Source organism: Sprattus sprattus, assembly GCF_963457725.1.
Source record: "Sprattus sprattus genome assembly, chromosome: 4".
NCBI classification, from domain to species: Eukaryota; Metazoa; Chordata; class Actinopteri; order Clupeiformes; family Clupeidae; genus Sprattus; species Sprattus sprattus.
The window spans coordinates 16,064,574-16,208,752 of record NC_137923.1 but is presented as its reverse complement, the minus strand read 5'-3'; the positions used below and the strand labels follow the sequence as shown (position 1 = coordinate 16,208,752).

The following is a 144,179-nucleotide window of genomic DNA, read 5'->3' as shown; positions in this document are numbered from 1 at the left end:
TGGCAGAAATATGTAAAGTTGTTGACGATGGCTATGCCGTCGTTCAATTGGAGATGTCCCAGAACCACAAAGAGAACGAATTTCTGAAGAGAAAGCTAAAACTGATGGAGCTTCAGATTGCCAAACTTCGTGCAGAACGAAGATGTCAAGACGGTGCCCTCCTGAATCGATTCCATGGTGTGCAATTACTGGGCAGACAAAACAGAGAGAGGGCTACTTCAGGTAGGCTACCGCGAGTGATCTTGCATAATACATTGTAGTAGCCTACAATGTGTAGGCCTATTTAATCTTAGGTGAAGCGCTGGATCATGAGTTTTAATGCAGTTATCAGTGCCTGCCGAATACAAAATGTGTGGGTATTTATGTAATCACTTTCGTTTTGGTCATTTTGATGTACCGCAACGAGTCAACGATTGAAAGGTTGCGTTGTGAGTACATGGGTAATAGGCATACTATATTATGTGTAATCAAAGCAATAGCCTTAATTCATAATCCATTATTTGTCCTGTCAAAGTGGGAGCTTCATATAATGAAGACCTTTTGTGTGTAACACATCTCAATTCCTGAGCATTGAGGTTGCCACATAAACAGTTAAAGATTTACGGCTAATACCAACTGTGAATGAAGTAAGGTTTAGGCCCTCAATCTTAGAAAATGTGGCACTGAATTATCGAGATTCGGACGTGCATGTATAATACAAAAACAGGTAGCGGTTCATGAAGATTGTGGGGTACACAGATTGCTCTTCTTTTAACTATACCCAGACTACACTGTATTGACTTCCTTGATCATATGTTTGTATGTATGCATCAGTTATTATAAAATATGAAGTTCTAGCTGTGGTTGCTGCTTCCTTTGGGATCTGACTCTGACAGGAACAAATCTAACAGTTATGGCATTGGTTTTTCCTAATTATCTTGATCATCGGCAGGTTTGTCTGTGAAGGGTCGCATCAGGAGTTTGGATGTTCGTGCTCATAGGCCACATACAGAAGCGCCGATAGAAAAGTCTTCACGTGTAGTTGACAGCAATAAAGTCGGGGTAAGTGAGAGGTCCATACTATGAGTTTCTTCTGACACGGTTTTTATCTCTGAATTTGATTGTGCGTTACAAGACAGTGCACTCATTTAACAGAGGTGCAGAAAAATACAAGTTTGATCATTTTACTCCTAGCCAGATGATATGGAGGAGGGAGAGCCAGATCTGCTGATCATTAAAGAGGAAAAGCAAGAGGAACCAAAGAGCCTTGATCAAGAGAATGGCAATGAAGGTAAGGAGTTTAATGCAGAACATTTAAAAACTTGAACAAACATCTAAAGCCAATATGATGCCTTTGGTCTACTTTAATTCTACTTGTTTATACAGACCAGAGTGGCATGAGACAATGTGCATGATTTTCCAAAGCCCTCATTGGGAACACGTTTTTTGTCTTTGCAGAAACTGGTCCATGTCTCCAAAGTGCCTATGATGTTGATGCACACTTCCTGCCTTCTGCAGTCCCTGTAGAGCCCAGGACCAGACATTCAGATGTGGAGGTCAGTGGATCAGACTCCCTCCACAAGTCAGAGGCTGAGTCTGAAGGGCTAAAGCACAGTCTGCAGCACACTGGATCTGAGCACAGTACTAAAAGACTGAATCATTCAAACACTGCTCAACTAGTCCATAACTGTCCAAGTCCTTTGGCATTCCCTTTAAATAAAGAGTGGACAGATTTGGGAGTCATTGCTTCATCTCTTTGTCAAGCCACTGAAACAGGCACCTTGTGTCCCACGGAAAGACCAGCCGGAGTCGGCGATGGTTATAGCATAAGTAGCCTTTGTTCTTCAGCTTCTGAAATGCAGCCTGATGTAATTGTGGTTGAGCCTGAAACATCAGGGCACTCTGTGCAGAGCAGTGTCAGTTGGAGGCAGAATGTGTTGTCCGGTCATGAGAAAAGAACAGAAATCAGGCCGGGAATTAACAGTAAAGCTCAAGATTTTGTAAATGCTAGCGTACAGCAGTGTCATGATGACACACATAGAGAGAACATGATGCAGCCACATTATGTTTCTACTAGCTCATCCTTGGATCAAAGCCATCCTCAGGGTTCTGGGCTTTGTCCTGTAATGACCACAACAGTAGGTGAGCGTGTGGAGGGGAATTTGAAACATTTCATCCAGTCAAAAGAAAGGTATCACACTCTAGTTGTTGAAGCTCAGGCCAGAGACGTGCCTCTCAGTGATGTTAGAAGCACCTTTACTCTGCCACGTCCATTTGGGTGCTCGGTATGCCAGAAGAAGTTTGTAACAGAAAAGGACTTGAAGAAACACCTGGCCATCCACAGGAGGGCAAAGGCCTTCCCTTGCTCGCTGTGTGGGAAGAGTTTTGTGAGCGCAAGTCAGCTACATATGCACAAGAATGTCCATACAGGGGATAAGCCATACAGTTGTCAACTGTGCTGGCGAAGGTTCTCTCATCCCAGCAACCTTAAGAGACACCAGAAGCAAGTGCATTAGTACTGTATCAGTAGAGCATTTATAACACTGTTTTTTATTTCTTTTATTACATTATTTATGCATTGTTTTCTGTGGGATATACTAATTAAAGACACATTTAAGTGATTGCTGTAAATATGTTTTTAGATTTTATATAAATAAAGCATAACATTTGCTTCTGATTAAGTTTTATCTGTTGCATTTCTATGTTACAAATCACACAAGCACTGATTTAGGTTGTGTCTGAATATGTATACTGGGCCTTTAAATCTCCAATGAATACATCCTTAACCATGCACAGGCTGATCACACTGGTGTGCCATGTTTGGGGATTTGGAGGGGAAGTCACTGATGACTTTAAATTAATTCTTGAGAGTATCTGGACAATTTGCAATATTAACTTAATCATATTAACCTTAACGAACATGTTTGGAATAGGGCACCGCAACAAATAAGCATTCCATACAATACTGTATAAATAACATGGGTCTTTTTGATAAATATTCAAGGTGTACTGCATGTTATCATCTTGGGTTGGATGTAGCATAATGATACTTCATTTTTTTTTTCAGTGCTTCACAATATAATTTTTCTTTTTCCAGGATAAAGTCCTGGATGATAGGAAGACCATAACCAAACCAATTAAACAAGAGAATACAGAAGAGACAGTAGGCATCAGTGAAGGTTCTAATAAACCAGGAGTCCGTTCAGAAGGTGAGTGTGGGGGAAAATGACTACCTGGGACATTAAACGGTATTTTTGACAGTTGGCAGTGAAATAATATATTTATATATACAGTGTATATGTTTTGGAACACACCAGTAATTACATGCAATCTATTTCAGCAGAAGTCTGCCACGTTGTTGAGGTCAACTTACCAGACAAAGCCATCCAGCCAGAAAGTAACAAAAATGGCATGAGGCAAAGACCGCAACTTGCAGGCTCTAGGGCTCTCTCCATGTCACAGCACAGTCACTCTGACTGGCCTTCTTGTTCCGCGGGGCCTAGTCTAGACTGCTCGTCATTCCATCACGGCAGCAGCCATGGGCACGTCCATGGAACCATGGGTGAGCTAAGTCCAGGACATTCCGATGAAAAGCCAGATGTCATAATAATTGACCCATCTCCGGTTAATGAGGAGCGGAACACGCAGCCCCAGTGGCTCAGTGATGCACGGATGCAAAGAGCAAACAAACAACCTCAGTTCTCTAGACAGGAGTACACTGATGTAGCTATACAAGGGCTGAGAGATGAAAGAAAGGGCTGTAACCAACCTGCTCAAAGGGAGGGGGTAAATGTCTTTGATTCAGAGTCCTATGCAATGGATATAAACACGCTTGGGACTTACAGTGATCTGTGCGCTGGCCTTGATAATTCATCTGGTGGGTCACAGGGGCAGCATCTTCCCTGGGTGCTATCAAACTCAGAAGACAATGCCACCTCTTCTACCATGCACTCACAAAGGAGGGGCAGGTCTTTCAGCTGCACTCTGTGTGGCAAACGCTACATGACAGTCAAACAACTCAAAGTGCACCAGAAGGTCCATGCAGGGGAGAAGCCCTACAGTTGCATACAGTGTGGCAAGCGATTCATCCAGCTGTACAGCCTTAAACGGCACCATAGAGTGCACACAGGGGAGAGGCCTTTCCGCTGTGTGCAGTGTGGAAAGCAATTTGCTCACTCCAGCAACCTCAAAGTTCATCAGACTGTCCACACAGGCGAAAAGAACTTCCATTGTGCTCAGTGTGGGAAAAACTTCTCTTTCTTGAGTAATCTTATCCGACATCAGGCCATTCATGAAGCAAAATAACTAGTATTTCCCCTCACTTGCATTTATGTTAGTTTATTCAGCTTATTAAAATCATGGAAATGGCAATGTTGTAAGGAATAATAACACTTAAAAAATTGTATTTATGTGTGAAAGCAAAGAATAAAGCTTGTCGAAAGTTGTAGTCTACTTTCCTTTTCTTTTAATCTCAAAAACTCAATCATCCCATGTGTTAAGGAGCAACTTTCAGGAGAGTTACGGTATTCGTCACGATAACTATCCGGAAGAGAAAGGGATAGCCTGAACGGGGGATTTGATCTGTAGCCTTTCAGCCTTCATTAAATAAAAGGGCTTTGTTATTCTTCAAACATGTCTAATTGTACAGATTTCAACTCGCAGATATCCGCAGTAATGGAGGTTTTAGCAAATGCCGCAGTAGTGGAAATATGTAAAGTTGTTAATAAAGGCTATGCTGTTTTACGATTGGAAGTGACCAGAACCAAGAGAGAAAACGAATCACTGAAAAGCAAATTAAAATCAATAGAGCTTCTTCTTTCTCAAGACATAGACAACGGGACAGGAGCGTCTGCAAAAAATAATCGAGAGCATCCCAAAGAACAAACGTGTGACTTTGCAGGTAAATAATAGTTCTGTTTTTCTCACCAACGACGTTTTCTCGAAACAGATTCAATTTGACCCAAGCAGCGGTGTGGCCTAATCAGCGGTTGTATTTTCTAGATTTGATAAGACCATGTTCCGTTAGACAATATTAATGTGTGGATGACGATCTTTACAGTTGGAACTAGACAGACGCCTCCTGGAGAGAAAGAAGGCTGTTCGTTCCATGATAACCTGAGCTCCGGACAGTCTTGCATTATGGTTGGTGGAAAACTTCTGAAACTTATTTGTTTCACCCATGTCTGAACATGTATACACTACCGTTCAAAAGTTTGGAATCATTCTCAAATGTGTCTGATTCCACACTTTTTTTTTTATCATAATGTATGTCCCACATCTAATTAGAGATTGAGACTAATTCCTGACTAGTAATTACCTGTTTTTTTGTCTTCTTTTTAAAGCCTGCAATAAGTTCACCAACACGCTCTCAGGTTCCAGTTATAAAAGAAGAGATGATTGAACAAAATATAAGAAGTCACAAGCAAGAAGATGAACATTACAGAAATGACAGTAAGTGGGATGTATACTGCGCTTACAAATGACTGTTAATGACAAAAAGAACTAAAATAACATTTCCCTACACTGTATGGACCAGGTGTCTCACCACATCTTCAAATGCTCCTGATGTATCTTGTTATAAAATATGTCTTATATTATTTTTTAATCATATGTGACAGTTGATCAAGCTCAACCAGATGTTTCCTACATCTTTGCCCAGAATTTACAGTCCTATTTCTAAGAGTCCTAAGGTAGATTTTGCTGTGTGTTTGACTCTCTTCACACAGATACATCTAAAGCCAGAAAAGGGGAAGGCTCATCTTTGCGCATAACATGTGTTGACCTTCAGGATCTCCTGAGCACAGATAGTAGACATCAAAGCTCTGATCTGGAGACCCCTCTTCCGCCTGCTGACGAAAGAACCCTGTGTCAAAATGAAAGACAGTACAGTCCAGAGATTGAAATAGCTCCTACCTCCAGCCAAAGTAGAGTCACGTCATCTCAAGAGAATAGTTCCCTGTCTCCTCACACAGACCTTGAGCTGATATCCAATGCAGGCCACTCAAGTTCTTTTAACAGCACATCGTCTCTGAATTTCATTGGATGGAGGCCTGAAATACACATTGACTCAAGTTCATTAAAAACAGAGGCAGGTGACTGTGCATGGAGGGAGACAAGCTCTTTTGATTCACAAACTAAAAGGTGTAAAGTGGGCATGATTGGAATAGGAGAGCCCAGTGACCTGAATTCGCTCAGTTTCAAGACTGGTGAAGACACACAAATGAGGCCTGAATATGTAGGCCTAGATTTCAGTGCATTACCTGATGTCAGTGAAATATTCAATGCAAGGGTCAGCAAGAGCCACCCAACAATGAGAAGGGAATTTCAATCGTTGCCAGGCTATGAGGACAGTTTTGTTGACTTCGGAACCATGTCTCACCACAGACTGGGAGATGCTTCCAGCTCTCCTGATGATACTGGGCCCCCACAACCTGGTCTGGATGAGAGATTGTTTGGCTGCAGTCAGTGTGGTAAACAGTTTTCTAATCTCCATCAGTTGAAGTCACACCATAGAGTTCACACCGGAGAAAAGCCTTACAGCTGCCCTCAGTGTGGAAAACGCTTCTCCCAGTCTAGCCACATCAAAAGACACATGACGGTTCATACTGGGGAGAGACCATTTGGCTGTGGGCTATGTGGCAAGAGGTTCTCCCAGTCCTGCAGCCTGAAGGTTCATCAGAGGGTGCACACCAACATCAGACCATTTAGTTGCACTCAGTGTGGTAAAAGTTTCTCAGTTCTAAGCAATCTTGTAAGACACCAGACTATACACATAAGGAAAAGAACTGATCCTGGAACTCTAAATATTTGATCGCTTTTAGTAGTTATGGATGAGCTTGAGAATAATATTCATTATGTTGGAATGATGGTTGATGCTGTTTTAAATGCATATTCTTAATGTTCCAGTATGATATCAAGTGAAATTGTTGTTGTGTTCTGCTATTTGAGGAAATATACATCATCACATGGTGAAAGATGAAGGTGAGCATGTTTAAGTAAATAAGTAACAGTGCTATTGCTTTATATTTGCTCTCTAATAACATAGTTTGACCGCAGACATTCCAGGTGATTATGATGATACAAAAAGATAAAAAAAAATGTAACTGTATTTATATAACTGTAATTATATTTCATGTTAATGTGATAAAAAAGTGATAAAATCCTTAGCCTAATTTACAGTGCATTATATTCTACATACCTTTACATTTGGACTATTTGTTATAAAAGTCCATTAAGGCTACGCTCAGGGTTATGATTCATCCTCAACATTTACTGTAGAGGAACATTCAATCACAGAGCATAAAGCACCTTATTAGCTATGGGAGAAAATGGGTTGGATTCTGTGATAAATGCACCAGATTTTGTGTGTTAAATCCAACCTGAATACATCAAATGTATTATTTATTACAAAGTTGTGTTTTCAGTATACACAAGTCAGACACTGTTAAATTATTAGACTACTTAAATGACCTTCTTCCATTTTTGAAACATTTAGAACAGGTTTTAGATTGAAACTATTGACACCACCATACAGACATCTCATCGTTGTGGTTGGGAATGGTCTGCGAAGTTTTTTGTTAAATGCTTTGAAATGTTTTGCGACATGAAACTGTTTTCCCACAGACTTCCTTGGTCATAAATACAGGAACACAAAAAATGGACATGATCTTACCGACGATGTGGATTAGGGTTAGGATGCTATAAAATATCTTGGAGAACTGCAAGCAAGAAAACAATTTAGCAATATATCATGTGTTGTTTTATGTTCTTGAATTATAAGTCAATAGTTTAAAACACTTGCTATACATTTTTTATTTAAATTGTTATTTACGGAATAACTTGACACTTGGTGTGTGTGTGTGTGTTTGAGTGTGTGTGTGTGTGTGTGTTAGAGTGTGTGTGTGTGTGAGAGCGAGAGAGATAGATAGATAGTATTACTTACCATGTCACAAAACATATCACTTTATTGAACCAAATAGAACAATAACACCATTACATTGGAAACTAATACACGTGGCTAAGCTAATGCTTTGTTTATTACAGAAAATGACAGACAACCTTTGTATATAATACTGTGGCTGTGAATGAATCAATTACAAACTGTGCTGGCCTAATACAGATCACATAGCCTACTAAACAGTTCTCTTCCCAACCAGTGTTTGGCAATATACAGGAAAGTGCCATGTAACTAACAGACAGTGGGACGACCAGGAAGATAAAGAACATAAGCAACCAGTTTCGTGGAGCTAGCCATGGAGCTAGCGACAATAAGCAACAGTCCGCGACATTAGGCGGCAATATGGCGTCGAAAAGCGTCAAAATAAAAGTCAACTTTAAGCGCTTGCTTGAAAATCGTTTGACACGTTTAAAAGTTTTGCACGGGATGCCTTTTCTGCCGCCAACTAGTCTAGATAAATATGTGCATATTGCATCTGCGAATTTGTTCATTTTAGCAGTCATCTGGCAAATTACCATGGAATGAGCCTTTTACGGAATGAGCCTTTTACGTAGGCTACACAACATTTAGTTTTTTGTTGTTTGTTATCATTAATTTCACCAATTAATACGTCGTTCGTCACCACATCCAGAAAGTTGCATTTCACACTAAGGGCCACATAGCTGATGAAAAAAAATAAACGTTTTATTTATGCTGTTTCCGGATACACCTACACAAGTGCTATTAAAGAGAAGCAAAGAAATGACAATTACTCTTTCACTTTGTAACCTTTGACTTTACATTAGGAAGACATAGGGGAAGGCACTGTGTATTTGTACATATGTAGGCTGCTAGCTGTTAGCTGTTATACTGTTTCTGACTCAGTTGAGGCTTAACATGTCCTAGTACCCAGTGGTGTAGTCCAGGGTATACGAAGGAGTATACCCACTTATTTTTCAGTCAGCATTGAGTATAGACACTTCTCAAAACAGGGTGTTTATCCTGTGCTGTATGGGCTGCTTAAAAATAAATAAGAGTATACCCACTTCTCCAAGGACCACTACACCACTGCCACATACACACACACGCAAACACACGCACACACACGCGCCCGCGCGGCGCGCGCATCGGCAGAGAGCGAGAGGGCCCATGTTTGACGGTAGTACCCACAAAGGGGATTCAGAATCATACAAATATTACACAGTGCGGATGAACAAATGTTCTTGTCTTTGGCAGTGAAGGCAGTGCAACAGAAGGTGGTGGAACAGGTAAGGATAGACTCAACGATAGCAAAAGTGCAGAATCATGGAGGAACAACTTCAGCAAACTCAAGAAGTTCATCCTCTGCTGAGCCTTTTATTTTATTCTAAATTCAGGCATTAATGACTATATATGTTCTATATGTTTTCTACAGAAAAAATACCAGATTTCTGTAGACCAAGTGTATGTATGTGAAGTTACTGTTTTTTTTATACCCAGGTACCTACAAAAGCATTTCAGATCTCAATATCTGTAAAAAAAAAAAAAATCCTTAAAGGACAGACAAAGAGTTCAAATGTTCCCTATTTAAAATATACATGTATACTCAATACATACACAAACATACACATAAAGTATTTATATACACTCATGACAGCTGGTGGCAGTAGCCTATCTGTAGATCGGTCTACATTACATGAAATGTTATTCACATGTAAAAAGACAAAAATTGTTGAGGAATTAAGGCCTATTTAGTTGAAAGCCCTCTCACTATGTAACGGTACAGGCCACAAGTGGGATGTTAGGAGCACCGGACAAAACCGACGACAAGATTAATAATAAAAATGCATGTTCTACAAGTGGACACAGATTCACATGGCTTTTCACAAGCTACTATTCAATAACATTAAGGAAAAACAACTGAGGTGGAACATGTTAATGAACTATTTAATACTGCATTAACATTAAGGAACACTCTTATTAAATAAGGAAATACAATTTGTGGAATAGCATGGCACGAACTGTTGAAAAAAAATTGTAAACACAAATGGTAGCAATTTCTTAGACCAATTGCAATTATAACAATGGCATACAAAAGTTGTTAGGCTGTAATGAACATGTTTCACATCTGATACTAAATTGAAATTGAGCATAATCTAATAAACTGTATATAATTATTATTAGGATTAATATCGAGTTTACTGGACAGCAAAACTAGGGACCCAAAAGAAAAAGGAAGACAGTGTTGCTATTTTTTTGCTGTGTAATTCCTACCACCAACAGTGGTACCTAGAAAGGCCACACGATATGATGTTAATCAGTAAGCGATTAGGCCTATGTGATTTGGCTGGGGCTTATCAAGCCCTGGTACCCCCAAAGGCAGTTTAGGCCTAAATATTACTATATTTCCATGAAGTACTTGTAATGATTTAATTTCACCCCATATCAAGGATGCACAATTTGTTGTTTTCTCAGTCAAGCAATTTGAAGTTAATCAGCAGGTGGAATGACTCATGTGTTCAAACTACTTTTATCTTGTGGTGAAATTTTGGATTTGTCATTTCCCAGATATTTTGGGAGGAATCAAGCTACTTTTTCCCATCTGAACAACACTTCTAAGTAGGTTCTTTGCATTTTAAAAAGGCATTTCAAGCCTTTTTTCTTGTTTGGTTTGTATTTTACCACTTCTACGTTTACTGTTTTGTAGCACATACAGTTTGTTTGTCAGTTAAATGTGAATTTTCTTCTTATTTTTTGTCACTGTATTTCAAAACGAATTAATACATTTCGACTCTTATTTTGAAATACATTTTTTGTGTGTGTGTGTGTGTGTGTGTGTGTGCGTGTGTGTGTGTGTGTGCTTTTTTTTGTTATTGTCGCTGGCTACACTCTCACAACCGTAGCTCCTGACTCAGTTAACTGTCAAATTCTGTTTCAAGTCGTGCGTAAGCGTTAGTCAGGAAAAGGCCGTTTTAATGCTAGGGTAGCCTATATCAAGCTGATTCCACTGGTATCGTGTGTTACCCTGAAACGTTACAATGACAAACAACATCGCTTTTAAAACACAGATCGCTTCCATCATGGAGGTCTTGGCCAACGCGGCGGTAGCAGAAATTTGCAAGCTTCTCGACGACGATTATGCGGTGCTTCGTGTAGAAATTTCGCAAAGTCATAACGAAAATAGGACACTAAAGCGAAAACTGCAAATGTTGGAGCTTAAAATGGCCAGAGAACGCGCAGAAAGAACAATACGAGAACGTGTACCGAACGCTCGCAGTGGGGGAAGAACTTCCGTCATGGAACGAAACAGAGGATGGAGAGGTAGGGCGTGAAAGAAAACCTTTAAACTCTTCCTTCGACACACACAGTGGAGATTATTACATTGTATTATGCATTGTATCGGGAGTTGGTTGCTCCAAACTATTGGTTATTGGTCTCTGAATAATCATTATAATTATAGTAATAATAAGAATGAATGATCCCACACATTTAATTTACCCCCGTTGCAGGTGGTGGTCATTTAGTAATCAGAGACAGATTTCCTGCCAGTCAAGGAGAAAGTTCGTGGAGAGGCAGAAGATGTTTCACAGAGGATCCACCCACAAAGCGGACCAGTGAAATGGAAGAGGTAAACAAAACCCCATGCATTGGGAAGTAGGCCATTTTATGTTCTAGGTCTGTTATTGTAAGTGCTCAAGCAAGATAAAAATCCCAATATCCCATATAGATGCTGGTCCACCGGTGGATTTTGGTGGGCACCCCACTGGTGGTTTGATACTTCTGGTCTGCTCTCTGACCACCATCGAGTTTTGTGCAACTGGGAGTGGACATAACAGTGAAAATAACAGTGTTAAAGTTAAATTATCAGATTTTTGCTATTCCTTGAATTTCTAAGTCATATCCTTGTAATTGTCTATTTAAAAATAGCAGATGCGAAACTGAACTAGAAGGAACTGAACTTTCAAGGTGAAAAAGCTTGTGGTCAATTAAAGACTTGTTACGCACAGGTAAGATCTGTAAAAAAGATTAAGGGTGGGTGAAAATGACTGAAGAAGTATTCATTTGTAAGAAAAAAAGCGAGCGGGCTGCCAGCTCTGCTCTCACTGGGCTGGCCTTTTGCCTTCAGGGATGTTTGAGGAATAGGACATTACAGAATGAAATCCATCCATAATTTAACAGATTGCTACTGAGACTATAAATACTGTTTGCAAGTATGACCAACTTCACACTAATTTATTATTGTTCAGAAAGCAGGAAAAAGTCTTCTCCATTCTGTGCTTTCTAAGCAGTCTAGAGGTCCTGTGATAGCTAAGGTGTTTCAAGGCCAGGTTTCAGAGTCAACATGCTGCATCAGTTACCAGACTTAATGTCCTACAGGAAACTCAGTTGACTGACCCTCATGTAGATGCGGAACTAGAAACTATGCGTCTAAAATTACTGTAATACTCTCTTGACACACACAGGTTGGTGATATGGTGAAAGTTCTTCATCCAAATTCTCAAAATGATACTGTTGCTTAAGGATGTCATAAATCCAGGCTTTGGGTGAAAAGCATGCAGTGAAGTAAAATTTCCTTTTCATTAGCCCACAGTTATTGAGCTGGAAGACCCAATTGTGCAAATTAAGCAGGAGATCCCAGAGGCTGTCCTGCATGAACCTGAGGAAACATCGTGGAAAAGTAAGAACTGAGAGTACCATCATCTCCATTGTCGTTCTTCTATGCTATGTCATAATCGATATAGATATTTGATTGATTGATATTTATTTTATCTTTATTTATGTGTTATTACCTTTAGGAATACTGGGCCCTGTCTGTGATGGAATGGTCTCGCACACCGTAAATGCTGAACCTCTGGCGTCACCAGCTGAGCAGACCGGGAGCAGGGAGAATGTTGTGGAGGTCAGTGGATCAGATGCTGTCCTGAAGGCTGAGATTAAGACTGAGGCAAAGACTCAAAGCATTAACCAGAGACCTGAACATACAAGAACTAAAAACACTGGCAACACACACAGCCCTGAGTGTTTAGTAATTCAGAACCCACAGACATCGGTGACTACAAAGGAGAGTGACCCAGGAAGCTCTGTTACTGAAACACAGTCGTCCGTGCTGATCAAACAGTCTGTCCCTTGTACAGATGGGTTTCCTGACTTTTTTGGGAGGCCCCTAGATGGTCGAGAGGAAAGACTTGAGGTTGCGATTCTAGATTCTTCTGTTAAGATTGAGGAGTATGAGCGTCTGCAGAATGTAGATAATCAATTAAACAGTATGATGGCCGAGTATGAGAGTTATGATACCAGTTCCTCATCGTTTGGCCTTGGAAGTAATGTGCCAGTTGCTAATATGGGTTTGTCTGACGCTCACTCACAAGCACGGTATAATCAAATATATACTGGTTCTGAAATTGAAAATCTAGCGATGATGGCATCCAAAGACAAAAGGTTCTTCTGCAGCTTTTGCAATAAAAGGTTCAGCTGTCCCAAAAAAGTGGAGATCCACATGAGAGTCCACACAGGTGAGAAACCCTTCAGCTGTACCCAGTGCCGAATGCGGTTTGCCCAGGCTGGCAACCTGAAGAGACACCAGAGGGTCCACACAGGGGAAAAGCCATTTGGCTGTAGTCTGTGTGAGAAGCGCTTCTCCCATCTGCACCAGCTCAAGATGCACCTGAAGGTCCACTCTGGGGAGAGGCCCTTTGGATGTCCTCACTGCACTCGGAGGTTTTCAGAGAAAAGTTACCTGAGAATACACCTGCATAAAAGTCATTCAACAGTGGAGCCTGAATGAAGAACTGGGGTTAATGTTGATTTTAAATGTGGTTGTCCCAGTTTTTAAATGTGGCCCCCCCCCCCCCCCCCGGATAGTTTAAGGTGCAGTCCTTGGTTCTGGCAAAGGATTGTTGATATATTTGATCAAAAATCGAAAAACACAACCCCCTTCCGTGCTCATAAGGCAACATGTTGATTGGCTGGTTGAGTGTATGGCGTGGTCCGAGCCACTTTGTTTCCCATTTCCAGAGCCTGGATTGTGCAAATGTTTTGGGAATGGAATAGACAGCTCAACGAAAAGTACAGTGGATTATAATAAAGGACTGCACCGACATATGTAAACATGTTATATGTGGGACCTCCTGTAGTTGTTAATTATCAAATGGCATCTTGAAGCAAATTACCATTATTTATTACACAGAACAGAAATTTAGAACAGTTTCATGTATGTTTACTCACATGAAAGCACTTGTTCATTGTGTTACTATATACTGCCAAACACTTGTGTATTGCACGCAACAGTTTTAAATAAAGATTGTGTTTTATCTGTATTTCCTTGTTTTTGTCTTCACCTTAATGACCACTATTCATTTAATTATAGGCTGAACTATTTTAACTAATTATTTACACCATTCAGTTTCTTGACTTTATTTAGATTCTACTGCAGTGATGCCTGGACACTTCCTAGCTTACGTTTGGGTTGTGCTCTGTTCGATCTATGGCAATAACTAACCAAATGGCGTATGGTTTTATCATACAATTTCTTCTCTGGATGAGTGGTCTTTGTTGCATGGTATTAACACAACTTATGATCTATTTCAGGCAGTGAAAGCAGATCTTGACCTACCATTGTCTAAGATGGAGGGACGTGACGAGAGACAAGTAGATGCAGCATCATCTTATAGCCTCACTGGTTTCAAAGAGTCCGAACTCACAATTAACAACACAATGTTTACTTCAAGCTCCAGAGAGGAGCTCAGCGTGCCTCCACCGATGGATCACCGGGCTTTCAGTGTGAGTGGATAAAAGACTGCTGGATAATTATCCAGTGGAAGGTTACTGTATTTCATACAAATTTGGCTTGTATTAAAAATATGTTGGTCACACTTCGTTGGTCAAAAGAAGTTGGTCGCTTAGTTATGTCTTATTGTAACATATATATATAGTGCTGTTTTTATATCTTTGTGTTAAAACAATATATCTTGTATTCTATTTTAGTCTGTGGTTAAAATGGAATTTGAAGACGCCAACTTATGCGCTGAACTAAACGGACCAAGTACCTCTGGTGAGATGCAGCTTTTGCCCTTGGAGATGCTACATTACTGCTCAATTTATGACAACCCTAACCCTAACCTTTAATTCTTAAATATGATCATTCTTTTTTTACTATTTTTTATTTTGCTTGGTGTATTCAAATATTCTGCCTCTTTCATTGAGACAACATTATTATATTATGCACAATATATTGTATTCATAAATATTGGAACCTTTTCATTTAAACCCTTCCCCGAACTAACATGTCATTTTTGTTGTCAAAATTGAAAATGTTTACAGACCTACTATAACATAGCTTGCCACGAGACCTGATAGTATTAAATAGTTTTATTGCGCATGCTTTTTAGATTTCAGCTATTTGTATAGGGCTCAAGCAGGCAGAGATGAAATAGAATATACAGGAACTTTGGCTAATCTTGTGTACATCATGCCTGCTGTTTACTTCTTGTCCTGGTGCCTCTCCTCATATTATTGCTCCCTTATCTCTTGTAGAGGGCCATTGGTCAGGGGCAGTTGGTGTGGAATGGAATTCTGGTTTGGCATCTGGGCAGACTGAGGATCATGGAAGCACAAGTAACACTTTGGAGGTCAGTGGATCAGACCACACTCACAGATTGCAGACTGAAAGCCTTTCATGTGCAACTAGTGAACTTAGAGCAGACAAAATGACTTGGGAGATGAGGACTTCCAGTATACAGTGGGAGATAGACACTGAAGGTCAGCCAGAGGGTGTTGCACCACAGTCGGTTTCCATTTCAAGACCATCTTTGGGAAGTGAGAGGTGTCAGACTGATGCACTGGTGAAACACACTCGTGACCATGGGCAAGTTGCACCTATATTGCCTCAGGTTACCAAAAATGACTTTTTAGCTGAAATGTTAAGTTTCAGAAGCTTTGAAGCCCCTAGGAAAGACACACACAAGGCCGAAAGGAAGATTGCTACAGAGAAACTTTTCCCGTGTTTGCTTTGTGGTCGAGCATTCAAGTGTCCTAAGCAGGTGGAGATCCACCATCGAGTGCACACAGGCGAGAAGCCCTTTCGCTGCACACTCTGCCCTGCCAGTTTCTCGGTCGCTGGCAACTTGAAACGGCACCAAAGGGTTCACACAGGGGAGAAGCCATTCAGTTGTCCTCAGTGTGACAGGCACTTCTCCCTACGACACCAGCTCAAGAAACATCTGAGGTGTCATTCAGGAGAGAAGCCATTCAGTTGTTTGCGCTGTGGCAAGAGATTTGCGGAGAAGAGTTATGTGCGACTTCACCTTCAGAGATCACATTCTGTTTGTATCTGATTAGACACCTGATCAATAATTGGTCTGGGTAGAAATGGTTTGACACCTGTGTCTGCACTAAGGAACCTTTTTTATATTTAAGAAACAAGGGGCAGTTTTGTGTAACTTAATTCCATGAACCATGCCAGCTATTCCAGATTGTAACTTTTGTTTGGCCTAGAGTCACTTTGGGTGGAGTTTGCGCTTCCTGTCTATTCAGAGAGTTAGCAGCATTTGAAACTAAAAGCTGTCTTTTTCTCTGTATTATAGGTTACTGTAAAGCAGTGCTGGCTATGAATTAAGCAGTTAAATCGTAATGACAATAACAAACTAAATATTCAACTCCTTGAGCATATCAATGATGTATTATATATACTTATATCCATGGCTTTTGTGCTGTACTGTGCTGTGACTGCAATTCTATTTGTCTGCATAATCTGTCTGGTTTTCTGGAAGAATAACTGTTAGACAACTCTGAATAAATAAAAACAAATGATTGGAACGTACAAAAACTAGTGAAAAAAAAATGCCAGCCTTCTGAATAGGGATAAGATAGAGAGTGGAATTCAATATTGTTAAGTTAAAATGTTGAGTTGGCCATTAATAATAATTGGATAAGAATTGGTATAAAATAATATTAATTATAGCTAATAAGAAATGGTGGTGGTGACCGTGTCATTTGGTCAATTTGGTTGTCTTTCACTGACATTCTGAAACAAACAATAAATGTCCTCATTCGTGAGCCTCGTCTCATGTCTAAAGTGGATTAAAATGTCTGTATATGATTCTTGAAATTGCATTGAGATGGAAAACTGTAATGCTACGTTATTCATTCATTCATTCATCACTGCTGACCAATAGCCTGTCTTCACCTTTGGAAGGACTCTATTCACGTAGCTGTTCTGCTGCTTTCTGGCCAATTAACCGTTTATATGGAATTATCTTGTATGGCCATCTTTCGTCTTGTAATATCCCATTGAGGATTAAAATACTTTAGTCTCTCCGGTAGAACTGTTTTTATGCCCTAGTATGCTCCCCACATACAGGCTGCCTGGTGAGGAGGTGAGCGGCCTGATAAATTGCCAGTTGTTGAATGGATAGTTGCAGACCAAATTGAACACAGTGAATATTAAATTGCCAGAGCAAATCTAGGATTGCATTCTCCAGTTTCTTAACCACTGAGTTAAAGGGTGATCCAATTACACAACCTAGAGCACCATAACAGCGTCTGCAGAAGGCTGGAAAACTACTCTACTCTCAGATCATGGGTAACCATAGAAACAGTCAAACGTATATTTGGACCGTACATGTATAAATGCTGCTTACCAAAACATGAATTAATATATTTGAAAACATAAGAAAACATAGAGTGAACTAGCAGATAAATTGAGCAAAGTGCTGTTAGATAAAAAGAACGTCTCTTGGGGCTGATGCAGCAATCAGTCTTCCGTCCAGTACAAAGCAGTAATGACACATACTCTGTATACCGTGGTGATGCTCGGAATAATATTTCCAACTTTAGCCATAATTAAGTTTAAGTTATCGCCTAGGCTTTTAATGTTAATGAGCCAGGATTTTAATCCAAAGTTAAGTGACCTTTTGTGGTATGATAATTAGGTTTCTTTATAATTAGGGTTGCCTTAGGGAGTTCTTAATGGTCTATGCCCATGCCCATTCTACACTACTGTTTGCCTCCTGGCCCTAGGTGTCAGGGTGATTCCTTTGCCACCATGATACGATGATCATGTAGAAGATTCTGTTGACCATATGTATGGTGGTCACTGCAGATATTTTGTACATTTCTCACGTCTTGGACAGTGCAATTAGAGGGCACATAAAAAGCTAAATAATGGTAAGTCCATACTGAGAGTTGTGCAACAATGATTTTGAAAATGTTTCCTGTGGCAAGAGATGAAGGCATATATGTTTATTAGACCATTAATTGGACCTGTGCAATGTGTGTCAGCAAATGGCTTTTTGGAGTTCATACTGTAAGTGACTTACCCGATATATCCCTATATTAAACCCTCAAAAGTGAAATATAAAATTATGATTTCTTTGGTGATTTCATGGTTATTTAAGAGTGTTGGCAATAGTTCACAGATCCATTTCCGACTTGTCCTGACCATGTGGGTTGTCCATTTCTCCCAGGTTAAGTGATGTGGATAATGCCACCAGGTTAGCTGATGTCACCACTTGTCCTGTCACCTGTCATGCTGTATGTGACTGTATAACACGTGTCCTATCCTGATAGGGTTTACAGAGGTACTCGGCCACATAAGTAATACTTTACTTGACTGCTGCAATTGTCTTTGGATTGCTGCCTCACTTTTGCTCATGCTCACCAGCAACAAATGCTTAAAGAGTTTTGGTGTAAAACTAGCGGTCTAACCACCTAAAACACATGCAGAAACCTTGAAAACACCATCAACAGTCCAGTTGCCATGATTAGAGCTTGCTAACTGGCAATTTTTGGTGATATAGTTGGAGATGTGCTGTGAAGGCTTTTTCTACATTCTTGCGGGGTGTTCTGTCCCTGACCATATGACTACATAGCCTGGACAGGTAGAGGGAATGACTGTCCTTCATACAACTATATAACATCAAAATGAAATCGGAGATCATACCAAAAGCAGTTGCCTATAAAATCACACCTCAAAAGGGGCAAATGTTGCATAGTGAGGCTTTTACTTTCAACCAGTTATAAGGCAAGTTGCAAGCCAGGCTGGAGGAAAGCCGCCAGGGCAGGGATTTTCAGGAAGCAGACAGGGCCAGTAGTTTCTTGGCTTTAACACGTTTACACTTTCATTCAGATTAACCCACACATTTGTGTGCCACTTCCACATAAGGCAGGGTAGGTCATGGTATTTCCTATCAACTGGTTTGTATCAGTTTTTACAGTTTGTTTTGCTTTTAAACCAAACAAGATTCATCCTGTGTGATGCAGAATATCTGTTCTTTAACGGGCAATTTTCAGACACGACTTGGAATATTTCCATCTGACCAAAACCTGGAAGTTCAGGAGATGCTGGAAAGACAATGGAGCTGGCAGAAGGTGGGTTTTAGGGCAGTTACAGAAATGTTCAGTATTTCCAATGATGTTTTTTAACACACTTTAATGTACACAGTACACATATAGAAGAAGCTTTTCTGTAAAACCAGAAGTCAAAGTGGTTAACTGTTGGCAAAGCCAGTTTTGCTTTTGTCACATTTATGGCCTTAGTTAAAAGCATTCTTCCCCCTGGGATGCATTGATATTGAGGTAATTTGTGATATTTAAATAAATCTCATAAATATACATTTAAATCTCCAGGAGTCTTAGCAGACATATCAAGACTGAGCATTTACTGTGGACTATCTTACTTTGAGCAGAAATATGTGAAGTGTTGCATGAGTTTTCAGTCATTACGTAGACACACTGTTAATTGTTGAAAACAATATATAATGTGATTTTTTTTCCCCCCTTATAAGCCATATCCAGCAACAACTGGTAAAGAGCGGACAAGAAGGTACAGAGAGAGGATCAAAGCAGACCAACACAGGAGGGAGGAATTACAAAGAGAAAGGCGAAGAAAGTAATTTTAGAGTGTTGAATGTTTACTCTCAAGGACTCACTTTGTATTTGCTTTTATTTGTGATGAATACAGTGTATTGACTGTTTCTTGTTCTTTTATGGGTTTTCTTAAAAGATATCTTGAAAAGAAGGCAAATGGAGATATAAAACCACGAAGCATACAACATTTACCTGAAGAAAGGCGGCAACAACTGCGTGAACAGTGGAGGGCATCAAAAGCTAGATGTCGGAGAAGAAAACAGCATCATGGAGTGCCTCTTTTTATAAATACTATGTCCCTGCCTTATGGAGCTCCAGAATGACAAGTGGACAGCATCCCCAGTCTTAAATCAAACCAATCAGACCTCAACAGGATGTAAACATGTTGCTGAGTATGGTTAGGGAATTTAAAAACAGTAAATAAAAAAAAGCTTAAGATCTACCAGACATATTGGAAAATGAGACTGATAAAACATGAGTTGGGATGAGGAAGAGAGAGAAAATGGGTGATTTGGTTCCTATTACCATGTATGATATTAATGTCTTTTGTTATTCAGTGTTGATGTGTCTGCTATTTAAAAATTAATAAAACATTTTCTTTACAATTCAAATGATACATTCTTTCATACGGTTTAATAAATATCGTACTACAAATGCAATTACAATTGCATCAACAACTGTTCCCTGAGTGATATATTTCTATAAATTGTATTTTGTGCTATCTTATTACTATTAAATTGCCTTGGCCCTTGGTACAATTCAGCAGTTAATGTGCCTACTTCCACTGTCATATTATGGGAAGCATTCTGGATCAGTTTGATGGGAAGGAGATGCAGTTGTGGAAAAATAGTAAACTTCATGCAACTTCAAGTAAACAACAAACAACAATATTCTGCTCTAGTCCTCAGATATGTTCAGCACAGTTACACACATCAAGATGGAGAATCAAGAAGAGACAGATGTTAATGGCCTGGGAGTGAACAGGGCAACACATTTCCCAGCTGATGTCTTCTCTGCACCAGACCTGCACCAGCATAGGAGGCAGTGGCATTCTCGAAATGTGAGTAGAGCACTTATGGTTTTCCTCTGAAGAATAAATGGTATGGACCCTTTTGTGGGAATGTTGTAAACCCACAGATCCTCTAACATTCTCAAATAGGCAAGAAAGCGTTCCGTTTTACTCTTAGCCAAGCTAGCTTTGCTCAGATAGGGAGTTTGAAAGTCCAACTGAGGTTATACAGACTACATGGCCAAAGGTATGTTGACACCTCACCATCACACCTATATGACCTTATTGGACATCCATTACAAAACCATGGGCATTAAAAAAAGAAAATGTTACAAACTGACTGGCAGTGGCAAAGATAGCATCCTATGACTGTGCCATGTTTAAAGTAACTAAGCTCTCCAGTATGAAACATGTACTTCCAAATGTTTGTCTATGGATATTGCATGGCTATATGCTTTATTGTACCCGATGTTCCTACTGCACCAAATTAAATGTGTTGAAATTGTTGGTGGGCCCTAATATAATTTACGGATGACTGGCAACGAATAAGGCACGAAGCGAAGTACGTCACCCTAAGCTCATTTTATAAATTGGCAAAATGATTTTGCTAATGTTACACCATGCGAAAGATCCTAAGCGTAAACAAGGGTGGGTCAGCGTAATGTTCCCCCACACCACAATAGCTTTAGTCCATGTGTGACTTTGCTTGTTGCTTATTGCTTTGCTCGTTGCCCATCAATGAAACTAAAGCCCCATGTCTCCAAAAATAGGCTGACATTTCCAGTTTTGGTTTTGATAATAACTGATACACCATCACACCTCCACACATATTGAGCATTGATACTGTTTTAGCCACTAAATGAGTTGATCTTTTATTTCCCAAGACTGAAAATAGGGAAAAAAAATGACTAATCTTGTGAGCATTCGCTCTGAATGATCTGTAGAGTTTCCATTCAAATATGCATATCCTCAGTGTTGGGAAAGTTCACTTTCTATATGAACTAGTTCAGTTCATAGTTCACAAATTTGGAAATGAACTTGTTCAGTTCATAGTTGATAATTAAACATTTTGAACTAAGTTCACAGCTCCAAAAAATGAACTAGTTCAGTAGTTTTTTTCAATATGTTGCTATAATTTTAAAAAGCTCTATATGTCTGCAATACCGCTCTCGGCCTCTACGCAACTTTGGCGCTCTCACACTTGCCAGGCATAGACAGTAGAAGAAAGCCCACGCAGCGATTGGATACAGGACTGTTAACGGTGTATTTTCCGCCTGAAAGTCTCTAGAAATCGTGCACCTTATTGAACGAAATTAAAAAGAGTGAACTTGCCGTTTACAGACATCAGAATGAACGCGTTCACAGTATCGTTCATCAGGCAGTAATACAGTACGTTCAGTTCACGTTCACCAAAATTATGAACGAGTTCATGAACTTTCGTTCAATGAACGCATTCAGGTAGCTACAACACTGCATATCCTTACCATAATACACCATCAGTAAAACTAACCTATATCATGACTATGAAAGCCTTGCTCACATTGTCTATTAGTAGGTGAAACATTTTGGATTTGGTAAATTCTACTTTGCAATTCTTATCATAGAGAATTTTATAGCAATGTGAAACAAACATGCTGTTCAGTGTCTATTAATGTTTTCCTTACATTTAACTTGGTATACCACTCGGTAACTGGAACCATCATTTCCAGCCCTTATATCATTTTAAATTCCCTGAGAATCGGGGGGAAAGCCTTTAACCAAATCCGTCAGTTCTCTGTCAGTTAAATTACGTAGACTGTAATAAACATTACGTAGACTGTATTAAATAAAGGAAGTTTAAAAGCTATCTGTAAGTTAGTAAGGTGCACAATAACTATGTCAGGTAGAATGGGTATCTCTCTCTCTTTTACATACGAATCCCATTAATGTATCAGGTAAAAACAACATAAGATGGAACAAATTTGTATGTGTATGTGTGGGAGAGTGTATTCCCCCTGACTGTAGCCTATTTAACGGGATGCTTTGGAGCTCGACCTCCTTGAGAGAGGTTAGCTAGTTAACCTAGCGATGAACTATACTTGCTATCTCTAGCTTAGGGAACCATATGAGGAGACTGTAACATCAGCTAGATAACTAGCTATCATGACATGCAAATGGCACTCTACTCTTTAAACTATTGAACGTTTAATTAGCTATCATCTAGCTATCATAGCAACAAGGCAACCAAGTAGCACAGTTTGCTGCGTAACTTTGAAGCAAAGTTTGATTTCTCAAAGTCTGCTGACCAATAAAAGGCAGTCTCGGGTTCAGAGTGATCTCAACCACTTGATTATGTTATCTATTAAGAATTAGTCTTAAACATAAACGCCTAATAAATGCGTGGTTTTCACAGTGAGTGGGAATTAGGTAGTGTGTGTGTGTGTGTGGTAGTGTGTGTGTGTGTGTGTGTGTGTGCGTTAGTGATGTGTCGTTCGTGAACGATTTGTTCATTTTGAAGGAATCCTTACAAGGACTCGGGAGTAACGAGTCCTCTCAAAAAAAGATTTGTTCTTTTTCTCATGACTGCGCATCGGGACTGTTGCATAGGCTAAGCCAAGGAAACATAAATGATTTGTTGAATGCAGGTCACGTCAAAAGACCCGTATCCAAAGACCCAGTCGGAAAAAGAACGAATCATTTCTGTTTCTTCTACCAGTGTCGCTGCCAAATGTGAGTCCGCTGCCTGATGTGAGTCCGCATGCGCATACACAAACGGTTTACGGCAGAAGGCTCAGGAGCAAACTATCCAAGACGTGCATGCTCATACATGGTTTAATATCAACGTATCTGGCTTCTCTTAACGCATAATGTAGGTTTATTTAACGTAGTGTTTTATAATTTTGTCAACGGTTTACAGCATAAGGCTCAGTGTCAACATATGGGGCTATGTTGTATTACTGTTACTAGTAGGCTAATGAATGCACTGCTTAACTAATAATTCAATAAACATGAAGCTTAACATCATAAACCTTGGTGGATTTCAAACGTAAACAAATGCGCTTGTCATTCCACTTCATGCTGTAGCCTACACCACCAGCATTACCTGGCTCGTTGTACTACAATAGTGTCGCAAAGTTTGCGCATGCGGACTCACATCAGGCGGGTCCTCACATTTGGCAGCGACAACCAGTACTGAGCATATGCAGGGCACGTGGAAAATGATCCAAAGACCCGTATCCGGCAGATGAACAAATCATAGATCCAAAGATATGGTTGGCAGAAGAACGAAACTATAGATCCGAAGACCCGTATCCGGCAGATGAACGAATCATAGATCCAAAGATTTGGTTGGCAGAAGAACGAAACTATAGATCCGAAGACCCGTATCTGGCAGATGAACGAAACGTTGATCCAAAGACACAGTCGGGAGGTGAACGATTCGTTCATCTGCCGGCTACAAGTCTTTGGATCATTTTTCACGTGACCTGCATAGGCTCAGTAATGGTAGAGGAAACAGAAATGATTCGTTCTTTTTGACTGGTTCTTTGGATACGGGTCTTTGGATCTTTTTTCACGTAACCTGCATATATGCTCAGAAGAGAAAACAGAAAGGACTTATTAACCTTGTTCACTTTCGCGTGACTAGGTTTAGTAAGACGTGAATGATATTCGTTCACAAGTAATAATTACAGGTCTCGTTATTTGAACTTTTTTGTACTTTACTTACAGTTCAGTTCAGTGCAGCGTAATTGTTTGCCGTGATAATTAAATGCTAATGTGACAATACATTACCATTTCATCCAAACTTTCATGATACATTATTTGAATGCAGGAATTTCTTTTAAATTAGTAAATTAAAAATTCAGACTTACACATTTTTATTTGTTTTTGGCTTTCTTGTTTTGTTTTTTCTTCAACGTATGAGCAGAAAATAATCTGCAGTATAAGTGTATTCCTTTTGTTCAACTATCTGTGATTCACAATCACAATGTATTCAAAATGTAAATACACATGTTGTTTTTTGTTAGTGCAACATGGCATTGTAAGATCCCAAATTTGCATTTGTAGTTTTAGGAGAGTTGTATGGGCAAAACTTCTTCACCATTATGTTATTAATATGATACTTTCAAATGTCTTTCACCAATTAGTCCAGGGATGAGCTCAGTATTGGGCATGTGTATCGTCAACTTACACTGAGAGCATGCCTCACTAAATCTGACTTTACCCAAATCATCTGCGAAATGTTCATTCATAGGGTTCGCTTTTCAGTGTTAACAAAAGAGGAATAATAACTGGAAATGGGCTCTGTAGAGGCAAATCTTTGCAACTATAGTGCATGATTTATCTGCTCATTTAGGCAATATGGCTACACCTTAACGCCCGATGTTTTGGGCTTGACACCATGTGTCTCTTTTCTGTCATGGTACCATGCCATTTGTAAGAAGACTGTTTTTGTTTGAGTTATTCATTGTTTTCAACGGTCATTTCTGGAAACTTTGGGCAAATGAAAGCATTAAACCTGAATGAACCAGCTTAAAGGCTGGTCACTACTACTGACAAGATAACCAGTTGGGATATGGAAAGCAAAGTTTTTACTCAGGTAAGGACATCTTTCTCGATGAGGCTTTGCTTAAGATATAGCTACATGTTTCCTAAGTTATGTTGTTCACATTGGAACCATGAAGGGTTGCAAGTGAGGCGCCTTGGCTGATAAGTAATGTTTTAATTTCTCTAGCTTTTGTAGGCGTAAGCGCAGAGAAAATTTCAACTGGCAGCTGAAGACCAGATCATCAAAGTAAACATTAACGTAAATAAAATACATAATTTGTGACAAAATAGTATACATATCGCCAATATAATAAACATATTAGTGGGATGTGCAGTATAGTGTAAGTCATATCTGTGCCCTCTATGATGCAATATGTAGCTTTTAAGTACCCCACAATTTATGCTGAGAATATAGTTTGTAGATTAGCAGACCAAATTCCAGATTTGTCCTTGTACTTATTTGTCAGTGCCATCTACTATTGTCATCTACTCAATGCCAAACATTTGGACATCCGTGCTAAGGTGCTTTCATTTGACTGCCTGTACTGTACTGTCTGTTGAAGTTTTAAGGAACGTTTATCAAATGGGGAATGCCAACATAGAGAGGATGTTATTTATTAAACAGCCCAAAACATTTACAGAACTTAGGTATACTGTTAGTAAGGTATACTTTTTTATTATTTATTTTTTTTTAACCAAAATTATACCTACAAAAATCCATAGCAAAATGTGCCACAAACTTCCTGTTAGAAACTCTTTCTGTTGATCGGCTATGTTTAATATTTTTAATATTTAAAAAGTGCAGCAAACTACAATTTTTAATCAAGTCTTACTTTATTAAACTCAGCAAAGCTTTACAGAGACCAAAAGCGGTTTGGTAGACAATGGCAGCTTACCAGTAACATAATTACGTTAAGTTGAATGAAGTCACCTTTGTGATTGCTCTTCTTGTAATGACATGAAACATAAACTGGAATTTGCTTTGTGGACGCAATTATTTCTGTGTACTTTCGTGGCACAAACTGCATTTTGTTTCCAGTAATTGGACAGCGCAATTTCATAATGCATAACATGGCTTCTGGTATTAAGTTAACACAATATAACTAAATTTGCATTCTGTGACTCAAAAGAGTGAACAATAATTTATTACAGCTAGTTATTATTACTTTTGTCCACAACATTTTGTATCTTTTAATTTCCAGACTGAAAAGTGTATTCAGCATTTTGTCTGCAAAATGATGCAAAATCATACAGACCATAAATATTCAGTTTTGTTATATAAAGAGTTTTTTAATGGATAAAATGCATTAGGTTCTGTTAGAATGCATTCTGGAAGGAATGCGACACCCCATATGCTTGGCAGGACACATACTGATATTGTGTGTGTATTCTTAGACAGAATAATATCTGAAAATACTTGTTCCATGTTCAATGTCCATGTTCTACTAAGAGTTATAACAAACAGCCGGTTATGGGTTGGATTTGTTGCAGTCAAACCTGTTACAACTTACAACTTGTTTTGTTTTTTTGGATGCATTCCCCTACAGCAGTAAAATGATCCATACATTTTCCTTGGGTTTTACACAAACCCTATGGGTGACTAGACTAATATGGTGGTTGTGTCAGTCTCATATAGTTAAATGTGACATACAAATCACTCTTTTTTATTGAGTGAATGTTCTGAGATTTTTACTAATAATCAGCAAAGATATTAGAGAACTATACGAGTACAGTTACCATATACTGCTAATAGATTGACCTATAGGCTTATTAAATGTGGTCAGGTGAAGTAACTCCAGGAAGACAGTCAAGGCACTAAATCATATTCATCCTCTATTACAGTTTAAGAAGAGGATTTCCAAGGACTTTCAGTCTTCAGACACTTCAGAAATGCCTGAATTTATGCAAATATGCACACGACAGAGGCCTGGAAAAAGGAGAGAAAGAAAGAAGAATTTGACTTGCCCAATTTGTGGTATAGGAATTCGTTATCCAGTAGAGATGAAAATCCACCAACGGGTCCATACGGGCGAGAAGCCATACCGCTGCACCATGTGTCCAGCTCGCTTTGCACAATCAGGATGTCTCAAGGTCCATATGAGGTGTCACACAGGAGAGAAGCCATATGCCTGCCCTCAATGTGGGAAATGCTTCTCCCTATCCAGCACCCTAAAGTCTCACATGAGGCTTCACACAGGAGAAAAGCCATTCAGTTGCTTGTACTGTGACAAGAGCTTTGCGTCAAAGAGGTATCTCCAAAAGCATCAAAAGAGAGTTCATTCAGGGACCATGTCTACTAAAGCTAGCCACTGAATGGTAACATATGTCGTACTCTGCTGACATTGGGATACAATACGCACTCCTGTATCTGGCCAGTTGGCAGTGAGAAAAACATTGTGTGTGCACTGGTGTAATTCACCTATGGTTAAGCACTCTCCCCTTAGTTACTGTTGTTAACTCCCCTTAGTTACTGTTGTAAGCATGCCCCCAGCTTTCTCTGATTCACAATTGTATGCTTCATACTGTGTTTCATCCACCAATGCCACTGGTTTGCATCCACCAAACGTCTTTTCTTTGAGTGAGCCTTTGGCTTTTCGCTTTATTTTGTGAATCCTTTCATGCCACATCGAGTTATTTTTATTACTTTCCTCATTTTACCAGAACAAATGACAGGCAGCAAGCTGTGTATCAAAATACCAGTTGCTTCAGGATTTTGTGATCTTGGGTTTTCACAAATTTACAAAAAAAATGAATGGAAGTTCTTTTGACCACTACAATCACAAAAAACTCTTGCAAGATCTTGGTAGGATCACAATTTTCAGGACTCCCTGTGGTAAATAAACCTAAATGTTACCTCTTAATAAAGGCACTGATGACATTTTCGCCTTATTTCAGAAGCTCTTTATTCATTCATTCATTCATAAGATCATTCATAATAATAGTTGCATAGGGCTTATACTACAGCATCATAACGGTGTATGAGTGCAGTCATGTCTGTTTATAAAAAGTTATATAGACTTTTGTCTGAAAAAACTTGCATTATGAATACTTTATAAACATTTATACATGTGTTTATGATGCTTTATGAAGGCTGAGTTGAAGTAAAGTGTTTATAACAGGAAATGCAATTAGCTGATTCAATTATGTATTGTCTGTATCATAACTTTAGTGTTCTAATGATTAACTCTCTTACTGATCACGTTTTAAAGGTAATTGTTTAGCAAGGGCACACTTGTAATTATGTCAGCATGATTAAAACTCATAGTTTTGTTCAAAATGCACTTAGTTTGTTGTGTTGCAAGGTACAGTTCTTAAAATACTTTGTTCAAAAATGGCCAAACCAAATTGGCTTTTCTAAGAAACGTGTCTGTCTATTGTTGTTTTGTGCAAATGAGGATTCATTAATTCATTAGTTTACTATAAAAGACCCATATTTGCAAATGGTGAAGATGATAAGGGCATCAGACTTTGTAGTTTGACAAACAATTTTTTTGCAGGTTGGTCAGTTGGCTGATGAGATGAGCGCTGGTGATAAAGACTACATTACAACAAAGAAGAGGAGGCCTGTTGAACCAGAGCCTAATGACGATATCAAAAAATATGGGGCGCTCCATTTGCCTAAGATGGTGGAGGCAGTAAATGCATCACGGTGCAGGAGAGAGGGATGCAGAGGGAAAACATTTGTCAAATGTATTCAATGTAACATGTTTTTGTGTGTTTCAAAGACCAAAAACTGTTTCCTGTCGTATCATGCATGACCTGTTGTTATTGCTTTGCGTGTCCTGAACTAACAACTCATCTTTAAGTGACTATCAAGTGTACAGAATGCGGTTTTATCAAAATACTTCATTATGAGATTAAAATTATTAGTTATTTCTTAAAATTATGTTTTAGGGTTGGGATGTTTCATGTTCATGAAATCAAAAGAACATTTGACAGAATCCACATGAAAATGCAAATACAAAATAATTACATTACAATCTGTGATCAAACAAGACCCAATGTCCACTACAGGTAATAGAAAATAAATAAGTAACAGTTTTGAAAGAATATATTGCTGTAACATGTTTATTTCAACCATACTACTTCAATTATTTAAAAACATTCTAAATATCAAATTCATTTTTCATCCCCAAGGATCTCAGGAAGATAAGTATTATAGTTTAAGTAATATAGTTTGGCGTCGTGGCGCAGTGGTTGGGGTCCCTGCTTTGCAAGTGGTTGACCTGTGTTCGATTCCAACTGTACGTGAAAAGCCAAATCCAGGATAAATGTCGAATTTGAGGTGATCAGACTGAAGAGGAGAGCTTGAATTTTTATGTATTATGTCAAGCATGGCAGAAGAAATGTAATGATATGGGGTGTTTCAGTGCTGGCAAGATGAGCCATTTATACAATGCATGTTATGTAGGATTGCAAGGACTGAACCGGAAAGGTTATCACTCTGATTTACAATGCCATGGCATCCCCTGTGGCTACAGGGGACAACAGGACAATGATCTGAAGCAGGATTCTAAGCTATGCCCAAACATATTTATTGAAGAAATAGGCAGCCAGAGTACTGTCTTTCATGGGCTTCTTTACACAGTCAACAGATTTTGGATGTTGTTTAGCTCTTCACCACAAGGTCACAAAAATGCCTTATAGTTTCGTCACACCTCTGGGACTGGCTACAGAGGTGTGGTCTGAAGATCTCCCCGTGTATCATCCAAAACTGATAGCTAGAGTACCAAAAGTCTGCAAAGCCGTAATTGCAGAAAAAAAGAACTTTCATTGATGAATGTTAGGTTTGTGAAGTGAATAAACCAGTTCTGTGAAATACAAATAATGTTCAATGGAGTGACTATGATGAAAAGTACGGTTATACATTATACATTATACATTTATTCATGGCAAAAGTATTTATCTGTCAAAACCATAAAAGGTATTGGTGATTATAATTTTTCTTTGGAATCACCATACCTTTAAGCATATAACCTGATGGTTCATGCTCTAAGCCCTGGATGAAATGTACTGTACAACTGTATTGAGAACACTTTCTATTCCTCTGTTTTCTTGCAGTCCAATACGGCTAATGCTGAGGATCTTAATGCCACGTATCCTGCATGGACACCCATCACAACTCCCATCAAAAGACACGGACAAAAGAGGTCTGAGATGAAGTGTGAAAGAAAAAAACTTCTAACCTGCTCAGTTTGTGGTCTTTTAACTCGTTGTCCTGCGGACTTGGTGATCCACCAGCGTGTCCACACTGGAGAAAGGCCATACTGCTGCTCTATATGCCCAGCTCGTTTCACACAGAAAGGATACCTAAATGTCCATCTTAGGGGTCACACAGGAGAGAAGCCACACAGCTGCCCTTTTTGTGGGAAATGCTTTTCTATGCCCTTCTCCCTAAAGACTCACATAAGGCTTCACACAGGAGAAAGGCCATTCAACTGCTCATATTGTGACAAGAGCTTTGCATCTTCAAAATACCTCAAAAAACATCAGACGAGAATTCATACAGGGATCATGTCTAGTGGAGAAACTAGCCACTGAATTGTATCAAACATCAGACAGTAGGCTACAGTGTCTAATCATTTTTGCCATTTTATGATTACGTAGGCTATTGGTTGTATTTACTTCAGTGATATATATTATTTTCGCACTCATTGAGTTATGATCTTAATCATGCAATTCATCTTTATTATTCATTATTTTGCTGGGTAATGTATTTTCTTGAAATCTGCAGGTAGGATATGTGACTGTTGTTAGCTATGTTATAGCCATGTATGTTTGTATGTGGGGGGGGGGGGGAAATCAACATGTATGTTTGTATAACAAGCTAATTTGACAAAGAAGACATGAAGTTTGAATCATTAAGTTGGGCAAAAGGTGAAGCAAATAGGCCAGATAACAGTGTAGTAGGGGAAACATTTCAATTCTATCTAATACATACAGGGGTAAAACATAAAAGTAGGTCCTATGTTTATGTTATTATTTTTTGGTTTAAATTCTAGGCTATAGATGGCAAATTAATGACCAAGAAAAAAAGTGGGTCCCAAGGCCAGACATTAAGAACCACTGTTATAAGGATTAGCCTGATAACATACGTTTAATTGGCTAGGTTTCAATGTAGTGGCGACATCAAACATAAGCACAGCCAGCAGAGAGGGAGAGAGAGAGCTGCAATAGCCTTTTATCAGGCAGGGTAGGCCTTATTCTCGCAAAAGTCTCATGTTTAACTATTAATGATGTGGTATCGATGGGATCATCCTCTGGAAGCATCGCTCAAGACAGTCGACATTCTGATTCGTCAAATAGGAGTATGTTTACGTCGTCATCGCTACGAGACAAGCGGAAGTAGACCGGAATTCAACAGCTGCTGTTAGACTGTTACTACTGCAAATGGTGTATTTCCGAGCGTGTATTTGGTATAGTTCATGTGTAATCTGTATACTACGTGCACACTTTGTATAAACTGCTTGGTACATTTTTTAATGCTAAGAGTGAACACCCAATTCAGAGAAACAGCACAATGTCGAACCGTCTAGCGTTCCAGACGCAGCTAGCCTCCATCATGGAGGTTTTAGCTAATGCAGCCGTGGCAGAAATTTGTAAGCTTGTAGACGACGATTACGCCGTTATACATTTGCAAATGTCTCAGTGCCAACGAGAAAACAAAGTACTCAAAAGGAAGTTGAATTTATTTGAACTGAGAATGGCTCGAGGTAATGCCGAAAGAAGAATACGTGAAAGCGCTATGAACAATCGTTCGAACAGAGTCCATGTAAATGCAAACAGCGGTGACAAGTACAGAGCGCCTATGTCTGGTGAGTCTTTCTTTGCTTTTAAACGGACATTAGCGTCACCCATGCTAGGATACGTTAATGTATCGTAGGAGATCAAACTAATGAAATGTAATTTATATGCTTTCTTCTTTATTTTCAGCACACTTCACATCGGATGGCGGTGTTCTTGGTAGGCAGATGAATATCGGTTTGTGGGGAGAAGGGCTGTCTTCCGGTGGAACTGAACCCGGTCATCGCTTATCAACAACTGAAGTATGTCTTAACGTAGGGGTGGGTGGGTGGCGGGCGATTATTTACTTCATAGTCTATATAGGCTAATAGCCTGAACATGGATATCTACTTTCCATTAAACTTACTGCGGATTATAGTAAAATTTAATTAATGTTATACTTTCCAATGATATCCAGATGCAAGCGACAACCATTTGGTTTTATTTTTTAAAAAGTGTCAGGATGTACATTTTTAGTTTAGGAGTTGTAAGGAGCCTAATACCTTCTTCTTCTAGTCTAGAGGTGCAGAGTTGGCAGGACCTAACCTGGCGCATGTCAAACAAGAGAGAGTGGAGAATGACTCGGGAGAAAGAGATACGCATGAGGGCCTACAAATCAGGGAAGATGGTAAGTGGGATTTGGCTGCTTTATAAACAGTGGCTTATTTAAAATGAATGGGGTTGCCTAAGTTAGAATGCCATATAATTTGTGTTTAAAGTAAGTTTTAAATGGTCACCCTACTGCAAACATGAACTGGCAGCACATGCACCCTGAATTAGTTGTGATTTCGTGACCTGGAGGACCAGGGTTTGGGGCAACCTAGAAGGACAAGGCCACTATGTGATCGTGGACATGCAATACTTTTTTTTCTTTTAAGTCGGTCTTGAATTGTTAACTGGCCCCCTGTTTGGTCTGTCGATGTCTAAGACTGCCATGTAAATACTACTTATTTTTTCTTCCAAATGGGTAATTTCACTTTGAACTCATTTGCAGGAACTGTAGAGGCCGGCTCTAGAGCGGAGAGGTCGGACTTTGAGGACAGCCGGGTTTCACCAACTAGGAGTTCTGAGGAGCAACCACAGCGCAGCATCAGGACCGGGCGAGGCACCGTGGAGGTCAGTGGAACCACTGCTACCCTTAAGTCTGAGCCAAAGTTTGAGGTCATGGGGGGTGTGTCCCTGGACCCCCCTAAAGGAAAAGATGAGCCAGAGTTTGGCACGGATACCAGTGCTGGTTCGCTGGAGGCGTTCTTTCTCCCCGATGGGAAGGATGTGGTAGAAGCACAGCAGCCCTCTTGCTCCTATGTGCTGGCGGGCCAAGAAGCAGACAGTTTCCAGTCGAGTGAGGCGCAGAGCCAGTCGGAGGTTATTGATGTTGACTCGGATGAGGAGGGGGGTGAGCTTAGCACATGGAACAGTGATGATCCATTGTCAGAACAGTGTCAAACACAGAGGCAGTATAGAGGTGATGCCATGGAGCAACAGGGCCCAATGTGTCAAGACAACTTCACCATGCCCCCTCATGCAATGATGGCAGGCAGTGACATATCTGCGACATCCAGTTTTAGGGACATGAATGGATGGGAGAGGATTGGCAACACAAGTTTTCTTCCGCCACCAAAACCGGCCAGAGCAGCTAAAGGACCTGGGGGCGTTAGGGAAAAACTCTTTATCTGCACATACTGTGGTAAGGCATTTAATCGGCCCAAGAAAGTAGAGATCCATCAGCGCATACACACTGGGGAGAAGCCTTTCAGCTGTGCTACGTGCGGAAAACTGTTCTCTGAGGCTGGCAACCTAAAGAAGCACCAGCGTGTCCATACAGGAGAGCAACCCTACAGCTGCACGCTGTGCGGGAAACGCTTTGCCTGGATCCGTAATCTGAAGACACACCAACAGAGGAACCACCCTGACGTGTACACAGGAGATGATTTTCTGTTGCCAGAGTCTGGGCCTTCTTAAAAAAAATATGAAAAAATAAAATGACAGCTCTGTTTGGGTGCCTGTCTTCTGATGGACATACATTTCCTTTGTGTCTGTTTTTTGTCTTCCTCTTTTAAAAGATTTTTGATTATGTGTGAGTCAATGATGACAAACGTTTTGGGGTGAATAGTTTTGTATCAAGTTGTAAAAAAATATTAGCATCAAATAATTTTAAATTGGATAAATTCAGACATTGTAAGTTTTGTTTTTTTCTGTTTTGTTTTGTATGTGTATTATATGAAAGACTAGCCATAGCTTTTCAGGAATGAATATGTCACTTGTTATAATCATCTGACTGCTTGCATTTATGAAACTCATCATGACTAACAAATCATGAATAAAGGATATTTTTTCTAATTCTGTCTCAACCTTGTGATACATTCTGGCTAAGGAATCTTACACTCACTAATAATCATAGTACACCAAATCTCATATTCAATAAGACTGCACTAAACATAAAACTAAGCACTTTGATACAGACTTGAGTTATTATCTTTTAAGAATGGTGTATAATTCCATATATAATTCAGTTATTGCAACCAAACTAAAAAGATCAGTTATCTTGTTTGGTTGACGATATTATTTCTCACAAATCTATCAGTTGGAGCATCAATGCAATACATTGTCTGCACTTTCATCTTGTTTGACTTCAGTAAATTTGCTTACATATGGTCATGAACATGTTGCCTTTATATTCCCTTAGATTTAAAAGTGTAGATTTATGTTAAAACAAACACAACATGCTGTATCTTCACTTGTTTTACATTATTAAGCTCTCAGCAGAGGCCTACTTGAGGTGCAGACTTAATTTATACAACCAGGGGACAACAATTAACTGATGAGAATAGGAGTAGCATAAATAAAATACAGAATTGTCTGATTTCACCCCATTTTGTGACGGGATTATGTAGAAATCCAATGTCCTACCATTCAGTAAGAGGGTAGAGGGCACTGCTAGACACCTCTGACAAAGCTGTAATTATTACAGTGCTGCTAACAGTAAAATCCTACCGTGTTCGGTTCATAACGGGGCCATGTATCCTTTCTTTTCTCCAGCCAGAAGACATGGAGGAAGGAGAACCTGATGTGCTGTTCATTAAGGAGGAGAGCCCAGAGGAAGAGGAGGAGGGCAAGCGAAGAGGTTTGAGTGTACAAGAGGGTGAGTGGGGACGAAACCCAATCACATCTCCACTTAATCTTACTTTAGATTCAGTCGAATGCACAGAATGGTATTTTTTCATATGCAGTCAAATCCGAAATGACAAGGGCAGCCATGGCCTACTGGTAAAGGGTTTCGGGCTAGAAACCGTAGGGTGGCTGGTTCGATCCCTGACCGACCAGTAGGAAAAATGTGGGCGGAGGAAGTGGTAGACCACTGCTCTCCCATGCCCACATCCATGGCTGAAGTGCCCTTGAGCAAGGCACCTAACCCCGATCACTGCTCCTCGGGCGCCGCCAAAGGCAGCTCACTGCTCCGGTGTAGTGTGTATCACTACCCTGGATGGGTAAAATGCAGAGATAGAATTCAGAGTGTGTGTGTGTCACTATCTCTGCCATAAACATAGTCACTAGTCACTAGGGCTAATTTCTATTCCATTCCAAATAATCTTCATAATGCACAAGGTCAGGCCTAAATAACTGAATGTAAGTCCTCACAGCCACCCTGTGTAGTAGCCCTATACCATTATCATATTAAATCACTTCGTGACGGTCGTGGTGCGACCGCACATGAACCACACACTCCTGCCCCAACTTTTCAACCACTATTGCACCCAAACAGACATGGTTTGCACACCCACGCACACACAAACACTCAGACCACTGATTACAATTGGATCCACCTCTGATAATTGCCTAGACTGGCAGAGGGGACACTACAAATGGTCTAGGTCATATCATTTGACTAAGATGATTTTACAAACCTGTGAGACATTATGTATTTATTTATTAGATGGTTGTTTCTTTGTTTGATAGTGCGGAAGTGCTATGTTTATGTGTCAGGGGCTGTTTTGTCATTGTTGTATGGTTTGGTTTTTGTGTCTACCCCTGGGTTTGGAAATGTTGCTGGCTGCCATATGTCCATTGTTCTGTTTGGTTCAGTTAGTCAAGTCTTGTCAGGTATGTGCCGGTATGCTGACCTTTTGTTTGACTGCTGATTTTTGTCCTCTACATCATTTATAGGCTAAGCAGGTATTGTTAATAGAGCTGTTCTACTGCTGCATATTGTCCTCTACCCCATTTATAGGCTGAGCAGGTGATCTTCATGGAGACTGTTGCTTTTTGTCCTCTGTTCATTTGAGAGGCTTATCAGTTCTCCAGGGTATTTTGAACCCTATTAAAACTTTACATTTGAACCCTCACTCTGTCTCTGAGCTTTCCAGGCCAAACCCACACATTTCAACGGCAACCAAGGCTTGGTCCGTCACACACTTCTGTGCTTCATCTCTCAACCTTTATTTCTCAATAGGAGTGGTAGAGTCCAGCACTGGTGACTCTGGAGCGGACAATCCACCCACAGAGTCAGAAGTGTCACCAGCTGATGCCACTGTAGAGTTCAATACCCTGGAGGTGAGTGCATCACAAACAACATTAGGTCTTTTTAATATTCACTTTATGTGACTCTTGCATTAGATGGGGTGGTGGGAATATGGAACATAAATCATAAAGAACTCAGATGAACTGGAAGGGTACTCGGAGAGTGCAGACCTCCACCAAGGCCAAATGCCCAATCTCACAATATTAACAAAAGTGGAAAATACGTTTTGGATCCGCCCTGTAAATTGGATTTGCAGCAAAATGTCATGGTTTCTTCCTTGGACCATGCTACACCCCTTCGCCAAGTTTCATGAAAATCAACCTGGTAATTTCTACTTAATCCTGCTGACAACCAAACAAACCGAAAACATAACCTCCTTGGTGGAGGTAATGAAATAAAATTATATGAAATGAAAGAAAAATGTATGCTTAATGGGTGTTTTCCGTATCATCTACAGTCTGGGAAACTAAAGCTGTCCAAAGAGGAAGCGAAGGACGAGCTAGGGGCCACTGATGTACTGATTGTACCATCAGGAGAAGTACAAGTTAGAATGGAAGGTAATATCATTCAGTGTGTCTGAGATGTTTTTTAAAGCTGTTTTAAAGGTAATTAAATTGTTTTTAAGAATACCTCATGTGAAGATAGAAGGAGTGGTAAACACACCTTTTGTTCCCACAAGCTTCCAGGCTAGTCAGTATGTGGTTTTGTGCTCCGGGCTTGGAAAAAGCCATTGACAATATTAGAGCAAAATATCTGCGGTTGCTGATAATCTTGACAAAAGACATACTTAATTGAGCAAGGCCACGTCTGCTGGCTGTTAGATAGTTATCTCACTAGTTTTAGAAACAAACTCAAAAAGTCCTCTTCAGCTTAAGGTAAACTTCATTTCCAGGTACCAATTCTGTGAAAGATACACAAGGACAGTAAAGACAAAGTCCCCACTTTGTGCACCTGTGTACAGTAACACTATAAAGTTAATGCTGTAATCCAGAGAAATGAATGATCGGACGAATCCGATATCCCATATAACCAATGATTCAAGGATTAGTCAGATCTCAGTGTATAAGCTGTTGGTAGCTGGCACCCACTTCTTTTCTAAACCCTTCTCTTTCTTGGTGACAGGCTTTGTGGGCTCCGAACTGTCAAGCGAAAGAGACACACAGGTACTGCAGAAACGTATCACCCCAAAACAAAACAGAGAGGTCACATCTGGTACTATATGGGACCTCACAGGCTCAGACGACATGCCAGAGGGGGAGCTGCAAAGTCACCCTGCCCAAGGCCTGCAGAGAGAAAACAGCAGTGCAGCACTGGGCCCTGATTACTCTCTGTACGAGAGGCCTGCAGAACTGGACACCCTCTTCTCTTGCTGGCCCACTGAAAGCCAACCTCAACCAGGCCAGCCCTCCTGCTCCTATTCCTCCAGTGACCCAGACCAGGATCAGGACTGTCTGCTGGTTCACCCTGGGCCACAGCCAAGATCAGTACCTGTCTGTGGGGCTTCAGTGGGGACTGTGAACGCTGTCTCTTCCACTGGCCCACAGAGGGTCTTAAGGCCAGAGGGAGCAATGGCCACAGTGGGTTCCAACCCCAGACTCGCTGCGTGGCAGTCATCCACTGTGGCAAGGCTTGGCCAATTGGGTTGGCACACAAGGCGTAGGGGTCAGACAGATGCCATCCGTCTGGAGAGTGCCTCCAGCACGTGCTCCTCTCCATTACAACTCCCCCAAAGGGTAAGCTTAAACCATGCACCACCCTTTGCTAGGTGCGGCCCTTCCACCATGTCAACAACGCAGGTTCCCAATTCCCTGATGGGGTCGTCACAGCCTCAACAGATTTTGTTTCCACCAATGGACCGTATGAAAAGCAAAAAGTATGTGTGTCGATTCTGTGGGAAGGCATTCGCTGGCCAGTCCAACCTGGAAGCACACCAGCGTGTGCACACTGGGGAAAAGCCTTTTCACTGCGTCACCTGTGGGAAGCTGTTTTCTGAGGCGGGTAATTTAAAGAAGCACCAGCGTGTGCACACGGGAGAGAAGCCCTACACCTGTGGCCGTTGCGGTAAACGTTTTGCCTGGATCTGCAACCTGCGCACACACCAGCAGTCAGCTGCCTGTGGAGGAATATCAGAATACCCCAAAAGGGAAAATTTCAGTAATGAGTGAATACACTTTTAAAGACAGTTGCCATAAGGAAAGTGGCAAGACTACTCATGCAGAAAGCCTATTTTCATGTGGTAGGAACATGTTAAAGTAGCACTTTGTAGTTTCTGGAGATATCAGGTAGGGGACTACTTTCTGCTGGACTATTCAGTAACTTATTTGCTGTCTTGCTTCGTCGTGAAATGTACTCACTTTGTTTATGACCAACTAGCAAGTCAGCAACTTTCCTAACACAGTCAAACATCCAGCAAGTGCAACGCAAGACAAAGCAATACAGCAAATAAGTAACTGAATAGTCCAGCAGAAACAAGCCCCCTACCTGGCGGCTCCAGAAACTCCATAGTGTTACTTTAACAGTAGCAGTGGCCTCTTAGAAATCATGTTCTTCTCTTCAAAATGAAAGTAGTGGAAGTAAATATCAAATTATAGCTCTAGTTAAGAAAACACTTTTTGACACTGCGCTGTGTGTCTAGATCAGCTGTTTCTCCTGAATTTATGTTGGGTCTGTGCCTAAGTAAATCTATCAATGTAATGATGAGTTGGAACAGTGAATTGATCCCCAGTTGTTTGTCACATTACTACAAGAACATGTTCTACCTCAGCAATAGATTTGTAGATTATGCAGCAGTTAATTATACAATTATCTGTCCTTCCCTCTCTCTACGGACAACTGGCCATTTTACGGGTATAATGGTGTTGGCTGTTATCAAGACCAATGAGTACGCTTGCTCTGTTCAAAAGCAGGCCTTTTTTTACATTAATTAATTGATAGTAAAAAGCATAACTGTTGACTTGTGTTAAGTTGCATTATTCCATGACACAAATATGCCATACATAATTATCATGAAGCCAAAATGTGGCTTAAGTTTTAAAAATGCTTCTCAATAAACCCAAAGTGTGATGTCAACTGTAGGCTACACGTGTTTATTAGCTGCAAAACTATATATATATTTTTTTATACACAAACACTATGTGGACAAAAGTATTTGGACACGCCTGTTAATGATTGAATTCAGGTGTTTCAATAAGACCCGTTGCCGCAGGTGTTTTAATTCAAGCACCTAGCCATGCAGTCTCCATAAAAGTCGCCAGAGCTCCGCTGATTCCATAGCTGAAGGGTTCTCAACTTTAATGTAAGCAGAAAAACTAAAAACTGTCCGGGGGGAGCTTCGTGGAATGGGTTTCCAAAGCCTAGCAGCTGCATGCAGTGAAGTTCACATCACCAAGTCCCATGCCAAGCATTGGATGGAGTGGTGTAAAGCACACCAACACTGGACTGCGGAGCAGTGGAAACGTGGTATGTGGAGTGACAAATCACGCTTCTCTGTTTGACAGTCAGACGTTACCTGCCTGACTGCATTGTGCCAACAGTGAAGTTTGGTGGAGGAGGGGCTGTTTTTCAGGGTTTGGGCTAGGCCCCTATCTCTAGTGAAGGCCAATCTTAATGCTTCAGCATACCAAGACATTATGGACAATGCCATGCTTCCAGCTTTGTGGCAACATTTTGGGGAAGGTCCTTTTCTTTTCCAACATGTGCACAAAGCAAGGACTATAAAGATGTGGTTGGATGACTTCGGTGTAGAAGAACTTGACTGGACCGCACAGAACCCTGACCTCAACAACCCCATCGAGCACCTTTGGGATGAACTGGAACGGAGATTGCAAACCAGGCCTTCTCGTCGAGCATCAGTGCCTGGTCTCGTAAATGCTGAACAGAATGAATGGGCACCAATTCCCACAGAAACACTCCAAAATCTTGTGGAAAGCCTTCCAAGAAGAGTGGAAGCTGTTATAGCTGCAAAAGGGGGACCAACTCCATATTAAAGTATTTGTATTTGAATACAATGTCATTACAGTCCCTGTTGGTGTATTGGTCAGGCATCCGAATACTTTTGTCCATATAGTGTGTGTGTATGTGTATATATACAGCTTCGAAAAAAAATTAAGTGACCACTTCTAAATTATCAGTTTCTCTGGTTTTACTATTTGTGTTTGAGTACAATGAAATTTTTTGTTTTATTCTATAAACTACTGACAACATTTCTACCGAATTTCAAATACAAATCTGCATTTATTTGCAGAAAAATTACAACTGGTCAAAATAACAAAAATTATGTTTTCAGGTCTTGAATAATGCAAAGAAAACAAGTTCATATTCATTTTTAAACAACACAATACTAATGTTTTAACTTAGGAAGAGTTCAGAAATCAATATTTGGTGAAATAACCTTGATTTACAATCACAGCTTTCATGCATCTTGGCATGCTCTCCACCAATCTTTCACATTGCCGTTGGGTGACTTAATGCCAACTTTCTCGTTTTCAATACCCAGCTCAGAGGTTGCAAATGTGTGTAAGGCTACATATTCAATGTAATAATTCAGGGGTTCTCAAACTTTTGCAAACTGGGCCCCCTCAAAGCTGGTTAGGTGTAGTTGGGAACACCCCAACCCCCCCGCCCGTCGCCCTCAACTACACCACCATAGATGGATAGAAAGCATATTGTTATTAATAGGCCTATGGTCATACCTTAGGTCAAGGTTAGACTTTTGTTATGGTTAGGTCCATACAGACAATTATAATTGTTATTAATATAATGTATTATTGTTATTATTATTATCAGCAGTAGTAGGCCTATTAGTACACTCTATTATTATTAGCAGTTATGTGAGCCCGCATGCTTTCTTATTATTATAATCATCATTTATAATCATCATTAGTCTCCACACCATTATATTATTACTATTATAATTAATGATAATCTACCAATTATGTTATTATATGTGTCATTATAGCTAATATTAGGCTACTATTATTATTATGGGCCTCTTGTGAGCTTTTTCAAAAAACTTGCAGGTCTGTCAATATGAGACATGAGCCTGCTTTGCCTTGCAAAGGTCCTTAATTCTTGGTGCAATGTTTGATAAACATAGCCTTAGGTCATCCTTGATCTGTGCACGCTTGTGATAGTTAGCAAAATACTCCTAAGGTTAGGCTACGAATAGGCCTACTGCAAGTGCAGGAAGGTAATCTAAAAGTAAGGAAGGAGTGAGTCGAATATTTTCTTAAGTGTCTTCTTAAGGATTTCGAAAGGTCAAGTTAAGAAAAGATCTACGAATTCATACTCACCTAGAAATGTGTTCTTAAACCAACAGTTTCTGTAGCTGTGCACTGATTCTTAATTTGAACGCACGTTCTTGTGCACCTGAATTTGCATACAGATACGTGTGCACAATCCACAGACACCACAGTAACCCCGAAAGCAACTTCAGACTGATCAAAACCATGTCAAAGCGGAAAGCGAGCACCGGTCGAGTAAACGCTGAACAAACTTCACCAGTGGAGAGGTGGAAGTACTGTTGCAGAATGTAGATGTGTCCATTCTATTCCAATATGGCTATCTCCATGTGATTGAGTTTAGTGCTTATTTATTTATTCACTTACATTTGCAGTGTTCGTGTAGTGATTTCATTTATTCTAACACATCACAATGCCTTGTAGAATCATGACTATGAATGTAAAATGTCATTGTTAATGATACAAATATTCTCATTTTTTTGTATTATTATTATAATTATTTTAATCCAATGATGTCTGTAGAATTGACGTGATCGCAATCGCCAACGATTTTTCACAAATTGAGCCCTTAAACACAATCTGGCCGATTTACCACTGCTATTTAGCGTTCTTGAATTACAATGAAGCGTAGGTGAAACTTGCGTTCAAATGATAACTCTCCGTTTTAAATGGTGGATTAGAAACAAAACTGTGTATTTAATGTGTTTGTGTCAGTCCATCACTTTGCATTTCGCCACAGAGGGAGCTTTCACTAGCCAGTGATATGTTGGCGACGTTTTCTCCGTCTGTGACATCGCGCCCCCCCCCCCCCCCCCCCCGAGAGAGTGTCCACGCCCCCCACTTTGAGAACCACTGTTAAAATCTATTGTAACATCAGTTATAATAATCACATGTTACGGCATGTTGAATATGGAGGATTATAGGGGCCAAAACTAAATAAATAAATACATAATTAAATAAATGAATGGTTAAATACTTGGATAAATACATAATTAGATAACACAATGAATAAAATGAGACACTAAATATATAAATGTTACATGTGCTTGTGTGTGTGTGTGTGTGTGTATATATATATATATATATATGTCCGTCTTTTCATAATATATATATATATATATATATACGTTTTCATGGGTTAACATTTATTTATTTATACTTACATTTATTTATTTATAGTTACATGTATTTGTCATTTATCATTACATTTATCCACGGTGTTAACTTGCTGCAGCAAAATAAATCTGTCGTCTCCCGTCACCAAGTCAGGGGGCGGGTTAAAGCCTCTGATTGGTGAATGATAAGTATTGCACACCAGGCAGGCTCAACCAGTCGATCAAGCTCTCTTCGATCCAGAGGGAAACTGAATTTTGGCGGGTATGGATGCCAAGCACCAGATTTAGTTTAATGAAAGTTATTGAGCATTATTTAAATAAATCAAGATACCAGAATGTCCCAGAAGACATACCCTCAGCTGCTACGTGAGGCAGCATCCTTAATTGAAGAGGCCCTCAACTCGTCTACTACTAGTAGTAATAGTATTTCTAGTAGGCTACTAGTACTACTACGAGTAGTTGTCGTAGCGCTGTCGTTACCCCGTCACGTCTATAGGCTAGGTGCACGAAATACTCAGTGTGGGCTGTTTGTTTCCTGTCTAGCCAGGTGTATTTGAACCTACCGCTATTCTGAATGTAATTAGTGTCTACACGTCCTTCTTTATCGTAACGCTGATTCACTAGGTACAACACCCAACCAGGTCCGTGTAGACGCTAATTACATTCAGAATAGCGGCAGGTTCAAATACACCTGGCTTAACAGGAAACAAACAGCCCACACTGAGTATTTCGTGCACCTAGCCTATGGGGCTTGCTTGGTTCTGCGTTGGTGTCACATTGTTGCGCAAAATGGTGCGCATGTTGCCATGAGCCTGCCATTTGCTCGGCAGATAGAAAACTGTTTCCCTAACAGAAAAGCTCGAAGTTATTTTCAAACCTTTACTTGGGTAGCACTGTTAATCTCTTCTTCCATAGTTTGCATCAGGCTGCTATTAGGATGTTACGCTGTAGCATTGTTCTTATGTCCTCAGTTTTTGAAACACCAGTGATGAAAAAGTGTTTTGTCCGTCTTTTCATAAACAGAGTGACCAGACTGACCACATTTACACACAGCCGGGTAATAACAGAAGCGAATATTTCTGCCCTCCGTTTTAAAAAATAACGTCGTACACACAAGGTAGTTTTAAAAAAACGTTTTGTTTACATGAACCCGCATATACGCCCCCAAGCAACATAATAAATGCCAAACCTGTTGGTTTGCATAAGTAGGCTGCTAATCCATTAAATTGACTGAGTCCTAGATATTTAAGTGGATCCTTTACGTTTATTTGGCTACTAGGTAGACAAGATGTAATGTAAAACTAGTTGTCCACTTGTGGAAGTGCAGGGGATACTATTAAAGCCAATAGTCACACACTGGGGAAGGGTTGAGAGATTCAGTTATAGGGTTGAAAGAATGCAATCCTCCGTTTGCATTTACGTATAAATGAGCACTACCTTAACAGCATCCATGATCAGTAAGCAAACTAGGACGCTCAAATGACGTGATGCATTTTTAGTCGCATACTGTGACGTTTGAGAACCTAAAACTTCGTTTGACCCAGTGCAAAAAATGTGGCTACCCTACTGTTAATCTGAAGTTACTCTATGCTTGCGGCTTCAGTGCCCTCCTGCATACTCTGCCCCATCCAATTTCTGAAATGTCTCAAAACAAGGTCGCCCAACGTGGGGCTCGAACCCACGACCCTGAGATTAAGAGTCTCATGCTCTACCGACTGAGCTAGCCGGGCTGCTGATGTCGATAGAAAAACCAAAAAATCCTACACGAACTGTACATGTACATCGTACAACACTACACTACCGTAAATCCTCCAATTGTGGCCGGGATTCAATTAGAAGCCGGGCTTCAGATAGTAGCCGGGGTCGTGGTCCATACTGACAAATAAAGGCCGGGCCCCGAATACAAGCCGGGGGTAAAATAAAGTAGCCTATAGCCTACCAGCATCAGTCCGTCGGCTCAAAGTAGACATCACAATTAATTGAATGCATTTCACAAAAACATGTTCTCCTCATGTTTAATATTATATTATATAATATTGTTGGCTAATTTCATGGGCTGTTTGCAATAAAAAAAGAAATTTCCCCACGTAGGACTAGGCTACTTCGTTATTGTTTAGCCTAAATGCACGTATAGCCTACTGTTGTTTATCTGTAACGTTTTAGTTTGCTAGTTTACTTTTTCCAGAAGGGATCATAAAGCAGTAGTAGACTTACGTAACTTTGATATTAAATTCAAAGAGACGGTGTATGCTGATTGCTGAAGAACATTCGGGAGAAAAAGCAGCAAAGAAGTTTGACATTGACCCGAGACGAATGCGATAGGCTAAGACTAGCAGGTGGAGGTAGAAAGAAAGTTAGGCTGGATATCAAACCAGCTCGTTGTATACATGTTTTCAGTCGGCGATAAGCATAATAGAGTGTCTAGAAAAATGATTAAAATCAAGGCTTTGGAAATCTTTTCCTCCGTGACTGGCAGTGGAGACCATAACTCCGATGTTTATTTTTTACGTTGACACCGCACCTAAAGCGCTACGCGATGTGCAGAAAGTGTTGAACGCATGCAATTAATTATATTAGCGTACTGCAATTATGCCCATTATTTAAATAATAAAATTCTATAACAGAAGATAAGTAAGAAATAAAGGCCTGCCCCTAATACAAGCCTGCCCCAAATAAAGGCCGGTGCGCTGTGCAGCCTAAGTAAATACAAGCCCCGGCCACAATTGGAGGATTTACGGTATACAACAACTATAGACAATATGGCAACCAGGGAGGAGGCAGCAGGCTGGAGGGATGCAGCAGTCAGGGAAGTGGTAGCAGGCTGGAAGGATGCAGCAGCAAGGGAGGGGAGATTTTCAAAGGACTGACAAGGCCGGGAGGAAACCAAAGATTTGGTAATCGAGGAGACCTGACACAGTTAACATTTCTGTTTGGTATTCCTTGAAGTCTTCCTCGCTTTCATCCACATCCTCCAGCATGTCCTCTGTCTCCTCTGAGTCAGGGTTCACGTTCAGGGGCTGTCCTAACTGTCTCAGCAGGTAGTCAACACCAAGCAGCTCGTCTATGAAAAGAACAGACAGACATGCACACATACACAAGTTATTAGTGCTATTCAAAGAATGTTATACCGTTCAATTTTAGTATCACAGTTGTATCTGCATCATGTTATGCTGAGTGACTCAGTGTGAACACTGAAAACCCACAAACCATAAATATTATGTAGCCAGATATCAATACCAAATACATACCCGTGTATTTGGCAGGTGGCCTTATACCTGGAAAATATTCCCGGCCAGACACCTTCAGGCTTATGGTGTTGATATAGTGAACCATATCCTGCGAGTTACGAGTGAGAAGTGATGACAGCTTGCTGGTCTCTGCCTCAGTCCCCCGATCCTGGTTCCACCTGTTCAGGCCTTCCAGGAGATACAACTGAAAATTCAGTGAGTTTACACTGGTCCCTAGGAGAACAACACAATATTTATGCAAATTAAAAAGTTCTTGCTTTTCAATCTGAATAATGCCTTCATAAAAACATGCAAATTATTTAAAATCATACATTAGAGCAGGTTTCCCAACCCGTGGGCCGCGAAAATGTTTCAGATTTTTTTTCCCCCATTGGTGGGCCGCGGAGTGAGTAACTGATTTTAAATTGAGAACAATATTAATTGAGCACGTCAAAGTTAACGCGTACATCTATGATATTATTGTGGCCGAGATTAATGTGATACACAGTTAACGCAACTTGTTTACTTCCGGTGTGCGTTGACAAGAAACCGGCGCGTGCCTGCAGTCAGTTAGGCAGAAGCGACCGAGACGGTAGTGAAAGTTGGAGAGAGCTGAGGGATTGTTTGGCGGAAAGTTTCTGTTTAACAGGCAAAATGACGGAACAATCGACAAATCTTAAATTGTATGTAGCATTTGTCAAGCTGAATTTAGCTGTCACTGAAGCAACTCGTCCTTAATGCAAAGCACCCGACAGAAAGCAACCCCAGGTTAGATAATCGCCAACTAACACTAGCCTATTCTAACGATCTACCGTCGAGTGGCAACATTGTGTTTCGCATTTCCTTGCTTGACGGCGAGAGAGCACGAAAAATTTACCATTAAACAACAGTGTCTAAAACGCTGTCTGAAGTGATTACTCGTGAATGTATAGGATTCGACGGACGTCAGTAACGTTGCATTAGTGTTGTTTTTGTGCATTATCTGTCGACCTGTTACAAATACAAAAAGTTGGGCCTCAGAGTCAAAAAGGTTGGGAACCCCTGCATTAGAGGGACACCAACCAGGGATGAACCTGTTCAGGTGGCAGTGGAAAGACTCCAGGGATGTGGACCCTCTGGCACAGCGGTACCTGGTCAGGACGACGCCCCCCTTGGTGGTGGTGCCTACCTCAGTGTACAGCTGCACACCGGGGACGTCCTGAATGCATCTGACGTGGCGTTTCTGCTCACGCCAGATGTGCTCCATGCGCACCTGGTCCACCAGTGGCCCACCCATGAAGTGTCTCATGTTTGGCCCCACCAGTTCCTGCATCAGCCTCTCAATAAGGCTGACGGTGGCCTCCGCACCGGGCGTCCTCTTGCGGCAGTACTGGCTGAGCTCCTTCTCACTGAGTCTCCTGTCCACCAGGAGATCAGTAACAGCTGGCACACCCTCCTGCCTGAGCTGCTCCCTCTTCATCTGCCGCAACAGAGCGAGGTCCCCTGCATCCCACTCAAAGATGCTTGCAGACAAGCAGCCCAAGAAGGAGCGGTACAGGGGATGAGTGTCGCTTGTGAGGCCAACAGCCAGCCTCCTCATGAAATGGCTGATGTCTAGCCGTATGTGGAGGTCTGGCCACTCTGAAAACCTGGTCTGCCTCTTGCTCGCATCCTCACTCATGCAGCAGCCACACTCCACATAAAGCAAGGCTGGGGGTGGAACAGCTGCCTGGCAATACCGCTCCATCACACCAGACACCATCCAGGCCAGGCCCCTCCTGCAACGTCAGGACACTGGTCAGGATCTGACCAACCTCGTTGCCAATGGAGGTCAACCAAAAAGCTGTCCCCCTGCCATGGCCAGCCAGCTTCTTTGTGATCTAGAATTTGATAACAGTAATGTTAGTGATGAAGATTATGCACTTTTTTCCCACTGACAACATTCATTTGTATATGAAAACATATATTACGTACATGGAAATCTATTATATAGACAGATTACTTAATACCTTTTTGGTTGAGTCCATCTTTAAGATGGATCCAAATGTGGAGGTGATGCTGGCCTTGATATAGTCCATGCGGGAGAGGATGTCTCTGCCGTACATGGACAGCAACCAGCCCCTGGTGGGGACGTCGATGTGCTCTGGGGGCTCCTGGCAGACCACCACTGGGAAGAGGCTGGGCTGATCCAAAAAATAGTCTGCCAACCGGTACAGCCGTTGCTGCCCATGTTGCACCTTCAGGTGTTCTACCAGGCGTGCTAGACTGTTGCCGAAAGTCTTGTTCCTAAGCAGCTGAATGACACGGATGTCACAAGCATACCTGAAATGCAAATTGCTGCAGTGATTAGTTTAGTGTTCATTGGAGTGTAATTTCAGTGATTTAAGTCTGCACAATTACTATCTTTTCAAAATGTCTTTACTCACTTTCAGGTCAGGATAAGCCGGAAGTCCTTCTGACGTGGCAGATCAAGCTGACCCGGACAGTGTGACTGGTGGACAGATAGCTCAGGGAACACACAGTGCACCTGAGTGTCTCTGTCACCATCAGGTAAAACCTGTCGATGTCCAGGTCCTTCCGAGCACTGTGGTGTTCACCATAGCCCGTCAGCTGTTTCCCACAAGCTGGGCAGGACACCCTAACCTTCCACAGGTGGTAGGGCATCCACACCATCAGCCGATGGGTAAAGAGGTGGTCGGGAATCGGTGTCTGGTGGTAAATTCGGGCTGGGACAGGGGGCTCATACCAAAGCTTCAAATCTGGCCGTAGTTTGCCAGAGTGAAACAAGGTGTTGGCAATCCAATTCTGGTCCTGCACAGGGATGGTCTTGCTCATCTTACCCGGCAACCAAAATGAAGCTGCAGCCCCAGCAGTGGCTGGCTGAACTCCTCCAGGCTCATCCTGATTGGAAGACAACAACAAATAATAATTAAGTTTATTCCATAAATAAAGGTTACACTAAAGATGACTAACAAAGCCAGACCAAAAGACATTGCTGTACTCACAGCGGCTACTGCCAGGCTGGTTCTTACCTCAAGGCATGGGGTCCTCAAAGAGGATCGTGCAGGGCTGGGGGTCCTCACAGAGGATCGTGCAGGGCTGGGGGACCTCACAGAGGATTGTGCAAGGCTGGGGGTCCTCAAAGAGGATCGTGCAGGGCTGGGGGTCCTCACAGAGGATCGTGCAGGGCTGGGGGTCCTCACAGAGTATCGTGAAGGGCTGGGGGTCCTCACAGAGGATGGAAGAGAATTGCTGGGGGTCCTCCTAGCCACAGGCTTCGATGAAGCAGACTGTGACCCACCAAAGTGTGATTCAGGGAACTGAAAGATGAAACAAAATGCATTTGATGATGCGAAAAAATACTTCATACTTCATACTAACATTATTAAGAAAATATTCACCATTAACAAAATCGGAGCCGTCGCACCAGGGGCCGAGTCTGAGGCCTCAGACTGTGGGGCTGCAGCAGTAGCCCCTTATACATGTGTCAATGTGATCCGATCACATCGCGTCTGTTCCGATAGAAACTCGCGATGCAATTACAATTGCCTCATGTAGCACTGGCTTAGATGTGATCCGGTCATTTTTCCGCCGATGTCCGAGCCTTTCGAGAGAGGTGGTTTACACCGATCGTTCAGCTCAGAAAAGGGCATTTCAACTAAGGCCGATGTGACGGCGGTGACAGCCTGCGTGGAGATGACCCCAGCCTCTTATAGGGAGTGCCAAGGCAGGGCTCACTCACATCGAGTGATCTCAGGGGAGTCAGGTCTCATGTGCAGAACATATTTTATGTGAATAAAGGTCATCTACACGACTTTTTATACCTCTAATCGACTCGGTTTGTTGTTTATATGCTTCACGAATGCCGTGAGGTCAAACGGAATAGTGTAGGTCTTAACTGGAGCTCAACTCAACTCAACTATTACAGCTAGCTTGACGCTTTCAAACACATTGGAACACATAGTGGCTAGGTAGCTACCTGCTAATAAGTAACATATTATTAGCACATACAGCCGCGGAAAACAATAAGAGACCACTTCAAAATTATCAGTTTCTCTGGTTTTACTATTTATTGGTATGTGTTAAAGTAAAATGTACATTTTTGTTTTATTCTATAACCTACTGGCAACATTCCCACCAAATTTCAAATAAAAATATTGTCATTTAGATCATTTATTTGCAGAAAAATGACAATTGGTCAAAATAGCAAAAAAGATGCAGTGTCTTCAGATCTCGAATAATGCAAAGAAAACAAGCTCATATTAATTTTTAAACTACACAATACTAATGCTTTAACTTAGGAAGAGTTCAGAAATCAATATTTGGTGGAATAACCTTGATTTAAAATCACAACTTTCATGTGTCTTGGCATGCTCTCCACCAGTCTTTCACATTGCCGTTGGGTGACTTTATGCTACTCCTGGCGCAAGAATTCAAGCAGCTCGGCTTCTTTTCATGGCTTGTGACCATCCATCTTCCTCTTGATCACATTTCAGAGGTTTTTTATGGGATTCAGGTCTCGAAATTGGGCTGGCCATGACAGGGTCCTGATCTGGTGGTACTCCATCCACACCTTTACTGGCCTGTCTGTGTGGCATGGAGCATTGCCCTGCTGGAAAAAACACTTCTCAGAGTTGGGGAACATTGTCAGAGCAAAAGGAAGCAAGTTTTTCTTCCGGGACAACGTTGTACTTTGCCTGGCTGAGGTTTGTAAAAGACCATAAGAATTGAACCAAAGCGGACTGGAGGTTCTTCTAAGTTCCTCTTCTTTTTTGCTATTTTGACCAATTGTCATTTTTCTGCAAATAAATTATCTAAATGACAATATTTTTATTTGAAATTTGGTAGGAATGTTGCCAGTAGGTTATAGAATAAAACAAAAATGTACATTTTACTTTAACACATACCAATAAATAGTAAAACCAGAGAAACTGATAATTTTGAAGTGGTCTCTTAATTTTTTCCGCAGCTGTATAAGTAACACATCAGCAGTAATGAATCAACTGTACTGATATTAAATGTACTACTAACATGCCATTCTCAAATTAAAGCCAGTGGCATGAGTATTAACGATTAACGAGTTAACAATGGATACCGACAGTTAGCATACCTAGCTAGGTAGCATTACCATTGGATGTGAATGACAGTTATGCTAGGTCTTGTTAGCCCTTGCTATGCCCAAGAAGGAGCATTGTTTCCGGGGATTTTCACTTGACGAGTGGGGGCAATACAGTCATCTGGAGAGTTAAAAATGCTACTAAACGAAGGGAAATCTACTGTATGGAGATATTTCTGCTTATAGGCCGTAAGGTTACCCTCGAAAAGTGCTTTAGAAACCTAACTTCGCTCCTCAGGCTCCGAACTAAGCGAACTTCAGTTCATAAAAAAGAATGAGTTATATTAAGGATTTAAACCAAAGTTCGCCGTTTTCGCAATGCAAGGCTATTCAAATTCACAACGTTTAATGAAGAACTAGTGTCTCCGAGGCGTATGTACATATTCAGCAGGCGTAATAATACTTTTCGCCTCGAGAGGTGCCACGGTTCAGACGTCATCAGAAGGAACGAATCGGATAGCTAGTATGTCAGCTGAGCTCGAGTAAACAGAAGCAGCATGGCAGCCAACGTATTAGCAGGGCGATCATCCAGCAGTGCCGAAGAAGAAGAAATATCGACAGAAAATGTAAAACAAAAGATATCTTTGAAACGCAAGATGTGTTACATGCATAAATCTTCTGTTAAGCATGAGGAAACACAGAATTTCACCAACGCAAGGTGGAATACCTATCGAAACCTAGGAAACTTCGATCCAGATCAATCTTGCCCATCTCGACCTCTGGCCCCGTCCTACCTGCCATCTGTATAATTTGCAAGAAAGACAGCAAATTCATCGTCGCGAGTGGCAGACGTCAAAAAGAAGCTTTGTCGAAAACACAGACTTAAACAGCAGCTAAGACTGTTTCACCCTCACCCCCAACACACACTAACAGTAGGTAGTCTATGTGAATGCATCCCATCCCCCAAAACACACACACACACACACACACACAGATGTTTGGAGAAGTTGAATGACCATCTAGCCTACACTGCTGCACAATCATTGTATTTGTCCAGGGCCGGAGTGGGGACAATTTTCAGCCCGGGAATTTCAGGCCCAAGACCGGCCCACTTTTTCCATGGTAGAGAAAATTGGATAAATGAAGCAACAGTTCAGCTCTTACTATCCAATAGTTTTTTTTATTTATACCATGGTTCAATAAAATATGAAAAGGTTAAAAAATAATCCACAAAACAAAAAATATTCCACAAGGGTAGGCTGTTAAATCAAAAAAAGCAGAAATAAATAAATAATGAATTTGAAACATGTTCCACTCTTCAACAAAGAGGCAAATTGAACAAATATTTACAGTTTAACTCACAGTACCGTATACAATAGCACCGTACCATCTACAGCATTAGTAACCTCCTAAGGAGTGCACTGGTTTCAGCCACTTTGTCTATTACTGTGTCGTTGCTTATCGACATGAGGATTTCTTTCTCCGTGCACATTAACATGAAAGCCTCCATGTTGTCCTGACTTAATGAGCTTCGTAGCCTATTCTTTACATATTTTAATGTTGAGAAGCTTCTCTCACATGCAACCTGTGTGATTGACAAAGTCAACAGAAACTTATATGCCATCCCAATCACATGGTAAGCATCTGTGAGGAGGTTGTACTGAGACAGTACTAAATGGACACAAATGGCACAGTTTTTGCAGGAGGAACAGGTCCTGCTTTCAAGCTCCATCACTGGTTCCTCCATATATGGTAGTCCACCACTACCCTCCTGACCTTCCTTTGCCTCCTCACTACATGCCCTCACAGTATAACCCTCAAGAGAGGACTTTTTCAGTCTCTCCCACTGGTATGCCAGGCTAGACAGCTCAGTTCGTAATGTGCCCACAGTGGCTCTGTCATCGAACGTAAGCAGACATTTGCTTATTTCCTGGAGTGCTGAGTTTGGGAGCCCCTTTGACCTTATCTCAGGAAAGTTTTTAGGGTCCAGACAAGCAAAATCTGAGGCAAGTTTTGCGTTTCCTGAACACCTCCTTTCCATGCTCCCTGCCACAGTGTCCAGAATAACGTTATGGACATTCTACTCAAAGGCAGCATCAGATGAGGCTACTGCTTCATCCTTTGAAATCTCCCCTGGCATTCTTTTCTTTTTTCGGACACGCTTCTCTGGCAATGTAGTCTGCACAACTAGCTCACAGTTGTCCACATCTTCCAGCTTTTCATTGGCCCAACTCACAAATGCATCAGCTGCCACTTTCACTCCCTCAAAGTCCCTGACATATTTTTTAAGGCTATCCTTCGTCCCCTCAACCAGACGCTGAGCTGACAAAATATCCATTCCGTGTGTCTGTAGGTACTTGGAGAGGGGGGATGTTTGCTGAAAAATGCGAAGGAAAGTTTGAGCAATCAGGATAATCTCATATTTCAAAAGATTTTCAATTAATCCCTTTGCTTTGACCCTGACTGTTGACTTCATGCTTCTATCTTCCTCAACAGAGGCTAGGGTCAGTAGCAGGTCAACAAACAATGCATCCTGGGGATTTCCAAAACACCCAAAGACCTTAGTGAGAGCCTGGTCCTTAGCCCACCACCTGGTTTCCCCTATTGGGCTCAGTCTCCTGTGATGTTTGTCCTCACTAATCTCATCCCAAGTCTGCATACGCTTATAAGACTCCCTGAGGAAAACTGCCACATCATTAAGTAGTGAGAAGAGAGATGCACTCTCTATAACACTTCCTGTTGTGTCTGCCAGTACAAGATTTAAAACATGTGCATAACACCAGACATGAATTTGTGTTGGAGACTGTTCAGACAGGTAGGTGGAGAACCCTTTATACAGTCCCTGCATATTTGCTGCACCATCAGTGGAGTTCCCAACACACATGCCTATATTAATGTCAAGTTTGTCCAATGTGTTCATGAGTAGCTCTGACAGATATTTACCTGTGGATTTTTCACAGTTTACCACAGCAACCAACCGCTCATGAACTACATCTGTGACGTATCTGACAATGATAGCACACTGGTCCTTTGATGTTATATCTTGGGTCGTATCGATCTGAACCGAGAACAGTCCCGCCTGTCTAACCTCACCTGAAATTGTGCCCTTTATGACCTGGCTGAGAGCATCAACAACCTTTTCAACGATATCCTTTGATAGGAGAGTCACAAGAGATCCTCTCCCTTTTGCACCAGTGTCATGATGCCTCTTGCTTTTCTCAATACAACTGCTAAGGTGCTGTTGAAGGCACAGATCATAACGGCTCAAAAGTGTTACCAACTCCAGAAAGTTGCCATGGTTGACGGCAGTTTCTTCCAGTGTACAGTGGGGAAAATAAGTATTTGAACCCCTTGCGATTTCACAAGTTTGGCCACTTGCAAAGAAATGTGTGATCTATAATTGTAATGGTAGGTGTATATTAACAGTGAGAAACAGAATATCAACAAAAAAATCCCAAAAAATGCATTTTATAACATTTATGACTTTATTTGCATTTGATGCAAAAAATAAGTATTTGAACCCCCAAAACTGACTGACAAAAATGACTTAGTACTTGGTGGAATAACCCTTATTGGCAAGCACAGACGTCAGACGTTTCTTGTAGTTGGTCACCAGGTTTACAAACATCTCAGGAGGGATTTTGGTCCACTCCTCTTTCCAGATCCTCTCCAAATCTTTAAGGTTGTGTTTTCAATGGGAGGGAATGAGGTTCAAGCCCAATATTCCACATTACATGGCCCCATCCATAGTCCCCTTGATCCGGTGGAGTCGTCCTGTACCCTTGGTAGAGAAACAGCCCCAAAGCAAAATGTTTCCACCACCATGCTTGATGGTGGGTATGATGTACTCTTGGGGTCATATTCAGCATCCCCCCCCCCTGTCAAACACGGCAAGTCGAGTTGATGCCAAAGAGCTTGATTTTGGTATCATCTGACCACATTCTGTCTCCCAATCCTCCCTAGAATCATTCAAGTGTGCAATGGTAAACTTCAGATGGCCCTGTACATGCGCTTCCTTGAGCAGGGGGACCTTGCGAGTGCTGCAGTACTTCCAAAAATTACGGCGTGGTGTGTTGCCAATGGTTTTCTTGGTGACTCTGGTCCCAGCTGCCTTGAGATCATTCACAAGCTCCCCCTGTGTAGTTCTGGGGTTATTCTGCACCTTTCGAATGATCACTGATTCCGCACGAGGGGATATCTTGCATGGAGCCCCAGACCTAGAGCGGGTGACAGTTGTTTGGTGTTGCTTCCATTTATGAATAATCGCACCAATAGTTATCTGCTTCTCACCAAGCTGCTTGCCGGTGGTTTTGTAGCCCATTCCATTCTTGTGCAGGTCTACAATCTTATCTCTGACGTCCTTGGACAGCTCTTTGGTCTTGCCCATGGTGGTGAGGTTGAAGGTGTGAAGTATGATTCTTTGGACAGGTTTCTTTTATACAGGTCACCAGTTGAGATCAGGTATACCTTGTTAGACCTAATGAGGACTAATCTGTGTGCTTTTTGGGCATATAACTGGCCACTGGGAGCCAGAATTCTTGCTGTTTGCTTGGGGGTTCAAATACTTATTTTTTGCATCAAATGCAAATAAAGTCTTCTTCTTTCTGGATTTTTTTTGTTGATATTCTGTTTCTCACTGCTAAAATACACCTACCATTAAAATTCTGGATCACACATTTCTTTGCAAGTGGCCAAACTTGCGAAGTCGGCAGGGGTTCAAATACTTATTTTCCCCACTGTATAAGCAGCCTCTGCTTTGTCCCCTCTGTAACTAAGTCCACATTTGCCTATAACTTTTATCACATCTATTATGCGTTCCATGACCTGACGCTTCTTCCTCACCTGCTCTTGATGTAAAGACATTTGTTTGCCTGCCAGAAGGCTCTTTATATCTGCCTTTTTAGCCAACAGAAAGTAAGCATCAGCACTATCTCTGTGGATCTTACTTTTCTCATGCTCTTCTATCCGCTGATGAACATGTTTCCATGTTTTCATACCTCCCTTTATGAAAGGATTATCACTTGCAGCAGGTGCAAATGCCAAACACACAGAACAATACAGTGATTGTGTTCTTTCACTATGTGTCAACCACTTGCGGTTGGTACCATGCTTGCTGTGAAAAACTTTAGCTAGTAGGTGGTGTTTTGTTGGCTGCTGAGGATGGTAATTAAAAAACGTGTCTAGATCCTGTGCTTGAGGATGAGCAAAATAATCAAAGTGATAGGCTTCCTCATCTACACTAGCATCTGCCTGTGCCTCTGGGATCTCGTGCTGGGCTGTTTCACTGGATGCTGTCTTCTCTCTATATCCACTGGATGCTGCCTCCTCTATATCTCCTCTCTCAGCATCTGACTCACCTGTTTTACATAACATTAAAAAAGGCAGAAGGGCATATAGGCCAGATGTGTTGGAATGAGACCTCATGGTGGCCGTTATTGTCATGTTCATTATCATTTTTTTTGCACCGGTATTATATTGTGGTGAATTACTCCTTTAATACACCTACTTCTGAGCAAATAATGCATTTTGGTTCATCAAGGACTGTCATATACTGCTCTTTCTTACATTAAATTACTTTAATTAATATAGTTTACTCTGTTATCCTCTCTACCTGTCCCTGTAGTCATGGCCTCCTCATTAGAAATTTCGGGCTCTTCATTCTCAGCAGGAGAGTGGCTTATCTGCTGCTCAGAAGCTACAAAGAAAAATAGTAATTTTACTGCATACACAAATCAATTTTGCGTAATATTTGCAAGTCTGTGGATCGCCATATATTGGGTGATATAAAAAGGCTAATATTTTAATTAGGCTAAATGTGATATTTTGCTTGCGAATAGGTTGACAACGCTACAACGATATTAACCAACGATACAAAGTTAGCCGAATAGTTACGTTGCTAATCATTAGACTTATGTCTCTATTTACCAGTGGCCACTTGTTTTTGTCCTCTTGAGAATAAATCCGTAAGCTTTGCACATTTGGCAGTATCCTCCTCCAATGCCTTTCTTTTCTTAAGTCTGGCTTTTTCAGCCCCTCCTGCCCTCTTCCTCCCATCCATTCTCTTTGATGCCTATCGTTGCGGTAGGGCCGGCCCAACTATCGGTAGCCCACCTGAGATCTTTTTTTATTTTAAAGACGGGCTATGGACCCAACCAACTCTATTTGCCAGGGGAGAACTTCCTCGCATGGTACAACCCATGCAGAGGCTGCAGTGTCACAATGCGGAACATGTTTAGCATACTTTAATATAAGATGGACTAACGTGACCAATGTCAAAATTAAAATTCTCGACCAGCCCAGAAGTGAAGCGGCCCATCGGGAAATCTCCCGACTCTCCCGATTACCCACCCCGGGCCTGTATTTGTCCAATTCTAATATGAATGCATGTGTGAATTGCCATAATGTGTTGTGCATGTGTCTGGGTGTGAAATTACATTACACCCCTCCCCCCCAGTGTTTTAGGTTTTTGATATTGACTGAATCACACTTTGACTTTAATAGGGTAGTGTGTATGCTTATATGGATGTCAAAGCATGCCTGATGTTAATATAACACTGAATACTTGTTCAGAAATGTGGCTCCTCAGCCTGATGGCCTGTCTGGTTAGCACACCGCTTCTGAGTAAGCCCATTCCCCCATAACCCCCCCCCCCCCCCCCCCCCCCCCCCCCTCGCTCACTTGTACACTTGGGATTTTCCGCTTCTGTCCCTGTGTGTTGCTGGGCGGTCCCATTAACTTTACTCAATCTCTAGAGGTGTATCCTGCCTGTGCTGCACATATGTGTGCTTAAGGATCTCTAGAGGTGTATCCTGCCTGTGCTGCACATATGTCTGCTTTTGGGTGCACCACCTAGCACCCTTTTTACTATCTAGCCTACACTGCTGTACAATCCCTGTATTTGTCTAATTCTAATATGAATGTATGTGTGAATTGCCGTAATGTCCTTTGTGTGTGTGTGTGTGTGTGTGTGTGTGAGAGAGAGTGAAATAACAATCCAATACATAACATTCCTATGCCTATAATACCCCCCCCCCCCCCCAGTGTTTTAGATGTTTGACTGAATCTCACTTTGACTTTAATAGGGCAGTGTGTATGTTGATATGTTAATATAACACTGAATACCTGTTCAGAAATGTGGCTCCTCAGCCTGATGGCCTGTCTGGTTAACACACTGCTTCTGAGTAAGCCCATCCCCCGTGTCCAACCCCCCCCCTTAGTCCTTAATCTGTTATTCTTTAATTCTGATTTGTACTGTTTTCATATTTTTCATAAAGATTGTTTATATGGTTGATCAGTGTTGTATTCATTTGTGGAAGAATGAATGAATGAATGACTGAATGAACAAATGGTCATTGGTTTAAGTACAATGCTGCCTTTTATTGATACAAGGAAGGAGGTTTATTTGTCACATACATAGAAATACTAACGTAAAGCATGTAGTGACATTTTGTTTGGTGTTAAGCTTTTTGCCTGACCTCAGTGTTATGAAAAGTCAATGGCCAGTGATGATGCCGTCAGGACACTATCCACAGCTGTGGGGTGTACTACGAAACTCGATTAGAGAGATAGGTATTCTGTACCACGAACGTTGTTCTCTTTTGCGTCGCTACATCACCATGGTATCTTATGCGAAAGATTCTGTCATATGTTACAGGGGAAGCTCCACCTATCCAAACCCAGTTTGACAAATATATCACATAGCTGCGGTCGTAGTACCACTTAACTTATAGCCCCAGTTAAGGTTTTAGCAAGCCTCACTATGTCTAGATAGCCCGGCTATCTGTAACGAGATTCGTAGTACACCCCACTGTTTGCTGGGTGTTCACAGTCCATGTTAGATCCTCAGTCAGGCGTATTCTCATGTATTTCAAACTTGATTTAAATGACTTAACATTATCGCATATTTGCCTCATTGTTCTTCTTGGACGTGGCTAGGTATACACCACTGTTTAGAATCCCTTTGGCCCGATTTTGAGGATGTTCGGCTGTTTTCCTCTTTATCGGTAACGTAAATTCAAACCATGGTGGTCGCCATCTTGCCAGTCTGTTGTCAAAAAGCAGCTACCTCATTGGTGTAGAACGATCACGTGTCGAACCGTGCCACCACTCGCGACCAAAATCTTATTACGCTGTGAAGGCTCTAGTTCTGCATAAAACATAGACGTATCGACAATCGACTGGAAAGTCAGCGGCGAACTTTTTTTTGGTAGCTCAGCACGACTCGTTCTTTTTTATGAGCTAAAGATTGTGTAGTACCCCGTCTGTGGAGCGGGATGAAACGATAACAGGGTTCACCATCCGGCCTATTAGTAGACAATGCAGATTCTAATTAGGCTGTTGGATATGTCCAATGTAAGGAGTGTGAAGTGTTCTCCACAACAACATGGATAAACCTGGATGGTTGGATGTAGTTTCAGAACGAACGTTGGCGTGCAAAAAGATCTTCAATGGTAAGACTTGTCTGTTGTGCCTCTGGTGGTGTCTCATAAAACGTGAGTTTTATTAAAGCATTACGTGTGAATTGTGTAGCTATTTCATTCCGAGATGGCAGGGGAGTAAAATGCTCCGCTGCCAAAATAGATTACATGCTTTTAACTTCGGGGTTAATTCCCTTTCCTTTACGTCTGCTGCTGTAAGTAAATACAGACAGCCGGAAAAGTTAACAAACGGAATGAAATAGCTAAACATTACACACACTATGCTTTAATAAAACCCAGATTACTCACATACTGGTTAACACTGTTACAGCGGGTGTATCAACTGTACCCATGTCTCAACTGTATTAATACCACTGTCAATTATGAGTTCAGTAAAAGACGGAGCAAACACAGTTTTCTACCGTTGTTGAAACACATCCACGCGTAGACTCGTTTTCTTTCAGTCTGAGAGTGGTTATTCAAAGAAAATATTAAGAACTATATAGCCTACTGATAGAAAGAAGGGAACTTTTAGCCACTACACTGCCTTTGCACAATGCGGATCCACGTTGATGTTGTTAGAAAACAAACCAGGTGAGAGCACATCTCCGTCGTCTTTGCGCATGCCCGAGGCAATGTAAACGGATCACATTTTGCACATGTAAACACGTAACGACAAGAGCCGATTCCCTTGAAAATGTTCACACCTACACGCGAATACGATACGATAAGTTGACCGGATCACATTGGCACATGTATATGGGCCTAGTGACTGCAGCAGTCTGCTAAAACAGAATTAACATACTAAACAATGGCATTCAGCATTAGTCACAGGTCTGGGGGGGAAGCTTCCTGGACCCTTTGTCAAGAAAGGGGTTTAATTAAGTTATATATATGGGGGTCTGTGATGTGTGTGGGTGAACTTGATGTCTCTCCATGGGGGAGTTTGAGGTCAAGCATAGGGGCAGGGGTAAGTGTGTCTGGGGGTCTTGTTCAAGGTGTGAGGTGGGGGGTCATGTGAAGGTGTCAATGCTATGCAAATGGCCCTCCAAACTTGATGTTTCTCCATGGGGGAGTTTGAGGTCAACCATAGGGGAAGGGGGTATGTGTGTACCGGTGTGTGCGTGTGTGGGGTGGGGGGTCACCTTGACGATATGGAATCCACAATTACATGTCATGGACCCTCCAAAGAGGGTTGTCTGTCCACGGGCCTGCAAGGGGCATTTCTCAATCTGAAAAAATCTGAATCATTATTTAGCCTAGAGTGAGTTACTCAGTGTACTCCTTTGTCTGGTTGATATTCGTCTCAACCATTGTATTGCCAATTTTTCCATTACGTGAATAAGTAATAAGCAACAGGTAATCAGGTGAACAGGCAATACTATACTTTACCTTCTGATAAAAGTCATGCCACTTTCGCTGCCTTGGGGCTGGTCTATTGCCTCCTCCAGAAGGCCAAACTCCTGAGCTGGCAAACGCCCTTAGCCTCGCCATCCACTCCGTGTCTCCCATGGATTTGAGGCTCTTAGGTCTAGTGCTCATCTAAAGCCAACATGGACATAATTGCAATAATAATAATTACAACAACGTATCACAGTGTGTGCCAAACAAGTGCATAGTTATGAGTACATTCATACTGTTAGTTAGGCAAACTACACTGATGAAGTGAGAACACATCTTTTTGCTTTCAGATACAGTAATGACATGGTTATCTACAACCATTAACAGCTGAAGCTGTCTTTGATGCGTGCCTCTAGGTGGGCTAATACATTCCATTATTCTCAGGCGGTACTTTGGATCAATGTTATTAGCTAACAAACTGAACAGAGAGTTGATATTAAAAGTAGAACAGGTACTGGAAACAAACCCACAGTAGTCAACAAGTAAACACTGATTATGAGCATGCTTTCAACAATACACTGCATCACATAAACACACACTCCTGTTATCGTATCAATAGTTTCAGCTCAGAATAATAAGTAGTTAGGCCTACACAAAGCTGTTCCTGACTATTAATATTGTAGTTATTAAACGTAACCCAGTTTATAATTCCAACGTTATCGGTTTTGTTTGTACACGAACTATCTACGAAACTATTAGCATGTAACTTTAGCGAAAGCGTTAACGTTAGCTTGGCTTGACGCAAGACACGGCTTTTGCTATATGCAACTATATGAGGGTCGACAACTCCATCAAATTACTTTTTTTTTCTTTTACGAATGGATATAACACGTGTGCTACTGTCTAAGACAAAAATAAAAATATGTCGTGGTTACTTACTTTGACGAGTTGTCTTTCCTTGCGTTAGCCTCAGCAAAGAGAGGATATCTTTTGAGAAGTGTTGTTCAGCGTAACTTGGTAATGTTACGATGATGATGCTCTGCTGCTCTTGACTGACAAGTGGACAGAGGTGGGTCCGGTTTATATTGCAATAATGGGGAACCTTGAAACCGACTTGGGGTGACTGAAAACCGTCTGGTCACCTTCTGTACACGTGAACCCCATGCGCAGACCACGAAACTCTGGAAACACAGGATTGGGTGACCTCTCTGTGTCCCCAATTATCGAATTATTGTGCTTGGTCTGCACAGTGGTGTTGCAAAGCTGCTGAGACCGCTGGTAGTGGCTACTTTTTGAACAGGCGTGACATTCTAACATGCTGAAGTCGATGTACCGAAAACGACAAACACATAAGGCCCCGCTGGGATTCGAACCCAGGATCTCCTGTTTACTAGACAGGCGCTTTAACCATCTAAGCCACGGCGCCCATAGGAAATATTTCCTAGTAATGTTATTTCAATTAGTATGTGTGTGTATATATATATTTGTCTGCTATAGTCTGCAGTTGTCAATTAACATCTGATGTGTAATTCTGCATAATGCTATATAACCGTTGAAATTACATTATTTAGGTGTCAAAACACCCACAACTTCAAATGATGTATAGTCTTCGCTTTTTTTAATGAACATCTGAGTTTCCCTTCGCTGACTGGATGGAGTTATGTTGGAGTTCTGCCTCCAACGTGCTTTATGGTAGTTGGGAATGCTGTGGATCCACCAGTCGCTGTGGCATTGTCAGGGTTTCTCTTCTGTGACACTAGCTTGAAATAATGTAGAGGGGAATTTAACTGGTTTTCCATGACACTCAGGAAGCAGTTCAGATGCACAAATTCAGCACTTCTACTACATTCTCATGTTAACAGTCTGGATGATTGCAATGCATTCATCTTTGCAGGGACTTAAACTAAAGACATCGCCCGAACAGGGACTTGAACCCTGGACCCTCAGATTAAAAGTCTGATGCTCTACCGACTGAGCTATCCGGGCTCTGCTGTAAGAGATGGTTCACAACTTTATCTTCCATGTATTCCTATGCAACATAGAGATGTGTACATATGAGATATTTGTAGATATTATAATGGTAACATCAGATATCGACATTCTCATTTCTGTTTTCAACTACATGTATCGCTGTTTTAGGGACTCTGGTAACATATTGAGGCCTTTAAGGGAGGGGTTTAATTGAGATATCCCAATTTAATGGATTTTAAAAGAGCACAGTCTACGGTAAAACGTGTTGGGAGGCATTAGAAGGGCATTCTCTATATCGGTGATTAAAGATATTGATATAGAGGCGGTGACTAATCAAGAGTAAGCCGAGATACTTGCAAAAGGGTTTGTCAAGGTTCATAGCTCAAAATTGTCTGGGAAGTCCCGCCCCTCTTTTTCCGGCCAATTTGATTTTGCCTTCAAAGTCAGTCTGGCAAGGCGGCTATACCAACTTAGTTCAGCATTGTAAGGATCCTTGAAGCCAATCACAAACTCGCTATTGGCTACCTGGCGCGCCATTGGCGGATTTAAACTAACCACGACTACGTAACAAAATCGACGGCAAAGAGAATTTGAAAACATTGTACATGGAGGCCGCCGAAGCACAGCAAAAATTCGACACTGCTCTCGTGGCTGTCTTGGATGATTTCAAAGGCAAGTTGTCTTTGAAAACAGAACAGAAACTTGCCCTGGAACAATATTTACAGAAAAAATATGTGTTTGCTTTATTACCGATCGTTGTATCGTTGTGTAGTATCGTTGGTCTGATTGGTTAAAGGAGTGTCCAATTACGTGAATGAAGTGGACCGCCATTGAGCAGTTTGCCAGACTAACGGAACAAATGAAATGAAGGGGGAATTTCCAGATTGAAGAATTAGCTTGGAGACTTAAAGTAATGGAGGGAAGTTAAGGAATACTACGAAAACAGGTAAATAGTGAGAGCATTACCTTATATGAGCTTAAGAGAGCATTAAATGGGACCAGGAATTCTTCACCAGGGAAAGATGTTGTATGCTACAAAATGATTAAGGAGATAGATGACGTGGCTAAGTATGGAATTCTAAAACGGTATACGATTTGGGAACAAGGGAAATTGCCTTTGTGTAGGAAACACTCTGTAGTGATTCCAATTGGAAACAGGAAGGACAGAACTGAAGTTAAAATCTATCCTCCTGAGACCCGGAGGAAAAAAGGTTTTGACATTCCGATTTTTTGGGGATAATTTAAGTATTGTGGCTGAAAGAAGCATATTGCAAATATTTTTTTTTTCAAAAAATATATTTCTTTATTTTTTATCATCTGTCCCTTGTAGTGGACATCGGGTCTTGCTTGATCAAAAAATGTAATTAATTCTCGTATGTTTTTTGGTTAAATGTATTTTCATTTCATCAACATAAAGAAGTCGTTCATTGTAGGAAACATATCTGAACACTGGAACATCATTTAAAAAAATAACACAACTAACACTACATAATGGACCGTCAGCGTCTCTTTCTCCGGAGAAATAGCATGCTCAGTCTCCTCCAAAGCTGATATGTCCTCCTCTGAGCTTTCACCTTCCAGCTCAACTGCCTGGCCCTCCTCCACCTCATCTCCTGACAGCTCTAAGTCTGACTCCCCTGCATCAATTCTTAGTAATATCTTTTGTGCCTCACTCAGTTCCTGCTTCCTAGAGTATGGAAAGTGGTTAAAACTGGCGGTAGTAAGTCCCGCTGTCCACTACAGAGGACACTAAATAAAAGTTGTGTTTTCAAAGGGTTAAAATGACTGTACATTTCTGAAATCTTTCTAAATTGTAGTTAAGACTCTTATATTGAAGAACAATTTGATTATTATCAAAAGAAGCATAATGTCTGCAAAAAATTGGTAACTTTCCACCCTTTGTGCCATAAAATGTGGATGGTGCGATTGCCGCCATTTTGAAATGAAAATCCATGTGCTCTGTTTGCCACACCCCCACAATTGTGACCTCACTAGAAAGCCCAGGATGTCCTCTTCACTGTACAGTAGGACTCAAAAAGATTGCATTGATAGTGCTTAACTTAAAGTCCTCAGACTCATGTCCTCCACAGAGGACAAAAATGAATGGGCGGTCTAGGCCAATTGCATTAACATCTATTTTATGAAAGCTAATGGAAAGAATGATTGTTAGAAGGTTAATGCATGAGGGTGAAAAGAAAGGTCTATTATCCAACCATCAGAGCGGGTTCCGTAGTGGACTGACTACAATGGACCCTGTTGTATGGAAAATCTAATAAGGAAAGCACAAAATAACAAGGAGTTAGTTTTGGCCACACTCTTTGACATAGAAAAAGCATATGATATGCTTTGGAAGGAGGGGCTGTTAATTAAGTTGAATAGGATGGGCATTGGTGGGAAGATGTTCAATTGGATCAGGGATTTCCTAAAAGAAAGAACTATAGAAGTAAGAGTTTAGGTTGATTTTTCCAAGACTTATCCTATAGAAAATGGTACACCTCAAGATGTAGTCCAGTGTTATTCAATTTAATGATCAGTGATATTTTTGAACTAATAGATGATGTAAGAGTAAACAGAGCATTATATCTTGATGATGGAGCTTTGTGGATAAGAGGGCGAAACATTGGAAACATTACAGCTAAAATGCAACAAGCTATAAACAAGGTTGAGAAATGGGCATTTGAATGGGGTTTTCATTTATCCGTGGAAAAAACTCAAATCATCTGTTTTTCAAATAATATAATTAATCCTGATATAGAAATTAAGCTCTATGGACAAGTCTTAAAGCAAGTCGATACCATTAGGTACCTGGGAGTGTGGTTTGATATTAAGTTAACTTTTAAGGAACACATTCAGAAGGTGATTGAGAAGTGCAAGAAGGGTGTTCATTTATTGAAATGCTTAGCAGGGTACAACTGGAGAGCTTCAGGGACGTCCCTAAAAAGAATTTATATTGCTCTGATTAGATCATTTTTTGACTATGGATGTATTGTGTACAGATACATCAAAGACACACCTTAACATACTTGACAGAATGCAGGCTTAACGTCTCAGAATATGTTGTGGTGCATTTAGAACGTTTCCTGTACCAGCACTGCAAGTAGAGACAAGAGAAATGCCATTACACCTCAGGCGTCTGAAATTGAGTTTGTGTTATTGGGTCAATTTAAATTTTAAAAGGACATAGTATCTCATCCTACGAAGGAGGTCCTTAATGAATGTTGGGAATATGGCAGGAATCTGAAATATATATTAAAAAGAGGACTACGGAGCATTTATCCATTTTTGCAGCTGAAATGGCAGCCATCATCATTGCATTACCACAGCTATTCAAAATGGAGAATCAGCATGTAGGATCTATTGAATGAAATCTATCAAACCATATTTTCAATTAGTCAACAGGGAAGGACAGTCCAGTTTGTGTGGGTTCCTGCTTATAAAGGTGTTGAAGGGAATGAGGAAGCAGACAAGCTGGCAAAAGAGGCAACGAAAGAAGAAGAGGTTAAATTAAGCATTCCACTCAGTAGATGATCAGAGATCAAGGTACACATCAAACAAAAAAATAATTCAATGTGGCAGGCTGAATGGGATAAGGAGAAAAAGGGTAGACATCTTTACAACATTCAAAAAGAAATTGTAGGGAAAAAGAACAGTTACATAAGCAGACAGGAGGAGGTCTGGTTTAACAGACTGAGGATAGGTCACACTGCTCTGAACAGTAATCTATTTATCATTAACAACCATACATCAGGAAAATGTGAGGTTTGTGGAGTCAGAGAGGATCTAAAACATGTTCTGTTAAGTTGTGAAAGATTCTCTAGACAGAGAGAAATAATGAAAAGAGCTGTTAGTGCTGCAAAGCAAGTTTTTTTTCCTTGGAGACGTTTTTGGGTGAGCCAAGATCAGTTCTATAATATAATTGCGATTGTTGTTGTTATCGATTTTCTATCAGTTCTCACCACACGACGACGTCTCATCTTTGCTCCTTGAATGTCGATATGTAATGGTATGGAGTTATTGAAACTTACTAGCCTACGTGTAAAAAAGACTAGAAATGTAATGTTTATTTTTAAGCCTCGAAAGTTGCACTGGGTGCCTGCCTTTAAGATCCCCAATGAACTGCACCTCAGTCCAGTAGATGGCGGTAATAATAGCCTACACCTTGATGGGTAAACTGCCATAAAACATAACAGAAGAAGAAGAAGCTCTTTTGAATGCGACAAATGCAACCTTGTCGTACTAAATTTAACAAGCATAATTTAGTGTTTTGTATTGAAACAACAATGAGAAAAGATTATTAAGGTAGAAATTCGTTAAAATGGCCTAACTTTGGAAATGTGTTGGGAGAGTAGATGTATTTTCTTGTATAACGTTACCAGTGTACTTCTGACGCTATGGAAACAGGTAATTTTTACGTTTTGCTATTTCTAATTATCGGGCAAGCCATTTTCCCCTGTCGCACCCATGTTATCTTGGTAACATATTAAAACAGTAACGCAAGGTAGCCTACCTAGCTAATTTTCTTGCTTCCAGTGCAGATAACGTTCCACCCGTGAGCTAACGTTAGCAACCTAGCTTACTTTACTAGGTAGATGGCGTATTCGAGTTCTTTCTTCCACACTGATACATATTTCTGAAATGGACTACTTAACTGTCCTTTGGAAAGGCAATCGTTGATGTGGGCTGTGCATGCTGTAGTGTGCACCGTTGGGGAGAACTTATGACAGTTTCTATAAAGTTCCTGCAGGGTTGCCAATTATCTTGCTTTTGCCACGGGCTACCCCTGTGTACGGTACATTGCAGTCATAGAAAATGAGCAGCAGGGAATTCATTCACACACACACACATCGTATTGATTTAACCTTAATGATTCATGGTGTGGCTTTTTATTTTACAGACGAGCAAGCGAGGAACCGTTTTCAATCAGAGTTAGAATTTGTTCAGTGTCTGGCCAATCCCAATTACCTGAACTTTCTTGCTCAAAGAGGGTACCTGCGAGATAAGGTATTTGTGAATTACTTGAAATACTTGCTTTATTGGAAAGAACCGGAGTATGCCAAATTTCTCAAGTACCCCCACTCCCTACACACGTTGGAATTACTGCAATATGAACACTTCCGTAAGGAACTGGTGAACGCACAGTGTACCAAGTTTATCGACGAACAGCAGCTCCTGCACTGGCAGCACTACTCCCGCAAGCGCACTCGTCTCCAGCAAGCACTGGCAGAACAGCAACAGCCACAGCTGCAGCCACCACATGGAAACGCTGCGTCTAAATGAGTGGCAGAATTATGATTTGCCTGAAGTTGACCTGATATCTACAGTGTAATTGAGAAGTCAAAAGTGCATTATTACCGTAGCAAAAGAAAATGTGTACCAAACTAAATGTGTCTTTTGACTTTCATGGCCATTCATATGATCATAGATCAAATATTACGTTGAAGTATTACATTGACATCATGTACATTTTTGCAGAGATTCAGCCTTCTACATACACACAAAATGTATGGGATCTCCAATGTAAGACTGTTTCCCTTTGGTTTTGTTATATGTCTGTACTTTATGCAAAAATTTGATAAGACTGAAGCTAGTTGACTGAACTAGACACGTGTGTGAGTGAGTGAGTAGTGAAATGTTGAACAGTAGAAAAACTAGAACCCTTTGAAGACACCCAAGCACGTCACATGTATCCATGTTGCATATGGTTCTATAATCGATGCTGAATTGTGTATCCCCCATCAGACCTCCAGTCTCCTCCCTGATCCAGTTGCATATTAGAAGCGTGTGTTTACCAAGAAACTTTAGAATTGCGATGGTTAGCCATAATATATAGGCCTATATGTGTATGTTCAATTTCAAAACAACTAGAGCAACACTGACTACCTTTTTAATGGTATTAACATGACTGAACTGTGTGTAGAGTAAGTAATCCACTTTCCAAGGGAATGCTTATCTGGGTGTCACCACTGAAACAGCAACAAAGAGCAATAGGATTTTGCTTATGTATCTGTTTCTACACATAGGAAACAACAATTATGTTTGAACAGCAACAGCCTATTTTTTACAACAGTGCATGACAGCATAGTTAATGTTAACCATAGTTGTCATAGTTTTGACTTTTTTTTCTTTTTCTTTCAGTTTGTTCAGTTTAACTATTAATTTTCTCAACTGAAATAAAAATGTCAAATCAATGAATAATGCATACTAAAACAAACAAAAACATAAATCAGCTTTGTTTTCATTTCCCCCGTTGATTTGCACTGTGGTTGGTATACCACTCTGTCCTGTTCTGTTTTACTTTTTAGCCTAAGAAACTGAAATATATCCCATTTGGTATCATGCATTCTTTCATCCTAGCTTTTCAGCTTCTACAAATCAAGGCTTTCCTTTAGTTTTCCAATACCGGACTACTAAAACGAACACAAACTAAATTTTAAAATGTAGCAATGTGTTCTGCAACTTATAGGGTATAGGCTGTACCTCTTGATTCTCCATTAATGGAATAATGTAAACGGCTATCAGGTTCTGTGGCTTCAAATATCCTGACTCATTTTGTAACGAAAACATTTAGGTTTATTGTCTGATCATGGCCTAACTCTACCGTTTGCAAGGATTACAGGTTTTTAATGTAAATACACGCAGAACAGCTCATTAAATAAAATAAGATACATTATAAACATCCATGCCATATGGCACCTAGTTTTCTCAAAGGATAAAGCTTTTAATTGAAAAATGATTTATTTAATGCTATCCACTGAGTCAGAAATAGCAAGTAGCAAAAATAGGAAGTTCAACGGCATACACTCCAAAAGGCCTTAAAGGCACAGCGCAATTCTAGTAGAAGGTTCTTCATATTTAAGCTCAACAGTCAATCAAATGACCTGCTTCCCTTGCATGCTGGAGTATATTTATGGCTCGGTCTGAGCCCCTCTGTTTACTGTACACAACCAGGGCTGTGTGAACTTTGGAGTTTTTTTGAATACACACAAAAGGCACAGCTACAGGACCATGAAGACAAATTCATTAAAGGTGCATTATGGATCAATAGCTATTCGCTAAAGGTATGCTAGCAGCTAAAACTAACGAAATCTCTTGAAATGTGCTGACTCTGACATTATGACAAACTAGTTACTCAACGACTGTCCTTACACAGTCAAACATCAAGCAAGTGCAACACAAGACTAAGCAAGACGGCAAATAAGCTACTTACTAGATCATAGACATATATATATTTATATATGTCTATGTACTAGATCGGCAGAAGGTAAACAAGTCAGGTCGGCGGGCTGCGGCAGGCAAAACTACAGAACGCAGTTATGCCTATCGACCCTGTTATGCCAATGGCACGGACACGATTCTCCATACTAAAAGTCATTGTAGCGCCCCAATTTTTAAGGTTAAACTGCTTATCCTAATCCTGAAGCATAATTGTTGCATAATGCACCTTTAAGTTTGACAAAGGTTATATTGCATTAGATTCCCGGACTGTGCCTTTAAACAATCCTTAACCATTTCCCATTTCATAAAACCATTTCAACCACATGGTCGAAGTCATTTGGGATTATATTTATTTAGGCCCACCATAAATTGTTTGGTTGTTGATGGTTTAGCAAAGTCTAGCTGTCAGTTAAAAAAATATGAATATGGTATCATATTGCCAATTGTAAAGCATGCTACCTACATGAAAACTTCCTTTTCAATGAGCTCTCTTTTTCCTGATTTGGAGGTGAACAGTAATAACTGCCCCAATCATTGTAAGCAGCCCACAGACCAACACAACCATATAGGCCAAGCCAAAGGGGGAGAGAGGAGTGCCAGTGGATGGCAGTAGAGGTCCTGCCAACAAAAGGAAGATAAATAAGTCTTGTGTAACCTTAATCCTACAATTTAACAGTGAATGTGTATAGACAACCACATTGGAAGTTGCAATTCAATAAATATTGTATATATAAAAAAGTTGAATTATGCATGTTTGCAAGTCTATTCAGAAGCAGTTACCTTGTTCAGAATCTACAGCTCGGTAATTAGTTTGATTCACATTTTGTAGTTCCTTTTTGTTTCCAGAGTCTGAAAGACAAGTCATAAATAGGTTTCCTCAAGTAAAAATACTTTTCATATCACCTCATCCCACCACTAGCTGCTGTTGAAGAAGGCATTCTTACCATGTACAAGTACTCCTGTGACAAATGTCAACACTTTGTCCTTTGTCCTTGTACAGTAGTACAGACCCAGGTAATTGACAGAAATATTTTTGATCGTCAGGGTCACAGCTCTTCCCTTGACACTGGCCTCAGTCCAAAGATCTTTGTCTCGATAAATGACAGCCATCTCTCCGTCGCTAATCAAAGAAGTAACCATCATCACTATTGGTGGTTGATCGCTGTTTAGCTTTAACCAGGTAATGTCATGGTGAAAAGAAATACTGCACTTAATGTCCACTGTTTCCCCCAGACAGACCCCTTTCCTCTCGAAAGCCTCTAGTTGCCTCAACATCACCCAGTAGCCTGTTAATATCATGATTAAATTATTATCACATATAGTATATCTGTAACAAACTGTGGAGTTGTCTTTCAAAGGCAATAGCCTATTTAAACAATACGTGAATGATAGTTAAAACATCAAATGAAATGAAAAAATGCAATTCATAACACAGTAAAGTTAAACTTATTATATTCAAACTAACTAACTTACCAAAAAAAGTGATGAACAGATATGGCATTTTGAGACGGTGTCTGTTTGAGTGAAACGAAAGGTTTATGGTTTCAGGTTTGCTGTACAGATCCTGTTTTGAAAGGCTACTGACCAATCAGTTACAAACAGGAACATAAGCATGGGTTCTGATGGAAAGTTCGTATTACATTTGTTTCTCTAGAACTGATGTCTGTAAATCCCCCTCATGTGCATGCATCCACACACAGACAAACACTGAATATACAAGGGTACAAGAGCTATTAGGAATTTACTAAAGCATATTGAAGGACTTAACCAGGTAAGCAAAGTCTTCCATGTAATAAAATCTAACAATCTTTTGCTAATGTAATCGTGGTATGAGAGTGAACAAGTAGCCTAGGTTATTCAGATGTTCGTCAGCTTGGTGGGCTACAGCGAGGTAGACGTAAGCTCCTCATTATACAGACCAAGGGTGTTTCCGTGAAATTGGCTAGGGTTTAGGAAGACCGCCACCTATTTTAAGTAAAGAACTGCAGTTTCCCTGAAACAGTAGGGAATATTCTAAGTCACATCGACGCACCGTCATTAAAGCTCAGGATGCCATTTCCCCGATTAAAAAAGTGTGCATCGGAAACAATTTAGGATGAAGATTCATTTTTGCATCGGTAAAAAAAACGATTTCTAATGTTATTATTAGCGGAGGCCCCGTGACTTCGAAATTTGACTTATAATTGAAGACCAATCATTTTATATTTAGATTGATTCCTCCTCTCGTTGTTTTTCAATCGCGTAGGCTATAGTCATATTACTCATAACGGACACATCAAGGACCTAATCTTCCCGGAGATTGGACAATTTGTATTACATAGTGATCTGCTTGACTGGCCGAAGAGTTTGTTCACGTTTTAAACTTGACCAGGACGTCGGCAAAATGCAGTGTTTACTTAGCCCAGATGCAAATGCATTGAGAGATTAAATCACAATGATTAATTAGCTACATGAAAGTAGGGGTCAAGTGATTAATGAGATGAGATGAGAGGTCTCTTATTTTATATTTAACCCAGATGTAATTTAGTGGTGTGCTGTCAGGTCCACATGTGTAATACAAACTTCAACTAGCCTACATGTTATGTAAAACGCCAGATCATTTAAACAGACTATAATGTGTCTCATTATGAACAAGATTATGAAGAATAAATGCTGTACTTTTCATATTGATGATGTCCAAGTCTCTACGGTTGAACACCTTGTACGAACCAGTAAGAATAAGCAAGCTGGCATTGACAATCTGGATGCAAGGTTGCTTAAACCTGTTGCTCATGCTGTGGCGCCTCCTATCTGTCATATAATTAATTTAAGTTTTAAAACAGCAATGTGTCCGGCGAATTGGAAAATAGCCAAGATTATTCCACTGCCCAAGAATAGCAGATAAATTTTCTCTGGAAAGAACAGTAGACCAATAAGTATTCTACCTTCGTTAAATAAAATGATGGAGAGAATAGCATATGAGCAAATACAACACTACTTTTGTACAAATGACCTGATTACAGTACACCAGCATACAGAAAGGGGCACTACACAGCAACTGCACTTACTGATTTGACTGATGAATGGTTGAAAGAAATAGATTCAGGCAAGATCATTGGTTCTGTGTTGTTAGATTTTAGCGCAGCCTTTGATATACTTGACCATATGTTACTGGTAAACAAATTACATTGCTATGGTTTTGACAGATCTTCTGTTGCCTGGATCAATAGCTACCTTACCAATAGGAAATACAGTGTGTACTTTAATGGCAGCTTCTCAGTTATAAGATAGATGAACTGTGGAGTTCCACAAGGAAGCTGCTTAGGGCCATTATTGTTTTCAATATTTACTAATGATTTACCTTTAATTTTAAAGCGGACATCCATTGGTATGTATGCAGATGACACCACTATTTATGTAGCAGCCTCAACCTCACAGGAATGAGAAAGTATCTTAAATGAAGACCTTATAAGGGTAAGGAAATGGTTTGACTCAAATAAATGAGTTCTCAATATTGAAAAAACTAAATGTATAGTATTATGTTCTAAATGGGGAGGCAGATTAGAACCACAATTACATGTAAAAATAGATGATAAAGAAATAGAACAGGTGACAGAAGTGAAACTACTGGGTGTTTTGATCGATAGCAGGATGTCCTGGACGAGCCATGTTAATGAATGAAATGGTAAAGAAAATGGGAAGAGGAATGGCTGCAATTAGATATTGCCGAAAATACTTGACAGGCTATTTAGTTAAACAATTAATGCAGGCTGTAGTTCTGTCCCAGATGAACTACTGTACTGTTGTATGGTCTAATACATCGGAAAATAATCTCAACAAGTTACAGGTTGTTCAGAACAAAGCAGCACGTATTGTGCTCAACTGTTCATATCGAACAAGAGTCTCTGAAATGATAAATGCATTGAACTGGTTATCAGTTAAAGACAGGTTACATTATACTCTTCTCAGTTTTGTAAGAAATGTGATTATGAAAAAATGTCCAGCTATTTTGTTCCATTGTTTTGTGTTTACCTGTAGTACACACACATACTCGACAAGACACTCAGTTGAGAAAAGATTTTTGTTACCTGCGTACAGAACAGGGGCTGGACAAAGAACATTGCATTATAGAGGAATGGTTGCATGGAATTCTCTACCTAGTTTCTTGATTGAGGAAAACAGTGACAAAGTCTTTAAAACGAAATTAAAACTGTATTTGTTTACCCAAAGTACATGATTATGATTATCTTTTTCTTGGATGTACTTCACTTTCTGATCTGCCCTGATGTACTTCTCATTTGGATTTATCTTCTTCGCCCTCTGTAGGCCTATGTGGTAAAAGGCAGTAATGGGACCAACGTATAGCCTTTATAAGTGGCAGGCTTTCAATTCCTCTTGTGTGTTTGTTTTTTGTTTTGTCTTGTGTTTTTGTCTTCTGTTGAGTTTGTATTATTGTAAAAAGAGAAATGAGAAAAATGTAAAAAGAATATATGTTTTGTTTGACCACAGGAAGAACAGTGATCCAGTAAAGGAAAAAGCTGATGTGTTGTCAATAAACTAATCAATCAATCAATGTGCTATACTGTCTCTTCTGTTTCCTGTAACAGATTGAGCTGTAGTGATGATGCAGCACATCCTCCATTTCCAGACAGTGCAAAAGCCCTAGGACATTTTCTTGCAGCACCCCTCATCTCACCACCTAGAGGGTATCTGTCGTTCCTAGGCCCTGCTACACAGCACATCACATAAGCTGGAGGGAGCAAGAGTCAGGCAGACTTGTTCCAGGTGCTGTGATGTTCTGTTGGCTGGATTTAATTTGGTCCCTTGCAACACAGAACACAACAGCATCTGGATTGAGTCTGGTCTCAAGCCCTAGCTACAGAGAACATCACAGCACCTGGACTAAGTCTGGTTTCCAGCCCTACAGCACCACTGTGATAAGGAGTGCTTCAGCAACTGCCCTGGGCCTCTTCTTTTATTTTAGATAGCTTTGTTGCGTTTGATACACACAGCAGTTGGAGGCACTCCGGATCCCTAGCCCCTGCTATAAACATCACAGTACCTGCCCAGTTGGTCCCTTCAACACAGAACATTACCAGCCCCTGCTTCAGACAATGCAATGCCTGGACCACCTCTTTTCTCTTATATGAATACATATACACACACACACACACACACACACACACACCACAGCACCTGCAATACAAATATTTTATAAAATAAAAAATGTTAATTTAGAAATAAAGAATTGTATTAAAACAGTATATGACATATGAAATATGACATGTGCCTCCGAACACATGCCAGCGTACGAACATAAGAAACCGCGGGGTGTGAGTAAAGAGTTGTCTGAAACCTTGGATACCACCATAGGAATAAATACCACTATTGAGGCTAGCGACAGGCCGTTTAGCATATTGTAAGAGATATCTTTATTTTGACGAGACAAGCCAAAGGTTCGTTATAAAAGACCGATAACTACATTTTAACTCACCAAACGGTTTGCCTAGGTTTTTTTTTTTTTTTTTTTTTTTTTTTTTACTTATTTCTGCCTATTTTGCGAAAACCCTTCCATAGGGATTATTCTTTGGAACCAGGAAGTGTTAAAATGCTAACACCTTAAACCATAGACATATGCATGTCTATGCTTAAAATTATAAACTTTCTATCGATTCACGGGTCTGGTTTTTGACAGGTGAAATAAAAAGCTTGAGGTCACTTATTGATGACGTACACTTCGTTGCGTTATGGCTGAAGTTCCGTAGACTCCAGAGCAGACCAGCATTTCTGAATAAATCCAACAATAAGTGTGTTGTTTGCCATAATAGTTGTTTTGCAACGGTTATCAGGTGGCAAAGAACACAAGGTAGAAGTCGTTTCAGGAGGCAGATGAAGGTGAGTTTAAATAGTGCTACCTAGTAAGTTATCCTAACTAGCTAGTTTTTAGCCTATATAGAAATACTCTGGCAAATCAAATCAAGCTATCGTGCTGGTGGGTGACATGCTGTAACGTTATGTTCTTGATTTCCTGTTAACGTTAATTCGCAGGAATTGTGCAAAGGAAAGTTAGCTAGCTGACGATAGAATGTTACGCTAGGCAAAATTGTTGCGACATATCTAATGCATGTTGTCTCAACTATGGCATAGCCTCACTGCTAGTTGAAGCTTAAGGGTAGAACGTTAATGTCTTCATGAACATTTGACTAGCTGGTCTTATCCACTGAGTAGCTGACCAACCAGCTAGCCTGATCCCTGGTTGTTTCACTAAATGACACAACTGTCGTTAGCTAATTGTAATCTTAACCTCCATGTTCCAAACCAGGTAACGTTATTCTGTTTGGCGTACATATTTGACTTTCCAATAACCATCTGTTCAATCGGAGGACACCGACTAGCTTGGTGTAGAACATTTCCATTTATCACATTGGTGGTTGTTAGTAGACTAGTTCAATGGGTTTGCATGTCAGTTATGGTTAAGCACTGTGGACGTTTGCTAGCTTGACCTGTCAGAATGTTAGTCAAGGCATTATCCAAACTCTTAGCTCTAACACATAAGTTAGCATGTAAGCTCTACCAAGTACTTTTTGTTAGCATTCGGGACATTCGAACACGTCAACTATTAAAGCAGCACTGCGGAGTTTTGGTAGAGAATTAGCAATCTAACTAGTGAAAAGCCACGCAAAAACCTTGCAAACACCAACACAATCACATTTGGCACAGATAACACACTTGCTAGAATGTTACGTAGGTTCTGGCGATATAATTGGCGATGTCGTGCTGTGAAAGCTTATTTTACATTTTCGCGAAGTGGTCTGACCCGGACCATCGAATTGCATAGTCAGTGCATAGCCTAGGCAGCTAGTTGGAACAGAATGACAGGTGTGTTTATCCGTCCTTCACGTGACCATAAACCATGACAATTAATTTGAAGATGATAGAAGTACTATTTGCTTATAAAAACATGCTTCCGTAAGTGGTAAATTGTTGCCTGCTGTCTTTTAAATCTCTCATGATTACTTGATTGTCTCAGGATGGCTGGAGTGTTCGACATTGACTTGGAGTCTGAAGACGTCAGTAATGATGAGGTAAGTGTATTAGTAGCTCGCAACATCTAAAGTTATAGATTTACATAACGGCGTCAAGTTATCCGCCACTTTTTTGGACCAACACCAGTATTAGGTTTACGGTAAGTGCAACCCATAGGTGTACTCATTAGCACAGATGATTTTCATTAACCATTTCCCAGCTGCCTGAACACATGCTAGTTAGCCAGAAGGTTAACATACATTAGTCGAAAAACCATTTAATTGTCTCTAACTTTGGGGAAAATTCCTTTACTGCCCCGTGGTTGTGCAGCAACACTTGCCTTCCATGAGCTGTGAGTGGCAACTGCATATCTGATCATCTGTTCTGATGTAGTTCAGATCATTCAAGTCCTTGAATCTTTTGTGGTAGAAACATGAAAGTCCTGTTCATGTAGTATTGTCATTGCTGTCCAACAGGTGGATTATGGACAAGGGTGATGACTTGGTCATTAGAGCAGAGGCCCCATGGGTTCTTTGTATCTAGATCCTCTCATGTTGCTCCAGGGGGGTTGGTGATGGACCGTTGGCTATGAAAGACAAACAAAGAAAAACAGTGACAGCGTCACAAAATCCATAGAATGTGGCATTTCATTCATAGAACAAAAACAAACAAACTCAGACATAACATTGAACATTAAAGGAAACTGCCTAACAATTAGGGTTCATACTTTATCATTACCCCATATTTCATAGCCACGTCCATAACCAAAAATCATCACTAATCCCACTGTATCATAATGATTGCAACCATAATCAAAGTTCTTCTGCCTGCTTCAGAAGGGATGGTTGTTATAGAGGCACACATTGTGTGCAATGGTTTAAATTAGTCCATTTAGGTTTTCCCTGTACCTTCACTGACACTGAAGAGCGGCTTCTCAATCCATGGGGGGCAACTGCTTTATTTCACGGTACATGGCAGTGAAAAATCCAGATCTTGGGCGCGTCTGTTCAAATCAAATGTGGAATGTTTACAAGCAGGCATCTGCTACCGTTGATTATACAGTAAATAAGTTGTAAAATGAAACAAAAACACATCGCAGTTAAATTTGTATTAGTATTGATTGATTTGATATGAATGAATGGATGACATGACTAACAAGTGGTGGAAAAGTAATATGAAAATATTTGTTTAGTGAATTAGCACGTTCTGTCCAAAACAGTCGCAGTCAACGCTTTTCTAATGTCAACACATTGGTGTAGGCTACCACATAACTATCATCTGAAATATCACGGTATGTCGCAACAAACCTTTGATCTAAACTGAATATTCAGTATGGAATGGGAATAGATCAGATCAGTATCTTTTATCACGTTTGACACATATGCCCTGATTGCTGTGTGCATGTGAAGATTCCTGTGAAAATGGGGTAGTATTTCTCTCCATGAATTCGCGGCCATCTGAACGTGTTTAAGGAGGGGTTGTAAAGGTGCTCATATCTATTCGGGCCTCTTGTGTTATGTTTGTGAGAATAAGCTTGTGAGACGGTCTGCAGGATATTCATAAAAAACGTGCCATTAGTATGAACAGTTGAGACCATAGACATATACATGTGTCTGGTTGAGACAACACTTTTCTGTTAGTCATTTCTGATATGCAGTTGCTATTTAGATGCTAAAGTTAGCTTTGTTCATTGTTTCCATGGTAATAGGAGCCGTCAGAATAATTTGCTTTTCTGTTGGCCATTTCTGATATGCAGCACATGAGTGCAAAGAAAATGGTGCATGGTCTTGATCATTTACATTTCGTTTCAGTATTTCAAAGTGAATGAGATGTGGGAGCACAAGAACAGGAACATCAAGAACATCATATCATAGACATATATGATGCATGTATATATGTCTATGGACGGGATCTCAAGCATGCGCAAAGACGTCATCTCCAGTTGTTCTCTGATTTCAAAAGTTACAAGCGTGCGTTCTCCGATATACAACCAAATCTGATAGAGTTATCTTGGGGTGTAAATCGGACTTCCGTCGGACACAAAACATCTAGATTTCTGAAGTTACATGAAATGGATCTTCGATTTAAACCGATAAAGCCAGAGATCTGGACACATGTAAGCCAAGGCACCGTCTGTAGCCTCCATTGACTCTAGTTCTCGGTGTGTTCTGACTTTTGACACCAATAGCTTCTCAGCTTCATGTGCCTTCTCTGCTGTCCCACAACAGTTGTCTGCCGCAGCCCATTCTCAGCTGTGGATTTTCCATCTGTTAATGGCACCAAACCTGGATCATTATTGCCATTATATGGGTGCAACTGAGAAATTCTGCACAAGGTGTTGACCTTGGACCAGATGCTAATCTCTGCTTTATGCGGATGCTGGAAGCCTTTCGACTACTGGTAAATTTCATGTGGCTTCGCAGGGTTTATAACAGTGCACCACATTTCAACCGGTATGCCTAGATGTTAAAGGTCTCAATTTGGCTTGGTCATCATTGCCACCTGAGTCTAGACCAGGGGTTTTCAACTGGTTTTGTCCCAGGGACCAACATTCTGACTAGAAAGTAATCCGCGGCCCACTGATGTGCCTGCGCGCTCGCGTGTGTGCGTTCGTTCGTGCATGTGTGGGGAGAGGGGACACGTGGCAGTGTAATATCTGGGCATGGTGAAGTCCACACAGCCTGTCTATTTGTGGCGAAATGGTAGACAGCGACAGTCTCATATCATTCTCTTGCCCTGTACTTATTCTTAAAAAAGCAAGCAAGCTCTGGAAATTCGGTCTGGCAACTTATCCAGAACTTAGCACAGGCTACCATAGACTGGATAGGTGCAAGGCTACATTCTGTCAGCGTGAATCACCTTTATATTATTTTAGACATATTTTTTCTTATTTCAGACATTTTCAAGAGTAATCTGGAAATGTGTTGAAATATCAAAGCAATTTTTTTTTTTTTTTTTAAATCGCGGACCCCCTGCAGTACCGCCGCGGACCACCGGTTGAAAACCCATGGTCTAGACCAGTGGTTCTCAACCTTTTTTCAGTATTGTACCCCCTGTGAAATATTTTTTCAGCCAAGTACCCCCTAACCAGCGCAAAGCATTTTTGATTGAAAAAAATGTTATACACAGCGCTATGCCATCATTGTCTGATTTATTAAACTGTCAGCACTGAAGATTGAACATTGAATATTGTTGTATTGAACTGAGTGCGTTTGCAATTACATTTTGGTAAGAAACTTGTGCTTGTGCTTTGCTGAAAATCTTTGTCAGTCTTGGTGGCAAGGAGGCAACTGCTGTGATCAAGCTCTTCTCCAGGCACAGTCTGTTTCTCTGCTTTGTTTTGATCACAGTCATTGCAGAGGAGGAGGCCTCACATAAATATGTGGAGGCATAGGGTAGTAGCTGCTCCAAAGCTTTCTCTCCCAGGTCAGGGTGCTCCTGCTTCACACACATCCAAAACTGTGTGAGTGTGGATGTGGCAAACTTCATCTGGAGTCCACGGTCAGATGACCCTTCCATGAGTGTTTCCTGATTAGTGACAGAGCTTCCACATGCTTCGGACAAGAGAAATGGGTTTTTCACCCAATCCAGCTGTGTAGATTTCTCCTCCATGTCAGGAAAGTAGGAAATTGAAAATTAAAAAATGTAATCAAATTGGTCTAATGTCCCACGATGACCAACTGGACTGGAGCTCTGTCCACATCCTCACTAGAGAGAAAATCATCCATCTGCACCAAAGCAGGTAAAATCCCCCTGTGCAGAGGCTCTTCTCCACAGCTCTGCTTTCTTCAGGAAGCCTCCCACCTTGTCATACAGGTTTAAAATGCTGATGTCCTTTCCCTGCAGACATATTCAGTTCGTTCAGTTTGCTGAATATATCTGCCAGATAGCATTTGCAAGCCAGTCTGTGTGGCATTGGGGGATCTGTGCTCAATCAGAAAGGTCTGTATAGGCCGTAAGGTGAACACGGTTTTCGTTTCAGCCCGTTCCACTCACTGGCATCTACACAATCTTTAGCTTATAAAAAAGAACGAGTCGTGGTTAGTTACCAAAAAAAAGTTCGTCGCTGATTTTCCAGTCGATTGTCTATATGGCTTTGTTTCATGCAGAACTAGAGACTTCAGAGCGTAATAAGATTTTTGTCGGGAGCCGTGCCACGGTTCGACACGTGATCATGCTACACCAATGAGAAGGCTGCATTTGTCAACAGAATGGAAAAATGGCGGCTCCCGTGTGGTTAGAAACATCGTTAAAGATAGAGGAAAACATCCGAACATCCTCAAAAGTGGGCTAAATTAATTCTAATTAGTGCTGTATAGATAGCCGCGTCCAAGAATAACAATGAGGCAAATATACGATAATGTTATTTTTATGTTAAGTCATTGACATCAAGTTTAACATACATGGGAATACCCATTACTGTGGATCTTACATGGACTGTGAACACCCACCGAAGAAATCAAGGCAAAGACTGTACTTCCTACATCAGCTGAGGAAGTTCAGCACCATCAGCTGTGTGTCCTGACAGCATCACTTGGTATGGGAACTGTACAGCCTGTGACTGCAGCACCGAATCATCAGAGCATCTCTCCATATTCTGCAGGAGACCTACAAGAAAAGACCTACCTACCAGCGCCCAAGGTATTGTAAAGGATTCCTAACATCCCGACCATGGACTTTTCAAAACACTGAGGTCAGGCAAACGTCTCTGCTGCTACAAGACCAGAACAGAGAGACTGAGGAGGAGCTTCTTTCCTCAAGCATTCCTTATCCTGAACACACACAATGACTATAAAACATCAATTACACCTTTTTTCACACACTGCTCTTTAAACTCCCTCTTGCTATTTATGAAAAATATTTCTTGATCTTTCTTTCTTCACACTCGCACAGAAAAAACAGTAGTATTTTTATGTAGGCTATGTGACAAATAAACCTCCATGTATCAATAAAAGGCAGTAATTGTAAATACCAATGACCATCTGTTTGTTCATTCATTCATTCATTCTTCCACAAATGAAAACAACACTAATGAACCATAAAAACACTCTTTATGAAACATGAAATATGATATATAAAACTGTACAAAACTGAATAAGAAATAACAGATTAGGGACACTCAGTCCTCACTGTTAGTGTCAGTGTCAGGACAGTTATCTTCCAGTTCCTACAGCAACGACATAGGTCAACTATGCAACACAATCCTGCAGAAAAACATCTGTCTGTCTCACAGGCACCTTTGCAGCCACAGTGTATCACATGCAAAACACTGTCAGGGGCCGGATTTCTAGTCATCCAGGTGACATGCAAGTTCCCATTCTCTATTTGCCAACCATATCCAGCAGGTGATGGAGCACTTATATTATGTTTGAGACAGGACCTCATTATTGCAGCCTGGTAGTTTGCCCTTTTGCAGTGCTGATGGAGGGCATCAGTGGTAGGGGGAATGGATAATTCTGGCAAGGCTGATGATGTCATACAGAAAGCCTTGAACCTAGCTTTATTTACATTATCAGCTGCCGACTGATCATATAAGTGGCATACATACTGGCAAAGAAATGCAAATGTTGACTGCTCCAAGTTTAAGTTAGTACCTAAACTTTTAAAAGCCTTTAGGTACTCATCTTTCTCACATGCAACAGAAAATGTCTTTTTTTTCTCCTTTGCCATTAAAGGCACTTGTGGAGTCACACCCAGAAAATGTTTGAATTCCGATCAAGGCTGAAAACACACTGGTTCCAAGAGCTGATGACACCTTGGTAATGTCAATGATACATGTCCTGTTGCCAGTCCCTGTAAAAAAACATATAAAGTGCATGGCAAATCTGTCTGCACACTTACAGCAATGACTGCCACATCTGTATATGCCAGACAGTGTAGCGGGTTGAAACGGAAACAGGGTTCACCTTACAGCCTATATGAGGATGTGCATGTGTGTGAGTGTGAGTGTGCACACACTGGGCACCTTCACGAGGCTTCTCTCCAGTCTTCTCTTCCACACACACACACACACAAACAGAGTTGAAGACCTTGTAAATGTTTTCCCACATAGTATGTTTTTGCATATGAAAATGCCAGTGAAAATGCCTTTAAATATTGTAAACATATAAAAGGTCAGGCACATTTATGTGGACCTTCCCTGCCATGTACTATCAGGTGATGTTTTAAAGACCCAGCTTGTTTAGAAGTTTTTCCACATTGGCATGAGTATCAACATATGCATTTGAGAAGGGCAAACTTCAAACTTCAGAATTCAAGCATTTACATGGCTTTTCTTCACTGTGCAACCGCTGATGGCATTTCAGACTTGATGTCCTAGTGTAGTGTTTCTCAACCACTGGGCCGTTGCACTTATCCTTATTACTACTGTATTTTGTGCTGTGTCTTACTGATATAATGTATTTAACCCTTATTTAATGTTAATCACAATTACAAACGAGGGTCTGACAGGGCTTACAATTAGGTGTGAGTGCTCCAGATCAATGAGGAAAAGTCAACCCCCTCCCTGGATTTCTAAAGTTGGGATGATTATTGTATTTCTGTGATGACTTCTTACAATGTTGCATGGAATTGTTTGTGTATCATCTAAGCCTATGATTTCTCATAGTTAAGATCACCTTAGCTGACGTAGGAAGTACAGTCTTTGCCTTGATTTCTTCGGTGTGCTGGGTGTTCACAGTCCATGTAAGATCGTCAGTAATGTGTATGCCCATGTATGTCAAACTTGATCTAAATGACTTAACATAAAAATAACATTATCGTATATTTGCCTCATTGTTCTTCTTGGACGCGGCTATGTATACAGCACTAATTAGAATTAATTTAGCCCAATTTTGAGGATGTTCAAGTGTTTTCCTCTATCTTTAACGATGTTTCTAACCGCACGGGAGCCGCCATTTTTCCATTCTGTTGTCAAAAAGCAGCCTTCTCATTGGTGTAGCATGATCACGTGTCGAACCGTGGCACGGCTCCCGACAAAAATCTTATTACGCTCTGAAGTCTCTAGTTCTGCATAAAACAAAGCCATATAGACAATCGACTGGAAAATCAGCGACGAACTTTTTTTTGGTAACTAACCACGACTCGTTCTTTTTTATAAGCTAAAGATTGTGTAGATGCCAGTGAGTGGAACGGGATTCATTTTCTAAAGCACTTTTCGTGCTTCACCTTGCGGCCTAGTACTTCAGATCGTAATTCCAACAGCCGTTTGAGTATTCTCCCTCGAGAGAGCCAACGCACTTCTGTGTGCAGCAGCAGTTGTGTGTGTTAAGCTCCCATGTTTTTGCGAAAAACATCGCGCTTATTATACAGTTACTTGCCAAAACGATAGAAGACATTCCTCCAGAATACCTCTTTTGAATGAGTTTGTTGACATTTCGTGATTTCCGCTAAGAAAAAAATAGTTCTGCACGCAAATGCTGAGCAATCCACCTTCTGACTTCAAGTTTCAATGACCTTCCGTTACGTTAACTACGTTACTTGCGGAATGATATGCAAGGTGAATTAGAAGCAAAAAACCCGTTGCCAATGGCAGCGGTGATAAACTTTCCGCAGCAGTTAATATCTAGGAATTACAAACCTGCGAACGCAGACATTTAACCCACATATGGCCCATACAAATCAACGTACATTTTGGAACATTCTGAAGAGCCGTATAATAAGTATTTTTAAATTATTTTTGAATGGAGGCTTATTTTAAATATATCTTTTTAAAAATCTCAAGTACCCCCTGGACTACCTTCACGTACCCCCAGGGGTACGCGGACCCCCGGTTGAGAACCACTGGTCTAGACTCATGTTCTTTGACCCACAATCAGCAATTAGCTAGCCTGGATACCAGCCCGAACCCCGCCCACAAAATGTTTGTTCTGGGAAGTTCGGTCTGGCGCTGCTCGATTGGGGAGACAGTATCAGTTTTCGGAAAAACGATCTGACCAATCAAGTTGCAAGGGTGGGCTTTATACGTTGATGGACAGATGATCAACCAACGCTTGAGTTGAATAACCGGTAAATTCGAAATAGTACCAAAATGGCGGTGTCTCGGGAGCCTGTTAGTGGGAAATATTTCATGTGAATTAAGCTATCTACACGACTTTTTTATGTCTTCATTGACTCGGTTAGTTGTGTAGGTGATCCATTGAAACACATAGTAGCTAGCTAGCCACGCTGCTAATAACTATAAAGTGGGCATGCATATCTCACATCTCTGCACATCTCTATACATTTTGAAAGAGGAACAGAGAAACGCGATTATTTTGTCGATCGAAAAGATGTTTTTGAAGTCCTTCCTACGGGATCCGGTAAAAGTTTAATGTATAAGATGGTCATACTACATTGCTCTGATTGGTTCTAGGTATCCAATTGTGCGAAGAGGCATTTTCTTTCCTGGTTCATTGAAACACGCCCCATAATCACAGCTCAAATGGAGCAGTATCAGACTCATTTTCTGACTAGAATTATGAGTATGACATTGTCAGGCTAGCAATTAGCACCAGCATTGTTTCAAATGCCTCTTGTCTCTACCTCTCCTGGGAGTAGGGTGCTTACTTTGTTGTTTTTAGTTTGCTATCTCAGCCTCATACCTAGCCTTTTTTGCTTTAAGTGTCCAGAATAATGGACCTCATTCTGGAATGAATGAGGTCCATTATATCTTCTTAAATATCTTCTTACGAACTTCGTAAGACCAACCCTGAAAAAGATCGCCGTTTGATTCATTAACGCCTGGAAATGTGCTCTTAAACCGCCAAAGTGTTCTTGGCAGTGCACTTATTCTTAAATTGAACGTGCCTTCTCGTACATCTGAATTTGCTTACATACACACCCCGACAAACAGTTTTGGTGGAAACGGTCGAGGTGTGCATTTTATTTTGCCGTGAGTTGGGCAGTTGCAGTTTTATGTAGTTAGTACCTGGACATCCCTTTCAGACAGCTTCCTCTTGTGTCCACATTTACTGCCTGCTCTCCTTTTTACAGATGCTCCAACGAGACTCGCACCAACAATTTTTCCTCTTTTGAACTCTTGATATGTCTCCCATTATGTTGTTGTGTGGATTGCAATATTTTATGTACAGTTGTGCTATTGCTCTACTAATTCAACCTTCACATTCTGCCAACAGGCTGTGCATATATAGGTGTGAAACCTCAAACACTATATGGGCCAGTGTTTCAGTTTCATTGTCCAATCCCTGTATATATAAAGAATTAACTAAATCTACTGACTCAATTTAGATAAATATTTTCAAGTCAAGAGTCAGTAACAACTTGTTTTTCCCTTCCCCAAATGTTTTGTAGGATGAAGTTTTCGACTTCACCGTAACCGAAACTGAACCGTAGGTATTTCTTTTCTGTACTTTGTTTACTAAGGAAAATAAGAGATAATCCATACATTGATTTTAATCTCTATCCTTAAGGGTTCAAATAGAGGAGGTTGAACTGACTAGTGCCAGTGTGAACAGAGATAGCGAGAGGGTTGGCCCGGACTGTTTCGAGCTACTCACTGTACTTGGAAAAGGAGGTTATGGCAAGGTATGCTTATTTTTTATCATTCCACATTTCATTACATGTCCTGTTGACCCATGGTAATATTACTATACAAAAATATTGTACTGTATGTATAGTAATATTTCTTCAGGATAGAGCTTGCACTAAGGGCTTTGTTTACTGGACAGGTCTTCCAAGTGAGGAAGGTTCAGGGACCACAGACAGGCAAAATATTTGCCATGAAGGTCTTAAAGAAGGTACCATAGATTAATGTCTAATGAAGCAAATGCAGATATCTTTACTATGATTCACGTTTCTTGTTTTACTTTTCTCATTTCCTCAATAATCTATTCCTTTCTTAGGCCAAGATTGTATGTAATGCAAAAGATACAGCACACACTCGTGCAGAGCGTGAGATTCTGGAGACAGTGGGGCACCCGTTTATAGTGGAACTGTGGTATGCGTTTCAGACAGGAGGGAAGCTTTACCTCATTCTGGAATGTCTCAGTGGTGAGTGAGACTGATAACTGATACAAAAAAGCCAGGGAGGGGCTGGCCTGGAATAAAACCAACAAAGCAAGAGTGAACTGGGTAGAAGGAGCCATATGGGGGATGGAAGTGAGGGAGACACCTGATAATGACGAGGATCTTAATTCTAGATCCTTCATGCCAATCCAATTGGATTTAGTGTGTATGCTATTAGAATCTCACTCTAGAAAAGTGGTCAGGACTGTACTTGGCTCGCTGTCACATAGTTTAAACACTCTATTCAGGCAGTGTAGTGGAATTAGTCAGTTATAGTCGGTCTGGAATTAAACTCTGGCAAGTGAGGATGTTACATTTATTTCTTGCCAGTGTCTAGACTTGCATATCCATGGACACAACTATGAACATTGCCTGAAACTGCTACCACCTTCTGTATCCATGCGTGAAATGCATCGTCTGCATTACACATTCCCCCCCCCCTTTACTTGTGTTTCATTGCTCAGCTCTCGGTGTCTTCGATTTGTTTTAGGAGGGGAGCTATTCATGCAGTTGGAAAAAGAGGGGATCTTCATGGAAGACACAGCCTGGTGAGTAAAAGGCCTTCCCCCTCAATGAAAGGATGTGAGATTTTGATGAAATGCTACTTCCAAAAGAAGCAGCCATAAAAATGAAAGTTGGGAACTTCAAGACATTTCCATATGCACATACATACAGTCTCTCTCTTGCTCTCTCTGTCTCATACATACATGGACTTTTGACAATGCACAATTGTATTAATTTAAATCTCACTTAGCTTTTTTGGTAAGACACTGTTGACATGACCGGAAGTTAGCAATGGATATAAGTGTTTTTATGTTCTTGTTTGTTAATTAAGTAATTACCTGGTTACCTCAGTTAAGTTATTATATAACCTAATAATCACTTACATCGTTCTTTATTACCCCATAGCTTTTATCTGGGAGAAATAACTCTGGCTCTTGGCCACCTCCACTCTAATGGCATCATATACAGAGACCTGAAACCAGAAAACATTATGCTGAACCACCAAGGTGTGTGTGAGTATGTCCATGTGTTCATGCAATGAAGGTAGACGAGGAGCCTTGACCTGGGCTCCTATGCTACATGCTTTTCTTATATGTTCTGCATTTCAACACGTGTGGCTTTCCCTCTGTCTTTAGGACACATCAAGCTGACTGACTTTGGCCTGTGCAAGGAGTCTATTCATGACGGGGCAGTCACACACACCTTCTGTGGGACCATAGAGTACATGTGAGTTCAGCCTTGTATGGGACACACACACACACACACACACACACACACACACACACATGTCTTATTCACATAAATCTATTATGGAGATGCAAGGCCAGAAGTCTCTTTGCCACATCGTTATGATCACATATGTCTGAGGACAACTTGTTCATGGTGGTATATTTTTAATATATTGCTTACCTGTCAGTGCTAGTTGTGTATTCCATTTTAACTCTTGCCACCCCATCATTGTTATGTGTGCAGTTTTGCCAACTGGTGGTGAATTTTCCAAAGACTATGCTAAATGTAACGACAGCCAGCGGATTACCGTGCAGTGACTAAACCTCACTCCCCTACACCTTAAGAGATGTTTTAGCAACAGACACCCCATGGGTTTAAGCTTCCTTGCTAGCACACCCACCTCCCATGCCCGAGGTTGAAAGTTCGAGTCTGGTGCGGGGTTGTACTTGTCTACACAAAGCAGGTTACATAAACATAAGAAACTAAAACAAGAATGCAATGGTACACTTCAGAAATTCTCACAGTACCAACAGAACGGCCAGCAGTGAGTTGTTAAAATGATACCACTATAAAATGCAATACATTACAATGGGAACCTCCAATCAATTGTAATATAATTTAATTTATACAATAGTTGGAGCCATTCAAACGATTTATTAATTTCTGATTGGACAAGAGTGATTCCATGAGTTGTGATATCCTGACACAACCCTACTTAGACCCTTCACCGCTAGTAATCACTCTGCCTTTGATATGCTTAAACCATTGAATTTTAAGATTTTATAACGTTATGTTCGAGTTTTTGAGTGAGAAAAGGGAGCAAATGGAGTAGGAGGTATGTACAAATGAACATGGAACATGAAGACAGGTGAGCGTACAAATGAATGTGCACAAATAGCCTTTCTGATTCTACTTGGCTGCACAGAGTTACTGTATGTTGTACTGCCTGGCACCAATAACCCAGGCTGGAACTATTTTAGGGGGCAGAAAACAACATTGAAATAAACACAAGAAAACCCAATCCGGTGTCTTCCAAACTCTGTTACACAGTAAAGAACTCTTGTATGAAACCAATATGACACTCATTTCCGTGGGGTTTGCCTTGTTCCTACGGCCGAATCACAGCCGTGGGGATACCCTTTACCAACCCCACTCTCACCCAGGTCAAACCGTTGACCACCTTTTCATGACTGACTAGCATTGTATAGCTCAACAGTTGTCAGACATTTACAAATGACTAAACTGTGCTTCACCACAACCATATTTTTTTATGGCTTTAGTTATCATTCTTTCCCAGAATGATAATGCTTTTCATAAAGCTGATGGTGTCATTTTGCTACCGACCAGTGTTTATACATTTGATCCAGAAATATCTGATTGTAATGCTACTTAATGTTGTTATTGACACTGCATGTTATTGGCTGAGTCCCATCTGTACGACTTGTGAAGTGTCTGTCTGTCTGCCTGCCTGTCTATCTGTCAGGGCGCCAGAGATCCTTACACGCTCAGGACACAACAGATCAGTGGACTGGTGGAGTCTTGGGGCCCTGATGTATGACATGATGACTGGCTCGGTAAGTGAGGAAAGGTGTATGAGAGAAATTGATGGTTGAGATAAGAAAGGGTCTTAATTCATGCAAAATGTATGCAAGACTGCATGTATGAACAGTAGTATTTGTAAAAACTCTGACTGAAATGTTTAGATTGTACTGTTATTTTACATTAGTCCTGGTAAGCTCTGTGTCAGGTAAAATTATGTGTTCATTTCTCTACTTTTCTCTTTTGTCTGTAAGCCTCCTTTCACTGCAGAGAACAGGAAGAAGACAATTGACAGGATTCTCAAGTGCAAGCTCAATCTACCACCCTACCTCACAGCTGATGCCCGTGACATGATCAAAAAGGTGCAGTTTCTCACCTCGCAGGTTTAGCTCTAGTCTACTGTGTAACCACCCCTGTGTGGTTTTTACATACTTTCTGTGAGCATGTTTATTTCCTGCACCAAACAAAAGGACAAACGCAGGAAGGACTGGGCAATCAGACCTTGAAACTGTATCGAATTGCATCACTAAATACCAACCTTCATATTTTTTAAATAACTATTATCATGGCTTAAATGCTGCTGTTAAAATATAATATGTTATGTTTTGTACTGGTTTTAACTATTACAAAAAAAAAAATATTCTAAACATGCATCTCAGTACATTGCTATTACATTAACTAGATAATAAACAGAAATGCAAATGCAAATCCCCTCAGATGTATTTTTAAGTTAAAATAAGTTTTTACATTGCACAGTGTCTATTTCTCAGTAACTTTAAAAAAATAAAAATACATTCAAAATCGCTGTTTACCTTGTGGGTAGGGGTGCAACGGATCAAAAAACTCACGGTTCGGATCGTTCCTCGGATCAGAGTCACGGATCGGATCATTTTTCGGATCAGCAAAAAAAAAAAAAAAAAAATAGACAAGACAAATAAACATGTGGAGGAAGGGGCTGCTTAAATGCCGTGGTGATGAGCGGTTGTTGAGCCGCTTTCGGTTTCACTCCTGTCAGTGAAACACCGGGGTGATGTCGCTGTAAATGCGTGGCCATGCTCGATGTGTTTCCACTGTTGTATGGCTTTCTTGTGCCACAGTCAGTGGCGGTTCTAGACCATTTTTACTAGGGGGGCCAAGGAGGGGCCAGGGTTTAACCAGGGGGGCACATAAAAAACCCGCAACAAATGATATTTAAAGATTATAAACTTATTTTACTTTAAAAACATATAAACATGTATAACTTAACATTATAAGAATAAGTGCAAGAGAGGTAGGGCCATACAAAATGAACAACAAGTCTTTTACAGTCATTTAACCCACCATGGGCAATGCTGAAATCACTGTTACAGATAGTACAGTGTGCAAGACTGTAATTGTGGTTTACTTTTATAAGACAGGGGTACGTACACCTTTGTACAGTCTGTTGTAAAATGTCTTAAATTTTCTTTTTGGGGGGCACTCTCCCTGTGCCCTGTTCCTAGATACACTGAACTGATTAATTTCATTATTGATTAATTCGGTCGGGAGAAGAGATAAAAGCCCGCCCACACTGAAAATTAATTTGTTGACTTACCGAAACAGGTAAATCAGGATGCTCCTGAGGCACACACGCACACTGCCTCACACACGCACAGTCTCTAGGTCCCTCTCCCTCTCTGTCGTGAGCGCGCTACACAGATGCTAACGCAGTTTGGATCACGTCTGTCTCGTGTGCGCGGTCTGGCTCGCTCGCTCTAGATTCCGGGAGATTTTAAGTAATTTGCGGGCATCAAGGAGTCGTTATCAATATGCGGGAGACTCCAACTTCAGGGAGACTTGGGATGTCTGTGTATTCACATAACATCTGGGAAAGTCAACAGGCATAGGATATTTCCATCTTATGGTTCTTGAAAAAAATCTTCTCTGCCTTCATGTGGCAGAAAAATCACCAGCTCAGCCGGTAGACAGTTGTATATCATCACTATGGTTACCACTACAGGCACAGGCAGACTACCAGCTTAAGTTTAAAACCCAGCGATCCATTAATGATAGGGAGCGAGCTAAACATTTAAATCGTAGCTCCTCTCTCCAACAAGCACCACACATGGCAAACTACAGTGCGCTGTTTTAATTTACCCGTGTGGAACGTTGCGTCGCATTAGTACCGCTTTTGGCGCTTGGTGTAAAATCATAATAAATTCATATTTTGTTTTATTTGGTCAGCATGGTCATTTATTTTTTCATAAATCAATCCGCGGATCATGCGTGTGCCGAACCGAAATAGATGATCCGAACGGATCACGGATCAATGATGATCCGTTGCACCCCTACTTGTGGGTAGTAGCATGCTTACATCAGATAGCTGGCTCAGACACCTCACAAATCCCCTCAGACCTATTTTTACAAAAAATGTTCACGAGTCCGCCGAAGCAACTGCGTGACCACGCAGTAGCAGAAGCATGTATTGGCCTTTAGTGATAAATGATAAAAACGTTTCGTCAGTGTCAGTAATTTTCTGCATGTTGCCCATCCTAATACCCTTCCCTTCTCTCATTCTCTCTCTATAGCTGCTTAGGAAGAGTCCATCTCAAAGGCTAGGCTCAAGTGGGGCCGACTGTGAAGATATTAAGGTGAACAGATCACCTTCATCATCACCACTTTACCTCTCTGGAGAAGGCTGTTGATAACGGATACGTATGTGAGAATATCTTGGATGCATGCAGGACATATGTGTGCATGTAAAAATCTTACATTTTTGTGACTTCTACAGAAACATCCTTTCTTCCGACACGTCAACTGGGACGACCTTTTGAACAAGTGCATAGAGCCACCCTACAAGCCAACCCTGGTACAGCATCTCCCGCCAATAATTCTGCTGCAGGACATTTTGTGAAGAGGCCTTTAGCAGTCTTGGAAGAGCTAACCTTTCTGTTATTTCCTGTTCATACTCATCCCTCTCCCTTTTTTCATTCTCTGCCTTTCATTATCTCTTGCTTTCACCCCCATTCCCCCCTAAGCAATCAGACGAAGATGTCAGTCAATTTGACACGCGCTTCACCCGGCAGACTCCTGTGGACAGCCCCGACGACACCACTTTGAGTGGGAGTGCAGATCATGCCTTTGCTGTAAGACTCTCACACAAAATATGTGCACAGCCATGCTCCCAGCCACCCACACACACACTTGTTCACAGTGCTGTGACATTAACATAGCTGGTTATCAATGATGTATGCATGGCATAATATATTTCTGCATTTAAACTTAAGTTGTTCATGTACTGTACAGTGTATGTACTCATATAACATAGGACATGGATATTGACTTGCTCATGTTTCTTTGCTCTAAATGGTATTTTTCCCTAAAAGGGTTTTACCTATGTGGCCCCATCTGTGCTGGAGAGTTTGAAAGAGGGCTTCTCTTTTGAGCCCCGACCTCGCCCTGTACGCCGCCACACCAGCAGCCCTCACACGCCAATTAGGTAATTCACACTTCTGCACATCAAACCACCCTAACACGGCGTCATCCATGCATAGAAACACGCACTTCTCTCTTCCCTCCGTCATTCATGGGTCTGTATTTATTGTGGATGGACAATGTAAACAATTAAAACTCATAGCTACCTTGTAACCAGTATAAGAAGCACAGTTCAGCACTGGATTAACTCCAGGAATTACCCCAGGAATAGGAAGTTGGTACGCTAGTTAGGAGGCTTAAAGTAATTTTCTTTCTTGTGTCTTCCTCTTCAGCCCTCTGAAGTTCTCTCTCACTGAGCCCTTCAAGACTAGTATGGACGTAGAGTCAGACTCTTCCATTCAGAGTCCACCTCCACCCTCATCCAAAGACAACTGTGCCACTCAGCCAATCAGGACACCTGGTCGCAACAAGAAGAAGGGGCATAGGAGTGGCAGATGAAACAGCCAGTTGACCAGAGAATCATCTCAGGGGCCGTGTTTCCTCTTTTGTGCGAGTTTCACTTTGCAATCCTCTTCCTTTCCCCCTCAATGGTCAAGACCAATTCTTTACTGCCAAAGCATTTTGACACTGACACGAAGTGACTACCATTTCATGAATGTATAAGGTAGTACTGATTCATGCCTGTTTCATCATGGTTCTGCGCTCAGTTTCATAGTATTCATTACGTCAAAATACAGAAAACCGAGCTGTCTGAATGTACTGTCACTACACAGACGAATACATTTGAATTTAGGGTTGTTCTTTTTGGACATTTTCATTCTGGAAAAGTACTTTTCTCTATGCTGCTTTTACCACTGTGATGCAGTCAGACCTGTAAATGAGTCAAGCATTTCTTTTGGTTGCTGTAGTAACCAAATGGACATTCTATTATGTCACTGAGATTTTGGAATAAGAAAAAGGTGGTGTGGAATGCAGTATAAAATGCTGTTGTACATGGAATAGTGATAGAGGTTGTGTGCTTGTATTATTTAATTTAAAAGTATTATTGTGAATTAATTTACTGAACTACATGGGATCTTTGGGGTGGAGAGTGTTTTAAGAAATTTTACTGTCATGTTTTCTGTCTCAAATCAATTATTTTCTTGTATCACTAATTCAACTGAAAAAGGCTTTGGGGTGTTCCATATGTTAATAAATGAAAATTCATTAGCTGATCACATTAGGGCAGTCAAGAAGTCATGGTTGTACTTTTGTTTTAAAAGTGAATGTATATGTCACTTTATTAATTGAAAGAAATTTGGTAAAAATCTACATCAAGGTGAAATACATACATCTCCACTGAAAAATCAAAACAATGGTGAAATGGTGGAAATCAAAACACAAATGCTAAATATTTAGAAGCTTACTTTTTGTCATCTCATTATTGGTTACTTTAGAGTACAGTCAGATCATTATCCTCTACTCCCTTCTTGCTTCCATCCCCCAGGATGACAGATGTCAGCTCCTCTTCTGCTCCTTCCATCTTACTTTCCGCCTTCTTCTCACTGTCCCACTCCACGTCCTCCTGACTCTGTCTGGCTCGATCCCTGAGATCCATGCCTCCTAAACTAGAGTAGTCATCAGAGGAGACCTCACCTTCCTCCCTCTCCTCTTCCTCCTCCTGTACCTTCTTGGCTCCAGCCTCTCCATTGAGCTCGGCCATCTCCTCATCCTCTCCCTCGTTCTCCATGCAAGGCCACAGACTTAGACCTAGGCATCTCTCCATCGCCGCAACAACTGGCCTCAGTCGCTCCAGCAGGCCCTGGGAGCAGCGGCTCATGGCATCCCTAATGTTCTTCTGCAGGGTCATCCACCTGCCGATAAACACCACCAACAGGATGCACACAGCCAAAATGACCAGCACCTTCACCACCGTCGAAACATTCACCCCCCTGTGCAAGGTATCAGGGGCTTTTTTGGTGGCAGAAGGTGGAACAGCCTGACTTGTTGGAGAGTTGGGATGAGCTGCCTTTTGGGTAGTGTGTTTGTTTGTGGTCTTGGCCTCAGAGGGTTTCATAGCTTCTGTAGTGGTAGGGTTGGATACTAAGACTATTTCAGGTGTAGTATTTGAGGCTTCTTGTATTTTCGTTGGTTTCTGTGTCATCATTGAACTGTTGGTATTAGTGGAGAGTGGATTACTGGTTGAGATGCTACCATTTTCTGATCTGACAGAAGATTCTTTTGTTGTGATGGTGGACTGAGCTTGGATGGCAGACAGGATCAGGAGGAGTAGACTCAACCAGGTCAGGGAAATTACGGGCTTCATTATAGCTGAAAGTTGAGAAGAAAATTAATCGATTACAAAAATGTTGTGAGTGATTGTTGAATCTGTCTTACTGAGAGAGGGAAGAGGAAATAATCACTGACTCACCTAGGAGAGAACGAGTAACTATAACCGTATTTATGTGCATCTGTGGCATCCAAGTGTTAACTATTCAGATAAAAGAAGCAGCTAGTGATTTTGAAAAATGAAGCATTTAGCAAGGCTGCCTCATTTTTCTTGTATTTAGTGCCATAACCAGAAGGATTGGCAACTAAAGCGGTGTTTTGTGAACATCCATCAAGTGGTTAGATACATAGAACACAATCCTACTGTTGATGGAGTAGTCATGGTGGCATTAAGCCATAGGTCACATCAACCAGTACTGCTTATTTTTTAACTGAACATACCTACGCAGACATGCACACAGGAAGTGGCTTCTTTGCTGTTCCATCTGCACAGCAAGACAGGAAATGATAAAGTGCACATGGCAGAAGCCGTTGTCACCTGCCTTCCTTAACATCCACTGTTGCAAAGTCTTTGGGGGAACATTGTGTCCTCAAGTGCCGTGGTGCCACCACTAACAAATATAGTCTATATTTGAGTGCTGGTTTAAAGCACTTGTGGTGGTTTATACCTGCATATTTTGAGAGACTCCTGGCTTTAACTTAATATAACTAAATGAAAGGAATTATGAACACACTGTTAAAACGCTCTCTTCCTGCTCAGCCCGCATATACAAATATCAAGAAAATTATGCTTATTTCCCTCTGCAATATACTGTGGGTTTCTTTCAAAATGTATTTTGTGTACAGATTCATCACACAGCCTTTTCACTGGTTAATCACTATTATTTCAATAACACTAATTAACTGTCACTGTGACCAAACTGTCGATGCCAAACCTCACAATGCACATGGTCTGCCGTGGTACACCATACGTCAACAGATTTAAAAAAAAAAAAAAATAACACAGGAACTTGGCCTGTGGTGGTCAACAGAACAGGCCAAAGTGCACACCGCATTAAGGCAGTCAGTGAACAGATTAATAACCTCAGAAACAGAAACAACTTTGCTGAAGTTTTGAACATTACTAAAGCTTTCTGTGTCACAACCCTACTAATATAAGTTAACACAAAAGTGAAGGAAGTTATTTTCAGCATGTTAATATAAGCTTAACATCAGAAACCCCAGAAGATGTATTAATAGATAGACATGGAAAGATAAATGCAATTAGACCATCCTTCAGAGACCAAGTATGGTTTATAACAACAACACAAAACTGAATAAGAGATCTACAGTGCTTTAAGGAAAACCAGAACAAAACATTCTAATTCAAGTACTCACCTTGCTGATTATATTACTCTGGACTTCGGAAAAAAATGAAACAGGCAGAATTTTGAATGAGCAAGTGGGCAACAGAGCAAACAGATAGAGAAAAAAGAGCAAGGAAGACAGGAAGGTGGGAGGGCTTGAGAGAGAAAGACAGTAATGTTGGTGACAAAAGAATGAGAGTCTTTGAAGCCTTTGAAGTCAATTTCAGGTTTCAGTTACTGTCAAGACATTTTCTTGTTTCTATGTTACACTGTTGATGCAGATATGGTATTTCCAAATATTCTCCCTTCTATATTCGTATTTATTGTGTGTGCGTGTGTGTGTGTGTGTGCGTATACATATACATACATGTATATACAGTATACACATATACAGTATGCATAACTGGGTGCACTATTCTGACCATTACTCAATGGCGTAGCGTCCTGAAGAATGGATGGTTGAAAGCTTGTTGCTTGTTTGGCAGGATGTGGGTGAGAATCGAGAATCATTTCACCACGTCCTGCAGTTAGGTGAACTTAGAGAAAACTTTTTTCACACTATCTGTGTTTTTCACCTAATCTTAGATCCGGCATGTCATTCGCAAGTTGATTATGATGCTTAAAATATCAAATATATTTCCACAGCAGTGGCCCCTTGAAATTCCGTTTTATCTGACCCCAACCTCACAATAAAATGAAATTCTTAATTGAACTGAATCAGCCACAATGCTGAAATTTTGTTTATATTTAGTTCCCCATTACATCCTATTGTTTTCCTGTGGTTATTGCCCACAGTCATATCAGCCTTTGTATATACACAAGATTATGGAAATGTATCGATGTACTGTTTTGGACCTTTACCACAGCTTGAAATTGCAGTCCTTTTGCCGTGTGAAAAGCATGTAGGTACTGAATACAATATGTATCAATATGTGTTATTTTTGGAGAATACAAAATAAAAAATGGAAAATTATTTGATGGGAAAATATCTATATTCCAATCCAGGTGGCAGTGAACTATTAACTTGCACAGACTTTCCTTTTTTACTTGGTTGTTTAGGCCTCTCTCTCTGTACAACAAGTGCATTTGAAGCCTTTTCTAAGGTGCACAAAGGTATTTGAATGTGCATTTACTGTATGCTACATTATACCTTCCAAAAGCTGTTGTCAAATATACTTTGTGTTGATTCAGTTCCTTTTGAGTGTTCTCTCATTTACCATTTACAGGAGGAGAATAGCTCCACTTCCTCAAACACCTGAACTTAAACTTCAAATAGAATGAATATGATTGCATGCAACCATCACACGTCACAGAGATGCTTTATGTCACTCGGTCTCTCGCTTTCACAACAGGTAAAGGATTGGCTTTGATTAAATATTTTACTACAATATAAACATTATGCAAAGCATTTCAGTGTTACATAATGAACCTGTTTAACACAGAATACATCTAAAAACACATCCATCTCGGCTGCTCCCTCTGTTTCGTGGATGAATGGTATTATCATCTTAATGTAAAGCCTGACAAACCTCCGTCACAAAGCCTAACTGTACTTGATATATGAATATGGGATCTGATTTGATTGGGTTTTAATTGGTCAATTTGCTAATGTGGTTTGGCATGTACATTTTTGCCTGACTTTATAAATGTATGTCTGCTGCTCAGACGAAAATGAAACAGATGCTGGGTCACGGAAATTCATGTTAAATAGCATTGTAAAATCATCAAGAATGATCTTTACCGGCTTTATTTCTCACCCACTCAGTGAGTAGACAGGCTATATGTGATTTCATCTTGAGCCCTCCTAGGTTTTTTTATTCCTGTTTTGTTTTTAGCTCTACTGAGTGCTATGGAAGCTGAGGTAGAGATGGTGAAGATTAGAGAAAGCAAGAGTTTCACCTATCACACATATACTGAGAAGATTTAGTTGGATGATCAGGTTCTTTGATCATATGAATCAAAGTGCCCTGATAACCCCAGATCTACCACTGGGACTTAAAACCAGAACTCAGAGAGACATTTAGTGAAAGCCTGCAGCTAGACAGACTGACAGGATCTCTCACATCAGGAACGCCATGGCCAGAGACTCTGGAATCTATCAAGCGGAAGTAACAGGTGGAGGAGTTTGAACGGTCAAGAGTTTCCAGTGTACAGTTTATGGTGTGTCAAAATGTTTTCTTACCACTCTGACTCCGAATATGTCAGCACATGCTTACCATTCATCAAATGGCTTAATGTATCAGCTACTAAGAATAATAGTTTAGTTTGTGTTTGCCAACAGTTTCTCTTTTCTTAGCTCCAGTCCCTAAGCCTGTCCTGAGCACCATCCCAGAGCATCAATTAACAGACTGGCCATCATCCATCTCAGTTCTTTCAGTGGTGTGTTCCGTGGAGAAACGGGAGAAAGTTGACCCTGTCCTGGAACAGAGGAAGTTGCATGCTGAACAAGACCAGCAGTATAGATATCAACATTACTCTTAGTCTCCCCCTGGTGGTAGAAGAGCAGTTCTGTAAGGAGGGTGCTGTCTACCGCTGTGTGGCTGCTAATCCAGTCAACAGCCAGACAGTCCTGCTAAATGCAGAGGACTCCATCTTCATCATGCAGGTACGGTTTGTGTAATGTGTTGCACTTCAAATTCAATAGAAGGAAAAAAAATGAATGACATTTTCTTTTTCTTCCTGTCCTTCTCTTTCTCTCTCTGTCAGGCTCTGGAGAGTGTTCCCACGGTGCTGTGGTGCCATGGAGGTTGTGGTGTGCTTGGAGATGATTGGGGGGAGGGGGGGTAATTCTTTTGTATAACTTGTATTACTGTTGTAACACTTCCTCATTTAATGCGTATCCAGTCAGCTTATCTCCAGTCAGTGCTTTTTCACTGCCACGCGAAGTCGGAAAGTGAAAGGTAAAGTTTCACAAGGATACTGGTCAATGTACATTTAATCAGTCATTTAGTCTGTCATTTTTCATTTTTTAAAAACAAATAGGAAAAAACAAACAAAAAAAATACCTATTTTTTGTTTGTAATTGTGAGTTTTCCATTCCAAAATAGAACACATATTTTAAATTGTACCTAAAATCAAATTATTAAATGAATATGTACTGTATATCGTGGTTATAGACTTCTGCTGTGGACTTTATCATCACATCAGCAATCACGGAAGGCTATAGGTTTAGAGTTGATTGTTCGTTGAGGATGTTTTTAGTTTTAGGATTTAGACGATTTGCTGAATGCAGTCTTTCCAAATAAATTGCTACCTGCTATCTTTTTTAAATTAATCATAAACAGCCTGGAGTGGATATGCCAGGCTTGTACTTGGACTACATCATGACTAGGGTTACCCATGTCAATATGTTCTGGCAGGCACCCCGCATGCAGTGGGACTGCCTCAGTTGAACAGCTGGTACACTACAATCGATCCAATGTTGTCTGAAATATTCTGTTATCTGCCCAATGAGCACATACTCTCTGGGTACTGACCGTTGGGTGGAATACACGGTGAATTATGATGAGAAACAAATGGATTTGGCCTGCAGTATCTATGTTGCAGATGTGAAGCAATGGCCACTTTATGTTATCTCTGTAAGATCAAGCAGGTGTCTTTCTGTATGGTTTCAAGTACAGCCACTGGTTCAGGTCTTTACATACATGTGCACGTTGATGGTAATTCGTTTTATACCATATATAATGAGATCCAGTCTTAGATTTGTCAGTCATGATCCAGGTTTATTCTTGAATGGCGGCCACACATTGTTGAGACAGAGACTGAAGTTCCACACTCACTCACAGCGATTCACTTAAGCTTATCTGACTATCCCTTGAGAGATAGTCTGTTAAATAAACTGATATTGGGGGTGTTGCCTTCTATTCAAATAGGCCATGGCTGCAGACTCTTTGTCTTGACCTGGGGGGAAGCGAAGGTGTAAGTCTCTCACCTCCATCCTCAGGTCAACCCAAAGTACCCTCACCCAGGAATGCTTACATGATAGTAAAATACAAATAAAAGTAGCAATTATAACTAGGTATAAGAACATTGACTTATTAACTATAAATCTCAAATGACCGGTCCCTTCAACGTGCTACGTCGACCAATCAAAGGCCATAGAGATGGAGGTAAGAGACAATTCCAGACTTTCAGCGAAAACATGTCGTCAAGACAACTGTTCTGCTGGTGGTCAGAATTTGGATAAAAGGAAACTGTAGTGTCCTCTAATACGTCACTTACATCTAGATGCTGTAGGAGTTTTTAATAGTTCAGTTTGTTTAATAAACTTTGGAGTTGTCACAGAAATATAAATGATAAAGTAAACGATACAGCTTGATACAACTAATTCAAATTGATGCAATTGAAAAACCATGTGCCTGCTAACGTCTATAAAGTCAGTCAGTTTAGCAATTATTGACAGAAAAGGACAACTAGGCCCTCACATGTATAATTAATTATTCCTTTTTCATCCACAAAACGTCTACAGTCAATTTCCAAACATGATACAGCATGTGTTGCCACAAACATGCTGTTGTTTGGGATACATGTTCTTATACAGTAGTGTTCATCGTCTTTAAAAGTACCCATCCACTGATACACAGCTCACACAAGTAATTTAATACACAGGACAGAACACAAGGGGGAGATGCTGAACTATTTGTCTCAAGTCTTCAGAGTGAGTACACATATCAAGTAATAAAGATTTTACGCTTTTGCGCTGTTGTATGTTGATGTGCTTGTTATTGATTCAGTGTTTTTTTAGTCAGCACAAGAAGTTTCAAAATGATGTGGATAATATGGTCAGACAAAATTGCACTTACATGACATGAAATACTATGCAACTGTAGAGACCACGCTCTCTTTGCAGCAATGAAATGCACTAAAGACTTCCTGAAGATAAACAACACGGTGGCACAGTGCTCCCTTATGTCCTGTAGTAGGATACACATGTCATTTGATTCATATCATGGTAGGAAACTGTTCCAGCTTTTCACAAACTCAACATAAAAACTAGGTGGCCATCATTTTATTTTAATAAAAAAAATACAGTAAGTCAGTGTTGCAATTTGCCAGTTATTTAAAATCTCGGAATTATGATTTGGTATTACAGTAATGCAACCACAACCCATTGCCTTTGTGCAACCCATTGTACCATAGATCCAGCGATAATATCATGGTGAATAAACATATTAAAATATTTTACTGGTTTTACCAGAATGTAACTGAACTGCTGGTAGTATTTGCCCGTCCTTTGTAAGTAATTTGTCAGGAAGTAGAGATTTATAAAGTGGCAGGAAATGCAACTGATTTATCTACATGCTGATCTCAGTAACAACTTTGTGAGTAAACAATATGTGTGTCTAGATATGTATCTTTTGCCCTGTGCTGCTCCTTGATTTAAAAACCAATTTAGGGGTGGTGAGGAGGCTAGAGTAGTATGTCAACAACAATATTACCTTGCATTAATATAATGAACAAGCATAGCTGGCAGAACAGCAAAATGCTGATTGTTGGTGATGTTGAGATCACTGGAATGGTTGTGTCGTACCTTTAGCAAAATACAGGGATCTGCTTGAATCAGTTTGGAATTAGATAATCTCAAAAGCAGTCCACTGTGCAGTGAATTCTTTGTTAATAACACAACTTTGTGCTCAACTGGAGCTGATGACTTGATGCCATTCTATGTTCAATCAGCCAAGAACTAGATATGGCCGCGGCATAAAGTGAGAATAATACAGAATAATATATATAAAAAGACTGACACATCCAATGTTCGCCAATTGTGTTTACTTGTTCTTTTGACAAAATACCAACAAACATAGTACTTAATATACATTATGTTTTTTCAACAGGCCAATTTATTGATCACAAAAATTGTGGGTTGTTTTTTCAAATTATGTCATTTTTTCCAATGATGGCAAATGATGCAACATTTTAGCCCCACCGTAGGGAGGGTATCCTGAGTCCATATACCAAGACTGGTGTCATCAAAGAGTTTCTGAGGTATAATCTTTCTGTCAGCATCATGAATGGTAGATACATAAAAAAAACAATGGATGTATTTACAGATAAATGACCTTACTTGTTGTGTAATATTTCATACTTGATATATTTACCTTAAATACCCGCTGTATCATTTTTCATACATTCATACATACAAGATTGTACTATAAAATACAGTATGAAATATAAAGTAGTTTCAAGTCTGTTCAATACAGTACATTTTTATGTTGAATAATATAAGTTACTTTTTCTAACTTTGTCAGATTGCATAAAACAGGTTTTCCAGAAAGGTATAGACATTGCAGCACATACTGTATGATACAACAGGTGTTCTAGGGTTAAATAAAACAAATGTGCCATACTTTGGGTAAACACAACAGGGTGCATTGACATTAATATTGGTCAAACCGATATGAGAAGGCACTAATGACTAATGACTAATGACACTAATATGGACTCGTAATAGGCCAAAATTGGTCGCTGTATTGGCAAAACTGATACAACATATAACCTGTAGTCCAATGAATAAAAAAAACCTCCACTAAGATATTATGGTTAAGCCATATTTTATCGTTCTGTGAAGACACAGTAATTTTAAGGTAATGTCCAGTTACTCACCTTTCCCACATTTTGTCCCCACATATTTCAGAGCATACCAATCTTTTGAATAAATAAAGGTTATTTACTGAAAGACTACTAGTAAAGAGAGATCCCTAGGTTTCCGAACATTTAAGGAACTACACTTTGTGATTTTGTTGGCCGTACACTAAAAGTGAGTAAAGCAGTAACTCTAAATTACATGGGTATATATGATCATAAATAAAAAATAACCGTATGCAGCAATCATCAAGCTCAAAGCACAATGTGCAAACTGCCCCTATAGGGAAAGATGGAAAGACTTTGGAAAGTCCAAATTACTTTGAAAAATAGTTCAAACCATGTCAGAGGAACAGAGAAAAAAACATGGTGTAACTTGTTCCTATGAATGATTTTTTATATACCATTATTAATGAGCCTACAAAATGTGCCATTCACACAACCATGCATTAGCCACTGAATTTTGATTGGTCGTAAGTAATCATTTTGTCCAGCATACTAAATGTCAAAATTTTTGCTAAACTGGTTTTCTCAAAAGTGGTAGATTTTGAAATGTGTCAGATGCAGTACCTCCTATGGATTCAATTCCCCAAAATGTGTGAGCAGTGCAGAATGTTAAAATATAGTGAACTTTGAACCTTTACATCACAAGATGTTGGCTAGTGAAGCACTAGATTTTTGCATTGAACATTATTCACTAGGTGATGCTGCTCCATAAATTTGTTGTAATGAGCTAGGGTTATACAACTCTTAGAGGCCAACTAAATACAAATATTGTAGTTTTTAACTAAGCTGTTATTGAGTTTTTGCCTAAAAAGTGCTTTGACCCTACCCCACTTCAGGGGGCACCACTACTAAGGGATACACCCAACTAGGGACATAAACCTTATATTCCATATCAGCCATGTGGGGCTACAACCATGACAAGTTTCATCTGGATTGGTAAAGTTTGAGTATATGATATTGTTGATAAAAAATCACAGGAAAAGAAAACGGAAGACAAGAAGAACTTTGACAAATACTATATAATCGGCCTGCAGAGCAGTGACTGTCATAATTACAAAATACTAATTTTATAATTAGTAGTAAAATTCTAATAAAAGTCAACCAGAGTGCCTACAGTACAACAGGTGGGCATGGGCATGGGCATATGACAGAGGTGGAGACCAAACAGCCTTGAGTTTTCAGGTCAACACTGCATTAATGTATGGACACAACATTCACAATAATTCTCAGGTGAAGTAAAAGATACAAAGCTAAAGGTTAAATAGGTAGCCTATGGATAAACAAATTGTAGATTTTTTTTTTCAGTGGATAAAAATTGGGTATTTTACATAAGCAGCCGCAACAGAATGAATTCCACACCTCCTTGTGTGTAAATGAAAAAAATTTCAAATGTGAATGTGGCCCCAAAATACACCTATTTTAAAGTATCACACATGAAAAGCAAAGGGTTTCAATAATGGCTTTATACGAGGAACATAACACAAAGCGACTGCTATTATGTAAAGGACAATGTATAGTCTATCGTCAGTATACCAAAAATGAGTCCCGACGCGACAAACAGGATGCACTGCTTGTTATACGGTTATTGCCAAATTGTTCTTCACACAAATAGAACTTTAGAGATTCAGGTGTTAGATTGCAACTTGCTTGCTAACTTTAAGTTACAATTAATTTCCATCATGTCAAGTAGACGGACTACTTGCCGAATGATATGAAAGATGTGAATTTGAAGCACAAACCTGTTGCCAATGGCAGCGGCCATTCATTTTTTGCAGCGGTCAATACAAAGAAATATCAGACCTCTGAACGTTGTGGTGTCCCATTCAAATTAATGTAAAAAAATAAAAAATAGCATTCTGAGGAGCCGTGTAATAGACTTTCATATGTTCATATATTCATATTCACCAGCTCAGAGAGTCTTAACATCTGAGTACAGTATCATGTCCTCTGCACACTGCACCAAGATCTCTGTTTCAGATGCAGCAGTGTCTCTAGTGACCTCCATCTATAAAAAGACAACAGATCAGACCATATAATTGTGAATTCTTATGATTAATAAATTCATAAGGTGACTAGATGTACCACATAGTGGTGCATAATATAATTGCCGTAGAGTGAGAGAATGAGCAAGAAATAAGTAATAATGAAGATATTTTCCAAAAAGTGTGTTGCTTGAATGATGTTGAATGATGTATGTTTCCGGCAATAGACCAAAAACAAATGTAGAGTATTCGTTTACACATTCATGAATTACTTTCATAATGAAGTGTGTATACTTGCCATACAAATATTTTAATTTCTGTCTTAATGGTTTTCAAGCTATTGCCCAAAAAGTGCTTTGAGCCTACCCCTACTTCAGGGGGCGCTACCACAAGCGGACACACCCACCTAGGGACATAAACCTTATATTCCATATCAGCCATGTGAGGCTGCAATCATGCCAAGTTTCATGTGGATTGGTGAAGTCTAAGTATATGAAATTGTTCGCCAAAAATTGGTTGTAAAAAAAAAGAGGAAGAAGAAAACACAAACACTATCATGACCGCCTGCTTGTGTTCAGCGGCAGTCATGATAATAGTAGAGGCAAGAAAATGAAAAAATAATCTTGTATAACGAGATGTAAGTAAATATTGCATTGCATATGCATGTGAAAGTATTTGAAATATACAGAAATCTAACTGCTTCTTTGTAGCTATACACTTACTTGCACATGGGGTGTTGATGCATTTCCTTGAATGTTGATATCAGCATAGTTTATCTCCTCAACGCTGTGCTCAGCTAAATGAAGAAATGGGAACATGAACAAATATACATGTAGGTTATTTGAAATTTTAATAAAACTATATTTATTTTGTGTATTTTTTAAGTTAAGATACACAAGATTTTCTCACTTGCCTTCAAATTTGATTACTGTTAGTCTCTTGTATGTGCAATATAGTACCACCATGAGGAAACCCACCAGTACAATCACGCATAGCACTCCAAATATTTGAAGGGATGTAGTAGAATCTGCAGCAATTTCTTAAAACATCAAGAAAAAAACCCACTTCAATTGCTGTAAAGAGCAGCTTCAGGAAAAAATATGTTACGTTAAAGCTGCTTACCATGAAAACTGCTATCAGTTTACATTTATTTTCTGTTAACTGTACTGTACTATACTGTTTTCTTGAAATCTTGACTTAATTATGCCAGTATCTCGAGATAATGAAAATAGTTTTTCCTGTTACAAAAACATAATTAACTTCATATCTTGGGGGAAAAAATACACAACAAAGAAGACAGCTAGCAAACTCTACTGGCGTGGCAGTTAAAATAAGCTTGATGTTGTGGTGGACTGTATTGCTGATGAACTTGGTAACTAGGCCTTGGGAGAATGGATTGAAATTAAAATGTAAATTGATGGCATCTTAGCGCTACCTTGGTTTATAATAGGCTATGTCCTTATTCATTTATGTCGCATATGCCCTAAATCTGTCTAGGCCAAATAATAGTGAAATGACAAATATTTTACAGAGAAGTGATGATACACTCCACAAATCACATGTCAAGAAGAAACATGTTTGAATGCTATAATATGAATAACTGCTTGACATACCTTGGAAACAGACCTCAGAAATGTTAAGTTGGATTGAACTATTGCTGACTGGATAAGAGGCTGAGCAATAGTTGGTGCCATTATCTTGATGTTCTGTCACCAGAGAAACGGAGGGGTCTGTATTGGTATCTGGACTGCTGGTCTGGTTAAGCATTGTCAATTCCTCTGTACCAGGACAGAATCACCTCTCTCCCATTCTCCACAGAACACACCACTACACACTGAGCCAAGTTTTGAGAATTTCCCCTTCTGATGGTGGGAGGGCTTACTTGAGCTAATAGAGACACAAGAAATGTAATTGGTGAAATTATACAGTTACTTAGCAATAAACAGTCACATTTATAACATAGCCAGCGGTGGTTGGACCAGAGGTGATATACTCACTATACACAGTACAGTTGAAATTCCAAGTGGACATGATTCCATTTTTAAGGATTTATCGTATACTGTATGTACACATCTATTTTCAGAAATGACGGACTTCAAAGTGAGTGCTCAGGTCTGTCCGTCCAGCTGCACCATGCCTTTGAATCTCCTTTATAAATGCCTCCCTCAGTGGCTGGGCTCTCCACTATCATTATGATCCCCAAAAGCCATGTGATCCTATCACTGTCCTGCTGTTCAGGGACTTGAGACACATTTGGCAAAGATAAACGTCTTTGCTATATCTTTGTTTGTCTTTATTATTATCTTTAGGGAAGGATGTGAAAAGTCACTACGCTGGTCAGACTGTTAGTCTGTCAGTCTGTTAACTACTGTTCCTGATTATGGCCAATATACAATGTGCAGCCTTAGTGAAAAACATAAAAACCTTAAATACCATAGAGGGTAAGTAATGCCCTGTATCAGGAAAGTTTTATAATGAATGTACACATCATCGAGTTTAGACAATCTGTGTGAGTGTCTGAGCCATAGAACGTTTAAATAACTGTTTTGAAGTGAAGATAGGAATAGATGCACCAGTGCTGTTTGTCAGTCTCACACTAAATTCATCATGTCATCAGATACAATTCTGATGTGTTGGAAAACACATATTTGATATTCCGTCTCATTCACAAAATACCTCTCTCTGGCCTTCTTTCTTTGTGTCAGTAACGGCGAGTTACTTTCTTGCCTATCCCTATAGATAGAACTGATGCTCAGGTTCGCCAGAAGCCAAAATGAGTGGCTTTTCGGTGCTTAGCGTATAACCACAGTAAAAGTAAACCACAAGCGAAGATAGACTTGAAAAAAACACTCCAACTCTGTCTTTCTCTCTCTCTCTGTCTGTCTCTTTTCCTCTCTCTCTCTCTCTCTCACACACACACAAACATACACACACAAACATACACACACATTCTTAAATCTACATACCACATTTCTGATATCATTTGATATGTGCAAGTTGTAGCTCATTTGGTACATTTTAACGTAACTTTATTATATATTCAACTCTTCATTACTTGCCAACCTGCTGATACCCATGTGCTACACCAATAAAGCTTACTTGAAAATTAATTTCACTGTCACGCAGAGATAGAGTCAGGAAATAGACATGTCAAGAAACATTTTATGAGTGTATTACATATTTCCACATTACATAAGGCCAACTGCTTATTATTTTGACTTCTGAATTCTAGACATACTTCAACAACCTTTTGCCATATTTATCACCACATTTTAAACCTACAATGCCTACCAGCAAAAAGGTAATACCACAAATTTCACTTCAGTATTACTTTATAATCTTGCTTGTCAGTGTTGGTCTGTATAATAGCTCCCTCGTGTGGTTGCAAGAATACCTCTTAAGCCTGAGGGAGGGTTTTTGAACAAATAAGAAGAATGGGTATAGGCAGAAACAAATCCAGGAATACTTCCTATTGCTCTGAACCAACCTGAACACAATCTGTACACAAACAGAAGTGTTGTGTGCAGATAATCTAACTACAGATGAGCACTCTACAAAGGCAAAAGCCTCGATCCTGTCAAAGGCATTATCAGCTTGGCATAACCCCTACATCAAGCAAACTCTTTTCATCTGGCATAATCCCTGCATTAGGCATCTCTTTTCATCTGTCCTTGATCATTCTTATGACTTTCCTTAGACAAATGTATGGCCAAACACATTACCTGTAAGTCGGTATAGTATAACTCATGTTTATTTCTGTCACTGTAAGACATAAAACACACTGTGCATACAACACATTCAATGTTCTCTTCTCTCATTTACACACTAGTATACACACTACATATACTACACATACGTTTGAAGTTAATGTCTCAAAACCCTGTGTCCTTAGTCCATTGCCCAAATCAGGAAACAAAAGTATGGGACAATGTGAGAAACAAAAGCTGCTTTTAGCATAACATTAGGCCTTATGAGACTAATCTTACACATACAAGTTACCTGTGGGAGCCTTTGGTTTAAGGGACATGGGAAACTATAGACACTGTCACATGATTTTACTGAGTAACCTTCCCAGATCATTTATACAAATAAGGTTCTAACTTCACCATGGCATGTCGAAACTTTGTCGAAACTTCACCATGGCATGTCGAAACTTTCAGAATCTTAGCCCACTTCTCTCAAAAGTTCCACCCACAGCAGCTGACACGGGGGCGAGTGTCATGCACCTTAGTCAGTTCAAACACATTGCATTATCAAGTATTATCACATGGGTATTGTTCACATAAAAAAATTCCAGCATGGTTTTCAAATTGAAGTCAGTACATCATGTATCATGACAGACTTTCAGTTCTCTTTTCAAGTTCAGTTCCTATTCCAGTTCAACCTCAATAAACTGCCATGACACTCAGACAGTCTGAAACTCTGTGTTACGTAATAGTTCATTTACAGAGTGCCAGACCGCCAGTCAGGGCCGGAGTGGGGCCACTTTTTAGCCCGGGAATTTCAGGCCCATGACCGGCCCACTTTTTCCATGGTAGCGGAAATTGGATAAATGAAGCAACAGTTCAGCTCTTATTATTCTGAGTTTTTTTTTTTATTAATACCATGGTTCAACAAATAATGTAAAGGTTAAATAATAATCCACTTAAACTGAGAAGTCAACAAAAAATATTCCGCTATTCCACAAGGATAGGTTGATAATTAACAAAAGTAGCAATAAATAAATAAAACATTTGAAACCTATCCCACTCTTCAACAACAAGGATATTGATCTAATGTTTACAGTTCAACTCACAGTACAGTAAACAGTTACATTGGGAATAGCACCAACAGCATCTACAGCATCAGTAACCGCCTAAGCATTGCACTGGTTTCAGCCACTTTATCTATAACTGTGTCACTGCTTCTAGACATGAGGATTTCCTTTTCTGTGCACATTAACATGAAATCCTCCAAGTTCTCCTGACTCAAGGAGCTTCGAAGCCTATTCTTCACAAATGTTAGGGTTTGGAAAGCTTCTCTCACATGCAACCTGTGTGATGGACAAGGTCAACCCAAACTTATATGCTTACCTAATGACATGATAAGCATCTGTGAGGAGGTTGTACAGTGAGAGTATTAAATGGGCACAAATGGCACAGTTTTTGCAGGAGGAACAGGTCCTGCTTTCAAGCTCCATCTCTGGTTCTTCCATATAGTCCGCCACTATCCTCCTGACCTTCCTGTGCCATCTCACTAGCCTACATGCCCTGACAGTACAACCTTCAAGAGAGGACTTTTTTCAGTCTCTCCCACTGGTATGCCAGGCTAGACAGCTCAGTTTGTAATGTGCTAACAGTAGCTCTGTAATCAAACGTAAGCAGACATTTGCTGATTTCCTGGAGTGCTGAGTTAGGGAGCCCATCTTTATTTCAGGAATGTTTTTAGGGTCAAGACAAGCTAAATCTGAGGCAAGTTTTGCATTTGCTGAAAACCTCCTATCCATGCTACCTGCCACAGTGTCCAGAATAACATTATGGACATTCACTTCAAAAGCAACATCAGATGAGACATCTGGTTCATCATCTAAAATCTCCCCTGGCATTCTTTTCTTTCATCAAGCACGGTCATATAGGCTACTGCTCTTTCTTACATTAAATAACTTTAATTCATATTGTTTATTTGGTTAACCTCTGTCCCTGTAGTCATGGCCTCCTCATTGCACATTTCGTGCTCATCATTTTCAGCAGGAATCATTTTACCATATATTGGGTGATATAAAAAGGCTAATATTTCAATAAAATGTAATATTTTGCTTGCGAATAGGTTTACAACGCTACAACGACATTAACCAACGCTACAATGCTAGCCGAATATTTACGTTGCTTATCATTAGGCCTATGTCTCTTTACCAGTTGCCACTTGTGTTTTTACCACTTGAAAATAAATCGGTAAACTTGGCACATTTGGCAGCATCCTCCTCCAATGCCTTTCTTTATTTCAAACTGGCTTTTTCAGCCCCTTCTGGCCTTTTCCTCTCATCCATCCTCCCTGCCTCGTATCGTTGCGTTTGGGCCGGCCCAGCAGCAGTGTAATGAGAAAACTTTTTGGAAAAGACGGGCTGTGGACCCAACCAACTCTATTTGGGAGGAGGGAACTTCCTCTTATGGTATAACCCATGCAGAGGCTGCGGTGTCAGAATGTGAAACGTGTTTAGCCTAGGCTACTTAAGAGAAGATGAACGAACGTGACAAATGTCAAAAAATTTAATTCTCGACCGGCCCAGAAGTGAAGCGGCCCATCGGGAAAGCTCCCGATTCTCCCGATTACCCACCCCGGGCCTGCCGCCAGTTAACTTGACTCTATGTGCTCATCTGTCTCTTGAAGACGAGATGAATGGAGAAAGTATGGTTGCAACAAATTGTCAACACCATCCACGTGATGGAAACTATCATCTGAATGCAGCATTAAAATGGGAAGTTAAACAATCACAAACAAAGACCGACTGGACTGATTGGCACGAGTTACATAAAATTGTAAATTGTCGTTGATAGTAAATTAGTAAATTGTGACAGAAGTTGATTGAACAGAGCAAAGTAGCTGAATTTAATGTCAGGCCTGCTGTGAAGGGGATTTTTGTCATGTATACAACACTAGCATTGTGTTATCTAGGGTGACCAGACGTCCTCTTTTACCCTGACATGTCCTCTTTTCTTGACCTAAAAAATGCGTCCGGCAGGGATTCCAAAATTGTCCGTGATTTTGCCTCGTCGGATATTTTGTTTCTCTGGGTCTTTCACAAATTAAATTTTACGCCCTTACACGTTTTGGAAAGGGTATCTCCCTTACGTTCCACCTTCTTAGGCATGCTCTGACTGTAGAGAGAACTGCCATTGGTTGACCGCCCTCTCAGTGTTGCCAGATGCACGATAATTATCCTCCAAAGACGATAATTTTGAACATTTGGTACGATACTTCGCCATTTCCAATCTGGCAACACTGAGCACCTTGCCGCTTCAACTATTAACTAGTATCTTTTCCACACGCAGATGTCATGTGCTGTTTACAATGAAATAAGTGAATGGTTGCATTGTTTACAATAGCACATGACATCTAATGTGCTGTTGTAAACAATGCCACTAGTGAATGGTTGCATTGTTTACAACAGCACATGACATCTGCATGTGGAAAAGATGGCAAAACCTTGTCGCGGAGGAAGGGGACAGGGTCATCTGTATGTGAAAAAAGATGGCAAAACATCGTTACGGGGGATGGGGCATCTGTATGCTTTACACTACCACGCCCCCTCCCCCGCGACCCTTTCTCCAAGGACGTGCTGCGTGCACAGGAATTTTGAAGGGCAGTTGCTCTGCCCTGAAAAGAAGGGGCAAGACGTAAATGTTTGACACCGCCGCTGCTATATAATTTTAAACTCTCACTAACCTCCGCTGCCAAGCCCCCGTCCCCTGGACGCATATTTTGCCTATATCATTTTAAACTCTCACTAACCGCCACTGCCACGCCCTCGTCCCCTGGACGCATATTTTGCCTATATCATTTTAAACTCTCACTAACCGCCACCACCACGCCCCTAGACGCTTATTCCGTGATTATTTGATAGACATACATGAAGTTCTGCTGCCGTAATACTATCATTTATATGTATTTCCTTCGGAGGGGCAACTTCAGTCGAGGAGGGCAAACGGGCAGTTGCCCGATCAACCTTGGCCCCCTCCTGTGCACGACCCTGCCTTTCTCAAACTCAAATATGGGCCGCCTATGTTATCGTCATGAGTTGCATACTGCTACTGATACCAGTGCCATTAAGTAAAAACGGGACATAACCACTCTTTCCAAGTTGTTCTCACATGTAGTTCTTGGTGAACCAGTGACAAACCTGTAAGGCTCCCAGCAGCTGCCAGGCTCTGTTTTTTTTCTCCAGCCTTCGCCTTCTGAACCGGCCGTATTCAGTATATCCACGTAGCCTACTACAACCCTTAGGGAAATTGTGGGGTGAATTACCTGAATTAGACCCTCTATTCACTAACAGGCTGGTCACCTGCTTTCCTCATGCTAGGATACTGACTTCAACTACTCCTTATCACCTACAAACCCAAAAGCCTCCTCAGACACCTGTATATGACAGAGTTCACTGGCGGAAGATGAAGAAGTGTTATGACCAGTCATGCAGCACCAAGGTCCGAGACATCACAGCCTCTGACCGGTTGAGAATTCGGTGACCTCAACAAATTCACAATTTGTTTCCTTCTGGTCTGCACCGGTTAAAGAGGAGTTATTTTGCACATGTTCAATGTTCATAATTTTATTGTAATAATATTATAGGGGTCTACTAGAATAGATTTCCATGCTTCAGTGTTCCAAAAACACATTATTAGTCTCATACTTGCAGGAAAAAGGATGTTTGTCTTGTGGTTGATACAGCAATCAGTCTTTAATTGAGTAAAGTGTAGTAACTTAGGATGTGGAACGTATTCCGGATTCAGCTATGCAGATTTGAACCACAAGCATCTCCAACTCTAGCCTCTAGATAACTCTATATACTGTCTAAGACACATTCTAGGCTTTTACTGTAAATAAGCTAGGCTTCTAATGGAAACAGGTCTGGCAACTTTTTATTGTTCGGTATGATAATCAGGTTTCTCTGACCCGCTGCTTGATGATTCTCAATGGCCTAAGCCCATTTCCATACTATAATTGGATGCTGTCACTCAAACCTGAGTTGCTTTCCGACCCCAAGTGTCTGAGCAGAATGTGGGTTGCAATTAGGGATGCAGAACCTAGATTTGACCTCACAGTATGGAGATATGGCTTTTGATGATCTATTAAAAAAAGTTGTCAAGTTCATACTAGATGTGGTTATCATTCCTCATACCTAGTTTGTTGTCTGAATAGGAGGAAGAGAAACAAAAACAAGAAGAGTCATAACGCCACCGCGTTCTGGCTCATCTGTAGTGGTTTCACCACCCAAGCCGCCAGTTGGGAGGGCGTTGCAGTAGTCAAGGCGGGAACTCACCAAGGTTTGCACCAGCAGCTGGGTGGCATACTGGGTTAGGTACGGCCTTATTTTGCGGATGTTGAATAGCGCAAAGCGGCACGACCTGGAGACAGAGGCGATATGGTCAGTGAAAGTCAGTTGGTCATCAATAATGACCCAGAGGTTTCTTGCTGTTTTGGAAGGAACAAGAGATAAGGAGTCAGTATTGATAATGATGTTGTGGTGGATGACCTGTTACGCTGGAAAGACCATCAGTTCTGTTTTAGCCAGAATCAGCTGAAGGTAGTGATTTTTCATCCATATATCAGCGAGACAGTCCGAGATCCGCGCCGAGACAGTGGTGTCCTCGGGAAGGAAATACAGATACAGTTGAGAGTATCATCGGCATAGCAGTGATAGGAAAAACCATGCGAGCAGATGATAGAGCCCAGGTGTAAATGGCAAAGAGAAGTGGTCCCATCACCGAGCCTTGGGGCTTTTGGAAACCTCATCCTCAGTCAGGGGCTGAGATCCCATTTCATTGTAGGGGGGGACAATACACAGTAAAATTTCAGAGAGTAATTCCTGGGGGAAACCCACAAAAGTATGTGTGAGTATGTGTGACTGTGTCTGTACATATACCTATGTGTGAATGAGTATGTGTGTCTGTGTCTGGGCATATGCCTAGTGTATGTGTGAATGAGTATGTGTATCTGTGCATATGTCTAGTGTATGTGTGAATGAGTATGTGTGTCTGTGCATATGCCTAGTGTATGTGTGAATGAGTTTTTGTGTCCTTTTCTGTGCTTATGCCTAGTGTATGTGTGAATGGGTTTTTGTGTCTGTTTCTGTGCTTATGCCTAGTGTATGTGTGTCTGTAAAAGTGTTTGTTTGTGATTTCGCTGAATTTAACATTTATTTTAAATCTGATCTCGAAAAATGTTTTGTCTGTTTGTGTGGAGGCATCGGTCAACCACTACAGTGAAAGAGATAACATATCCTGTGGGTGTGTAAAAGATGCACCAGGAATGTTTGGCTTCCGTGAAAACACACAGCAAACAAATCCATCAAACTTACACATAGGAATAAGAAAACCTACCTCAACTAATCACATACATTTGTAAAACACAAAATTATCCCACAACCCTCTCAGTTTCCACAGTGATTGATTCTTTCTCCTCTTCTCTCTATCTTTTAACTTATCAGTCTTAACACACCTCCCTCTCCTTAATTTTTGCCTTCATTGTCCTTTGTCTTACTCTCTCTACATACATTGAATTGCAAATGTTCTTTTCTTTATATTGATTTAGATCTTTTTGCTTTTTTTGCTGTTTTGAGGCTTCAGTGTGATTGTAATGTGATTGAATGTGCCTCAGTGAGATAATCTTTAATCACTGTCTTTATTGTTTAAACACTAAGGAAGAAGTGACCATTATTGGCCTGTCTTTTTGTTTGTAGCTTCTGGAGAAGCTGAAGCCGAGTCGTGTATTAGCAGCGTGTGATTCCCTGCCCTAGAACTGGCTGCTTCCTCCAGTGTTCTAAAGACATCAGTAACAGTGTTCCAGAGATTGCAGAAGGATTGAAGAGGAAGGGCCTGCTTTACTCCCAACACTGTCTCCATCATCAGAGACTGACAATCCACCAGTCTGTGACTACAGAGACTGTTACTGTCAAACACCTGCATCAGGACACCCTCAGCACTGTCTTTGGCTATGGACTAGAGATCTCAACAGGAGAACCTCAGTCACAACATGAGCCCCACACCATTTCACAGACCTGCAGACACTCCACAGGCATTGACAGACTTGTATGTGAAGCTATTCAGATACTATGGCACACTAAGGCCCGTTTTACACTGCCTGCGTTGCGTGTGTGTGGCTGCGTTACCTGTTGATTTTCATTTCAGTGCCCTTGCTAACAGGTTAGAACATGCACAATGCTTGCATGAGATGTGCAGTCATATCAGTAAAAATATGTTTTGATAGTCATGTTGACATTATACCACCAACATTACATAAATGGTGTCTTTCACTGCAGTTTGGAGGTTTTTGCTATATCGCACAAACATGACAGAAATATAAAAAAAATTACATTTTGAACAATTGAATGTTATGAAAGGCTACATTTGTATAAGGTTGTATATGAATCCAATGAAGGCTATTATTACATAATGTTGATAAGATTGCTTTCTCTCCCTCTCTCACTTATCATGCATATCGGGGGGGGGGGAGTGTCCGGTGCTGCAGATTTGTGCCACTTTCTCTCAGCTGCTCTGAGAAGATTGGAGAGCTACGTTCCGAGGGTATCACTTAGCCATGAATGAGACTGGGTAGATCGAGCAGGTTTGGTGAAAAGTGCACACAAACTATCCAGACATGTGCTCAGAGTGGAGCAGAGGGATTCTGTGGCATTTTTGACACCTAGTGAGGAGAAAGTGGTTAAAGGTGGAAGAGCAGAAGAAACCAGAGGGGAGAAGTGGGTGGGAGAGAGGTTGCGGAGATTGCGCCGGAACGAGACCATCGGAGGGGGGGCAGAGGGTTGCTCAACGAGCCGAACATCGAAGCGAATGAAGAAGTGGTCCGAGAGGTGCAGAGGGGAAACCATTAGGTTGTCCGTGGTGCAGTTCAGAGTGAGGATGAGGTCAAGCTCTTTCCTGCTTTGTGAGTTTTTTGCCCCAGTCAACATTGTTTACTCATCCAGGTAGTGTTTCCCAGGGTCGCCTTACCCCAACTAACATTGGGGCCCCATCCCCAAGTAATTGTATTCACTCAGCCAACCAAACAACCGAAGCCAGCTCTAATACCCTAAGCCAGTTTTACTAACCCAGATAAAACTGCAGCCAGCCTTACTTCCCCAGCCTTTGTTAGCAGGGATGCCCCAGTCTGCTGTAATACCTCAGCAACCAGTTTCAGTTTCCTTTGTTACCATGATAAGATTACCATTTCGGAAATTATGCTGACACACTTTTGGTGGTCAGAGCAGCTGCTTTACCATCAATCTCATGTTCTCACCCAGGATATACCGTACAATCTTACATACTGTACATCTTTACTCACCTTGCCTGAAATGCTCCTATGTCTTTAACCCATTTTTGTCTAGAATTTTTGTTATATTTTTTTATTACATTTCGAGTCTCCTCAGGGCTGCAGGGAACACTCAGACAACATGGACGACATTGCATCTAGCAGGGAATACAGTGCCACCTGTTTGCAAGTCACTGCCCACCTGAGATGGCAATGGCGGCAGCAGTGCTGGCACACAGCAGCTTTCTGTGTACTCTGTTGGTGTAAAACCATCAACCCAGCTCACCCCTATTCAGAGCCAACCACAAGCCGCTGCAGTACAGCAAGTCGCCATTCTGCTGTAATACCTCAGCAACCAGTTTCAGTTTCCTTTGTTACTAGTTAATTTGTAATTTTGGAAATTATGCTCTCCCACTTTTGGTGGTCACATGTTCTCACCCAGGATATACAGTACAATCTTACATACTGTACATCTTTACTCACCCTGTCTGAAATGCTCCTATGACTTTAACCCATTTTTGTCTAGAATTTTTGTTATGTTGGTAAGGTTGCTGTCTATGAGTACTTGAATGTGACAGTGAGAGGTGTGAGGGACCGAGGCGGCTTCCCCACGTTTTGGGATGTGAGGAACTAGACTCGGTGCAGGAGATGGTGACTTTCTTTTCAAAATATTTTCATTCAACATTTTACAAGGGGAAGTCTATCCAGCAGCTCCGAAACATGTATACAAAATAAATACACATAAATCAAAAACACAAACAGTACTCACAAGAACTAGGCAAACTATGCACATTCTAGGCGCATTCTAGGCACAAAACTAGACACAATACACTAGGCACCACCTGTGTCTAAGCTTTCACTTAACCTCACAGCAGGTAAGTGTTCCTTTTCTTTCTCATGCCTCTCTAATGCTTCTTTCAATTTTTCAACAAAGCAATGTGGCACCCCTTTAAAAAGGCAGCCCATTGGGCAATCACCTCCAATTTGATCCAACCATTGAAGTGGAGGAGACCTCCCCACATTAGTCCCAAACTCCACTTTGGTGCCACAGTGAGAAGGGGGGATTTCTCACAAGAGGATTGACCGCTGGGAACTCCCCAAACCATAACGCAATTTAATATTGTTTGCCTGTGAATAACTAAAATAACCTGCCAAGAGTACCTAGTGATTGCTGCGAAAAGGGCATCTGACAACAAGGGAAGGACCATATGATAGCTTGGAAAGAAAAGAGAAGCTAAAGAAGAACAAACCAAAAGAATATCCCTAGAGTCAGTGAGAACAGGGTCGGAAGGTGACCCACAGGCAGTTCACATGGCTTTGGACTTTGGCATGGCTTCAACATTGACCAAAGAGATGAAGATGGATACGGCCAGTCCGGGCAATAAGGGGAAAGCTATTCAGGTTTGTATAAGTGGATGGAGGAAGGAAACTTCACGGAAAAGCTTGAGGATCCACCAGGGAAGGAAGAAATGCCTGGATTAAGTAGCCCCACATTGAGCACTACTTGTTAAGAAGTAGCTCAAGTCAGTCAGTTGAAGTCCAGTAGAAGGTTGAGCACTAAAGACAACAGGATATCAGTACCCATGCTATAGCGGAAGGAGGACTCGGCCCAATTGCACATAATGGTGGGCATCATGCAGCTGGCGAACAGCAAGGACAAACCAAGCAGACTAAGAAGGAAACATGCAGTGGACAGAAACCAAAGGTTAGATGGCCAGGGGCCTCTGGAGTTGAATCAAATCTGATTTTAAAAGAATTTTGGAAGGACTGAAGGGAACAGGCCTAAGTTCCACACTATCTGGAACCTGTAACTTTGTGGCTTCGGTTCAATTAACTGCCCTATGCAATTTACCATTTATAATGTTTTAATTCACTGCCCTATGTATTTACAGCTCAGTATAAATTAAAAACAAATGGGAGAGGTAATCTACAATTATGGCCCGGAAAGATATGGAGTGTGTTAGAAAGCTAGGAAGGGCCAGCAAGGTCCAGAGGACGGTTTGAAATAGAAAGGCTGAATCAGGAAAGGAGGCAGCTGGTGATGAACAGAGAGAAAGGTATTTGTGTACAGCAGGCAGAGGTAAAGAGTAGACTGGCTACGTTAAGGACCTCCTCAGATGGAAAATAAAGAAAAATGAACAAGCAAGTACTGCATTCTACAAGGATTCAAGTTTCAAGTTTATAAAATCTCCATTCAAAATGGGGAAAAGGGGAAGTTGCCAACGTAGCCTATGCCACAATGTTTTTTTTCCCCCCCAGCGGAATTTTTGTTGTGATTTGTTCAATCCTCGACGGCTAGTCTACTTTCGATTTTTCCTTGAGGCTATAAAATGACGCGCCTGCTTGTGCTTGTTTGCATCGTACCCTACACATGAGACACCGAAAAACCGAAGCCTTCGATCCAGTAAGAAGAATACATTTCAGCTTTTTGTTTTATTCTGGGCAGTTGTTGGGTCTTTAGCCTATTCAGGAATGTTTATTTAAATAGGCCTTATTGTGAGAAGAAAAAGGAAAAGCAATGACTTATTATGACTTATATTAGCGTCCGCTACAATCTAAATGTATACACATATAGATACATATTTATAATGATGATGATGATGATGAATGTGGTGGTAGTAATTATGAAACCATCATTAGGGTCACTGGTCTGTTTAACTTAACTTCAGGTGACCGACAGTAAAAAGACAAGGTTATTGACAGATGTTGGGTAGGTACAAGGCTCGATTGCGATTGGTCGTTTCCCTTGCATCCTGTACACGAGTTTTATTACTTACAATAGGTTTCTATTTTCCCAGGCTCGCTCTAGAGGGCAAAGATACTTGCAAGATGTTTCAAAGCGGAAGAATCTGCCGATACGGTAAGTTGCTATAATATAGTCTACTCATCGATCTCATTGTAAACCAGAGAGTTAGACTACCCTATACACTGTTTTACGATATAGTCTTATAAGCTGCATCTCGGGCGAAGATTATATATATCTAAACTTGGTTATGCACTTAGCAGCTTTCTTATATTACTAATATGGCCTTATTAAAAATATGCAGACGAATCTTCACATCCTATAGCCTACTGTACATGTAACGATGACTCTATTTTCCAAATTCTGACAGATTTTATAGGTTATAGGCTATCCATCTTTAACAAATCAAATCATTTTTAAAACTAGCAGTATCAAAGTAACACAATTGGCAGTAACACAAAGTAACACAACTGATACCCTGGCCTTATAAAATAATAATTAATTTTGATTTTTTTTTTTTTTTTACAAAGTTAAAAAACATTTCTCACAAGATCTCATATCGCAGTGGCAGTATTCTGTTTCAGGTTTAAGGATAGCTAGCTCAGCATTTTTACGACTAATTTATAGACTATTAGCTGAACAAAGTGTTAACATGCGATAATGCACGTCTCGAGAATAGTCTATGAATGTGCATGAGCACCAGTGAAGAAACAAAACTGAAAGGGACTGCTAGAATGGTGTCTGCCTAATTGAACCGCTAGTAAGATCCACAGTAGCGCTGTTGAGCGTAGCAATTACCTATCTCATATTTTCCAACTATGCGTATAGAGAATATCACCATTGTCATTATATCGATTTAATAATCAATGTATCAACATGCGATAGACTATATATTCCTGGACCTGCTGTGTTGTCAAAAAGTTGGCACCCAAAATCTTGATCAGGTCTGGATTTTCCGATAATGGTGTTTCTTTACGTTTTACAATGACTTGAAAGGTACACCTCGCCAAAATAATTCTGAGGATATTTTCCAGATTGGACTTAAACATTGTTTTCATGCTTTAGCCAGAGATCACTCAGTGGATTGCAAGCCGTCCAAAATGCAAAAGCAAGACTTAAAAATATAGCTGCAAGCAGCGATGGCGGTTTCCTCCTCCAGACATTGCGAACCAGGGAAAAATTTATTTTTGTGACAATTTGTCATTGTATAGAAAGATCCATGCTGCAGACTTGCCAATGGGATATTACATTTCAAATGCATTACTTTGAAGATCCTCAAGGGCCATGGCTTCAAGCTAAGAGTGAGAAGGGGTGTGTTCATCCCTACATTTCCTTAAATGTTGTGTGTGTGTGTGTGCTTGCGCGTGTCAAAGGAGCCTGTCCCCATAGACATGTATACGTAGACGCCGCCTCCACTGCTTCTCGGCGAAACGCGTCGCCGCCATATTGTTACAGGAGCTCTCTGACGTCAGAGGTCTGTCAAACGTGTCAAACAACCGCAAGTTGCCAGGAGCTGCGGTTTGTCTGGATACAAATCACGATAACCTTTTACATTTCGCAACCAATTTCATGGAGTATTCAAGGGTTTATGCTCTACGTGAAGTGTGTGAAAAAGATTTGCCTCTACATTACTTTGAATCTCGCTAGTTAAATCGCCAGTCATTCATGTGCATGGGTCTATGATAAACGCGCACCTGTCTTGCACAGCTCTTGCACTTTGAAAATACTGAGAAGATCTATAAACTATCGAAATAGTGCTTCTTTAGTTACTAGGTATTGACCATCATTAAGAGAAAGAGCATACATCAAATAGTGAGAAACTGGCAGTCAGTGTGTTTTTCATAGTTTAATAGTTCCTTTTCAAGTATGTGCATTAAGAAACCTTGAACAGTGCAATTGGCAATACACAGTTATTTCACAAATCAACATTACAAAAAAAGCTATATATTTCTATAGCAGTAAAAATATACACATCTCAATACATACACATCTCAATAGTTGAACTGTAATATAAATAACATAGCATATATATAATACAATATAATATAATGACTCAGTATAATGTGCAATGGAATAACATATGATATATATAATATGTGATACAATATAATATAATGTAATATATTTTAAGTATAGGTATATATTCATATTATATAATATATATACAGCCGCGGAAAAAATTAAGAGACCACTTCAAAATTATCAGTTTCTCTGGTTTTACTATTTATTGGTATGTGTTAAAGTAAAATGTACATTTTTGTTTTATTCTATAACCTACTGGCAACATTCCTACCAAATTTCAAATAAAAATATTGTCATTTAGATCATTTATTTGCAGAAAAATGACAATTGGTCAAAATAGCAAAAAAGATGCAGTGTCTTCAGATCTCGAATAATGCAAAGAAAACAAGCTCATATTCATTTTTGAACTACACAATACTAATGCTTTAACTTAGGAAGAGTTCAGTAATCAATATTTGGTGGAATAACCTTGATTTAAAATCACAACTTTCATGTGTCTTGGCATGCTCTCCACCAGTCTTTCACATAGCCGTTGGGTGACTTTATGCTACTCCTGGCGCAAGAATTCAAGCAACTCGGCTTCTTTTCATGGCTTGTGACCATCCATCTTCCTCTTGATCACATTTCAGAGGTTTTTTTATGGGATTCAGGTCTCGAAATTGGGCTGGCCATGACAGGGCCCTGATCTGGTGATACTCCATCCGCACCTTTACTGGCCTGGCTGTGTGGCATGGAGCATTGCCCTGCTGAAAAAAACACTTCTCAGAGTTGGGGAACATTGTCAGAGCAAAAGGAAGCAAGTTTTTCTTCCGGGACAACGTTGTACTTTGCCTGGCTGAGGTTTGTAAAAGACCATAAGGATTGAACCAAAGCGGACTGGAGGGTCTCCTAGTTCGTCTTCTCTGATGAGTCCAATTTTCAGCTTTGCCCAACACATGGTCGTCTGATGGTTAGACGGAGACCTGGAGAGGCCTACAAGCCACAGAGTCTTGCACCTACTGTGAAATTGGACTCATCAGAGAAGACGAACTAGGAGACCCTCCAGTCCGCTTTGGTTCAATCCTTATGGTCTTTTACAAACCTCAGCCAGGCAAAGTATAACGTTGTCCCGGAAGAAAAACTTGCTTCCTTTTGCTCTGACAATGTTCCCCAACTCTGAGAAGTGTTTTTTTCAGCAGGGCAATGCTCCATGCCACACAGCCAGGCCAGTAAAGGTGTGGATGGAGTATCACCAGATCAGGACCCTGTCATGGCCAGCCCAATTTCGAGACCTGAAACCCATAAAAAAACCTCTGAAATGTGATCAAGAGGAAGATGGATGGTCACAAGCCATGAAAAGAAGCCGAGCTGCTTGAATTCTTGCGCCAGGAGTAGCATAAAGTCACCCAACGGCTATGTGAAAGACTGGTGGAGAGCATGCCAAGACACATGAAAGTTGTGATTTTAAATCAAGGTTATTCCACCAAATATTGATTTCTGAACTCTTCCTAAGTTAAAGCATTAGTATTGTGTAGTTTAAAAATGAATATGAGCTTGTTTTCTTTGCATTATTCAAGATCTGAAGACACTGCATCTTTTTTGCTATTTTGACCAATTGTCATTTTTCTGCAAATAAATGATCTAAATGACAATATTTTTATTTGAAATTTGGTAGGAATGTTGCCAGTAGGTTATAGAATAAAACAAAAATGTACATTTTACTTTAACACATACCAATAAATAGTAAAACCAGAGAAACTGATCATTTTGAAGTGGTCTCTTAATTTTTTCCGCGGCTGTATATATATATATACAGCCGCGGAAAAAATTAAGAGACCACTTCAAAATTATCAGTTTCTCTGGTTTTACTATTTATTGGTATGTGTTAAAGTAAAATGTACATTTTAGTTTTATTCTATAACCTACTGGCAACATTCCTACCAAATTTCAAATAAAAATATTGTCATTTAGATCATTTATTTGCAGAAAAATGACAATTGGTCAAAATAGCAAAATTGATGCAGTGTCTTCAGATCTCGAATAATGCAAAGAAAACAAGCTCATATTCATTTTTAAACTACACAATACTAATGCTTACACTTAGGAAGAGTTCAGAAATCAATATTTGGTGGAATAATGTTGATTTAAAATCACAACTTTCATGTGTCTTGGCATGCTCTCCACCAGTCTTTCACATTGCCGTTGGGTGACTTTATGCTACTCCTGGCGCAAGAATTCAAGCAGCTCGGCTTCTTTTCATGGCTTGTGACCATCCATCTTCCTCTTGATCACATTTCAGAGGTTTTTTTATGGGTTTCAGGTCTCGAAATTGGGCTGGCCATGACAGGGTCCTGATCTGGTGATACTCCATCCACACCTTTACTGGCCTGGCTGTGTGGCATGGAGCATTGCCCTGCTGGAAAAAACACTTCTCAGAGTTGGGGAACATTGTCAGAGCAAAAGGAAGCAAGTTTTTCTTCCGGGACAACGTTGTACTTTGCCTGGCTGAGGTTTGTAAAAGACCATAAGGATTGAAAAAGCGGACTGCAGGTTCTTCTAAGTTCGTCTTCTCTGATGAGTCCGATTTCACAGTAGGTGCAAGACTCTCTGGCTTGTAGGCCTCTCCAGGTCTCCGTCTAACCATCAGACGACCATGTGTTGGGCAAAGCTGAAAATTGGACTCATCAGAGAAAACGAACTAGAAGACCCTCCAGTCTGCTTTTTTCAATCCTTATGGTCTTTTACAAACCTCAGCCAGGCAAAGTACAACGTTGTCCCGGAAGAAAAACTTGCTTCCTTTAGCTCTGACAATGTTCCCCAACTCTGAGAAATGTTTTTTCCAGCAGGGCAATGCTCCATGCCACACAGCCAGGCCAGTAAAGGTGTGGATGGAGTATTTCCAGATCAGGACCCTGTCATGGCCAGCCCAATTTCGAGACCTGAATCCCATCAAAAACCTCTGAAATGTGATCAAGAGGAAGATGGATGGTCACAAGCCATGAAAAGAAGCCGAGCTGCTTGAATTCTTGTTCCAGGAGTAGCATAAAGTCACCCAACGGCAATGTGAAAGACTGGTGGAGAGCATGCCAAGACACATGAAAGTTGTGATTTTAAATCAAGGTTTTTCCACCAAATATTGATTTCTGAACTCTTCCTAAGTGTAAGCATTAGTATTGTGTAGTTTAAAAATGAATATGAGCTTGTTTTCTTTGCATTATTCGAGATCTGAAGACACTGCATCTTTTTTGCTATTTTGACCAATTGTCATTTTTCTGCAAATAAATGATCTAAATGACAATATTTTTATTTGAAATTTGGTAGGAATGTTGCCAGTAGGTTATAGAATAAAACAAAAATCTACATTTTACTTTAACACATACCAATAAATAGTAAAACCAGAGAAACTGATAATTTTGAAGTGGTCTCTTAATTTTTTCCGCGGCTGTATATTTGTACATTTGTACAATTTGACATATACAATCATGCTCATAACATTTTCAGATCTATGCAGTGCAATTGACACAATATAGAATTTCACACAATATATGATATAATATAATAATTTAATCTAGGCTAGAACCCTTTAAAAAGTATCGTATTTTTTCGACTGTTGCCAGTCTGTAATTGCAGCGTGCTCAGTTTTGCAATGTGGTGCAGCCTGATTTTGTGGAATATGAATATATACCTATACTTAAAATATATTATATTATATTGTATCACATATTATATATATCATATATATGTTATTCCATTGCACATTATACTGAGTCATTAATTTCTTAATGCACAGTCATTCATTTCTTAATGCACATACTTGAAAAGGAACTATTAAACTATGAAAAACACACTGACTGCCAGTATTTCACTATTTGATGTATGCTCTTTCTCTTAATGATGGTCAATACGTAGTAACTAAAGAAGCACTATTTCGATAGTTTATAGAGCTTCTCAGTATTTTCAAAGTGCAAGAGCTGTGCAAGACAGGTGCGCGTTTATCATAGACCCATGCACATGAATGACTGGCGATTTAACTAGCGAGATTCAAAGTAATGTAGAGGCAAATCTTTTTCACACACTTCACGTAGAGCATAAACCCTTGAATACTCCATGAAATTGGTTGCGAAATGTAAAAGGTTATCGTGATTTGTATCCAGATAAACCGCAGCTCCTGGCAACTTGCGGTTGTTTAACACGTTTGACAGACCTCTGGCGTCAGAGCGCTCCTGTAACAATATGGCGGCGACGCGTTTCGCCGAGGCAACGGGCTGAAGCAGTGGAGGCGGCGTCTACGTATACATGTCTATGCCTGTCCCTGTCCCTGTCCCTCTGTGTGTGTGTGTGTGTGTGTGTGTGTGTGTGTGTGTGTGTGTGTGTGTGTGTGTGTGTGTGTGTGTGTGTGTGTGTGTGTGAGAGAGAATCTGGAGCACACACGCGCGCAAGACCAGAGGGGCAGGGGCAGAGAGGCAGACTTGAGAAACACCCTAGCAATAAGCCAAGCATGCGTATTTCAAATATTCACCAAAAATCTATTTTTCATCTTACAGTCAATTTTTTTTTCAGATTTGTGTTCTAAACATTCTCAAGTGTCTTCACATGAACTTGTGATTCAATCAGAGTATCACTTTTTGACCTGTTGATGTGTAAAGCATTGTTTTAGCGTTAACAATCTATCCAATTTGCTTTATAGCAATCATTTTTCAAGATATGAAGTTGCCTTTGCACATGGGAACATGTTGTAGTGTCTTCCAGTGACATATCAAGTTTGGTGTTGATTTGTCAAAGATTTGCCAAGATATGACCTCACTTCCTGTTTGGCGACTTTTCTGCTGAATTCGAGTGGCTGTACCGGACCAACGGTTGTGAGGATCAAAATTCTTTCCATACATTTTGTGAGGCTAGGTCTGAAGATCATCTCTGGTGATTTTGAAGAAGATTTGCCAAAAATTGTAGGAGGAGAAGGCTTTCAAAGGTTTTTGATAAAACCGGAAATAGCGGAAAATCTATATAATCGGAAATTGACGCCATAGGGTGTGTTGAATTCGTCTTAATCTAGGGAATCCAATGGTACCTCATTTTTGAAAATCGGTCATACGGTTCAAAAGTTGTGTGTGTTACAAAAGTCCAACTTTGACCTGTTGGTGGCGCTAGAGTGGTCTAATGAGAGCCATGAAAATTGGTGTGAATGAAGAAGGGACTGTCCTTAATGAGTGTGCCAAATTTCACAAAAAGTTACCATATGGTTCTAGGGGCTGCCATTGACTCCCATTGCAGCAACATAATAAGAAAGCCTACAATAACAATAGGTTACCTCCTACCGGAGGAAACCTAACAAGGACCAAGACATTCGATCATACCACACCTGTTTTAGTTACATTACACGGACTCCCCTTTATTATGGAATAGTCTCCCATCATATATCATTAGGTGCCTGCTTGCAAACCCCACTGCTCACGAAGGCAGCTTTGTTTTTACCCTGCTGCTCAGGTTCTGTGGTTGGGCAGCCAAGGTGTGTTTAGCAGTTCTGTGCTACAGCCAGCACGTGTTGTTCTGTGAAGGAAAACGTTTAAAGATCCTGGCTGTTACCAGCAAGGTGTGCGTTGTTGTATCCTGCTGCTTTATCTTTGGTTTGGCAGTTGTTATATTGGTTAGTTTGGTTGTTGAGTATGAGTACTTGTATGTGACAGCAAGTGGCCTGGCTGCTGTGGGAAGACCCCAACTAACACAAGGAATTCACCATCTTTTCCTACATCTAGTTGGTGCTCTTTTTAGTGCCTCTTAGTCCAGTCTGAGTGTGCTTTTAGATCAGTTTGAGGTTCAATAGTTTTAGTCAAGTCAATTCTTAATTTGAACTTGTTTTACCTTATTGGGGCTTTTATTTTGTTGATTATCTATTGTATGGTTGTATTTATTTATTTAATTTCTATTTTATCTTATTCTAACTTGCTACAAATAGAGTTGAGATGACTTGACTGACTAAAGTTGTTTACTTTCTCTAAGTTCCGCTTTAAGAGGCTGATCCATGTTTCTGGCATCGGTTATTGTCTTTCAGGTAGGTTTGAGTATGTGTGAGATGAGTTTGTTGGGCATGACTGAAATTAAAGCGCATGCTGATCATTACTATAAAATAATATTATGCAAGTCAAAATAAAAAAAGTTTTCAAATAAGGACAGCGGTTGTTACTCACTGCCTTCTGTACAGATGTTACTCATACATTTGTATTTGCAAGGGATTAACAATTAAAAGCTAATTAATTTATACCATACACCATATAAGTTTTCTCTTTTTATTTAATGAAGCACAAAGTGTAATGCAACCCATATCTTGGTCTTACACTTCAGTCAGTGCATACATCCAGACACTAACACAATCATTTAAGCTCTAAAATGTAAGTGTAACTAGGCGCTTAAGTTTGACATTCTTAAAAGTGCAAATCAAGTTATGGTTACTGAGGCAGAGAAAAAAAAACAATTGCACTCATTGATTAAGAGTCTTACTTACAATATGGAGTTGGTTTCCTAAAGCCTTGTTAACACTATGTTGTTCATAAATTATACCTACAAGATGTACCGCAACATTTCGAGGTGTCCTAAGCTTAGTATACCTTCACTAAGAGATACTTTTGTATCATATAGTCCACTCTCAGCTAGACCTGCACACAGTTTGCAGATAAAACAAACATGTTAGATCCAAAAAATGTTGTGCTAGTGTCTGGATGCATTGCATTTACAAGTATTTCTTATTGATGTTCTTTCTATAATGATCACCTGCGCTCCAATCTAACTTGTGTCCATCATACTCTTGCACATGCTTAAACCTACGTGAATGACAATAATTCATTCACATGGAATAAACCTCTTAAGGTATACTTAGGAAGGTTTCTCTTATGGGAACTCTAAGCTTGGGAAATGTGCATAAGTAAAACAACTTTAGTAAGGTATACCTCTCAAGTCTTTGTCAAACACTGAGAGACACCGTTCCTGGGAATGCCACCCCAGATCATTCAGATGTTCCTTTGAAGAGAAAGATTCTCATTTATTATGTCACTAATGACAGCATACAGTATATGTCTCTGTGTAGGATGTTTTATTCAAGTACATTTACAATGTTATTGTGTATTTAGCCTTTATGTAATTGAGTAACTGCAGGGTAGTATCTAGGTTGCTCTGACTTCCTTGGGCAACAGTTGTTCCTGGGACTACAATTATTTTGTTGCATCAGGGACAATTTCATTGGAATGCAGCTGTGTAACAATTCACCAGTTTCTGACACAAATTTTAGTTTTGAGTAAGAAGGCACATGTAAATGACGTCACTGACTCAAGCTTAACAACGATTGGCTGCAGTACTTCATGTCCCAGGAACAACTGTCAGCCAAGGAAATCAGGGCGAGCATAGCACCTATGTCCAGGTTGTTTTTCTGTCTAAATAAAACATGAATCATATTTCAAGTCATTGTTAATCTATTCAATTGGTCTACTGCAGTTGCACTAATCGTCCTTCTCGGCATCAATGGAGACGCTGAGGATCTCTTCCACTGTCTGAGTGACCCTGATTATGATGAGCTGTTGGCCATTACAAAGCATGGCCTGCCCCCCACTCAGACCCCTCGCCACGTGGCTGTAATCGGAGCAGGTGTGGCTGGACTGACTGCAGCAAAATTTTTGGAGGATGCTGGACATAAGGTTTCCAGTTTTCTACAACTCATCCCTCATGAATAATGAATGTCTGCAGCGCTGCCTTCCATATGCATTAATGTATTTAAATATAAAACCAAAAATATTCCCTCATTGAAAGAGCATCTGTGTTGCTTTTGGTATTGCTGCTGTCTATATATCTAGGTGACACTCATTGAGGCAAGTCATCGTATAGGTGGAAGAGTGGAGACTTACAGGAATGACAGTGAGGGCTGGTATGCAGAGATGGGGGCCATGAGGATCCCAAGCATGCACAAGTGAGCTGCGATAACTTTCAACTGTAATAGTGGTAATAGCACAGCATTTTCTGGTCCAACTTGGTTCATGACAGTCCAAAATGACCATAAAATGCAATTTGTTCCACAGAATCCTAATGGCACTTGTGGAAAAATGGAGCCTACCACTGAACAGGTTTATTGAAGAGGACATAAACACATTTTATTTTGTTAATGGGCTGCTTAAAAGAACCTACAAAGTGCTCCACAACCCCGATGTGCTAATGTACCCTGTAGATCAGAGTGAGTGTGGAAAATCAGCTGAAGAACTCTTCACTCTGGCAATACAGAAGGTCAGTTTAGATTACCTTGGGAACTTACATAAATGGTATTCATTTTCTCATCCAATTTCAAAATGCAGAATGCTTGAAACAATAAATGGTCGACATATGTATGGAACTGTATTATATTGTATTTCTCCTTACAGATTAAAGATGAAGTGAAAAGAAAAGGTTGCAAAGCAACACTGGAGAAATATGACTCATTTTCTGTAAAGGTACGCCTCCATAGCCACAGACCCCTTCATGTAATAAATCACAAAGGCATGAGGGTTAACACAGATGGACCCTTTCAAAGTAAATTAATTTAATGTTGTTGCCAAAGTTTCAATGTATCTTGCTGTAAAAATGTGAAGCATTAAGTTTCCCCCTGAGACAGAAGAAGCCTGACAGATGAAAATATCAATTTTTCAGGAATACCTGGTGAAAGAAACTAACCTGAGCCGTGGAGCTCTGCGCATGATCGGAGACATCCTCGATGAGAGCAGCTTTTTCTATACGGCTCTGATAGAGGCGCTGTACCTGCAGTCTGATATACAAGCTAAGATTGAGTGAGAATTTAATTTAATGTGAATTTTTCCATTTATTCAAAACAAATGTTACTTTTAATCAAACTGTTATTGACTAATAGAAATACTGTGCTGAACACATCTCAGATAAAAGCGATCTATCTCTTTTGCAGGTTTTACGAATTTCTTGGTGGTTTTGACACATTCACCAATGCATTTTATGACGTTCTCAACTGCCCAATTCTTCTTAACTCCAAGGTCAAACGCATAACCCAATCAGGCAGTCGTGTCATGGTGCACTATCAAGACGGGCGCTTCCCCTCTTCTCTGTCCCATATCACTGTCGATTATGTCCTTGTCACTGCTACGGCTAAGGCCACTGTGTTCATAGAGTTTGAGCCTCGTCTGTCAGCCATTAAGATGGAGGCACTGCGCTCCGTGCACTACTCTGCCTCCACCAAGGTGGTGCTCAGCTTCAGTGAGAAGTTCTGGGAAAAGGACGGCATCAAAGGTGGAAGGACGGTGACGGACCGGCCCTCTCGCTTCATCTACTACCCCAGCCATGGGTTCTCTGGGAGGGGTGGGGCTTTGCTGGCGTCCTACACCTACTCCGATGACGCCGCTCTCTTCAATGGGGTTAGGGATGACGACCTGATGCTGCTGATGCTTGATGACTTGGTCAAGATCCACGGGGAGGGCATCCGGCGCTTGTGGACAGGGGGTGTGGTGAAGAAGTGGGATCTGGATCCATACAGCTTGGGGGCCTTTGCCATCTTCACGCCCTATCAGAAAACAGACTACGCCTCCGCTTTGTTTCAGAGCGAGAACCGAATTCACTTTGCAGGCGAGCACACGGCTCTGCCTCATGGGTGGATTGAGACATCAATTAAGTCTGCCCTCAGGGCTGCTAAAAACATTAATATGCTCGCTGTGAAAGGGACATGATCCACTGATGCTCGCTGTGAAAGGGACATGATCCACTGCAGGGTCATTGAGTGGTGCTGCCCAGAGGGGTTGCTGGAATGACCTGTAATGGTGTAGTTTTGGTAGTTTTGATTTGTGATGATTGGAAGATTTGGTCATTGAAACTTTGATACTCCATTTGTGCCTTTGGTGTCTGTGGAATGGTTGGCCAGACGTCGCCAAAATCTTAGAGATCTCAAAAGATGATTTATGTCCAATCACTGTGCCGAAGAAGTTCAGCATTTGGAGGTGAAATAAGTGGTTGGGTGGCAAATGCTAATGATGCGCTGGGCTTGTGTGTTTTTCCCAGACAGTGGGCTATAAATCTCACCTCATTTTTTAAGATTAAATAAATAATGAGCAGCATGGCTTTTCTACGGTTATGTATCAGAGATGTTATTACATCCAATGTCTTGTGTATTTAACTGTCTGTGTAGGACAGGCCTTATTGTAAGTTTTGTGATAATTATGTTATTGCGGTCTGCAAACTAACTTTGCATTCTGTGAGACACCAAAGCACAAATCAGAATGAACTGAAATGCTCCAAGAACACCAATTGTAAGTATTGAAAATAAAATATTTCATAAGAAATATCTGTGATATATACTTGATATGAATGATATGGTATATAGGTCTTTGCATTCTCACCATGTGATCATCTGACATTGTGGTTTAATCTGCAGAAGCACCCCCTCTATTCTCATGTATGACAAATTAACCAGTCTACTGTGGTGGCAACAGTGGATCTTCCCAGGCTTGTCCGAGTGAACTGAGTTTAAGTTGTGCCATGAGAAACGAAGTGACAATACAGTATAATAGTAGTTCATATTTACAAAGAATATTTAACATTAACATTTTAGGTATAAGCCTACTGACATCATAATAAAGCCTACCAAAAGCATAGTCAAAATGCTTGACATTTAATTTTTTAATGATGTGATGGATACAAAATGGTGCTGACACTGAGGGTGTTCTTCCACAAGTATTAATTGTAGGATTCTCTCAACAACCAATGTCGTTGCTCACTGTGTCACAGGTATGCTAGTTTAGGACAATGCATGTTGTCTCCTTGTTAGTCCTCCACATTTAAAGCAGCAATAAGGAGTTCTGTTCCAAAACTAGTAAGCTAACTACCTAAAAGGCATGCAAAAACTTTGCAAACACCACCAACAGCCCAGTTGACACTGATATAAACTTGCCAACACACTCACTCGTGTCTCTTGGCAGTATAGCTGGCAATGTCATGTGTGTGAAAGCTTTTCTTCCATTTTTGCAGGGGGTTCCAGTCGTTACACAGAACAACATAGGGCATATCCTTGATGGCTAGTGGGGCAAACAGAGGTGTTTATCTGTCTTTCACATTCACCATATGCTATCAAAATGAATTTAAGGATGGTACCATAAGTAGTTCCTATAAAACCATACCTCAAAAAGTGTCCAATTGTTGCATAGTGTTACTTTAAGCACAAAAGTCATATAAGCAAATCCTTAACTTAGACTTAGACTTAAACTTAGAGACTGGTTTAAATCAAGAATTTGGTACAAACAATACAATACCCCCCCCCCCCCCCTTTATCCGCCATACAGTTTTGTAATTATTGTAGTTATTAATTGCCATTTTTTACTTAACATTACTCTTTGTTTTGCTAGTTAATTGTTATTTGTTTCTCAATAGATTGTGGATTGAATTCAAAGACTGACAAAGTTTATATTCTAACAAAGACTAACAAAAAAATGGATTTTGCATACTAAATCACAATGGTGCAAACTTGTAGAGTAGAGTAGATCCATCGCAGTGAATGAGACACATCACAAACAAAGTTTTGTTGGGCATCAAGCTGATCATGTGTCTTTGGACCAGTTTTTCTATGTGAATGTGACCCAAGAATGTATTTATATTCTAACAAGACTAACAAAAAAGCATTTTACATATTGTACATACAATGGTGTAACAAAATGGTTGTAGATTAATCACAATGAATAAGACACATCACTTAGCTTTGTTTGGCATCAAGCTGAGCATGTATCTTAGGACTTTAACCAGGTTGTCTATGTAAATGTGAACCAACTTGGGTTTAGTCTGCAGCCACCCTCTCTCCTGTTTGCAAGCCTGACCACACAGCTCAGCAGAAGATGCATCATAAGACCACACAGGCCTCATGGCATCAACTCCAAATGACTTCCTCCGAGGTCATCAGAGTAATGTGATACAGATATACTCATTAATAGATGGGGTGGCAGTGTGGATTCACAAAATCTACACTGTATCTAACCACATGAGGCAGTAGAAGTAAATAGGAGCGTGTGTTTTTTTTTTTTAAAGGTTAAGGTCAGACACCCCTTGATTTCACACAATAAAAGTTTGAGCTTTTGCAATATTTTACTTTAGTTTCTCGAGATTCCTACTTATTTAGAGGTAAACACCAGGTATTTTTTAAACTGGGCCCTTTTTCCCGTCTCTTTTGGTCCAAAAGAGTCTGACAACATAGACAAACCAAATACTTCTGGGTTTTATATAGGAGAGGTAGAGGGAATCATTGCCAAATTCAGTAAAATGAATACTTTGGTTTTTGGTTCCTGTAAACACAGTAACCTGCGTTTGAGTCAGTGGATATTCTTCAAACATTAATGTGGGACATGCAGTACTGTCTTTTACCACTAGAGAGCACTAGTAGCGTGTTCATTACTGTTCCGGTTTCAATTACTGAATACTGTAATGTCCTTCAGATCAATTAAAGCAGCAATACGGAGTTCTGTTCCAAAACCAGTAACTAACTTCCGAAAAAGGCATGCGAAAACCTTGCTAACACAACCTTGCAACAGTCCAACTGACACTGAAAAAAGCTTGCCAACACACTAACTTGTGTATTTTGGTAGTTTAGCTGGCAATGTCATGCGTGAGAGATTTTCTTCTATTTTTGCAGGGTGTACCAGCCTGTTACACAAAACGACATAGGGCATATCCTGAATGGCTAGTGGGGAAGACACATGTGTTTATCTGTCCTTCACATGACCATATGCTATCAAAATATATTTTAGGATGATACCAAAACGACTTGCCTATAAAGCCATATCTCAAAAAATGTCAAATTATTGCCTAGTGTTACTTTAACAATTGTGAAAATATGCAAAAACAACCATTATGGCCCTTGTGCTAGAAAAAAAGCATTTTACAGCACATACATTTCCAAATTATGATGTCACATCTTTAACTGTTCAACTCGAAACTGTCTGATGCACTTTTTATTGTCCCCCCATTCCTCTTTGATGGCTGATAACCTTATTATGGGATGTGGGGTGACATTAATGCAGCATCCCAGTCTCTTATAGTTGTTCCTCTCCTGCAGGCTTAACCAACGATCACTCATGCGGCATGGAAATATGGGCTTGTCGGCTGACTATATGTTATGAAGTCTGCTTTGCAAAGGTGTGTATAGTCAGCCTACACTGACACAGGTTGTGAGTCTACTTACAGTCATGTGATTGTACCTTGTCACGCACATAAAGCAAAACCTTCATACACATTGGCCCACTTCATAATTTCTTTTCTATAATTCTTAGCTATTGTTCCGTAAACTCAATACATTTTGGCTGGAGTTCAGCATTGTTATGGGTCAGATCATCATCCAGAAGATCAAATGTCACCTTTCAGTAACTGTTATACGTGAGTTTGGATGAAAAATGTTGCTAAAAAAACCACGGATAAATGATTAGCAGAGTACCCTTAATTGGACTACTTTGCACTCCCTGGACTCTTTCTATAAGACATAAAATTCCACTCATCACATTTCAACAGTCTCTCATAAGCCTTTCAGTGTGTAGGCAGATTCATTGGTATACTTGTTACCATCAATCTCAGCTGTTTTCTCACATTCAACCACCACTAGGCACAATGGTAAATCAAGTCCATTCTCTTTAACATAACAACCGCAACCTTTCACCATAACCTAACTTTAACCTGGAACTGACTTTAAAACTGCAACAAAAATGTAGTTGAGAAGTTGGGTTATAGCCCATTATGCTAATTACTACCCCACAACTACAAACCATCACCTGCCTGGCTTCCTGTCGCTGTGCTGGGTGCTTCTACTGAACTTTTCAGCTTGGCTTCTAGACCCTTTCATCTTTATCTCCTTTGCTGCCCACATACTTCTGTGGCTGAGTGAACTGTGTGTCAGACTGAGAGGGGGAGGCATGACCGAGGCATGACCATAACCTATGTATTGGACTGTGCTTTTAAGTGCAAGAGACAAAATGAAGATACCACATACCAGACAGAATTTAGGGTTTCGTATAGGGTTTCAGTTCTGTTTTCTTCTGAGCACACTGCTGGACACATCCCATTTATTCCGACTGAGTGTCAACAATTATAAAACCAGCCCGATCTGTGTGGAGCTAAAACAGACCCGAATCAGAGACAGATAGAAAAATGACTTTCTCTTCTTCTTTTCACCATCCCCATATGTCCAGCCATATGTACTGCCCTCTTTCTGTTTCTTTATCATTATATAAGACTTAGTGTGTATGACTTTTGAGGTTAAAACCCCTGTGATGCACACAGACTGGCATCCTTGATATGTCACAAGGCTTCTTTAAGCAAAACACTATCGGCATGAAAATGCAGTCAGATAGCTCACCTTAACTGTTAAGATTTGGCTATGGGTGATGATTAGAGTAACATACAAGTGTAAAATGGTAGTAAAATCATAGTATGCAGCTATTGATATGTCACTCTACTAATCAGTAAAGGGAGTTTGTTTGTATTTTTCATTTGTCTATTTATCACTTTAAGACAGTCACTTTACCATCTGGAGGTGAAAATTGGTTTTACCCTCCTCCCTCAAAGATATTTTATTGTTTGATCCATTTTGTTTATTTACTATTCATAAATAAAATGTTTACAATTCTATTTAATTTTATCTAAGGTATATTGGCCAATACTTTTTAAGTATTTACTATTCATAAATAAAATGTTTACAATTCTTTTTAATTTTATCTGAGGTGTATTGGCCAATCATTTTTAAGTTGTTAAGTTGTGCTGGTATAATAAACCTCAGGGATATTCAATCTGTAATGGAGCCACAAGCTTTTACACATACATAATAGGGACCTCATTAATTACAAGATAAGAACATATATCTAGAATGGGGGGAAACGTTGTTTACTGCATAGCTTTATTGTAAATGTAGTATTTCCACAGTGGAGGCACCACACAACTCAATCCATCACATTTACTTACTTCTCAGTGTTATTGCTATTTCAGCTTTCTTTATTATGCTGGGCGGAGCCTTCCAGTGAGAAAAGAGTTACACGAGGCGATTATCCCACGTTTTGGGATGTATGCAAATGGAGTTGGTGGTAAACTTGGGAAGAACACAGTAAAGAAGATGGTGGCTTCATATAAAAATAGATCTCTTATTTATTTACATGGAGGATTTTCTACATCAACTCCAAACAAGTGCACACAAAATGAACACAAATAAATCAAAGACACACAAAGGCCCAATCCCATTTCTAATCTCCACCCCTACCCCTACCCCTACCCCTTGGCCCTCGCCTTTTCAAACGGAGCAATAACGTAGGTGAAGGCGTAGGGCTTGAAACGCTAGCCCTACGAACTGGGATATCCCTTCAACAATTACGTACGTCATCAGTACGCTGCCTCAGCTGTTACATAACCGGAGAGCGACAGCTGTCACTCACCAGACATAAACAAACATGGCGCCTGCAGCTGTTGTTACACAATGCAACATTTCATCAAACAAGTTTTAAAACCATGAATTACAAAGGAAATACTTACATTTGTGTGATGCTTTTCCTGCTGTTTCCGACATTTTTAAAAGGACTCGCGCGATGTTTCTTCTTTAATGATCACGGGTTTGCAATGCATTGGGGGAAATAGGTCTCACCCCTCCGTTTGAAGTGTGCCTTTGGAAAATCTCCGTTTGGAGGGGTGGAAAGCCCTTCCCCCACCCCTACCTTTCTGTCTTAACATGAATTGGGATAGCCCTACCCCTACACGTGAACGCGCAAAACGGAGGGAAGGGGAAAGGCGTAGGGCTAAGGGGTGTAATGGGATTCAGCCAAAGTACTCAAGGTACTTACAAACACTAGGCACACTAGGCACAATCTCTGGAACATTCCAGGCACATTAAAAAGCACGAAAACTAGGCAACAAAACTAGGCAACAAAAACTAGGCACAGTGTACACACATCTAAACGACGTATACCAAATTCTAACTTTTTTCCTCACATCACGTACAGTAAGTCCTTCTTTAAATTCACATGCCTCTCTTTCAGTGCTTCTCTCCTGCTAAGAATGAGGCTCCCTTTAAAGGCACCCAGTGCAACTTTATGTAAACATTCAATGAAAAATAAACATTCAATTTCTAGTCTTTTTTACACGTAGTAAGTTTCAATAACTCCATACCGTTACATATCGACATTCAAGGAGCAAAGATGAGACGTCGTTGTGTGGTGAGAACTGATAGAAAATCGTAAACAACAACAATCACCGGTGGGGAGAAGCCATTTTTCCATTGACTGGAAGCCTGCTTTATTTATTGCAGGTTAAAAAAAATAAAGAAAATGGCGGCGATTGTTGTTGTTATCGATTTTCTATCAGTTCTCACCACACAACGACGTCTCATCTTTGCTGCTTGAATGTCGGTATGTAATGGTATGGAGTTATTGAAACTTACTACGTGTAAAAAAGACTAGAAATTGAATGTTTATTTTTAAGCCTCGAAAGTTGCACTGGGTGCCTTTAAATAGGCTGCCCAGGGGACTAAATTGGTTCAATTATTCCCAATTGGACCCATCCATTGAAGTGGGGGAGCCCGGACCCTACCTTTGTAGTGGGGGAGACCTAGTCCCTGGCAGGGCAACATGCGTGAAATGCCTTTTTTTTGTGCCAAGGGGGATTGCACTTTCTCACACTCTCCCATTAAACTCCTCCCCTTCCACACAAAACAGAGACAATGTTGACATAGAAAAGTGCTGACATCGAAAAAAGACTTGCATCATTGAAAATAAACCCGCACTGAAAAAGGCTGACATGAAGAAACAAGGAAGAGATTGTCATTGAAAAAGCACATCAGAATTAACAAACTAACAATCCAAACATATTTTCAGTGCCCAAAGTTACTGTATGTTCAATACAAGTGTTTTAATGCCAATGTGGTACTTTTCATTTTTTTTTTTATCAAAGGCAATTTTGTTTTTCTCAATGCCGAACTTTAATTCTCCATATATCTCCCTCATGAGGTTGGCATTTGTAACAACTGGTTGCTCACGGCTCAATTAACAGAGAGCGGCTACACAGTATCTAGGTATTGTATCTGGACTAGTTCAGAAGAATATAGGTAGGACTCAAGGAGGTAAATGAATGTGATACCACAAGTTTTAAATTTAAGCTTGAAATTAATTATGACATTTATTAATACGGTTCAATGAATATAAATACACAATGTATGATATAAATAACAATAAATAAAATAAATAGAGTGTAACAAATAACTGTGCAAAGTGCAGCGCAATAAATAACAATATAAGATCACAGAAACCTACCTCTTATTTGGGTGCACCCTTATATAACTAAATTAAACATGTTATTATCATTACACAATTCATTCATAAAGCGAATTCGATTAAAACCATTCAGCATTTAAAGGTAACTTCAGAGTTCCGTTCAATTCATGTAAGTGTTCAAAGTACATTCAAAACATTCAATATTTCAGTTCAATTCATGTACGTGTTCAAAGTACATTAAAAACATTCAATATTTCAATTCAGTTCATCTGTTCAGTTCAAGTGTTTCAAAGTGTTCCAGTTCATTTCCTTGTATAGTAAATTAAACATCAAATGTTAAAAAGTTTGCAAGTCATAGTCAGTCAAAGTCACGTCCTACCACTGGGAAGTGATGGGGTAAACAAGGTTCAATGGTTCCGATCCAGGGAAGCTCGCCATCAATTTCAGTCAATCTTAGTAGAAAAACCTGACCTGTAAATGTACAGGCCAGAACAACAAATATACCATGAAAATCAACAAATGAATAAAACAACAAGTTCGTATGATTTGCTAAACTAGCTTAGCTTACTAACGGTCAAACTACTCACCGAAGCCAGAATTCGAAATCGGTTATATAATAATAATAATAATACATTTTATTTATATGGCGCCTTTCAAGAGACCCAAGGTCGCCTTACAACATTGAAAACATTAAAAATACATTGAATTATAAAAATACATTGAAAAAAATACATTGAATTATAAAAAAAATACATTGAATTATACATTATACGGCAACAACTTTACAGGTTATAGGCCTGCTTAAACAGGTGCGTTTTGATTAGTTTTTTAAAAAGAGCGATTGAGTAAGGGTCAATGTTCCTGATGTCAGGGGGAAGGGAGTTCCAGAGGTGAGGGGCAGAGCGGCTGAAGGCTCTGGATCCCATGGTGGACAGATGGGCTTGGTGGACGGTCAGGGTGATGGAGGAAGCAGACCTGAGAGACCGGGTAGGGACATTGATGTGGAGGAGGTCAGAGAGGTATGGAGGGGCGAGGTTATGGATTGCCTTAAATGTGTGGAGGAGGATTTTGAAATGTATGCGGTGTTCAATGGGAAGCCAGTGGAGTTGATGCAGAACGGGGGTGATGTGATTGATGGATGGCGTCCTAGTGACGATACGGGCAGCAGCATTTTGTACCAGTTGGAGTTTATGGAGAAGTTTGTGTGGGAGACCAAAGAGAAGGGAATTGCAGTAGTCCAGGCGGGAAGTGACAAGGGAGTGAACCAGGATTGCGGCGGTGTTGGGAGTGAGTGAGGGGCGGAGGCGGTTGATATTGCGGATGTGAAAGTAGGCAGATCGAATGGTGTTGTTGATGTGGGTATGGAATGATAGGGTGCTGTCGAGGACAACACCCAGGCTTTTAACCTGAGGAGAGGGGGTAACCAAGGAGTTATCTATGGTGAGGGTGAAACTGGGGTGTTTGGTGAGGGTGTGTTTGGAGCCAATGAGGACTGCCTCAGTTTTTTCACTGTTAAGCTTCAGGAAATTTGAAGGAAACCAGGATTTGATTTCCTGTAAACAGGCACAGAGGGAGGAGGGTGGGAAGGTGGAAGTGGGTTTGGTGGAAACGTAGAGCTGGGTGTCATCCGCATAACAGTGGAAATGAATATTGTATTTACGGAAAATCAGTCCAAGTGGGAGGAGGTATATGATGAATAGGATAGGGCCAAGGACAGAGCCCTGGGGAACACCAGTGGAGAGGGGGGATGGGTGGGATGAGAAGGATTTTAACTGGATGAATTGAGTACGTCCAGAGAGATATGAGTGGAACCAGTCCAGGGGTGTGTGAGTTATGCCAATGGAGGCTAGCCTGTCAAGGAGGGTGGAGTGGGATATGGTGTCAAAAGCTGCGCTCAGGTCGAGGAGGATGAGGATGGATAATAGTCCAGAGTCAGCTGCCATCAGGAGGTCATTAGTCATTTTGATGAGGGCCGTTTCTGTGCTGTGGCGGGGGCGAAAACCAGATTGGAATTGTTCATAGAGGTTATTGTTGGAGAGATGGGCATGGACCTGTGATGCCACTACCTTTTCCAGGATTTTTGAGAGAAATGGCAGTTTGGAGATGGGACGAAGGTTATTGAAGTTGTTGGGGTCTAAACCAGGCTTTTTTAGCGTGGGTGTCACTGCAGCAGATTTAAGAGAGGATGGGACTGAACCAGAGGTCATGGAAGAATGGATAATGGCAGTTATCAGGGGCAGTAGAGAGGGGAGGGAGGCTATAACCAGGGAGGATGGCAGTGGGTCGAGTTGACAGGTGGATGATTTGGATTTCCGGATGGCATCTGATAACTCAGCGGCAGAGGGGAGTTGGAAGCATGAAAGTGGTACAGAGATGGGGGAGTGGAGAATTAGAGGGGGTGGACAACTAGACATGTGAGGGGTTAGTTGCTGGTGGATGGTGGCTATTTATATATATATATTACCGTTGGGTTGTATATACAGATTATAATTTGATGTTCCCGTTATCTATGATCATAATAACATCTGCATTAGTGTTTAATTATTTATTTATTTTTATCTTATCGTCTTATCGTACATATATTTATAGTTAGCTTATTACCTTATATTCATTCGGTGAGATTTAATCTCCGGTCAGGTTTAGGTCTTCTTTTAAGCACTACGTGTAATAAATAATGAAACGTATTATGGTCTATCGTTAACATACTCAATCATTTAAATTTAAATGTTCATAACACTAATTTACCTGTTTTTTCTTCTTATCCAATTTTCTCCTTTAGTTTCCTCTGATAGTTTCCAACTTGTTGTTGTCTGAATGATCAACTGCCTGTTTAGATTTAACCAGGTTGCTAGAGTAACGGAGCGAGCACAGCTCCTATTGGTGGTCACTAAACTAAACTAAACTATGGTTTGTAAACTGGGTTACACATTGGTGTTTGCTTGAGTTGTATGAATTGGATAGGGGCATATGGTTGAAAGGCCTGGGAGTGGCATATCCTGTCTCCAAAACAGTGAACATCCTTCTCTCAAAATAAGCTTTCTTCTTAGAGTTCTGTCAACACTGCCATGTTTACATAGGCAGGTGATCTGACACAAGGCACATAGGTGGCAATGCATGACAGTGCATGATGTAGAGGTCAAAAGGGTTCATATTTATATGTCTATGTTATCATGTCTTAGACCAATAGAACCCCCACTGACTTTAGTAGGCTGAAACCACAGAGGATATAGAAAAGGATAAATGTATTTCAAATCTTTATGGATTTATATCATGATAAATGTGTACAAATTGTATACTGTGTGTTGATATATTATATCAATTGAAACTGACCATCAGTGATTGTAAGTACAGTATGTATACGTGCTTAGTGAATTAATGTATTATATTATTTTTTTTATATTTTTGCAAGGAATATATTAAAGGCCTTCTGACAATAACCGTAGCAGTTCCTAGTCATCTCCTTTATGACCTTGTTGTCTTTATCCTCTCCACTCCACTGAGTAGTATCCTTTTGATTCGCACTCCATTAGAGCCCCATTACATGAGAATTGATATTTTTAGCTACGGAGCTCCCCCGAAAGTTGCCGAGTGTACCTCACTTTTATACCACTGTCTGTATACACATCACGCCTTGACAAATAGTAAAATGAATAGTAATTTACAGTCTTTTGCTTCCGCAGTTTAACCTCTGCTCTGTGTTTGTGTGTATAGATGGTGTGTGCATATGCATGTGTGTGTGGAGAGGTGGGGCATCTGACAACAGACAATGGACAGTGGATTGTTGACAAGCTGAAGGATTTAGAAACAGCAAAGACAACGGCAGAAGCTAAAGAGGCATGTAGACAGACACAAATATTAGCAGAACTAGAGAAAGGTAAACCACCGACTGTACAGTAGAATCTCCAACACCAATCTGCGCTCTTTTAAGGCCGTAACTCATCAGTTGTTTCTCTCACCTGTAGTGTCTTACAGAAACTGTCATTTAAAAAAGATTTGTTTATAGTTTTATATTGATTGATTGAACATTATTCCATTTGTATCTCTCCCCCTCTCTTTCCCACTGCTGTTCACATTGTTTTGGGTTTTTGTCTGATTCCATCCAGCATGTCAGGTATTGATACAACAATACAATGTATCTAGTAACACTTTAGTTTGACTTAAAATCAAATGCAGTAAGTCCATGAAAAAATATCTAAACCATGTGTAAAATGTAGGCTGCCCACCCAGACTCAATTTCTGCTCTGTCATCTGATGCCTCTCACCAGTGGAACTGGATCACGAAGGCTAGGGCAAACTGTGCAACACCCAGATCAAGAAGCCTACATGACCCTCCTACTTGTCCAAATTAGGTTTCTAAATAATATATAATAAAATAATAAATAATAAAATATTATTTTAAATGATATGAAAGATATGGGTGAGTTTCAGGACAACGCTTATTGCATTTTGAAACATTCATTGTGTTAACAATCACTAAAACTGGATTGGAACTAATCCTTTGTTGTGGGATCCAAGGAGAATGAATATACTTATATATTTTGTAATACCATTCACTCATTGGATCCCACAACAAATGATCAGTTCCAATCCAGTTTTAGTGATTGTTAACACAATGAATGTGTCAAAATACAATAAGCGTTGTCCTGAAACTCACCCATTTATGTGAAAGAAT

At 40.4% G+C, this 144,179-nt stretch overlaps 7 protein-coding genes across 9 annotated transcripts in view; all 7 read left to right on the top strand.

The window, feature by feature from the left end:
- The window catches only part of LOC308364700 (uncharacterized protein), a 4,419-nt gene extending 129 nt beyond the window's left edge, over positions 1–4,290 (top strand). Inside the window, exons 1-6 of one of the 2 annotated variants that reach the window (XM_080837918.1) lie at positions 1–222; positions 932–1,041; positions 1,174–1,270; positions 1,438–1,535; positions 3,077–3,188; positions 3,323–4,290. The exon at positions 1–222 is cut by the window's left edge and continues 129 nt beyond it. In XM_080837918.1, the coding sequence (XP_080694044.1) occupies positions 1–222; positions 932–1,041; positions 1,174–1,270; positions 1,438–1,535; positions 3,077–3,188; positions 3,323–4,284 (1,601 nt within the window). In that variant the 3' untranslated portion in view covers positions 4,285–4,290. Of the gene's footprint in view, positions 223–931; positions 1,042–1,173; positions 1,271–1,437; positions 1,536–3,076; positions 3,189–3,319 lie in introns of both variants that reach the window. The other variant, XM_080837917.1, reaches the window with a different exon arrangement.
- Positions 4,291–10,805: 6,515 nt separating this feature from the next.
- LOC308363614 (uncharacterized protein) lies at positions 10,806–16,227 on the top strand (the record flags this gene model as incomplete). Its single annotated transcript, XM_080836426.1, has 7 exons — positions 10,806–11,215; positions 11,404–11,522; positions 12,479–12,572; positions 12,691–12,794; positions 14,483–14,674; positions 14,879–14,945; positions 15,428–16,227. Exons 1-7 carry the CDS (start codon positions 10,933–10,935, stop codon positions 16,225–16,227), a joined length of 1,659 nt encoding a protein of 552 aa, XP_080692552.1. The 5' UTR covers positions 10,806–10,932.
- LOC308364463 (uncharacterized protein) lies at positions 13,314–13,679 on the top strand (the record flags this gene model as incomplete). The annotated part of the gene is made up of 1 exon (XM_080837597.1): positions 13,314–13,679. One exon carries the CDS (start codon positions 13,314–13,316, stop codon positions 13,677–13,679), a length of 366 nt encoding a protein of 121 aa, XP_080693723.1.
- A 15,588-nt stretch (positions 16,228–31,815) lies between the features above and the next one.
- Positions 31,816–34,306, top strand: LOC308363615 (uncharacterized protein; the record flags this gene model as incomplete). The annotated part of the gene is made up of 4 exons (XM_080836427.1): positions 31,816–32,110; positions 32,229–32,341; positions 32,595–32,706; positions 33,073–34,306. The coding sequence occupies 4 exons, from the start codon at positions 31,816–31,818 to the stop codon at positions 34,038–34,040; spliced, it is 1,488 nt and encodes a 495-aa protein (XP_080692553.1). The 3' UTR covers positions 34,041–34,306.
- A 33,028-nt stretch (positions 34,307–67,334) lies between these two features.
- Positions 67,335–68,220, top strand: LOC308363375 (mediator of RNA polymerase II transcription subunit 31-like; the record flags this gene model as incomplete). Its single annotated transcript, XM_080836186.1, has 2 exons — positions 67,335–67,344; positions 67,838–68,220. The coding sequence occupies 2 exons, from the start codon at positions 67,335–67,337 to the stop codon at positions 68,218–68,220; spliced, it is 393 nt and encodes a 130-aa protein (XP_080692312.1).
- Positions 68,221–75,878: 7,658 nt separating this feature from the next.
- Positions 75,879–94,552, top strand: LOC308363903 (ribosomal protein S6 kinase beta-2-like). 2 transcript variants are annotated; one of them, XM_080836812.1, is made up of 16 exons: positions 75,879–76,032; positions 77,168–77,222; positions 86,455–86,492; positions 86,574–86,688; positions 86,832–86,900; positions 87,006–87,153; positions 87,659–87,716; positions 88,078–88,178; positions 88,308–88,398; positions 89,885–89,975; positions 90,195–90,302; positions 92,487–92,549; positions 92,690–92,767; positions 92,937–93,044; positions 93,285–93,397; positions 93,666–94,552. In XM_080836812.1, the coding sequence occupies exons 2-16, from the start codon at positions 77,169–77,171 to the stop codon at positions 93,829–93,831; spliced, it is 1,401 nt and encodes a 466-aa protein (XP_080692938.1). In that variant the 5' UTR covers positions 75,879–76,032; position 77,168; the 3' UTR covers positions 93,832–94,552. The 2 variants fall into 2 exon arrangements, with proteins under 2 accessions (XP_080692938.1, XP_080692937.1); XM_080836811.1 differs by lacking the exon at positions 75,879–76,032 and adding an exon at positions 76,358–76,459.
- Positions 94,553–120,343: 25,791 nt separating this feature from the next.
- Positions 120,344–131,959, top strand: LOC308363551 (L-amino-acid oxidase-like; the record flags this gene model as incomplete). The annotated part of the gene is made up of 7 exons (XM_080836355.1): positions 120,344–120,374; positions 129,741–129,940; positions 130,097–130,209; positions 130,319–130,520; positions 130,655–130,723; positions 130,920–131,056; positions 131,188–131,959. 7 exons carry the CDS (start codon positions 120,344–120,346, stop codon positions 131,957–131,959), a joined length of 1,524 nt encoding a protein of 507 aa, XP_080692481.1.
- Between the last annotated feature and the right edge of the window lie 12,220 nt (positions 131,960–144,179).

Coding starts and splice junctions, on each gene's coding strand:
- LOC308363903 (XM_080836811.1), top strand. Junction 86,901..87,005: donor CCATGAAGGTCTTAAAGAAG/GTACCATAGATT, acceptor TTCCTTTCTTAG/GCCAAGATTGTATGTAATGC. Junction 88,179..88,307: donor CATTATGCTGAACCACCAAG/GTGTGTGTGAGT, acceptor CTCTGTCTTTAG/GACACATCAAGCTGACTGAC.